General features: G+C 36.3%; 7 protein-coding genes across 12 annotated transcripts in view; 4 read left to right on the top strand and 3 right to left on the bottom strand.

Annotated features, from left to right (window-relative positions):
- Positions 1–1234: 1234 nt before the first annotated feature.
- On the top strand, positions 1235–12087 carry LOC145224999 (N-fatty-acyl-amino acid synthase/hydrolase PM20D1-like). Its single transcript, XM_080091643.1, has 10 exons — positions 1235–2683; positions 3630–3868; positions 4861–4947; positions 5377–5513; positions 6101–6220; positions 7720–7840; positions 8205–8366; positions 9554–9713; positions 10117–10216; positions 10706–12087. Exons 1-10 carry the CDS (start codon positions 2419–2421, stop codon positions 10833–10835), a joined length of 1521 nt encoding a protein of 506 aa, XP_079947769.1. The 5' UTR covers positions 1235–2418; the 3' UTR covers positions 10836–12087.
- A 2495-nt stretch (positions 12088–14582) lies between these two features.
- Positions 14583–44296, top strand: LOC145222236 (CD109 antigen-like). 5 transcript variants are annotated; one of them, XM_080088310.1, is made up of 36 exons: positions 14583–14729; positions 14823–14980; positions 15049–15077; positions 15149–15320; positions 15379–15575; positions 15895–16019; positions 16152–16296; positions 16673–16903; positions 16964–17046; positions 17220–17337; positions 17416–17592; positions 17904–18095; positions 18911–19063; positions 19681–19794; positions 20581–20635; positions 28628–28793; positions 29556–29670; positions 30008–30121; positions 30672–30890; positions 31389–31533; positions 31867–32062; positions 32549–32774; positions 32975–33055; positions 33355–33523; positions 34910–35124; positions 35622–35780; positions 35911–36086; positions 36566–36722; positions 36973–37078; positions 37435–37524; positions 39239–39424; positions 41468–41578; positions 41979–42189; positions 42507–42575; positions 43066–43271; positions 43824–44296. In XM_080088310.1, the coding sequence occupies exons 1-36, from the start codon at positions 14665–14667 to the stop codon at positions 44123–44125; spliced, it is 5433 nt and encodes a 1810-aa protein (XP_079944436.1). In that variant the 5' UTR covers positions 14583–14664; the 3' UTR covers positions 44126–44296. The 5 variants fall into 5 exon arrangements, with proteins under 5 accessions (XP_079944436.1, XP_079944438.1, XP_079944437.1 ...); XM_080088312.1 differs by lacking the exon at positions 28628–28793 and adding an exon at positions 26453–26600; XM_080088311.1 differs by lacking the exon at positions 28628–28793 and adding an exon at positions 24921–25083.
- A 787-nt stretch (positions 44297–45083) lies between these two features.
- Positions 45084–54349, top strand: LOC145224582 (uncharacterized). 2 transcript variants are annotated; one of them, XM_080091121.1, is made up of 7 exons: positions 45084–45239; positions 45745–45876; positions 49605–49703; positions 52046–52164; positions 52720–52810; positions 53101–53249; positions 53398–54349. In XM_080091121.1, exons 1-7 carry the CDS (start codon positions 45179–45181, stop codon positions 53629–53631), a joined length of 885 nt encoding a protein of 294 aa, XP_079947247.1. In that variant the 5' UTR covers positions 45084–45178; the 3' UTR covers positions 53632–54349. The 2 variants fall into 2 exon arrangements, with proteins under 2 accessions (XP_079947247.1, XP_079947246.1); XM_080091120.1 differs by having other exon boundaries at positions 45084–45272.
- A 103-nt stretch (positions 54350–54452) lies between these two features.
- On the bottom strand, positions 54453–58536 carry LOC145224581 (ribosome biogenesis protein wdr12-like). Its single transcript, XM_080091119.1, has 12 exons — positions 58339–58536; positions 58186–58276; positions 57943–58041; positions 57762–57879; positions 57445–57558; positions 56969–57129; positions 56633–56773; positions 56016–56156; positions 55570–55675; positions 55089–55218; positions 54883–54955; positions 54453–54561 (listed from the first exon to the last, which is right to left on the bottom strand). Exons 1-12 carry the CDS (start codon positions 58377–58379, stop codon positions 54481–54483), a joined length of 1296 nt encoding a protein of 431 aa, XP_079947245.1. The 5' UTR covers positions 58380–58536; the 3' UTR covers positions 54453–54480.
- Positions 58537–58806: 270 nt separating this feature from the next.
- LOC145223972 (WD repeat-containing protein 75-like) lies at positions 58807–77183 on the top strand. Its single transcript, XM_080090386.1, has 17 exons — positions 58807–58999; positions 59055–59184; positions 59304–59451; positions 59520–59733; positions 59801–59911; positions 63019–63254; positions 63321–63389; positions 63535–63644; positions 63772–63868; positions 63942–64029; positions 64424–64560; positions 65597–65765; positions 66049–66227; positions 73318–73463; positions 73861–74028; positions 74622–74758; positions 76994–77183. Exons 1-17 carry the CDS (start codon positions 58911–58913, stop codon positions 77136–77138), a joined length of 2373 nt encoding a protein of 790 aa, XP_079946512.1. The 5' UTR covers positions 58807–58910; the 3' UTR covers positions 77139–77183.
- LOC145223973 (uncharacterized) lies at positions 67471–72729 on the bottom strand. Its single transcript, XM_080090387.1, has 5 exons — positions 72599–72729; positions 70806–70973; positions 69434–69640; positions 68900–69014; positions 67471–68358 (listed from the first exon to the last, which is right to left on the bottom strand). Exons 1-5 carry the CDS (start codon positions 72674–72676, stop codon positions 67550–67552), a joined length of 1377 nt encoding a protein of 458 aa, XP_079946513.1. The 5' UTR covers positions 72677–72729; the 3' UTR covers positions 67471–67549.
- Positions 77184–108886: 31703 nt separating the features above from the next.
- Positions 108887–110551, bottom strand: part of LOC145223428 (uncharacterized) — a 2439-nt gene continuing 774 nt past the window's right edge. Inside the window, exons 1-2 of the mRNA XM_080089855.1 lie at positions 109574–110551; positions 108887–108907 (exon numbers count right to left, since the gene is read on the bottom strand). The exon at positions 109574–110551 is cut by the window's right edge and continues 774 nt beyond it. Coding sequence (XP_079945981.1) covers positions 108887–108907; positions 109574–110551 — 999 coding nt within the window. The remainder of the gene's footprint in view (positions 108908–109573) is intronic.

Raw genomic sequence — 110551 nt, 5'->3', positions numbered from 1 at the left:
AAATTATGGTAATATAACAACAACATTAAGGGTTAAATTTAGTGCAAATATTTTAATAGGTAAATCCAATAGCTATCGTATAGCGGAGGCATTAAAGACTTGTAGAGCAATACTAAAGAACCTATAAGCTTAAGTAATTTAAAATATGTAATAATTCTGAAGTTTAAATCAAGTGCATAAAATTCTATTCTATTTATTTGTTTCAAATAACACTTTTATTCCTGTGCACTCTCGCAAACAAAGTTCTGGAATGTAATGCACTTTCTTGATTTTTCCGGCTAAATCGTCATTACCTTATTATGAAAAGCATTTTAATTTCAAGAGATTGAGATTTAAACTTGTTGTCGCAACCGGTTCACTGAGCGCCACATATCCGAAATGCCTCAAAACCGGCTTTGTCAACTTCGGAACGTCTGTAAATACATTCATCGCCAAAGCACACATCATTTTATGCGTGTTGCCGTAAAACAAGCCCTGCTACGTTAAAGCAAACAAAACAACCTTCTGAAGACAACCAGTTAACCAAACCTATCAGTCAATCGGAGTACTTTAATGTACAGAAAAGTTTGTATGCGTGAAATGTGAACCCTTGTGCATTGTGCGTGACACTATTGGCTTCGAACGCCGCAGGGTAACAAAAACCAGTCTTTGATTGACTTCACATAACAGGGCAGGCGCTCTCAAATGCTGCAGTTAGAGCGTGACGAAAGAAACAGTTGACTGGACACGCAAAATAGACCTTGTACCACGCGGAAGGCATATGTATGATTCAACTTTCCGAATCAAAGTCTGTTGTTGGGCAGACCAGTGCAGCCACGAAAGCACTACTAATATAAAGTTTAGATGATGGCGATACCTACAGTAAAAGTGTATAGTATGTATTGTGTGTAGTTGCCAATACAATTTGGTGTGGTTAATTGCTATTCAGTTATCGTCAGCAAAACAACAAGACGTCGTTTGCTTGATGTGTATAATTGGATGTAAGGACAACCGCAGGGTACAGAATGAAGAAATTCACGCAAAATTTGCGTGTTCGTCATACCCTTGTGTTGGCCGTGTATGTAAAGGATAACCAGGCTGCAAAACGTGGTTGCGGTCATTGATAGTATAGTAATGCTGGAAAAACGCTTAAATGTATACAATGACGGGACAAATACGAACTGCAAACTGTTAATGAGTAAAATGTTGTCCCTTCAAAGGGTTTGCTGTGCAATATTGTTATAACGTGGGACCAGTTTTGTCAGACTATAACACCAGGACTTCTTTGTAGCAAAAAGTTTTATTGAGATAAACAATGTAAATTTAGGCAGTAGAGTACAAATGTTTAGAAACCAAGGTTTAGACTCAGGTATTTAAAACAATTACCAGCTGTTTGCGAGCTCGTGTTTGCAGACTGTTATGCGCACTCAGGTTTGTTAGCTTTAGTCGTTGCGGTTAGACATAAGCTGGCACCGGTGTCACCGGTTACAGACAAATATAAAAGTTGGTCTAGTGACAAACTTGTGAAACTGGTGACTTGCGCTAGGGTTACGGTACTGGTAAGTGAATTTGAAAACATACCAGTAGGGTGTTTTTTGTGTTTAATGTAATAAAAGACGTGAGTACAGGGTATACTGCAAAGCACTCTTGCGTTTACCTCACCATTAAATGTTTGCATGGACATTGACTGCTGGATTTGCAGCAATGTTACGTAGTTAGGAGCTGTGTGATGCAGTAAAGCCCAAAACTGGGTCTTAAACTGATTTTGGCTATACGGATGGTATTCGATGATTTCAAAACAAAACGCGCCACAAAACATTATATATGTTGGTGTAATGTAATACAGTGGTTAATACGCAGTTTGTAATGTTTGTCTTGACTTTCAACTGTCATGCAACAGGAAGTCACGTATTTTGCAGAAACCAAAAAATGTCGTATGACAAGAGAACTCCTTAAGTAACAAGCAAATAGTACAAAGACAGCAAGTAAAGCACTGTTTCGTGTTCAATCAGTATACACCAGAAAAAGCAGAATATGGGTGTGATAGGTCCAACGCAAGCTATGCAAGCATACGGGTAGTTTTTAATCTGAAAATAAAATATAGTTGCATTCAGTCGGATCTGTTTGAGATTTGAAGTTTGAAAGCGAGTTCAAAGCAGGTTGTAAAACGAATTTCGTGCGGTAGTGATTGCAGTGATGTGGTAGTGGTTTGAAATATTTGAATTATTGAGTAAAACAGCATTTTCAAACCTCTACTGGGCGTAAGGAAATGTTTTTGAGGAAATTTACGCATATTGCAAGATTTCGCGCATGAATGCAGGCGCTCTTTGAGACCGGTTTTCGGCAATGAAACGTGCCTATAAAACAAACAATATACCAATGTTAGAGATAGTTTATATTTCACTTTAGAACTTTCTTATATCATTTAACAAATTAAAAATGAATAAGTGTATAAAACTGGTGGAAGCGATTTTTACAGGCATTTTGGCCTTACTCTTTTTTTGTGCTTTGCGAACTGCATATTTATCTATGACGAAGCCGACGCCCCTGCCTGCGTGCCAACGCAATGAGAGTGAAGGATATATCGATAGCACTCAAGCTTGGGAAAGACTAAAGGGTGCTCTGCGAATTCCAACGGTGTCCGTAAAACCTCATGACTACGATCGGACAGCCTTGAAAAAGATGGTTGAATTCATACGAAAGAGTAAGTTAGCGAGATGAAATTTGACTGTCGATGTCTTGTTGGCAAATAGAGTACTTGCTGGTCATACACGATTGTACCTTGTAAACGCTGCTTTAGTAAACAATGCATGCGACATGTTATGTGTGCATTAACGCTTTATACAGCTGATAGCTTTTTACTTCGTTAAACAACTTTTTCGAAACGGCCCGCCGAGGAAGAGCTCATTTTAAAAAAAATGAAAAAATCTTCAAACCATGATAAAATTATCAAAAAATGCATTTGAGTTGGTTGATTGACTTCAAACCTCTTAAAAGCCCTAAGACCCAACATTTGTATATTTTTACAAATTTAAAATTGACGCACGTAAGAAAATAACTGCACACCTGACGCCAAACGCTTTGAACATGACGTAAAATGTAACGTTTTTTTAGTGTTAATGTTTTCATAAAGTGATCAATGACGTTTAAAGTGTCGATGACGTATTTTAATTGTTGCTAATTATCGCTTTTTGTCCGGAAATAGTTTACGCGCTGACTTTGGGCTGTGTGACAGAAACGATCACATGGCGATTACGGGGTCAAAAGCATAAGCCGTTATGGCCATGGTGATTGACTTGCAATATATGTTGTAATGCAGGTTCTTAGATCTGATACTGATAACCGTTTCAAACCCTGTATGACTTCCGTAATGCACTCCTTTGACCTTTCTGATACTTGCTCAATATAAAAAAATTGTACTTTATTGGCCATAGCAAACATATAATCGAAGACATATTACTCGAATTAAGACATAATCTGAAGTAACGCATTTCACGCGGTTTAGGGCAATCACGTTGATATAGATTAAACCAACGAACATTTTGTGCCAAATGTAAAGTAACAAATAATTACTATCAGGAAAGTTAATTGTGTGGTTTGTTTTAGAAACTGTTCGCAAAGCACACTTTGAAGAAACAATTTTGTTGCAGATTATCCAAAAGTATTCACATCGCCAATTGTCCGTCCCGATGTCATAAATGAATACAGCTTACTTCTGGAAGTTAGCGGTTCCAACAAGAGCTTAACTCCTTACGCACTCACCGGTCATTTGGACGTTGTTCCTGTGCTCCAGGATGAGTGGGAGTGGGAGGGATTTGGAGGAGAAGAGGCGGAGGAAGGAGAAGTGATGTACGGGCGAGGAGCAGTTGATAACAAGGGTCCGGTAATGGTGAGTTTATTTGGACAAAACAAATGAAAATCTTTTAGTATATAAGTCTAATCGTATTTAACATTTGCAACAATTTTAGCTTTGTACCGTGATTAAGCTAGTTTACATTTTTTGTAATATGATTTTTTTTCGACCAGAGATAAGATTCCTTCAAGACCACCATAATCCCATTTTAGGAAATCTGTTTGAATGGATTAGTGGGTACAGCTACTGCGTGCAGACGAATATAACTATCACTGCATTAAAGTTAACTATCACTGCATTTAGGAGAGCATTAGAAAAAAATCCATCCCGAATTGATTTATCCAAAGTGGCGAAAAGTCAGTGTTGTGTACCTCGTATCTTCTTTGTTTATAATACGTGGAAATTCAGACACGAGGTCACACAATAGGACGCCCAAATTTTCTCCTTTGAGTGAGGTTTAAAGGATCCCATGTATCTGTTGATATTAAACCTGCGGTTTGGGACACAGGACGGCTAAACATGAAAGACGAAATCTGCTGGACCACAAAACATAATGAGAGTGTAAAACATTATGTGCACTACGGTTTATAACTTTTTTCACTTTCCTAAAATCTATAGATTTTATAGACCTACAGGTACATACTTGGCTTTATATGCAACTTAAGTTAAATCATGACTTGTCCATAAGGCTCAAGTTATCCGTGTACTTTTTTTATTATGCCGCACTTACGTTACAACTGCCTGCAAATCTTGTCAGCACGTATCGTTTTGGTAGTGTTTCTGCTCAAACTTTATATAAAAACCACTAAAAAAATATAAAAGAATAAAAACAACTGGACCAAGACCGAACTTTTTGATGTCCAAAATTAACGCCTTAATTCCAGTCCAAGACTTTTTGAGCGTTCGGTGTTTTACTACTTCAGCATTTTTTAACGTTGTTTGTCCGTTTTCACCTTTCTTTTTTGACAAATGCCAGAGCGGGCAATCGAACAACTGTGACAGCTTATAAGTTGTGTTGTTGTTCGCAGGCGCAACTAGAGGCTTTAAATTTTCTGCTATCAAGGGGTATCAGACCACAAAGAGGATTCTACTTAGCATACGGACATGATGAAGAGGTTAGATGACTGGCAGGCGATTATTTTTTCACAAAATTTAATCCATAAATAAAATTCAAATAACTTTTATATGTTTTGGTGACATTGTAAGAAATGTTGGAAAATGGTAATGTGAGGGGTAAAGATGCCAAACATAAAGCACGGTTTGTTTACATTGAGAACTAACAAAACATCCGTTTATTACATTAACAAAACTCAGACAATTTCTATCTTTTTTATTTTGTGTGGTTTAAAAAGGTTCAAACCAGAACTTTAAATTAATAGCAGTTTTTCTATAAAAAACAGTTTTTTTTTCTATCCTTATTGTTTAAGCAAGATATTTTTATGGACCCCGCATTTATGGAAACCAATGAATGGTGCTACAATTTCTAGTGTACTTCCTAAATATTTTTGAAACCAAGCTTACAAAGTAAATTTGTTTTGGTTAAGGTCGGTGGTGAAGATGGTGCTGCAAAAATAGCTGAGGAGTTGCGAAAACGTGGCGTCAACAAATTGCTTTTTATTCTCGATGAAGGCCTTCCCATCACCCGTGGCTTGTTGAAGGGTCTTAATAAAGATCTCGCAGGGCAAGTAGACCTGATACATTTTGCCTACATGTTTTGGCCGGGCTAAGTGTAGGACAATATCACACGACAATATCAAATAATGAGATCTACAACGAGGGATGTAATATTAAATCTAATACATTTTGTTGAGCTAACACGTTTTACTGACATACTTGTTGCCGAAATACGTGCAGCAAAATATCACACGACAAAATTGGAGTGCAATTTACAATGAGGGGCAAAATACTAGCTGACAACTTAAAGACTTCCGCTGTCCTTTTGATGTGTGTGAAAACGATGGTCTTATTTGGTTTTGTTATGTCACCATAGTCAACCCACACATTACATCACCCATATGTACCGCTGCATTTAGTTTTTGTGTACTTCGTCTTAAACAATTTCTTTTAAAATGCATATTATGCCATTGTCTGTAACAACGACGAGGTTTTCTAATGGCAATAAAACGTATTCCTTCCATCAAGTGCTCATTAACTTAACATTTCACTTATAATATAAAACGTTTTTAATGAAATATGTTTTAATAACAAAGAATGTCGTTCTTAACATTGGTATATCTCACACAACAACATGTACTTATATGTATACAGGATCGGAGTAACTGAGAAAGGATCGCTATACCTCAACTTAACTATTCATGCCGAGGGAGGTCACTCCTCCGCCCCGCCTGTTGAATCCAGCATCGGAATTCTATCAAAGGCAATATCAAGGTAATCGAGTCAAGTAATAATGAAATTTTTTTTCTTGATTTGAAACATTTAATTTATTATTAATGATACAATATTAAAACGCAGACAGGCAATGCTAATACAAACACATGTGTGCATGATATTATCCCGAAAGACAATTTACATACACCAATATTAAATGCAAATGTTACTTTGAATCACAACATGCTGGGTGAATGCATTGGTTTTATGAATGGACCAACCACCGGCACTTTGCATGTAACGTAACTTGTTATTGGACTGCGGTATGGTATGTAGTTGCACATGACAAATAGCTAGACAATAAATAACCTTGTGGTAACCGCACGTTTGTCTGTGGCAATATGTAAATATATAAATAGAAGAAAGCAAATTACTACTGATCCTCACGTTACGTAAATCGTGACAATTTTTGCAGTTGAATTTATATTATCACAGTGTGTGCATGTCTAATTCAGACATGGTCCTTTTTTAACAAGAAAAACATATACCTGTTTTGGAGATCTTTCTTTCAAAAATTCTATAGTTTGAAAGAACTAAAGGCTCTGCTTATGATTATGCAGTGCTGTTGGTTCACTCTTTGTCAAGAATTTTGAGTACAGTAGCTGCAGGTTAAGTTTTTTTTAGTTTCCGAAACTTAAACTGAAGAAACTATGACTTAATTCAGGGGCGGGCAACATACGGCCCGCGGGCCGGATCCGGCCCGCGACGGGATTTTGAGCGGCCCGCAGACAGTTTCTGGTCTTACATGATAATGTGGCCCGCGGCCACAGTCTGCCGCAATCCCCCACTACTTGCTTACTACGTCAAATTATAGTTGTAACGGACAGCAACGCTCCCCAATAGCAAAAAACTTTCCCGCCGTTGTTACCATTGCACCATACATCCATTGTTACGACATAACTGCCAACCTTGTGTGTGGCCTGCTTTCACGGTTTCCTTTGTTTCCACACGTGTAGCCTAGTTAGTGTTTCGGCAGTATCTAAGTCTGTTGTGTATGCATTAAATTTGCGGTGGTGATTAATTTTATGTTATATCAGTTAGATTGTTTGGACTGTATTGCAATTGTGACGTTCTTGATTGTATTTGGTTTAGGTGGTCAAAAATGCGATTTAAATCACTGGATAGATGCGCGATTAATGTATCGATTCAGGAATCCGGCCCGCCCAGTACTTTATTTTCCCATATCAGGCCCGCCGACTGGAGAAGTTGCCCGCCCTTGACTTAATTGCTTGAGAGAATAGGAATTTCCCCAAAGCGCTAAATATATTGACCTTTTGATTGATACCAGACGCGACAGTAACTATGATACAAGGGGTTAAGGATAGTACAGTGCAAATATTTATCCAATGACCTCACTATTCTCCCTGTATCTAGACTTTTATCGGAAGAAACCCGTAAGAGTAATGTTTCAATGGAGTATGATTTTTTACGTAACACACAGATTATGTGTAAGCGCCAAAAGTTTAGAACATTTGCATAATCAAACGCATCGCACGCAGACTAGAGGAGAATCCCCACAAGCTGATTTTCGACGACATCACAAGAAGCTTGATACATCAACTGTCCTTCGACATGTCTTTCCCACTAAATATCATCTGCTCAAATCTGTGGCTTTTTGAGGTAACGCTTGTGGTTGTGCTGGTCAAGAAACACACTATAAACTGACTTGAAAAAATTAAAAGCAAAAAATCAGAGTATAGTCTTGCTTAAATCATTTTTGGTCATTATTTGTCATCAGGACTAAACTGCCAAAGTAAAAAACAAACAAACATGCATACCTAAAACACAAAATAGGGGTCTTCGAAATCGTTGTTTTTAAGGGTCTTAAGTGAAGCTGTTGAAATCACAGATAAATGTGCAAATAGTTTCTATCCTCCGATTTTGTTAATGTTCCTCCAGTTTGGTATTAATATATTGTACGGTGTTAACAAAACAAAGTTTTTGTTTCGAGAAAATCCAAAAAATCTTATTTGTGAATCTACAGCCAATAGTGACCCGTGTTTTGGCCAGAGGAACAACTAAAGGCTTAGTGCGGACCACCACGGCTGTGACTATGATTGGGGGCGGAATAAAACACAACGTTATCCCACCAAGTGCATGGGCAGTTGTAAATCATCGGATTCACCCTTCACAGACGATCGCAGAGGTAAGTGAACTTGGTAAATTTGAATAATTTATTCCATAGTTAAATGATTGATTTGCATTCGGCGAAATTCTCACTTATTCACGGTTAAGCTTGATTGCGGTCAGCACCAGAATGGCAATAATGGGGTTGATTTCTACCCAGTAAGTTGTGTTAAAGGTTAAAAAATAATGATTTGTAGCATGCCGACTGTTGGTTTTTATAGACTTTGCCTCTAAAGAAGTAAATGATAATACTCCACAGCACATGTACCAAAATGTTTTCAATGCTTACTGCGGCAAAACATGAATTCAAAATGTTTTACAACTTATACTTATACCAGAGTTGCAAGCGGGCCCGAAAGTATAAGCCCGAAGCCCGGCCCGAATAAATAGAAACCACAACTGATGCATGCGAAAATACAAATTTTGTGCTATTTTCAAGGGCAAAACCTGTCAGCTTCGTTTCCAGAACTTTTGCCCACAAATGTTTCCGGCCATGTCAAAACTTTCTCTTTCTCACGAGAAGGCCAAAAGTTTGAATAAAAATAGAAACAAATGAAACACCTCTGTGATTCTGTTGGGGTTGCTGTGAGAAATTGCGTGGGCTCGTCATGGCCAGAAACGTAACATTGACGGAAAACAGCCTATGAGACTCCTACAGTTCGAGTTTTCCCATTCGCCACATCTAAATTTGCTCTGACTTGTATTTTTAACTTGTTGAACATATTGGATTGTTAATTGTGCCGATTCATCTTTGTTTGCGCTTTCCTTTAAAAAGGTATGCAAACGTGGGGTTTGTAATCAATTCCTCCACTTGAACTACAAACCTGTGGCTAAGTTCCCTGAAACAAAAGCATAAAGGCATTTTTCATGCTGTAAAAAAATTAGGTAAGAAATAAACTTTGTCATTTGCGGTTGAACATTGGTTGGTGTTGCGTTCAACGCAGGGCTGCTAGTGCGGCAAGGTGTGAAAACCCGAACTCTGTTAAAAAAAATGCCCGATCACATTTCCACTTTAGGTAAACAGGTCATAAAAAAGAATGCATTTTCCAATTTCGGCAAATCGAGAAGATAAACTGTGGATAAAATCTACAAGAGCATGGTTCTTTGTGCCATGCGGTTCGGCACCTCTGTCTAACAAAAAGCCGTGCATAAACTTGTGCTAGGTGCCAGACATCTAAGACAAAACCTAGCAATTGAATGTCTTAGGTGGTAGCGAGGGACAAAGCTGTGATGAACGACGAACGTGTACGAGTCGAAATAATGCGAGGCTACGAAGCACATCCCACGTCACCCCACGACAATATCGAGTTTGATACAATAAGCGAATCCATCAAGCAAGCTTACCCAGACTCTACCACTGCACCAAGTGAGCGTTTTATTTTTTAATAAAACTAGCTGTGATTTAAGTTACAAATCTCAAGGTGAAAACAACACTAAGAGCGTTTCTTTGTAATAGGCTAGCACATGCCCTATTGCCTTTGATCAACTTGCATACCGTTTGTCTTTGTAAAGTACTAATCCCAGTAACAAACACGTGTAGCTTGTCAATAGCGGCAACCGTTTTAAGATAACGCCATGTTTACGATACGTTAATATTTTTTTAATGTTCAGTGTTTTTGCCAACCCTAAATCTATCAAGCAAATTTGTATCCTTGGTTTTATCGATATTGAAAATAATCTGTACCTACAGATTTTATTTAGTTCTAAATGGTTTTGCGTATTAGCTGAATATTTCGATTCGCTGATATTGAATGCCGGTTTCATTCCAGTTACAATGATTGCAAACACCGACATGGGACACTACCTCAAATTCACGGACAAGATTTACAGATTTAATCCTACATTAATGGCAGGAAAAGACGTTTACAGGTAAACCATTGTTAAGGGGAATTATAAGTCGTTTTAATTTACTTACACACTTTACCAGAGTTGTGCTTTTAAATAAATTAACTAGCTAAGTAGCTAATTGCTGCACCTGATCTAATGCCCAACAGCCCTTTAACGCCTTGTTCAAGGGCATTGTTCATTATTGTTTAATTTGTATGTTGTCTTTGTCCTTCATGAGGATTCAATGTATAGGCCTGTAAATCAGACTTTTAGGCCTTAATGGGCTTCTCAAAAATGATTTAGGTTCAGACAGGGTTTCAGGCTTTTACTTTCTGGTTCGGGTCATATTCGAACACCAATTTCAGCTTTGCACGGTACTGTGCTCGATATATTTTAACAAAAACAAAGCTTGTATTTCCCCATGCATATAATTTACTAAGAATAAAAGGTAACAATCAATCACATTCATCAACTGTTGTGATAATGTGCCGGATGGAAAGGGTATTTAATATCTATTCATCATAAAAACAGAATACATGGTCGGGATGAACGCATTCATCGCAAGTCGTTTGAAGCGTCGATGAATCTCTACTACCACCTAATGTTAAATGTGGACCTGATGAATCTGGACACTGGTGGCGCTAGACATACTGAGTTGTAGATGTCGTTAAACGGCTCGACGTGGTGATAAATGTCTACTATGCAATTTTAGCAGTGAGTAGTTTAATGCTCTATCTTCCAAATTCATTTTTGCTTTTTGCTGGTGCTTGTTTCAATGAATCTTTTTCAGATGTTATATGTGTTTTTAATCGCGGTTCTATAACTTTTTCGCTGTGTACCGTGTTGCAATTATAATCGTCAAAGTTTTTACAAATCAATGTTCGCCAGCAAATTTCGCAGTGAAAAAGTATAGTGTGCGAAGCGATTGAACTTTTCATCGACAATTAACGTAGTGCCAAGCACTGATGTAGTTTTTAAGTGCCTGAAAAAAGTGACTTGATTTTTAGTCTTTTATCATGGTAATATATATGGGTAGACCTTTATTTAAGTGTTTCAGTTTCCCACAAGTAGAAATACTATGTACCAGAGACTCAACAAACAACAACGTTTTTTTGTAAATTTATCTGTAATATTATGTCGAGATTGTGCGCTAGCCAAATTACTATGCTTTCCCCCATTTATTCGTTACATTTGCAAGAATGTGCTATTAATAAGTTTAAAACCAATATTGGTATGTGCAATTTGTGACTGCGTTTACGGCTGTGTTACGGCTGCGTAGTGACTTGCCAGTGTAGATCTATATCACTTATTCTCTAAAACGTTTTTGTCTATGCCACACATAACTTAAGCTCATTGATACGCTATTGCACCACTTACAGGCCTGTAGTACTGTGATTAATTTGCACTACACGGTAAAGGGTGACTTTGTTTTGCGTGTCCTTGACATGTTTTTCCTTCAATTCATAAAAGTGTTACTCTTTTTTTGTCATCGTGCATGCAAGGTTATATTTATATTAAAGAAATTTAATCCTTTTGCATTGCTATGGTGCAATGTTTTACCGTTTGTTTAATGACCCGCGTAATGGAAAAACCTGAACTATATCTTTATGTTTTAAAGTTGCAAAGTTTCAACGAAGCAATGTTTCGCGAACAATTTACTCCACATAAAAAAGCTAAAGATAAAGTGCAGTGCAGAATTTTTGTTCATTAAAAACTCTAAAACTTGTTATTTGTCTGCCACCTAATAACTGTGGTTGGATATTCATGAAAGTCAGGTAATTTTTTTCAGTTTGTTAATTGTTAACCACTGCTACAAACAAATAACGTTTTCTTTGTATGTTTCTTCTCAATTGTTCGAAAACCAAATAATTGCACATTTGTTTCCGAAACAAATAAACGTTAGTAAAAAACTATCCATATTATTCAAGTGTTATAGTTTCAAGTTCTCAGTAAGGAGATGCGTTTTTTTTCAATTGAAGGTTAATGCAATTATTCGGAAGAAAAATTTCCACTTATTTTAATTTATTTATCTCTGACTTTTATATTTATTTGAAAAACCTTTTGTAGCTCAGTTTGTGCCGCAAAGTTTCCGAAATATTTACGATTTTATACCATCAACGAGTTTTTACCTGAAACCTATTTTGAGTGGCTTAAAAAACATTCGAATGCGGAATAAATTTGAAAATATGCAAAACGTATCACCATGATATTATTATAGATTAATAGTATTTGTTTAAATAGCGGGTTGTGATTTATTAAATAACTGGCGCTTCAAAGCATTGCTTCCATCTTATCCGGACACAAATAAACATAAAATACGAAAATTGATTTTTGGAAGAAGTCGGATACAAGTTTTCCATTACAATGGTGACGCTATTTGTCGCTGGAATAATAGTAAATACCTGGAGACCTGGAGCACTTGAACCTATGACATACAAAACTGATTTGGATTCGTGATTAGCTTTAAAAAAAATTTACAGTGAAAAAACGATCGAAATAAAGTTAGTTTTATTTTCATTTTTCCCGTTTTAGATGACCGTACAACAAGTAATATTGTTAGCGAGATACGGGGACAAACTTATTGAAATTCAATTCAAAAGTTTTTTTTTTCCAAGGCGCAACAGTCTAAAATAAACAGCGGTCGTTTAACTTCGCGAACGTTGATGGTCCAGGAAGATTTATACGGGGATAGTCCCCAACCAAGAAGTAGGAATGTGCGGTAAGTTTTTTACAAATTCTGCTTCCTTTACCGAGTTGGCAAGTTGCCTGGAGGTGATAGGCTTCCTTCACAAACAATGCGGCAAGCAGGGAGTTTCAATCTCCTACACTTTAATCCGCAAACTAAAGCGGTTTCGAGAATCGGTCGAATTGCCTCGAGCACTACTGATGATTAAAACATAATTGTGGTCTACATTTTCGCAAGTTCTGCTGATACCCCAAGGCCAAAAATTGAAACTGGCATCTGTGCTTTCCGTTTGTCACACCGACGCAAACAGCTTGGCCTGCAAGCATCGACATTACACACTGCTGTGTTTATTGCGGCTTTGCCACCAACACGCTAAAACAATCTAACAATAAAAGCAAACTTGAAGATTTGGGAAATCTTTTGTTAAGTGTTAGTTGAAGTGCAATTTATTTTTTATAACTTCCTACCGAAATCGAATAATCAAAACCCCTATGCTTGGTTTCTATCATTGGAAATTGTAGTTTTTAGAAAGTTCTATAACGTCACCGTATTGCTTTGAGGAAAAAGAAGTAATTTTAGCTAACCCGTAGCCTATAGTTGCTTAATTATGACAAAGCAAACAAAATTAAACAAAATCTACCTACCACCAATCTGTGCAATATTAAATCCAATCGATGATATCTGTAACGTAACATTTTGATGACGAAAAACCTAATAATGCAAAAAATCATCTATGCGACTCAATAGGAAAGAAATTTTATTTGGTCTTCTGCATCCAAGTTTAAATAAAGAAAGGTATAGCCTAAAATCAAAAAAAAACAATAGCGAAAGGAACAAAATACAGTTAAATTTCACCAGGAGAAAATCTGTTTTAACAAAAAGATTAAACGCTACGAAACATATTGCCTACGTGCTGCGGTCCTATAAGTGTTTACAAGATATCTTCCATTGCGACCTAGATAGCGTGAATGGGACACTCAGGGGACACATAAGCACATCTCAAGTATTCCCCAAACCTTTCTATTCGAACTCCTCAGGATGCCAAAGTGTAAATTCGAACGATTGCCGGCTAAAACTTTATCGGCCCGAGGGTACTCCAATTCGTGCTCCTTGCCGGAGCAGTGTTTGTGTTTACTTGTCGCGTTCTTATATAAACGCAGCCTGTGGCATTGCACGACATTCAGTTGCTTTGCGAGTTGCTAGGAAGTTGTGGCGGCATACAGGCTGATGTCCGACTTGTTCAACTCAAAATAACTTGTGTTGGAAAGTGTTGGAAAAACAGAAATATGCAGAGTTAAAAATGATTACAACTTTGCGTGTTTTAAATGTATTGTATAGTTGATTTTGAGAAAACAACTTTCCCGTGTTTCATTTGGAAAGTAAAGTACCAAATCGTTTAGCAATGCTGCAATGCATATATGTTAGGGTTTGTTGTTGTATTAAAAAAAACTGTTCATGCAGATAACAACGCATGCCTGAGATTGCTAGGGGAAGTTCCCAGTTTTGATTTTTTATTGCTTGCGCATTTTTTGCAAACTTTCGGAAATTGACGCACGCAGATTTGCTCGCGAAGCATGTGATGACGTTTGTGTAAGATATATATAGCACTGGGCTTATCGAGTGAAAGCGTAAATTTTTACACAAAATCTTTTGTACTTTTTTTCGACATGCTGTGTTTACAAAAAGCAAGTGCGAATGTGGTATTTTTAGCTACTACATTTCTAACTAGCATTTTTTGTGCAGTTGTAGATTGTTTATTCTGAATTGCGATTATCAACAGAAACTAGCAGGTGCAATTGAAGCAATGATTTTACGAGGCTCCCTGTTTGTGTGCCTCTTTGTGCTGATTGGAAATGCTCTCGGAGAAAAGTAAGTGAAAACTTCCCAACAAAAAATAGGCAAAGCTGTTCTTTGTGCTGTCCTAAATTTAATCTGTAATGACATGCCTATTTCTTGTTTCAGCACATATGCAGTATATATTCCTGAAGTCATTCGTCCAGGATTTGACATTTCTCCCGCTATCTCCATTTTGCAGTCCACCAATCCAGTAGAAGTTACAGTGAAACTTTCCACACCAGATAACTTAATATCATTTCAAAACCAGGCTGTAATAAACTCAGGTATGGAAAACAAATAAAATGCACACCACCAAAATACAACCTACAATATATGTTTCTTCTGCTTGTAGGTTCTAGTGCAACAATCAATTTGGGCCAGGTATGGATATTAGGATCAAATTGTACACACAATAAGCTAAATTTAATGACACTACATATTCATTTATTTAGATTCCACGAGGATATGATGGGGCAACTCAGTTTAACATGAATATCACAGGTGTAGACACAGTTTCTGGAGAAACTCTGTTTTTCAATTCAACATCTGCATTTACATATGCCTCCAAAACTTTGTCAATTTTAATACAAACTGATAAAGCTATCTATCAACCTGGACAAACAAGTAAGTACAAACTTGTAAACGAAATATGAATTTTGTAAAAACTTGTTCTTTATTTTAGTTAAATTTCGGGCTGTGGTTTTAAAACCTGATCTCCGTCCTCTGCTTGGAAATGTTAGCTATTCTGTGGAAGATCCAAATGGCAACACAATTTTGCTTGAAACTGATGTGGTGCTTGAGCATGGTGTGGCTGGAAGTGAATTTCCATTAAACAAAGAAGCTGTTAAGGGCAACTGGAAAATCACATTTGAAACATTGGTATGGTATTATTTAACTAACAATCTAATAAAATATTTGCTGCCTGTTTTTATTTTAATTTTAAAATCCCAGCGGAGGGTTTTTAAAGCCAACTCTATAATGTGTTATTGTTTGTGGTTGACTAATAACCATGTAAATTTGGTATTTCATGTCAGATGCTTATTCTAAAGGTCGCTGGAATATTTATTCCTAATTTTCAAGATGTGTTTTTGCTCTTGAACCGGTTATTGTTAAGTTTTCATGTTTGCCTGTAACCATTTTGAAGTTGCTTTTACACTAAAGAAGTGTATTTTATTTTGACCTACAACTTACTTTAAAGGGCTACAAAGAGGAAATGACAGTTGAAGTAAAACTTTACAAACTGCCCAAATTCAAAGTTGAGTTGGAGGTACCATCTTTTATATACCCTGGATCTGCAGGAATCACAATAAAACTTAAGGGAACGTAAGTTTAAGATTTGAGATGGCTTTTTAGTATCTAATAAATTTTCTGTGTGTTTTGTATATATGTAACAATTAAAAAACACATGTTTACTTTGTAATGTTTGAAAAAATCTCATTTCATTTTTGTGTTTAGATACACATATGGAAAACCTGTCAAAGGGAAGGCATCTATAGAGCTCACTCTGGCTAACACATGGGGTGGTCCAGCATTTTATTACAGACCATCAATCTTTGGTTCAAGTATACCAAAGCAGGGGACAGATTCAAAGCCATTTCCGGTATTTATTGGGTAGCACATACAAATATTCTAAGAAATAAGTTTTGAGTTTAATGATGTAAATAAGATCGATAGGTAAATCATCAAACACTCTTGGGTACAAGGGCATTATAAGAAAATATATTTTACTTTCAAAAAAACTCCAAGACAATTGCAATAGCCTTGAGCCTAATTTTTACAAAAAACATCCGCGATTTTGTATTAAATTTGCCAGATTTCTGTTTCTGTTTTATTTTGCTTGATAAATACTTATCAGAGTCAAGTGTTTTGTTTCACTTTTTTGTGGATTTTTTGCAATAGAGGTTTAAAGCAATCATTGATTGAGAAAAAATCACTCAAATACATTTCCAGACCATTTTTTTGTTGTAAATTCACAGAAATTTGATGGAGTTGGTGAATATACTATTACGATCGACCAAATCCAGAAGATTTTGGGTTGGGATGGAACTTCTGAAAAAAAGATTAGTGTCACTGGTAGCGTAACTGATGGACAAAGCGACATAACTATTAATGAGACAGTAGAAATCGATGTGAAGCTTACAAACATAAAAGTTGAAGCACTTTACAAACCAAACACAATCAAGCCTGGGTTGTTTTACACTGCATATGTAAGTAATACTTTGTTGGTGGTATGTATTGATAAGTTATGGTTGTCATTTGAAATTTAGATCAAAGTCACAGAACAGGATGGCCAGCCACTAATGGAAAGTGATCGCCTAAACAATATGCTATCTATTGAGACAGCTTACACGTAAGTTAAGTAACACACACAGTATTATGTTGTTTCTACACAGCATTTTAAGTTGTTTTTGTTTATTTTTGTTTAACGAAGACATGTTTGTTTTTTCAAATCCTTTTTCAAAGATATTATTGCTCAAATGTGTTTTGATTCAATGAATGCTTAATAGCGAATACTATTTTTAGTGCTCATAATCCATACAGTCACAATGTTTCCACTACCAACCACACAATCCCCCCTGATGGTGTGGTGATATTCACCCTACAGGCAGCAGATACTGATTTCTCCAAAGCTGCTTTTACAGTAAGTTCTGGAAGAAAACTCTGTTGTATATAAATTTCATATAAGCCTAACCAAATTTTTTTATTACATAAATTTTAGGCTTTTATACATGGCACAACCAGTTATCAACGTGAACACTGGAGTGTGGACCGTGCAGAGTCCCCATCAAATTCTTATCTTCAAATCACTACATCTGATAGCTCCACAGTTAGTCCAGGAGATGTAGCCACAGTTTCCATTCGCACAACTACACCAGTACCAAGCATTAGAATAATGGTAAGAAAATCAGAAAAATATTCGGATTGTTTTATGTTTATAAGTGTCCAAACATATTTTGCACTGGTTCTAACGACCTGTTTCAAAAAGTATTAGCTTTAACACCAATTTAGCTATGTATATACTTTATTGTAAGGACATAATGTTTTTTGGGGGTTAACGGTTTGGTCTATTGTTTATGTCAAAGCAAAATGTGTAATTGCTGCTTTTAAATTCTTTTCACAAAAATGGACGAAAAGAAATGTATAAATTGTCGCAAACCTCAAAAACCGCCACTTTTTGTTTTAAAAAATGTTCTGTTAATAATGCAGACCCTATCAAGAGGTGCCGTGTTACGAGACGAAACAATCTCGGGCCCACCTGTTTCGTCACGTGACTACGCGTTTGACGTCACTCATAATATGATTCCTGGCGTTCAACTTCTGGGATCGTATGTTCGCGACGATGGTGAAATTGTGGCCGACTACATCAAACTGACTGTGAGCACTGCACTTCAAAATCAGGTAATAACAAGTAACACAGTTGATTTGCGCTTTAAAAGTCCGTGCAGGCAATACAAAAAAAAATTCTGTGGGGTGGTTCAGGGGTCCGTGAAGACAAAAAATAATATGAGCAAATTTATTTGTAGAGCTTAATGTACACTTTAGTACGAGGTTCGTAACCCTAAAAAATTGCACCCTTCATAACTGATACTACGACCCATGTACTAATTGCTGTAACTTAGGCGGCTTAAATAAAAGGAAACGAAACAATTTTGAAGTGGTGTTTATTATTTTTATAAAGCACACTTATACAGCATTTCTGTTGATTTTACGTAACTATGCATCAGTTTGTTTGAGTAATGTATCCTTACATTGTACGAGTAAACTTGTGAACTTTTTCCCATTGTTTTTACTGATGTGTCGTATGACATCACAATGTCCGTTACAATGTTACGCTAGCATATTAAAACAGCGGTCAATCACGGACAAACATCTTTTCTGCGCTTTAAATTTTAACAAAACGATTTGTCCACCCGTTGGGCGTCTTGTTATTACTGCTTCTGTTACTACACCATAAGCAGAAAATGGGACGACTATTTAAAATTATAATCTTCGGACATTTTAGTGCCAATTTTGTGTGAAAGTTAACCGAATAGGTGTTTAAGTGTTTTTTTTTAAATGAAATCTTTGTGTGTTGTCTTAAGATTCTTTTCTTGGTCAATAACATGTTTTAAAATGTTTTTATTTCATGATGCTACCGCAATAAATAACTACAAACTTTATTATCTAATGCTTAAAGTAGTTTTGACATGTTTCAAATCCACTTTTGTTTCCAGGTTACCGTCACGAGTTCAGCCGACCGTGTCGACGCCGGAACTGACGTCAGCATCAAGGTTCAGACTTCGGGCAGCGGTTCATATGTTGGTGCTCGCGCAATCGACCAAAGTGTATTGCTTCTTAAATCGGGCAACGACATATCGCAGGAAAGGGTAAGTATTTTCTCACGTTGCCAGCCAACAATCGGGTTCTTTCAGTTTCAAAGGTTGCTTGCAGCGACAAGGGTTGCTGCGCGGTTTTAATCACCGTAGTTTGAGGTTGAATGAGTTCGCTATTGGTGACTCATAATGTAATTACGCACTTATGCTAGGTGGCCTTGTTTACGCCGTTCAACCATGTAGATGTGCGATGTTAAATCTCGTGGTGGTGTGTTATCGTTTGTGACATGTAACTTTTAATTGGTAACGTTTTGAGGTTATTAGGTCAATTATACAACTGTCAAAAATAAAATACCGCCTTTATAATATCATCATCGAACTAGATCAAAAAATATAGTTGTTTAGGATGCTTTAATCCATTTTATTGAAACAAAAAATTATACCCAATTTAAGTTGATTTTTGTGATGTGACATGGTCCATTATGCATGTTGTTTTGTCTATGTACACGAGTAAAATTATCTCAAATCAACTTTTCAGAAAGTTACTTAGTATCATAATATACACAAACAACACTAGTTTTTCACATACAGGACCAAGCTAATTTCGTTCATTTGAAGTAACAAATGACCCTTTAAATCACCGTACATTAACCATTTACTTTGAATTTAAGGTTGTCACTGATTTGAACGGATATTCGAACACTAATTCTCTTCCTGATTACTGGAGATGGTGGTGGTGGTACCCAATCCCGTCAGGTGCTAAGGATACCTCAGAAGTGTTTTCGGTACGTACACTTGTTATTGCTTGTCTGTGAAAACAATATGGTTACTTTAATGAGGCCTAAATATCCCACAAATGTTGTTTTGACGAGCTCTGTGTGGTAAACTAGTGCAAGCAACGTACAAACAATATCATGGAATATATACTCAAATTTTACGGAGATTTTACAAAAATATTTGCAAATCAATACGAACTTCATTTACATTGTAGACTCATTTGGTTTCCAAGAGTAATAAACCCGCATTTAGCCAGCATTGGTTGTAGCCCTAAGGTATCCTTATCTCATAATCTGGATTTACTTCTTCGAGGTAAAAATCGAGGTTGCGTGCGTTAATTACGGCTAATACCTCATTACACTTGAAATACTTTCGAAAATTTTTGCATGTAATAGTTGGATCGTGACTCATGCAGATATGACAAATATGACTAATATAGGTGTTTTTTGCTTTGACTTTTATAATATTTGCATTCTTGATGTACAGTAACACAACTTTAGCGACATTTTCTGGTTAGTTTTATGTGCATAATATATTGTTCTTGTCATTTTGCAAACGTTTGGAAAAGCATATGCAAAAACTTTTTTTCGCCTAGCTTCTTTTTCATACACATTAAAGACATTGCAAAAACAAACTAAAAAGTGTCATTTTGCCTTGTATTTTATCTGCACCACAACAAAAAACAGCCTTGCAATGTAGGGTTTGTATATCAATACATATTTTAAAAATAAAAAATACATATTTTAAAGTAGCCTGAAATAAATTAGAAACTGTGAAAGTATTTTGTTTAACAGGAAGCTGGAATGATTGTATTGACAGATGCACTCGTTTACAAGAAAGCCCCAGATTGTAAGTTGCATGTTTTCCTTTTTTGCTTGTGCTTGTTGATTCGACGACTTTGGAATTTTAGGGATCTGTCATATTGAAATTCGCAAATTTAATAATTGTTAATTTAAGTCAAACATTGACAAAAAAATACGTTTTAAATTTGGGGGTCCTTGGTTTTGACTGTGGATAGGTAGATAGGTGTTTATCGGAGAGAAGTAATTTTCCTTCTAAAAACACTAATTTGGCGAAAATTGATATGGTTTCAGTCAGGCTTAACGTTAACAGTTTTATGTATAGAGAACAGCCTTTCCAGCTTTATATATATTGTTGTAGACTTTTTTCCAATTTTCCAAGAGATGGCCTTTGCCCTTGATGGGGGCCCGGCGCCTGTAGCTTTTGTCCCAGCTCGAGCCAACGTTGGCCGTGCAATAGCAAGCCAGAGCGCCCAGCCCAAATCAGCCGCCCCTAAAGCTAGAACATTTTTCCCTGAAACCTGGCTTTGGGACGACAGCATTACTGGGTAAATTGTAGTTCAGTATAGGTGGATTGGTGGTGGGTAATACCATTTCATGTAGACGGTGTCATACGAATCGGGTGGTACCATTTTGCATGGAAGGAGTTAACCTCGGTTTATGACCCTAATGTATGGGTAGCGTACTGTCATGGTGTATTTCGAGCCTGTATGTTACCAAGAATCACGCAATGCTTACGTTATACATGCTAGAGGTCACAATTAACATTACAGGTCATATCTTATCTCGCAAATGTGCAAATTTTAAATCGCATAGATCACTATGGTTGGGGAATCCAGTATGAAGGCGTGGATTACGCATACGCAGATGCTGCTCCACTAATTCCTAATTTACAAATGGCTGGCATAAGCAGTGGAGTCAGAAAGGGAAGTCTAGCGACAGTTACTCCAAGAACTTGGTTCCCTGAAACATGGCTTTGGGAGAACAAGTTTACCGGGTGAGGCAGATTTGGCTTGTAGCCTGTTCAGTTTAGTTATGTTTTTGTTCAGTTTCAGTAGTATAAGGCTGTGTGGGGCTGCCTTATCTGTATGCAGCACAGTTTGTTGAATGCAGGTCCTGTATATCACGCTTCATACATGCATTTTCATGCCATATGCTGTTGTGTATCGACAATTGCAATCCATTTTATTGTAGCGTTTCTGACGCCAGGCGATTTTATCAGTTGCCCGTGACGCGTTTCCGGTTACATGTTACGTCATAGCTTGTCAATCGGCTGATTTTGAGCGATTGTAGACAGTTCCAATGTTGGCGCAACTGTTTTAATAGAATTTTTTGTCACAACTAAAAGCCAACCAATACACTTTCAAACGGCCCCACCCCGGTGTTAAATCTCATACTAGCTCACATGGCAGTCGTATGCAATCGAAAAAACATTATCTACCTTTGCCTAAGACATGATAAAAACTGGTTCTAAACCACAGGAACATTAATTTCCAAACCACATAACTTAATAAAGGGGATAAGGCTACTTTTTATTTTTATGAGTGCACGCCAAATGCTCAAATGCTGATTTTTATTTGACACTGACGCCTTCTGCAGGCTTCTTAGTAATTGGTCTTAATCATTTATATTTGTCCTACCAGACCGCTTTCTCAGACCGATTATGTTTAATCGTATGATGGCCGTCCCTGAAAGGGCCCGGGCCTTTTCGCCAGAACTTCGATCCAAAGGAGCCGTAAACCGTGCTTCATCAAGCCTTGCTACGGCCACACCAAGGTCTTATTTTCCCGAAACCTGGCTTTGGGAATCGAGTTTGACTGGGTACTAAGTTAATAAACCCGTTGTCACTAACCGAAGTCATACGTAGTGGTCACCAACATCATCAATTCATTTTATGTAAAGCATCGCTGTATTATATTCTCAAAGATGTAATACGGCTGACACTGTAACATTCACGGAGTCAAATACGCGAATTCTTGGCATTGGCAATGTTGTAGAGAAAGTTATTGACTGTCCAATGGTCTATTTGATTGGTATAGTTTTAGTGACCTGGCTTTTTCATTTTACCCAGTGTTTAATTTTTGTCTATGCACTGGAACAAAATATTTTTAGTCATGAATTTGAAGTAAGACACATAAAGAGCTAAAATTCGATATCGCAAGCAAAATTTCTTTAAAGCGGTGTTTCATCTTGTCAATATCTGTAAAAAACATGGTCAATTTTTAGCACAGCAGTTACGTCAGACATGTTGTTGGAATTACAAGCCAGCTTTAATAATAGAGCTACACGCCCTTACCTAACCATGTCCGTTGCTATAGGGATCTATTGACGTCAAGCTATGCATGTCATCTTCGAAAATGTTGGACACAAAAGCCAGAAAACCAACGGACACATCTCAATCGTGTAACGCATTTTCCAAAGCGTTTTTGCGTTACCAGATTACGCGCTGTTCATGTCGTTGCTCTTTACTAAATAGTAGATGCACATTAAGCCTAATGTAAACCATTGACAGCGTGTTATGTTAGCACTGATAACTCCGTCTTTTTGATAGTTTGTTTTGGAACAATTTCTACATACCCCACTGGCTGTAAACAACAAAGGCAAAGGGTGAAAGTTATTTATAGGCAGCTTCTAAGCTATTTTGCGATGTCACCGATACTTTTTTTCTACTATAAAAATTCCTTGTCGTAGTTTTTCGTGGACCTATATTGGATTTTCGATTTTGGAGTCGCTCCCTAGTTCCTTCAGCAGTACGTCCCCAAAAGAATGCACCTGCCCTAAAATCAAAACGTTCTTTCTTTCCCGAAACGTGGTTATGGGAAGAATCGATTACCGGGTATTGGTTGTACGCATCTGACTTGTGGGTTTCGCATTTTATACGGCTGTGCTATTATATGCGAGATGGTAGCGTTATTACCGCATACATACGTTAACACAAAAACATAAAGCTTAAAACAGGGTGTTCTTATCGCAGACATTTGGCATTATTTTGACAACCGAATTATGGCTTTTGGAGGAGGCGGCATAGCCGGACGCGTGCCCCCGGCGTTCGCAGCATTGTCAGTTCAAGCGCAAGCGGGCCCAAGTCGCCCAAAGGCTCCATCTGCTCCTAAGTCGGTGCGATCTTTCTTCCCTGAGACCTGGTTATGGGATAGCTCAATTACAGGGTATTTGTAAAACGCTGGTGGCTTTTTATGCTTGTTATGTATGCGGTGATATGATAAGATGCGGTGACGCTTGGGTATACGGATATCGTTACAAACTAAAATGGCTGGTGGTTTTGCCTGTTACTATTTGGTGTAACTAACTCTTATGTACAAACAATTAGGTGAAGAAAATATTTGAGACGATTACGCCATTATTCACAGACAACATTGGGCAATACATGCGCTTAGGAGTTTGGGACAGTTTTGTTATTTTCGTCAAGGTTTTGTTACAAATCCTACGTTTGTTTTTCAGAGGAGTTAATATCAAAGCGAAACATGTTGGTTTACGGATTTGTTTGTTGTTGACATTGGCTTTTCTTTTCTCTTGAAGACAACACTGGTTTCAAAACGTTTGAAATTGTTTCTGCCTTCTACTTTTAGACTTGTTAACACAACAGTATAATATTTATTTGCCACCGTCCACGAAACAATGTGATACAGTATTGTGTTAGATAGTTTTTACTTTTTTGGTTTGTTTGATTCGAAATGACGAGGATAGGAAGATGTTTCTCCACATGACGCCTCTTTCCATATTTTAAAATAATTGTAAGAGCGAGAAAATAGCATTGGGTGGAAATTTGTTGTTAGAAAAGTTTCACTGTCGGCTGTTAGAAAAATGTAGCCTTTCATACTGATGATCAAAACTTTCTATCATGAGACATGGTAATAGAATAACTCTATTTACACGGTATTGGGTTTAAAAAAATATGAAGGCTTTTTAATTTTGCTTGTCCTGTATGTTTTGTTATGACATTCGCTAGCGATTGAATTATAGCATAGTTACATATGGAAATGGTTTTCTAAATTGTCGTTTGTTTGCTAGTAATTTGCGGACACAAATGCAGAAAAGCAGAAACGTAAAAGAGCTTTCATGTTTAAGAAAGTTGATGGCAGTGACAAGTAAAATGTTGACAATTGACATTCGTTACCAAAGCAAAGGATATGTATAGGCATAACTGTTCCTTCCCTTTAAATATTTTTAAACAACATAACACAGAATTAGAATTAGACATTATTGCAGCACATAACTTATAACACTTTAAAAAATATCCCTAAAATAGCATTGACCCAGCGATCTAGGACCATGTTTAGCACACTGTTACATTTTTGCTCATAATTAATTTGCAGACTTCTATCCGATATATTTTCTTGAGGATTCGTTTTCACCAGTAGCGTCAGTAGAATCGCTCGATTTTGCTGCTGGGAGTGCCGCTGGGTCTACAAGACTCAGCTCACCTACACCAAGATCATTTTTTCCCGAAACTTGGTTATGGGACGACGCCTTAACAGGGTACCTCATGAGATGTTAGCTTAACAGAACTTAAAGTTGTAGATGCATGAGTTTGGCAACGTCTCCTACATGTTTTTCTTCCTGCTTGATATGCACTATGCTGCTTCCACTAATTCCTATCAAAACTTCAGTCTATCATCTTACGCAAGTTTAGGTAATAATGATAAAAGCATACCTTGCCATTTTTTTCTTGTGGTGTCTTTATTAATGTGGTAGCGTGGCATGCTTCGTTCTGTGCTCTCCTTTTCCTTGCGTTTTTCAGATTTAAATTTGCAGCTCTTTAGATATATAAACGTTTGTTTCAAAATTTTCCATCTTGAAACTAAACTTCGATGCCTCAATGTGTGCTCCAGCTCAAAAATTGTGCAAATTTAGCTTTCTAAATCACATTTGAAAATCCGCAATCCAAGCACACTGACCCGTTTATATATTGTAGGTCAGCGGTGGTATGTTTAATTACGCCAATTAATATTGCAACGGAAAACCGATATGTTCGTTCCAGCCTATACTCTATTTCTGAAGGAATAATTCCGAAGCAGTTTCATAATTAAAGGATGGTTTAAATCGGCAGGTTTTTTAAGCAACTGGGCTTTATCTACAAGACAATGCTATATTATATCTATGTTCATTTGACAAACATTTAAACGGAAGTTTATCCTGTTTGGAAGCTTTTTAGGAATGTGTGCAACACATCTGTTCAAAAAGCTTGAGGCCTTATTCGGATTATTTTCTATATGTTGCCACGATGATTGTTCTTCCTAGATACCATGAAATCTTTTCATTAACCTGTGGGTAAATGGTTCCCATATCCACGGTTAAAACGAGGTCTTGGTGTTGTAATACATTAAAGTTCAATTGTGGCTACTTGCTTGTCACATCAGCGGAAACACTTTGAATTGTTTTCTTTCCAACGAGATCCCTGACCTCTGATATTGGAATCATTGACCTATTGGTACGGAAACTATCTCTTCGTATAAAGGCAATTGACCTGCAGACTACTAAAATGTGCAACTGGTTAAACCGGTTGTTCATCTTTCAGAGATTAAGATGTGTTGTTCACACGCATTTGCTCATTCTTTTGTCGGTATGGACAACTTGCGCCCCGTTGAGAAGGTCACAGTTGGTTGTTTATCTTGGACTGAACCTATTTACACTCCGGACAGTTTAAGCGCTTGGTGGAGTCGAAATGCTTTCAAAGTTTTGTGTTTTACAACCACCTATTTTGTTTTTGTGTTTTTTTCCAAACTTTTATGTCCTAAAATTTCAAATACCCTACTACAAGTCAAACTAAACATAATTGTAATCTGTATGTAAAAACCTAAGAAGGGTAACCGAATAGTTAACAATAGGTATTTAAACCCTTTTGCAGTTGATTATCAAGTTTTTGCCTTCAATGTGGACGCTGAAATTGCCAAGGGTACAACAAACGTTATTGCTGCTGGGTCTACCCAAACCTTAACCCCCACCCCAAGAACGTATTTTCCAGAGACTTGGTTATGGGATCATAGAATAGCCGGGTATAAGGGGCATTTTGCACGTTTTGTGTGTTGCTCGCAATGTGACTTGCACCTCAAAATGACGAGTTTTAATTTTGCACGCGTGTCACTGATTGAAAGGTTTACCTTTTATGGTTTAAGCAATTGATAATCTTGCATTTATGGCTTAAAGTTAAACGCATTTTTGTTTATATTTTTATGGCGGATGATTTCAGTTTTGGGCACTGAACTATTACGGCATGTTTAAAACAAACAAGTTAAACGCAATTAAACGCTTCGAGATGGAATTTAGCGGTGTCGATTTAGATCTAGAATGGCCTCGCCTGCAGCATGATAAAACACAAATATCTCAAAACCTAATTATTATTGTTATATATATATATTTTTTTGAAAACACAAATAAGATCTACCTTGACCGCATCGCTAAATTGTCCCCGTTGCATTTAAATAAATAGGTTTCATGATGCAAGTTTCAACGACGTCTTAAACACTGTTAATAGAGGTAAACTGAATCACATGAATTACCATAAGCGGTGTACCAAATTATGCAAAAATGCGTACGTGACTAACAGCTTGTCCACTAGGCGATTTATAATCCTTGTGTACATAGCTAAAACGCAGTGATGTCTAAAAACGACCCAAGAAATTCTAAATATTGCCTACATTAATTTCAAATACCGTTTACTTCTCGTAAACTGTGATTGAGAAATTGATTTTACATTATATCTATGTGATAATTACAAGATGGCTACTCTTTTTTTGTTATTTCATACTTCGCTCACGTAAGCAAAGTGCCTAACTTCAAAAACTGGTTGTGAATTTGATATTTTAAATTGCTGGGTATTCAAGCTCTCCTGTACAGATTAATTACGCTTGATATGGCTGAAGTTAGTTTTAGCTCAACACAAAACACAGTGTACAAAATCTGTCGTCAAAAACAGAATCAACCGATGTACGATTTTTTTCACAAATTATATATTTCGCCCAAGCTTTTGTATCGTCGGATCCTATATATAAACGGTTACAACTATTTTACAATAACGCACAGTACAAATTGAAATCCAACTTGACTTTTTGGCCATCCAAAGACGCCCATCTTATGTCATTGCAGATTTAACGCTCATACAAGCGAGGACCGAATACGGCTTCGCTTTCTTTCCTGAACAGGACAACCTTGTATTTGATGACAGCATAGCTGCTGACTCTTTGTCGGTCAAAATTTCGTCTCCAAAGCCTCGTACACGTTTCCCGGAGACCTGGCTCTGGGACAACGACATTACCGGGTAGAAAACATATTTTTTAAAACAACATTTTGACCCCATTTCACAATCTCGCTAACTAATCCCAAGGACTTGTTGTGTCTTTCAACCCAGACACCTGCACGCTCCAACACTTTGTCCTGCGTCATAGCCACGTCATCACCTCATCGTTAGTCCCTTTTCCAAGTTATCAGATTTCGAGCTTAAGCTGTCTTCAAGTATCTGCTAAAAAACAGATGCTTTTTTTCTTTTTCATGGACCTAATGCAAAACTGCTGTCTAAATTGGCGTTTCTTGTTGTATTTGTTTTGTTCAGTTTTAAATTGTCGAAATTGAGTACTTTCTTTGCTGGTAAATAATTGGAATCGTGGCCAGTGTATATACAACTGCTTAAACATTGGGATGACGAAAATGCACATTACACCTGAGATCTAATTGTCTTTTGAAATTCTGCGTGTGACTTCGAAGATCTTTCCTGAAACAAGTTTTTTCGGAATTTATTAAGCCAGATAACCCGAAAATCAGTTTAAAATTTCTTTTCGTGTTCATGGCTTTGATAAAAATGCACTCATTGCTCACCCATTGTGTATACACAGTGCTGTCTTCAAAACAGCTGTGCATCACAAGGACGTCATATGTTAAATTCTAGAGCATCACCTCGACCTACTTAAACAAAACGTGGCCAAGAGTTGCCTGTCAGACGTAACAAAAGGTCCTATAAAATTGGACAGAAAATGTTTCAGCTTTTTGAGGCAAGTTGTTCACTTTTTCCCTGTGGCTTATGTTGCAGATTACAATGGTCCGTTTTTCATGACGCGACTTCGAAACGACGGGGGCCCTGAGCTTATGGCTTTTGCTCCTACGAGCGGTGCCGGCGGTGTCGACAGGGTCAGCAGTGTTCCCACACCGCGTTCGTATTTTCCCGAGACCTGGTTGTGGTCAGACGCCGTTACAGGGTACTATAGTGTGCAACCCAGTTGACCCTCACTGTCACATCACCTAAGTGTTGTTACACTCCTGTCATTAACTTAACAAGCCATGTTTTTCAATGAAAAATATGTGGATGTCATTCGATTGCGATTCAAGCCTTTTTCAGTTTGATATTATCGATATTTTATTTTTTACTCAAGTAAAAAAGGAAAATTTTCTCCCAGTAACGAAATCAGTTGAAGCATTTCGTGGAAGGAATATAAATATTTCGCCTGAATTGGCATCGTCAGTTTTATTTTTTTCAGTTTTATTTAAACTTTTTTCACTCTCGTATGGTTCAATCTTCAAAAATGCAAAATATTTTGTAAAATATCTTAAACCTTGTTGCTGGCGTATTAGATTGTCCAATTCAAGCAGGATTCAGATTAGCATTTCATACTTCACAAAATCGTTATTTGATGCATGATGCATGTTACGTTATATCACAACAGTACTGCATTGTATTTATGTTTGCATGAATGTCATATCGATTTCTGCATGTTGTTGTAAAAGTTTTGTGTATCACTCTGTTTTATAAGGAAGTTGATTTGAATGTTTTGGTAAATTCTGGCCTTTTATAAGAAAAACGCTGTGCTAAATTTCCTTTTATTTAAACTCGCCTATTTAAACATGCAAGTGTTAAACCAACAAAATCACCTCAAAAATCACAAAATTTTGCTTATCGCAACAACTTTAACCCATCAAACGCCTTTGCTCGAAACTCAAGTGTTCTTTTGTTGGCATCTTAGTGCTGATGGCTCGGCCACATTCAACACAACAGCTCCAGATACGATCACATCATGGATCCTCAGTGTTTTCTCAGTATCAGATGAATACGGTCTCGGGCTTGCTGACAAATTTAAGGTTTGTGTCGAAATAACAATGTTGTATGTTTCTGCTGAAATGTTACTCTCAAATTTAAAAAAATGTTGCATTTCCTTCTTCTATCGGTCATTTAAATCGTTCCATGGTCATTTAACAACCCTCGGTAAAAAAATTCCGGCAAGAAGATGCAGTTTTAAAACAAAACAAAAATTTAAGTCACTCGTTTATTTAAAAGTCATTGTTGTCTGTGGTTCCTTTTTCAAATGTAAGGCAAAACACTGTTTAAATTCTGGTGTGACATTTACAAAACCTTAATAATAAAGGACTTCGGTGCTTAAATCTCAAGTGCCTCTTTGAAATGTGCTTGTGTCCTCAGATCACTGTCTTTCGTCAGTTCTTTGTGTCGCTCAATCTACCTCTTAAGATCACTCGCAATGAAATCATCGTCGTCCAAGCAATTGTTTTCAACTACTTTGACAACGATTTGACCGTAAGTAGATCACCAGCTGTTGTTATTATTGTCTTGCTTTTATGCCAGATATTTGATAGGAGTTTAACCGCTGGGAAGCCATTCTGAGTTTTGGTTCGAAAACTTTAAAAAAAAATTATTATTATTTTGATATTATACACAGCTGTTTTGATCGTAGCCAATCAATGGTTCCCATCATAAAACATGTATCATATTTCAAAATTATTTTGGTTTCAGTTCGAAAACAGCCAACAATTTGGACGAGAATAAAAAAATAAAAAAATAAAAAATAATAATAATAAAGCCTAAATATTAAAGTTTAATTTAATAAAATATGCTCTCCCGTCAGTCTTTTTAATCCATTGTTTTGTTACATAATCATGTTTATTTCTGATAGCCAAACTGTCTCATTATGTGATTAACAGATACTTGTGTTCCACGGCAAGGTGTTAAGATTTATACATTTGGATAAAAAATTCAACGCTTTAATAATTATTTCTGTTGTTTTCGGATCATCCTTACACAACAGTAAAGAACAAACCCTGTAAATCTTGTCTTAATCTTTTTGTAGGTTGAACTGTCCTTGGGTCAGAGCACACAGTACGAGCTTCTTCTTCCCGGTGATGACCCGATTGCAGCCGGCCCAATCCGTAACATCTTTGTTCCAGCTAACGGCGCCACCTCTGTCAAGTTCCCTCTGCGCATGCTTGACTTAGGGGATGTACCCATCACCGTGCAAGCAATTTCGGAAATTGCAGGAGACGCCCTAACAAGAAAAGTTTTCGTCAGGGTAAGCCTATATTGTTTTTGTACCAGAATACAAGAAAGTAAATAAAATGAGAATAATTGAAAGTAAGTCCTCGTAGATGTTGACCACACCTTGTGTCATGATCCTATTTGTTTCACGACGCACTGCAACATCTTTAATCTAATAATGGTGTAATTTTGTCAAATGATAAAAGCTTACTGTATGAAAACGGCTTTTTGTACTTTGCTGGGTATGGCATTCAGGAATGCATTTATACTACAACTGCTAGTTTCACATGAGCATCCACACTTTTTTAAAAAATGATACGTTTTACACCACAAATTACTGAAAGCACAACTCATCTTGAAGAACCACTTGCTACAACTGCATTATATTTTGAAGCAAAAAAATGTATATATATTCTAGGCTGATAGAACATTTTATCGACTTAACCCATTTTATTCTATACAACGTTAATGTTAGTAGTTCAGGTCCAGATTTTAGTTCAGCAGAAAATAACAACCATTTATTGTCCACCAGCCCGAAGGTGTGCAAGAGTGTTACGCTGCCTCCATCTTGGTCAACCGACTTAACAGTCGAATTCCTGACGCCTCACAAGACTTGGAAATCCGCGTTCCCACAGACATCGTACCCGGATCTGCCAGGGTCAAACTCTCAGTTTATGGTACGTGTCACTTTAAAGCCTTGAGAAATATTTTTGCTTTTATCTCAGTTTTACAGTCGCCAAAAACGGGCACTTTGTTAAATATATTTATTTGGGTAAAAAACGCTAAAAAATTTGACTGTATAAAAAATAGCTTCCCTCTTTCCGAAATTTAGAATATAACGAGCAGAAATGTCAATTAGTTGAGTCATTAAATTTAACCTGTTTATTCCAAACAAACGTTTTAAATCCGTTTAACTAATTGGCATCAATAGCCTGTAGCAAGGATTTTCATCTGTCTTGAACTTTGTTAAAACCTGCTTTGGTTTGACCTCTTGTGACCTTTTCCATCAGGTGACATTCTCGGTAACACCTTAAGTAACCTTGGACGTTTGCTGAGGAAACCTTCAGGCTGTGGCGAGCAGAACATGCTTAGTTTTGCGCCGGATGTTTTCGTAACATTGTATCTGCACAGAGCCAACCAACTTGATGCTGCAACCAAACAAAAAGCTTTTGATCACTTCCATACCGGTTACAGTAACGAACTTAAGTAAGTACTATGGTAATACAATAAAATCTCGGGTAATCCGGACAGGTTTGAACCAAAACATGTCAGAATTAGGCGAAGATTCAGATTAACCAATGACAATTGTCTTACCACCTTACAAATCTTTTGTACCTCGAGTTTTGTCTGAATTGGGCGAATATCCAGATTAACTGAATCCGCCATAACTAAGGTTAACTGTATTTAAACTTCATGTATTCGTTAAAAACTTCATGTCTCATTTTTTTAAAGCTCCTGCAATTACCAATAGATATTTCAGTTTAACTATGTGGCTACATTAGACGGGCCAGCTATTATACATCTTAAAGTCTGTCGATAGTACCACGTTAAGCGAATACAGATTTCATATTTTTTAGAAGTCGTGTTCAGTGTTACCAAGAAAAATAGTGCATTTTTACCAATGTAGTGTACTTTATCATAAGTACCACGCTTTTCAACAACACGTTCCAATGTTGTTTTATTTTCGTTCAGTTACCGCCACGACGACGGATCTTACAGTGCTTTTGGCAAGAGCGATAACTCAGGAAGTACTTGGCTTACAGCGTTCGTAATCAAATGCTTTTTGCATGCCCGCGAATTGCAACCGACCCTTGTTGAAGTCAACATTCTCAATACTGGACTAGACTTCTTGGTCGCCCAACAATCGAAAGATGGCCATTTCCAAGAACCAGGAAAAGTATCACACAAAGCAATGCAGGTAAAAATACCTGAAATCAATAGCAAGATTTTCCAAAGTCATTAAATATATGCAGAGATGATAACAGCGGTTTTTGATACTCCTGCAATGTTATTACTACATACATTATGTTTTGTACATCGATGTGCTTTAAATGTCCTTTTATTGTGTTTCCTTTTATTGTTTAGGCAAATATTGAAACAAAAGATTTTGATTTTTAGGGAGGTGTCAACAGCCCGGTTACTATGACAGCCTACGTTTTGGTGACGCTAAAGGAAACTAACTTTGCATTCCGCAGAGAGGTAAGTCATCTTTTTTAAAAAAATATATCGACAGGTCATGACGTAAAACATGTGACGTCACCTGTTCGCGATAACCAAAACATACATTTTTTAACCCAACTGTAACTTATTCTGTAATTGTACCTGAAAGCGCTCATTGAATATGTATGACTGTAACGTATTAACAGTAACGGCATCATGCAATGAAGTAATAGTTAAATCAAAAACAATCATTAATGTGTTTGCAGTCCAGAAATTAATTTTAAAATTTTGAACGAAGTGACCCAAAAAGGCATTTTAATTTTTAACTTTTTTTTTAGTCGGTTCAAATCGCAGCGGACAAAGCTCGTCGCTATCTCGAAGACAACTTAAATTCGATCAAAACCAACAAATACGCGTTGGCAATTGTGACATACGCCCTGCACGTAGCTGGAAGCACTCGAGCAAATGAGGCACTTCAAGCTCTTGAGCTTCTTGCCACAATCCAAGGTAGGCGGCGTTATTTTCTTTCAACCATATGTCAATTCATTTTTTGGTGGTGAATGTTTGAAAAGAAATTGTTTTTAATACCGGAATGAAAAACAAGAATATGGAAATTTGCCATTATATTACAATTTGAGGAAATTATAAATGCACGGTTTTCAAATATTTTCGTACATGAAAAGTTTGCACACTGACAAAAAAAACACATAAAACAAATCCACTATAGATTTATTATCTTGCGTTGGTTGCAAGGCCCTCAGCCCTAAACAAACATGAAAATATTGTTGCAAAACCAGAAGCCTTCGCACTGGGGCGTAAAGTTCATCGATCTTGCATCGTAATGCATACGGTCACAGTTACAAACTTGAACGTGCGTACATACATGTAACCCTTCATGTGTAAGGTTATGTAATCGCCCCCGGCAAAATTCATCTGTTTAGCCTTCAAACTCTACATCCATGCGGTTTATAAAATACTCTTACGTGGCTGTTTGTTTTTATCTATAGCTAGTTTATGGCGTAAAGTGCTGGTTTTATATTTTTTGTTGTATATTTTGTTTTCGAATTTCGGTTCGTCTTAACAAAATCACAAATTGAGAAAAAATAGATAAATAGATCACCTATTTCAGTGGTTCTCAAACTGTGGTACGCGTACCACTAGTGGTACGCCGGAACTTTTCAGGTGGTACGCGAGTAGCTTTCTGTGATACCTAAATTAGTCCAATCTAAAATCGCAACTCAATTGACCCAACTGATCAGCACTGGTTTGGGCGAAACTCGTGTCTTGTACAGTCTTTTGAAATTGCTAAATATGCTAGTCAGGGAGAAAATTGGCCTATTTATTGGTCTATCCATGTAAACACGGTTTATGATAGGTGGTACGCAGCGATAGAAATAGTCGTCAGGTGGTACGCGGTCCGAATAAGATTGAGAAACACTGACCTATTTGCCTGTTGCTTAAAAATTTGCCAGTGTTTTGTTTCAGTACCCCAATAACGTTCATTTGCAAACTACTATTACTTATGTTGTTGTTCGAAAACTTCTGGGCACAATAAAATCTTAATACATTCACTGAAAGTTTAATTAGGAAATTAATCCGCTAAAGTCGAATTTTTGTTTATTTTAAGTTGTTTTCATGTGCCTGGGCACACACACAAGCGCCCTGATAATACTGGGGACACTGAGAGCTGTTGTACATTCAACATCACGTTCACACTTCAGTTAGACAAAACGTGACCTCAAATTAGATTCCAAATGTAAAATAATTGATAGCAACGACCAATAAGGGTTTAAGAACTACTGATTTAGAACATCACTCCTACATTCAAGTACAGAACTGTGGTAATCATATTAACAATTTTCAACCTTATTTTTCATCAATCATCCCTTACAGGTGGCATGAACTACTGGGAAGAGACTGACGAACAAAAATCGACGTACAAGGAATCTTGGCGCCCACCTTACTACACTCCACCCGGAAATGACGTAGAGATGACGGCATACGCGCTCCTCACCTACGTCAGACGTAACAGCATTGGGTCAGCTGCGCCTATTATGAAGTGGTTGTCTGAACAACAGAACGAATGGGGAGGTTATTCTTCAACACAAGTAAGAACAAGAGATGCTACAGAATAATCTTGAATTTTTTGGACTAATATTTTTTTCAAATGGAAAAAATTGTTTAATTTTGTTTTAACTTTTTTGTCAGTGAAACTGATGTCGTCTTCTGCAATAATGCAAAAATCAAGCTAAATTTTAATTATGTGGAAAAAAGCAAAAAAAAAGAAATATTGAAAAATATGTTTTTCTACCCTGAAGTTTTCCTGATTTCCAAAGGACACATTTTGCGTTTTATGCCGCTTGCCTCAGCTTTTTTAGCCATGCAATATTTGTGAAATTTAAAAAAAAAAGTTTTTATAGCTGGTGCTTGTTATGTTCTTGCTGTGCCATATGTTTTGTTTAACACGATATTTACAGTGGTTAGCCTGTAAGTCCCTAAAGACTAAAGGTTTTTCACTCCTCAAAACAAATTGGATCTCAAGTAGGCTGTATCAATTGTGAAGAAGCAGAAACAAACAAAAGCAACAAGACCGTTTTATGTCTAGGATACAGTGATCGCCATCCAAGCAATGTCGAATGTTGCCGGATTACTTGTTGATCGTCCACAAGATCTTACTATCACCGCTACCCACACCCAAGAACCAGCGTTCAGCACCAACTTTCACATCACACCAGCCAACCAAATGGTGTTCAATCAAGTCGATGTAAGTAAACAAGGTTTATTTAAAAAAATCCAAACTAGAACTTTTCAAGCATCCTTGACTTTTGAACTCTTTAACATAAAAGCAATGTTTTCATTTGCCAATATTTTTGTGACGTCATTTTGATTGACAGGTGCCATCGACTAACGGTTTTCTTCAAGTAACAGCGACAGGTACTGGGGTTGGTGTTGCCCAACTGTCTGTATGTTACAACGTACCTGATGGGCCGTTCGTAGGCGAGGCTTTTGACTGCAATGCAACCACTTCCTCTGCTTCAGCCAAAGGCGCCATGGTGGACTTTTGCTGCCAGTAAGTGTTTGTATACTATTGATTTATGAAATGATTGAGTCCATACCCATGAAATGTACTACCAGAAAGCTTGTAGTTATTGATTGCTTTTTAAAGCAGAATTTTTGACAATCGCTGTTGTGATTAATTATCAGTGCAAAGCGATTTGCGGTTTTTGATACGTGTGTAAAGGATTGCTTTCACTATACTTGGTTCATATTGAGTTGTTTTTTCTAGAATTTTCAATTCTTCATTAAGTGTTTTTCTTGTCTTTAATCTTTTTTTTAAGTTTACATCTGGTAAGTTTTATCTGACAAATAGTTCTTCCTAAAAAAAAAGTTTATTTTTTATCAAAAACGTTCAGTCTTTGTTCAACAGTTTTGACAGGTAAAACTACCCTCACCTTTGTTTTACCAAAAGAACGCAAATTATCCGCATAGAGTGTGATAAATTTTTCACAACATATACTGAAAAATACTGATGGTGGTTTTGTGGCTTAGGTTGAAACCAGGTGCCACAGAAAGCACTGGAATGTTCCTCTTCGAACAGAAGTTGCCCAACGGATTTACTATTGATCTTGAAAAGGAACGAACACGAAACAAAGATGCCAAGCTTGTTGAATTGGAAGATGATAGTGTGAACACATACTTTGATGAGGTAAAGTCGCTTCTATGCTGACAGTGTGTCTTTCATGGTTTCAAATATATAAGTGTTTAAAACGGTTATCAGTATGTAAGTTTTATTAACAGTTGTGTAAGGTTTTTGTTAGTAACATACCATGTACATCATGTTTATTTCCAGGGTATATTACTACATCATTATGTTTTTCACTGACGACTAAAAATTGTAAATCCAAAATTTTCGTGACAACATAATAAGTGCTTTTTTCCTTGCTTATTGTCTTTAGCTGGGACCAGGTGACAGATATTGCGCAAATGTCGAACTGCAACGTTATGCCGATGTTGCAGAATCAAAGCCTCAGCCCATTGCTGCCTCCGACTACTACAACAAAGGTAAGTAAAATTTTTGATCCTTTTTATTACACTTCCAAGGTTTTTGTTGGGCAAGAGAGTATGTTTTGGTTTGTGACTATGTCGTCACAGTATCGTCGATTTTGATCATGTGACGACATAGTTACGTCACAAACATGGATCAAAGATGATTTAGAAAATTTATAACCATTATTTGCAAATTGCTTACAACATGTTTTAGCTGTGTGGTGGAGTATTGTTGACGTCACCATGCCATCACGGTATTCACACGTCACTAGTTTTCTCTAAATTTGACAAGATCGTTTAAAAGCCTCGTTGTTGTTGTTTTGACTCGTAGTAACCCCTAAAACCAAGTCATGCGCATTGTTACATCACAGACCGCAGGGTTTCGAAGCTTCTTGACATCCCGGAATTCCGACAGACAGGAGCTTGTGAGATTTGTGGATCGGATTGCGTCGGATGCCCAGGTAACACGGGAGGTGGCGGAGCAGCTGAACGCCCGGTGGTGTGGTTTGCGTGTCTACTCTGCACTCTGCTTGCCGTTATCCTGCAGTACTAACCGCCGGCATTTTTTTACAATCCCCTTTAAACTTGGCTTAAAGGGAAACCGAAGTAAATATTTTTTTGCTGGTCTCTTGAAAGGGGAAGGCCACGTAGGTGTAAATTGTACTTTTAAGACAAACGTGTGTTTTTACTTGTGTGACATCACCTTCACTTAATGCGTCTGGTGTGTGACGTCACATGGATTGTTGTTTTACCTCAAACACCAGTTTATGCTCGAAATAAGCGCATATAAAACGTCATAAATTAAAGTGGGAACAATTTTTAACCGGGGCTACCAGACACGTGCTATTGCAAAAGTGTCTTTTTCCATTATTTTAGAAGTGCCTATTCATCTGTACTTGGTCATTTCATGTCAAAATGCAGTATTATAACCCGCATTTATATGTTTGCTTCATTTGCATTCCATGTTTAATTGAAACTTTGTAGATCCTTTAGCGTCACGTTCATAGTCACGATGTCATTTCATTTCTAAAAAAAATAGCTGTTTTATAATGTGGACGAAAAACTGATGCCTAACAACTCCGATTTAAACAAATGAAAAAGTTTGTTGAAATCACAGTTAGTTTTTTTAAGGTGAATAAGTTACACTGACTGTATTATTTTGTTTGTTTTTTTACTTTTGGGTAATATTTCGCCCTTTAATTTTCTTTGTGTCAGCGTCTACCAGTTTACCGTTGCCACTAGTTATAATGTATTGCAAAGCTTTGTAAAGTATCACCAAAACGTTTAGTTTGTTGCACATTTTTTGCACCAGTTTCATTGTTTAGTTTTTATACATGCTCTGCCTTGGTTCCGAAAATTAGGGCCGTCAAATCATCCTAATATAGACGAATTCATCAACCACTGTATAGTTTCAACCATTAATCGTAGTGAAATTTATTAACTTTCATTTAAAACCAGTCTTGCATATATATTTATTTGGCTTCTTATACGGTATTACATTTTTGTAAGCCGTTTTTGCGAAGTTTGCTGTAAAATGGCATAAAAAACACAACGATTGTCCATTTTAACAAACATTGGCAAGAAAATAACCAATTTTTATCCTAAGATAGAATGTGTATTTTTGAAGCTCACAAAATATTTTTAACACCCTGCTGCCTGTTTTTTGTACTATTTATATTTGTGTGTATTTTCGCAATTTTTCACATTGTTGCAGTTTTGTTTGGTTTTACCTGAAAAACGTTTTCACAAAGAAGCAACACTGCGTTAACTTGTGCAATCAGCCAACGATAGAATAAATGGTTTACCTCTGTTTATTACTTCTCGCAATATTAACGCAACAGTTGCTTTGTTTGATATTGAGTTTTTTTTAATAGGTATTGTGTTTATTGTGAAGCTAATGTACCGGTTTCTCGCCAAACAAACTTAACCATAGCACACATGGAAATCATACTTCAAACGTCATTTTCTCAATGCAATCGCAAACCCGATATTATCGCTAACCAAAGCATGAAAACTAATACCACCATTTAATCACAACACAAAATACAAGCATGGTACTTCATTTGGTGGATTTGACTTGTGGTGATCAACAGCACCGTTTCAAGTCTATCTTGAATCGCTGGGCTGCCTAACTACACGAGGGCAGCAGCCTTACTGTTTTTCTCGCCACTTTAGGTCCCCGTTTAAGTGAGTGGAGTGAATGGTCGCGATGTGTGACCTTCTGTACTTCGGAGATTTCAACCCGTGTTAAGCATTGTGAGGATCCCAACACCAACGATGTTTTGGATTTATACGATTGTGGCTTGACTGTGGCACCAAAGGAAACAAAACCGTGCATAAAAGAAGGATTCCCATGCCCTGGTAAGTCTGAAAGCCTGTCCAACTTGTTTAGGCTGGATTGGTAAGGCTTTGTACATAACTACCTTAAAACTCTTTCACAGAACAGCATTTAGTTTTTGACGGACTATGGTTGAAACATAACCTTTTAATTTTACACTTTCTAGGCTACTTCAGGTTGTTATTCTGTTCCTTAAGATACTTCAATGTTTAAAACAAACCCAGCTTAATGATTTTTTACATGCACGAAAACAGCTATTGTATTACTACAATGATCTTACTCGATACAACCAACGTGCTGAGATAGCGAGGTTCAACAAACAAAGCAATATATTGAAATCCTGTAGTATCTCTTATAGACTCTTCTATCCGCGTAAAACTACTTTTGCAACATCAGTTTCCAAATGCCTAAAAAGTTTTCTAATTGGCACTTTAACTCAGAAATTTTTACATAGCCCAAACTACTAGTGTATGTCTATTGGTCCTAGGCCTACCATACGTCCTCTTTTTGTAGGACATGTCCTCCTTTTTAACAAAAACCAAGTTGTCCTCCGAGGACAAAAAAAATTTGTCAAATACATAAGTGACAATTATGCCTTTGAAAACAGCCAAATATACATCTTTAGCTTCTTCTTTAAAGAATACAGGTGGATTTTACATTAAAAAAGAGTTTATTTTAGATGTGATAAACGTTAAACTTTATCCGAACTATAATTCAATACCGTCTAATTTCTCAGGCTTTTATTTTTAGGGGGCCCGTAAAGTCATTTTTCATATTATTTTCAACAATGTGTCCTCCTTTTGGGGGATGGAAATATGGTAGGCCTAATTGGTCCACTTTGTCGGAGCAACACAGTTGACCTTAATCATTGGTGTCATTAATAACTGATAAATTTTCTTTCCAGCTTTAAAATCCACTTTAGGCCTACCTATTGAGATGTGCCTAAGGGATCAATTGCAAACTCTGTGACTGTTTTTTATCTTGTTTTGTTAAATTGTAGCACTCCTATAGTGAAGTATAGGGAATCAATTAATGCGTATGGTAAAAGTATTGGGGATAACATTTCATTTCAAAAGTTTTCAAATTAGGTTACTATTAAAGGGGCAGCTTGAAGTTGCTAAGAGTCACAGAGCTAATTAGCAAGCTTGCCACAGTCAATTGGTGGTTGCGCGGCGAGTAATTGAATGTACCAATGGCTCTCACCCCAGCTTCGGAAATAATTTAATTTAAAACCTATCGATGGTTTCGTATGTGCTTTAAAATCTATTTTTCCACGAATTAATCCACCGTACAAGTTAAGGTATCAAAAAAGTAGCTTGTTGCCATAAAAAAGCGTAATGTATCTAGCTACCTTCACAACGAAGTTAACTTTGCAAAAACTGAGATTTTAACACGAGGTTTGTTTTCAAGTCATTTTTTTTTTCTTTTATAAAAAGATTTTTTATAAGTTACATTTTTTTCGGAGTCCAATTTAGTTGCCCCATCAAAACAGTCGACTCGAGACTTTTTTAACAAAGAAAGGTATTTTAATGTCCACTTTTTTATAAACTGTGTTTAAATCTTTTGTGCTTACGACACAATAAAAAAAAATTACGTCACACCAGACAGGCTCTAAACTACAAAAATGATTATTTATATTCATCTGACACTGCTTCAAATTAAGTAAGATAATCATAGAGTCAGATGCAAACCTTGTGGCCAGTCCTTGAATTTTGAGATCAAGTTAAACACGATATTTCGTAAATAATAAGCATTTTACGCCACACAACGAAATATCTTGACGTACACGGTAATAAATTATTGACCTGTAATCTTGACAATAACCCAGAAATGAAAACGAAAAAAAATATTCACTAAACCGCATATATTACTCCAGACTGGTAGAAAAGTCCTAAAACCGTTCGAGATAAAAATAGGTCATTGGGAACAAAATATCGACAAAAAAATGATGAAAAATAAACCACTTAACTATATTGTCAATAAACATTAAAGGAGAAACAGGTTTAACTTTAATTTGGCATTGTCAATTGACAATATTTATAACTATTTTATAACTTACATTGCAGATTTTACCGACGGTTTGTGGTACCATATGCCTCCGGGAACTGGTTACGCCAGACAGAGAACGTGTACTCTAAACCAAAGCTGGAAATCAAGCAGATCAGTCAAAATACCAGGTAAGATTTTCCTTTAATTTACAACTTTTTTGTACCCAATTTTATTAGAAAAGCAGACGTTTATGTAATTAAGAATTCCACTAAACGTGTTTTTAAAGGGTCGAGGAATATTAGGTAAATTTCACATGAAACGTTTGTAATTCGAACACCAAAGACAGCAAAAAATGACGAGTTCTTTAAATTTAAATTTTCTTTAAATTTCCTATTCGAGTTCCTTTTTCACGAAAACCTCAAACTGACTCAAACAATTCAAACGCAGTTTTGCGTTGAGCATACAAAATTTAAGTGAATATTTAAAAATTTACCAAAAAATGCAATCCCTGTTGTGTAGGCTATGTAGCCCGCAGTTGAGACAGATGACGACGTAATGTTTTACGTAATTAACTTATTTTCAATTAAGGCACTTCTATTAACCCCAAAACGCTGACGGACAAAAGGAAACAGTACTTTACTTGTTCGGATCCTGTGTTGAAGCGACGACTGAATGCCACCACCGGTTTTACTGTTTCCCTGTTGGTCAGGATCACATCATATGCTGTCCACAGACCGATGGTCTTTGTCAATTATGGTGAACGTTCGAAAACTGTTTTCAAATTCGAGAAGCTGTGGTGGTAAGTAATAGTCTCTTGCGCCAACTTGCGACAAAAATATAAAAAACGATTTTCAGAAAGCAATCACGTAAATAAAGGATTGGGGTCCATCGGTTTTGTTTTGATCTTCAAAAATTTTGATTTGTAATGTTTCAAAGAAATAATACTTTCTAATTAAACTGGAGACAGTCATCACTGTTTCGATGTAAGCTTATAAAAACTTAATTTCATCATGTTTTTACTAAAAAATAACTATAATGAATTAATTTGGAAAAGAGAAAAATTATATTTAGCACTCGTTTTAGCAGCACTTAACAACTGCCTTTATTATCTTGCAGGATGAACGCATACCGGTTTTCCGTCAATTACGGGAATCGTGTGTATCGTGTAAGAGGAATCACCTCAGCGTAAGTTGCTTAAAAACTATTATCTGCTCGATCCTTATTGGTCCCGAGCTGTTATTGCCCAAATCGCGAAAACTTTTTTACTCGCAAAAACCTTATCATGTAGTTTGAGGACTCTATTGAGTAGTTTGCAAGAAAATATGAAGTTTTTGGTCAATGTCAAGGACAAAGATAAAATATTAAAGTGATAGTTTTTACGGAATATGACAAACCAACAGTATAGCCCTTTTTATTGAGTAACAATTATCTCATTCCAAAACTATCACTTATTACTTGTTGTGACTTACAATTTCAAATTTCACTTACACATTATAACAATTTAAACAACAACAATTTACATCACGTTTTGTAAGTAGGCTACAGTCCGCAATCAACCTGAACTATTATTTAAGAAAATTAAGTTAGGTAAAAATTATCTGAATCTTGAGGTTTATGTTCTAAATTAATTTACATACCTTGACCGTAGTTATTTAAACAACAACATCTGTTTTAGGCATATCCCACTTAATCAGTGGAACCATATCGTTTTGACTTGGAAGGCTGGAGAGTCTATAATACTGAATCAGTCCGGCGCAAAGGTTTATGTTAATGGTCAAAGGGTCGGTGTCTCTTCTGCATTCATCACTTACCCAGTTCCTCCTCCGGCAAATCCGATGCTAACCATTGGAGCCAGTTCAGATACAATTGAATGGAAAAAGGGTAAGCGTAGTAAAATTACCAACATATAATTGAAGGCAAGATAAACTGACAATCATAACTAGAATGAGCGTTCATACAGCCTAGGGATCAAGGCACACTACCTTTACGCCAGGCGTATTGAAGGCGTCATATCGAACCAGTAAACAGGGCTGATCCCAGTTATGAAAGTATGTTTATCTTTACTGATAAATCATCGACCTGGTGAGCCCCAGACATGTGCAGCATACGAGACAGGCAACTGCGCTCGTGATTCGACTTTCGACGGGCTCACCACTGCACCGGGGTGGCACAGTAGCAATGCTTTGACGCAACCCTTTAAATTTTTGTTAAAAGTATTGTTTTTTTATTTTACCTTTATTTAGCATTCGTTAAGAAACGTTTTTTGCGATAGGGTAAAATGTTTTTACTTGTAGGCTACATCCTTTTTTTGTTTCTTAAGTTACTTATTTGTAAGTTAGTTTCGAAAACATAATAAACGTTGCTGAAGTGAAACAAACCACATATCAAGTTTCGAACCCTTTACATAATAAAATAAAAAACGTACTTTTGCAGGTTACGTCAATGGAGGCTTCTCGTCCGTTGGATTCTGGAGTCAGGAGCTGACTCAGCAAGAGGCCATTTCTCTTTACTCGTTCTACCGAGATCTGATTGGACCAAACAACAGCCATCCTTCCATTACAGCTCGACAGTTGCAGCACTTTTCTCCAATGGATCTCAAACAATGCTTTAAGGCCACTTGGACCTTAGATAGCCTATACCTTGCCCCCGACCCGTGCACTGCTTCCCCACCACCTCCAATAATTCCCGTGGAAGTTTTGGGTCCAGTTATTCCACCTCCTCTTCCTGTGGAGTAACCAAAAGAGTTTAAACGTGAAGAAATGACTTGTTTTGATTTAAATTTCTGCCCTTTTTAATCGTTTTTATCATCATTCATGTGCATTTTAAACCATCAACACGTACTTACTTACACATTGAACGCCATTCGACTTAACATTTGAAAATATACACATCGTTTTGCATTGTAACATTGCACTGGGTGTTTTTCCGAACGGTGGATTGATGGTGATTAGCAAAAGGTGCCTCATGATTCCTGCGAAAAATCCGTTAAACAAGCGAGGGACCAATGATAGAAAGAGTTTGAGGGACACAACATTTGATGTAGTTTGGCAAGGAACAATTTTTCTAGGGTGGTTTTAAGAAACGTAAAGAGTCCTGTTAATACTGCGTTAACAGTCACATCTGCGCTTAAATATACACACATAGGCTATTTCAAAAAACCAAACTTGAAACTACAGTAGGCTATGTTCATAACGTTATGGCAAATATTGTGCTCCGGTTCTTAGAAGTGGCATGATTTTTTTTCAACGTTTCGGCATTTATCAAAACAGTTAATCCAATGGTATGAAATATTGCAAAACCGCTTGTTGAATGAAGCTGTTGATTTAAGCAACCAGATCAAAATAAAAAAAACTGCACTCTACAAATAGGGTTTAAAAGGGCAGAAACTTGGTCAAATGGTTCAAGGCACCTGACCTATACAGTGTATGGCATACACGAGCTTTAAAGACAAACCCGATCGGGTGCTTTCTGGGTTGTGCCCCGTGAAAACAAAAAATAGGGTTTGAGATGAAATAGGCATGTTTTTCTGTTATTGAAAGCGGATTTCTGATTGATGTGGCCACAGTGCCACACGCCCATGTTGAAGCGGAACTATGTGGTGTCATCACATTATTACCTCATAAACTCATCACAGCACAGAGCAGGAAACGCGCATGACGTAACACTGAGATCCGGAAGCCAGCTGCAGCGATGAGCCAAAGAGAACAAACGGGTGGCAGGCCAGAATGTAAACAGTAGTAGAACTCGGATTAAAAAGCTGTCTTTGTTTTTTATCCAAGAACCGACAAATGGCTTCGGACTGTCGATTTAGCGTTGCAGATTCAGAATGGAGTAGAGACGGAAGTGAAGGTGAGGCGCGATATGTCGCTGGTCCAGCATCAGGTAATAGAAAATACACCAAAAATAAACAAGTTTTATTGAAAACTGACTGGACTGATTTAGCCCAACGGGTCACCCTGATTCCCGTGCATGAATGTTTTATGCAAATCTTTATTAATGGCCTACAGGGGTTACTGTATAACAGATGATATAAAAAGCCCTGTACTTTTCGTTCGCTACTGATAATGTGTATTTTGAGACTCCAAAAACGCATGTTTAAAGTTAAATGCTGAATGTGTTTAGTATCTAAGCCAACTGCTTTGAACATACATTGCAAAAATTTAATGAACATGGTCGTTGTTTCAATCGACTTTTACCGCAAAAAAATTCTACTTCATTAAACGAGGCGTGTTTGGCTTGTATAGTTATAACCTCACTTCATGGTTCACAAAACTAATGAACAATATTTTAGCAAAAACGTTTTTTATTACTGAGTTTTGCATTTCTCTAAACCAATATGCTGCAACAAATACAGATTTTCATGCGGATCGAAGGATGTACGACATTCCTCCTCACATGGAAGGAAGAGCAATGCTGTCTTCTGTTAACCAAACCGAATCTTCGGCACCAAATACAGAAAAACGGGAGAAATCGTCATCATCTGCTGGTAACTAACGTTTATAGTGCTTCTAGAAACACTCATTTAACATTACTTACTATACGCCAGGGGTCACCAAACTTTTTTTTGATGCGGGCCGGATAAATTTAATAATAATTTGCGCGGGCCACATAGTTTACATGCCCTAGCGCCGTCTTTCCGAAGCGATTTTAATAGGGGCCCAAGATATGGCCTTTCTACAATCCTATTTAAAATGAGGTGATGCGACTGTTAAACTGTATAGTTAGTCTCATCTTACGAACAATACTTGTATAAAACGTCACAAGCAACAAAAGAAGGCAATTGTTTGCGCATAATTAACGCTTGTTGTCTCGACTATGACGTAACAAACAGGTTTTGAATCAATTCAGAGAGTCGTAATAATATGAAACTAGGTAATATCAATTTTACCTGTCGCGACAGGAAAACTCTCGTAAGATGTAAATTAATTTTTGAATGTTACAACGTTATCAATAGCAAACCAAAATGGGGCCCGCGGGCCGATCCGGCCCGCGACGTGATTTTGAGCGGCCCGCAGACAGTTTCTGGTCTTACATGATAATGTGGCCCGTGGCCACAGTCTGCCGCAATCCCCCACTACTTGCTTCCTACGGACAGTAACGCTCCCCAATAGCAACAAACTTTCCCACCTTTGTTACCATTGCACCACAAGCCCATTGTTACGACATAACTGCCACCTTGTGTTTGGCCTGCTTTCACGGTTTCCATTTTTCACACGTGTAGCCTAGTTAGTGCTTCAGCAGTATCTAAGTCGGTGGTGTATGAATTAAATTTGCTGTGGTGAATAAATTTATGTTATATCAGTTAGATCAGTGATTTTCAACCGGTGTTCCGCGGAACACTAGTGTTCCTTGAAAGATCGTCAGGTGTTCCGCGAGAAATTTGCTGGTTTAGGATTCTAATGTTTTAGACTTCTGTGGTTTGATCGGTCGAAAATCATTGGTTTAACTTTAACACAATGGGCGGAAATGGCGTTTCTTTATGAAAGTATTTATCCGCCACCACCAGTTTGAATGTGCTATAGTGATTGGCTTCATTTATTGTTGTGTAATAATAAGACTCGTTGTCTAATAATAAAATAGCTGAATCGAGGGTAAATTGCTGACCGTTAGTGCAATTTAGTGTTGGGGGAGCTTTAAGTATAATATAACACTTAAACCTTGTCTCAGCCGAAACGAGATTTAACAAGTTTTCTGTCGTTAAGCAAAATTATTTGTGCGGAAGACTATGAATCACGAAACATCCAGTGCTAGGCGAATATTGTAGTTCGGCACAATACTAGTTTTAATGTTACGTTTTCATAAAACCTTTTCCAAACTTCAATAACGCTATAGGAGCTTTTTCATCCGTTTTAGTGATTAACTGATGTGCGATTTAACGTTTTAGTGTCACCCTGAGCCAGGTTGTTTTTTTTGCATCGTTTGGTGTTCCGCAAAATTATTTTAATGCATAAAGTGTTCCGTGGCTCAAAAAAGGTTGAAAAACACTGAGTTAGATTGTTTGGACTGTATTGTAATTGTGACGTACTTGATTGTATTTGGTTTAGGAAAGTTTCCCCACCCCTGGTTTAGGTGGTCAAAAATCCATTTTAAATCACTGGATAAAAACGCGATTAATGTATCGATTCAGGAATCCGGCCCGCCAAGTACTTCATTTTCCCATATCAGGCCCGCCGACTGGAGAAGTTGCCCGCCCCTGCACTACACTAGAAGTGGTACCCAAACCTTTTTTGATGCGACCCAAGTATTTTAAAAGTTATATTTTGTGATTTTCCGCGACCCATGGATTTGCATTTTCATCTGTTGCAAACTAGTCTTTTGACCAATTGTTCCGATTTGACCCTACTTAAGCCGATTGTCAACGAGACCACTTGTGACGTCATAAAATCTGCACTGAAGAGTTAATGCACGTGAAAACCAAGCGTTGTGAAATCATCGCAACAGTATATAGCAGTGGAAAATAATAAAGCTAACAAGGCAAAGATACAAAGTAGATGCCCTTGTTACAAAACAGACAACCCCACATAATTTTCAGCGATCCATAGATGTTTAAGGAACACTGCACAATAGTAGCCTACTGTAGTGCTTTGCCAGTCTCGATTTTAGTAACCGAAAATTTTAAATCAATTAACTGTCCCAGGTGTTTTGTATAAATAATTTAACCTTCCATTGAGAAGCTCCACTCCAAAATATTTTACATTCAAAACAAGGGAGACAAAACTTTCATTTTTTCAAAAAACTTATTGAAATTTGACCCAGTCTAATTATGTTATGTTGTTTATGGCAGTTTTTGTGCAGACCCACTCAGATAGTGCAAAACAACCTTTGTTGCACTTTGATCGCATCGAGGAAGTAGAATGAATAGACCAGTGCTTCTCAACCAGGGTCCATGACCCCCAAGGGGCCACGAACTGTATTCAGGGGTCATGGGTGTAGGCTCACTATAAACATCCACCAAAAGTCAGTGAGCCATTTTCTTGTATAATGCTCAGAATTAAGTGTGTATTGCAAATGATTCAAGTTCCTAGTCTACTATTTCTTACACTATTTTTCCATATTGAGGTTTATTTTTAGCAAAAAAAATCATCCAAATAGATCATGGACTTTTCAATTTATTTAAGTTTGCTACTTGCATTTTTAGTAGGGGCCACAGGTCTTACGGGGTTGCTAATAGAGACGACGGTGCATATATGGTTTATTTTCATGTAAATATGTCCGCCTAATTTTCAATTAGACTTTAAATATTAGCTTTCAGCGCGCAGTATTACGCTCAAATGATAGGACCCACAAGTTTTATTTAATTTGGCCAACCTAATTCGCGTTAAAGCTCGCCAGTGGGCAGAAATAAGTAAATTTATGTATTTTTCCCTGAACCCGCTGTATTATTTTAGACACAATATGTCATCCATGGGGCTCTATCGCGTAACAATAGGTTGGACAACTTGTGTTTTATATTGATTATCGCATCACAATGTTTAGATTGTGACACGAGGTACCAAGCTGTACTGCAAAACATTAGCAAAGGTTGCGAACTAGAACAAAAACGTATCAATTTTTGGTAATAAATTTAAACGCCAATCAATTAAATTTATAGCGACCCCACTTGGGGTCGCGACCCACAGGTTGAAGACCACTGCACTGGAATATACTAAAACAAATTGTAGGTGGTTTTCATGCCAGGTTAAAAGTAAAATACTTTTCTGCCAGCAACGATCTGACATTTGCCAATACCCTCTGTAAATTCATTTGTAACAAAACACTACGGTGATAGTTGCATTAATTTAAATTCAAAAGTAAGTTTAGTCTAACATGTTACTCATTGCGCCACAAAAATAAAAAATATTGCTCCAGTCCAGTGGTCGGCAACCGCCGATCCGCGAGGAGTCTCTTACCGGGCCGTGTTTTAGGGTAGATGCTTTAAAATGTTTTTTCCGTGCTTCCGGGATGACAAAATAATTTTTGCATTTTATTGCTGAATATTTGTAGTTTTAAAGGTCAGTCCGTGATTTAATCTCAGTTTCAAATCGGTCCGCAGTGCAAAAAACGGTTGCCGACCCCTGCTTTAGTGTACAGGTTTTTATAAAATCAATATATTTCTGGAGATTTTCAAGAGAAAATGAGGTTGTCGAGAGAATGATGATTGATTTATAATTTTGTCGATAAAATTAAAAAGACCCAAAATAAAACCATATTTCGTTAATTGCATTCATTTTATAGAAGTGAAGACACGAGAAGGTCCGTCCTTCTGCATCAAAATGTATCTGATCGGACTTACTGTGGGATTCGTTACACTCGTTTGTGTTGTTGTGTACCTAGGTAAGTTACTTTGTTCGCTCATTTGGTGTGTTAAATAACAATGGCAACAGATATTGGTTTATTGTGTAGATTTGATTCATTGAAATAAGTCGTAGCATCAGCCTGTAAATGGCGTTGTACCCAATTAAGTAACAACACACAGGCTGGAAAAATATAGCGTGTAATGGGGTTCGAACTAGGGTTGGCCCGATACCAATATTTTGAACCGATACCGATACCCGATATTTTACCCCAAAAGTACTGCGATCCGATACCGATACCCGATACTTTTCAAACAAGCAAAAACATTTTCAAACTGATGTATCTGCAATGTGTTTTCCCATCACAGTTAATATAACAACACACTGAGTCTAACACATTAACTGCCTTTTTACCATCACAGTTAATTTAACAACACACTCAGTCTAATAAATCACTTAAGGCCGTAAAATGCCCAGGTCTGGTAAAGACTCTTTGGCAAATCAGCTGGCGAGCTAACGATGCCCTAACGACGGTGGTGCATTGGAGGCATAACTAACGATTGGTGCACTTGTTGTTACGCATCTGATCTTTGTTTGCAACGTCTTACCGGCGTTATTGTTTCCGACTTTGACAACAAAAAACATTTAACGATCATGGCTTTAGGCAGAGAATGGGATTGTCTGTTAATATGCCCAAAACAGTGAAGGAATCACAAAACATATGACGTTTGGGTCATTTCTTAACGCCAACTTTTGTATTGCAAAATCGCAGGTAGTTTAATTGGGATTTAAAAAGTAATCACCGAATGTCACAACTTTGTTTGCTAGGGTGCCTTTTTTGCAGTTGTGTTAAGTTAACAAACTTTATATATCTGTACACTAGGAAGTCTATGTCAGTGCTTTACAACCAGACAAATCCAATTACCTCAGCATGCTCACAACATGGTTACTACTACTGAAGGCAATAAAAACCACTAAATAAAATTATTATAATCAACGTGTTTTTGCTAATTCTCTGTCTTTTTGGATTTTTGGGTATTTAGTTTCAAAAAGTTTTTTCCCAGTAATTTTCTTTGTTTTGGTTAAGCTTTATAATGTGTGAAAATGGTCTACTTTCGTTATTGTCAAGATTAATGACTACACAGTTAAAAATAACATATGAATTGGATTCGATATTCTAGATTCGAAACAATGATTCTAGAATACCCAGTTATTCTACTTTGAACATCCCTAACCATGACCTAGAACTAATACCACCAGGGGCAAGAATTGCACCACAATGATTGCATGTGCATTTATTTTAGACAAATCAGTTTCGCACTTCATAAAATGATCCCACACAGCACTTCGATTTTTACAAGCCATTTTTACAAGTTCACCTAACGGCATAGAAAATAATTTGTCACTGATAACACTAGGAATGTCTAAATACACTTGGCCATACAAATTAAACACCTGCCGTTTCCAAACTTATGCTTACAAACGTCTACAATGAACTTTGTGTGTTGTGACGCTCGCTCGCAATTAACGCGGGCCTAAAAAACGTGTTGCGGCATTAAGTCGCTGTAGCGATTTAGGTCATATAATTTCATTAAATCCAAAACGAACGCGTTTTTTAGTTGTAGTCCCATAAATATGTTATCACAGCCGATTTTTTGCCTCCTTTCATTTTCAATTTTACACATGATAAAGTCTCAAAAACAGTATCGGTACTTGTACCGATACCGCTAAAGTATCGGACTAATACCGATACTGCTCGAAGCATCGGGTATCGGCGCCGATACAGTACTATCGGGCCATCCCTAGTTCGAACCCATGACAGGGGCCTTGGTTTTTACCAACTGAACATCGCTATAAGCTGTTAATCAAAACACGTAAAGAGTAGTTTAGGACATGTTGAATGCCGTCGGTCACTTTTCAAACGTAGCATACACATCATGTCGAATAATTGACAGTTTACAACATTTTAACTTTGCTATATATTTGCGGCAGAAAATGCACTGGACATAACACAGTGTGCAGATTGTTTGATTTGAATCACGTTTCCGTCTTTTTAGTAAAGCTGATATTCAAGATTTGACATAATTTAGTTACATTTATACTATATGACGTTCACAATTTAGCTGTCCATGATTCAAATGATTAATATTTCCGCACGAGCTATAAGGGATTTGGAGGGGTATTTAGCAAATTTATGTTTGTCTGAGGGACAAAAATATTTTTTTCTTAAATCGACAACAACGGGTCACTGACTCGATGGCTAATGTTTGGTCTTTCACTGACCCCGTCACGCAATTATCAGTTTTCCAAATTATTGTTAAATTCACTTCCCTTTAATGCGTGGCAAGTAAAGAATTGCATTGACATAACTCTTGTTTCAAGTCATAAAAATCAATAGCATCGGCACCACACAAGTCTATTGCGATGAAAAGATCAACGAGACCAGTTCTGATCTTGCAATTGACGTGAAAAGTCTTAGAAAACAGCTACAGGCTACACAGGTATAAAATTTGACCCCTGCTTTTAAGTAAAGGATGTTAACTCTATACCAGGGAAGTTTCAAACTAAGTTTATAATTTGCAAATGTTTCTGTAATAATTTCTCTGATTTCCTTGGCCAGCAACAATATCGTTCTTGCTTAAAAACACTGCTGAGGGTTAGTGACTTTAGAACCCAGTATCTTGTAGCTTTCAGTCAGCTGCATGCACCCACCATCAGGGTAAATGATAAAATTTTGTTCTACAAACGTTTAGATCAGGGGTGCCCAACCTTTTTCAATTTAATTTTTCAATTCACACAATAAAGTCATCTATGTACAGCAACGCGTTACAAAGCAACTATTTTAAATAATTTTCTGCAACCCCCGCGATCGACTTGAGATCAATTCGAGATCGACCAGTCGATCGCGATCGACGAAGTGGGCACCCCTGGTTTAGATGTTTGGAATATTGCTGGTTTCTTGCACTAAAACATCAACCTGGTCTTTTCACACAAATTTATTTGCAATAGTTATACCAGTTTGTCGATCAACATAATCAGTAGTTCAACTTTTTTAGTCTGGACAAAGAGAAATTATGCAAACCATGCACGAAATTTGGATGCCACGCATTTCATCGGTCGCCACCACTCCAACTACCGGTTATAACGGTAGGTTTTCAAGACAAAAAATGTTGAATACACACAACTTTTTTTACATAAACTGTAATTGAATTTAGTCCTGTTTTTTTCAACTTTGAAGCAAAATAACTTGCAGTTGGCCCTTGTACAAACCAGCACAATCGACTATTTTTTTCTTTTTAAACAAAAATTTTATGCGTAAAAGCGTCGAAGACGTTCCAGTAGTAGGTTAAATAATGGTAAGGATTAACACGAAAAAATTGTAAAAAAATGACTAGACATGCTTTATTCCTTTAACTAATATTACAAAATTACACCAGGTTGTGCATCAGGGCATATCAGGTCCAATAATTCCTGTTACATTGTCCAAACTGTTACGAGCGGTTTAGTAAGCTCCGCCAGTATGGTGGAATGCTGGAGACTAAAGAATGGAGCAAAACTGGCATCTTTTCGACAATCCGACATACAGGTAAAAAGTAAACTTCCCTACAAATTTGACACATTTAACATGTGGATCTGTAGTTTAAGTGAACGCACAAAACTTGTTGTAAATTTTCTTCACTTAAAAGAAACACTTTAAACGCATAGTAACAATCAAAGCATCAAAACCATTTCAGGCAATTCTCGGCAAGCGGCTTCCAGTTGGTCAATACTGGGTCGACGGGTTTCGGAGCAATCCAAGCGAAGGATTTCAATACCAGGATCACACCGCTGTGAACAGTACATTACTGACTGGAACCAATGGCAACTGTGTATCCATTACCGTTAATGGAATAACAACGCAATGGCTAAAAACTGGCTGTTACGATACTTTGCATGGTTACATATGCCAATACCCTGTCGCCAACTGATAAAAATTTTGTATTTGTCCGTTAGGTTTTTGCGTTTGAAATGTACGTTTTCGTCATACGTCGTCCCCAGCACCTGTTAAGATACGTCACCTCGCAGGAATTAAAAGGGTGACGTCATACCTATGAAGGATAACTGGGTATAGTGTATCAATTGGCCACTTAAATGAACTTCTTTTTACAGTGGTATAACGAAATACAACGTCACTAACAAATAATGTAGTTCAATGTAACTAAGTATTTTAAAATAACCTTAGACATACGTCAATTTGTGAAAAAATGTAAGAACGCAACATAAGCTATGAACTTTGTTTGGCTAACTAAATTCAAGTATATACATTGTTTACATCATTATTGCCATTTGTTGTGCATTTTAATGTTTGGTTTTGCAAAAAATATGATGGGGTTTGCATTGCAAGAACACCCTGGTCATTCGTTTGTTGCAAAACACTTGAATCTGTGGGTTTTCACTAAAGTGGTGTCAATGAACTGATCTTTAAAAGTTGCCGGTATGATGTTGAACAACGTTTTTAGTAACGGAGTAACGGTGTAGCTGCAGCGCGTCTACCATCCCTCCACCAATTGTACTCTCAACTTTGTCGCGCTTTTTAACGTCTGGACGTTGCGCAGCTATTTCCGGCCTGGTGAATATTTTAGCCCAATTGTGCTGCTACGATTTTGCCCGGCGAAATAATTTTAACTCAACAAAAAACTTATGTGACTTTGAAGTGGTTACATGAATTTACGATCATTTGCTGTTAAAGATTTAAAAAAAAAACTCATTTTAAAAAGAAAATGTTAAAAATAGCAACACACTCACAAACTTGAAATGTACAAACAACAAGGTTTATTTTATGATAACGTTTGCTGAAGCGAACCATCGTGAGCAGAAAAAAGAAAAACTTTGTTGTCAGCTCCACCACTAGCAATTGTCTGCAAAAGTATAAAGGTTAATTTAACCAACAACTTACTGACTAGTAGATGAAAATTTTCAAGGAATAATATAAACAACAGTTGAATCCACACAATATGGACAAGAAGACAATTTGAATACTTACTTCAAAACAACCTTAGGGCGACCTAATTTAGGCCGTTAATAGTTAGGTTCCTACAAGCCTCTTATTTCATAATTTCTACATGCTTTTTTCCAGTTGTCTTTTTATGTAGCTAGAGTTTTAATTATTTCCCCAATTATTTAAAAATAAAGAGGTTGCAATTAATTGAAAATAAATTCCAAATTTTGTTTTTACTTACTTCAGATTTGTGCCAGTCTAGACACATCACTTTGTCTGTATGTGCTGTCAGATCGAAGAGGGGTGTTTTTGTGCTGCAGAAAATCAATCATTACTAAAACCCACCCAGACAAATACAAAATCGTCCATTATTAACAGAAAATATTTCTCAAAAGCAAAGTCAAACTTTTCAAAAATATTCACTGAAACATTTGTCCCAAATCCTACCTTCTGATATCCCACATCTTTACAAGATTATCCAATGACCCAGTGACCAACAGATTACTGTTTGTTTTGCACCACTTTACACAAGTCACCCAACCATGGTGAGATGTACGGTTGCTTTTCACTACAGAACCTATGTAACAAAAAAATCACAAACACAATTGTAATGGGTCGATCAAAACCAGTACCGAAGTACTTGTCATTTTCTTTACATGTTGAAAAGTTAATTATTGTCCTTTTTTACACAGTTAACACCTATTGACACTAGGAGGGTTTTTCAAAAGGCTTGATTCAAGGCAACACTGCTTAAAGCAAGCCTAATGGCAGTTTTTGTTTCTTCCAAATATTTATGACCACAATAGACAAGACAATCATGCACATGGCTTTATTATGACTGTTAGGTTGTTTGTAAAAGTTGACCGCCTTTACCGACTCATATATAACAATCACTGAGCGTATGTATTTTAAGCAACAACAGTCTTACCTGTACTTCTTGGGTCCCACAATCTCACATGTCTGTCAGTGTTTCCAGTTACTAAGGTTTGGTTCAGTTTTGAATAATCCACTGATAAAATCGCCTTGGTACCTCGCTGAAAAAACATTCAAAATCAAGAACAGTTATTTTTAAATAAACAAAACACTGAACAAGGCATAAACATACACGATATTAACACTTTAGAAAATTTGCAATGTAAAAAAGTTTTTGTTTTTTAGAATTAAACAGATTATGCATCTTTTATTGACAACATATGTTTTACACTAAACACAGACTCTACAACCTGGGATTTATATGTAACTAACCCAAATTTTTTAATGAAAAGAATGCATTTACCCAGAATTATCAGCAGCATATAATTTTGGTTTGCTAACAGAGGCGAGAAACCACCAACAGTTTCTATGTCGTAAACTTTTTTTTCATTTGGAACTTACCAGTTGTGATGTTTCTTTTCCTTCTGACATGTCCCACAATCTCAGTGTATGATCCCATGAGCCACTGCACAACTGATTGTTGTCAACCCAAACTAAACCAGACACAACCTCAGTGTGGCCAGCAACTGTCATTTGGGGAACCTACAAACAAAAATAGGACATGCATGTATTTGAATGCAAACTAATTCACACCTAGACATATTAGACCAGGTAGTAGCAACCTATCATATACTGAGCTGATTTTAACTGCAATTAGAAAGCAGACAGATTCATATGAGGGACTATTTTATGAAAACAAATACAAAACAGACTTTCAATAATCTATTTTTAAAATACCTTCATACCAATGGGGAGATGTCTAGATGCAAACTACTAAAATAAGCACTACTGTTAAAAAATTTAATGTGAGATAGGGCCCATCAGTTTGGGTTTTTTTGAAGAGCTTTAGTTATGTATTGTACTTAAAAGACACCTATCTTACTTGCAAACGGCCTTTCAAAAACAAATCTATGGCATGACTACAAACACACAAAAAATGCATAAAACAGAAGATGACACTGGCATCATTGCAATAGCGTGTTTACAAAAACAAACATGTAAGTTTGACAAGGAATTACCCTGGATATTCCAGTTTGTTCTAACTTTGCACGTTTCTTTTTGCTTGCAGAAGAAATCTGTTCATCTTCTAGTCCACCTTTTTCTGGTACATAAGATGCCGACCAAAGTTTTATCGTACAATCCCATGAGCCTGATGCAAACTACAAATATAAAATTATGCACTTTATTTTACTCAAAAAACTTCACATAAGTTAACTAAGTACATTCAATTTCCGTAATGGCAACATTCAAGCATCCATGATCATGAAAGCTACAGAAAGCAACAACTTTGTGCTGAAGTATACTAAACAATGCTTTTTTACCAACTAATCGATCAGACACTGTTACTGACTTACTGTTTCGTGTTTTGAGTTGACAGCAATAGACTCTACACTTCGAGAATGCCCTTTGCAAGAAAATTTTGGTCTCAGGGAGTTTTTTTCCTTGTCAAAATCCCACAATACAATCTTTTGATCTTGAGATGTGCTTGCAAGTTTTTCATTCGAATCATTCTCTCCTTTGAAAACATCATCAATGACAAATTACTAACTGCTATAAAAAAAAATGAACATTAAAAATACAAATTTTAAAAATTCAATTTTATTATTAAATAACCAAATAGTTATTTATGCAAACATTTCTTTCCACTGTGTACATAATTTGACCAAAAGAAAATACATAAAACAGTTGTAATATTTTGCAATCATACCTTTGTTGAAAAATTACATAAGTTGCATAATAAAATTTGTTCAGCAAAACCTAAAAGCCAGGAAGAAGAATTTAACCACACTTTCTGGAATCCTAACTAAAACAGAAGCAAAAATGTGCATACCACCAAAAGAAGGAATCCAAGCAATACATTTTATTGGTTCTGTATGAGCTAATCCTGTTGCCAATTTTGTTTCAGAGTTTCTGCACCATATGTTCACACTACAGTCATATGTTCCTAAAAAAATGCATTATGTTAGCTGGCAGTAGAAACAGTAATATTTTTTAGAATATGATGTAAAAGTAGTTTGTTGTGTTTGGTTAATTATTCATCTGTTGGAATATTTTTTTGAGCATTTTAGTTTTGTCTACAAAAGCAAAAGTGACTTTTTATATAAATGCCACACAGCCTCCAAATGGTAAACTTATTTCAATACAAACCTGTTAAAATATGTTGTTTGTTTAGTTGTATTCCACTTATCCAATCATTTTCTGACAATGTTGACTTCAGCTCAGGGGATTCTTTGGCCTCAAAATATTCAACTGGGAGAACAGATTCCTTCAAATAAGAAAATAACATGTAAGAAAATGGAGAAGCAAAAAAGATAAAGGGGTTACTTACAACAGAAAGGCCCTTTTCCTCTATATGTTGCAAAAGGGAAGATCTCAGAAACTCTCCATTAACAATAAAATCAAAAGATTTCTTTTCTGATTCATCGTCCTGTAATCAAAATGTTCAACAGATTTTTAACATAAACAAATTTGACAAATTTTTATAGTATATAAAGGAAATTGGATTACAGATATATACATAAAAACATCATAAAAATATTGAATTTATATACACATTCAATTTAAGCTTTACCTGTTCAAGTCTCAATTTGTTTATTAAATCACACAAATCGCTTCCAGATACTGAACCCAGCACAGAAAATGGAGCTTCACTGACTTCATATCTATAAATATGTAAACGTTTTACATGCAACTTCTAAAAAGTCGTTTGTAATCAAAAACTCACTTCTTTTGCTGCGTGAAAAATTTCACTTGAATTTGTGCCATGGCAGAAAAAAGCCGTGTCAATTAAATATACTTCGAACCAAACCAAGGGTATACGTCAATTGTCAACTCCTATACATGAAGAGAAAAATCTGATGCAAGCCAAAAGTTTACAAATCGCAGCTTCAAGCAGCAAATAGCAAATAACAACGTGAATAAACCATAGAATACTAATACGAACAAACCATGTGAGCGTGAATGCAATCATGCGTATCGTACAAGAAAATAACACTTTGAAGGAAGCAATTAAAAATAAATTTAATTTTACGACCGTTGCCTTTTGGAATTTGTGGTCCTACGATTACGCACAGTCAAGATTAGCTTGTATACGTTTACTGTAAAATAAATAAAACTAGAAATAGTTTGCGTATGTCAACAGTTTTTAATGCAAATTGGTTTAAAAATCTCAACTATAGAAATATAAAAGGAGCAAAAAGTCCCGAAATATTTTTTACCACGTGCGTTTGTTTTTGACTTTCATGGTGGGTTTGTATTTCTGTCTTTGGCGAACTCCAAGAATAAGCAGAAAGCAAAATGAAAACAGATACAGATGATATGGTTACAGCAGAAAGTGGTGGATCAAGCATTGTAAAACATAAACCGTTATTTAGTTTGGATTCCAAGTAAGAAGTTGATGTTTGATTTTAACCACAACTTTTGAAACGCATTGTTTTTCAGATATCTTCTGTGCCCATGTGGAAACATTATCAAAGTGTTTTCCATATCAACTGGGTATTGTTATCGGAGGTTATGTGGCCACAGTTTGGATGTTACCAGTGTTCAAAACCACCCTAAGAATAAATTACAGGTGTTTTAGTTTAGACTCTTAGATAACGTATTACTTTGGCAATTTAAAACAATAAAATGGATCTTCTCATCTTTGCCATTTAACAATTTGCATTAAAACTGATTTGTGTATGTGTTTAGGTTTTATCAAGCTCACTCGATGGAAATGTAAACATCTGGGATTATGAGGATGGAGTGTTGCTCTCATCAATTAAGTTTAATCATCCACTTACAGCTATATTTTGTCACAAAATGTTTCCATGTATGGGATTTGTTGTTCAAAAACAAGGTAAACTTTTTTCAGAGAAACATTAATATCGAAAATATTTACATAATATAACTTGTGCATTGGTACAGATGAAAGTTTTGAGTTGGTGAAATTTTCTTTGGACAAAAGTTTATCGGAAGAAGAAGAATCTGACATGCCTAATCAAGTTATTGCCAAATCTCTTCCTAAGGACGTAAACAACAGATTTGCTTTTTCTGGAAATTTTATGGCTGTAGCCTTTCATCGCAAAGCTGTAGTATACAAGGAACTGTACACATTAAAACCTAAAAAGAAGTGCAAAAAGTAGGTTTGTTTAATCTGAAATATATTTGTCATTAAAAAGTATTTATTGACCACTGTTACATCACAGAGTGGTGCTGGATGTTTGTTTTGATCAAGATCCTAACATAACATGCATTGCCAGTCATCCGATTGAAGCTATTGTTGCCACTGGACACTACAATGGAGAGATCAGAGTTTGGTAATTAACTCTGTAACAGTTGAATGGGAGTGAATTAGGTGCACTTCCACTAAATCAAGTTTTTGTGTAAACAATTGCATGACCTAAGTGACTAACAAAAGCTTAACCTTCTAGTTTCAGTCTCTTTCAGTTTAAATAACTATCAAGCTGGGACCCCTTTTTTACATAGGCTGCTTCCTGCTTTAACTGGGTACCGTCTAAAACTGCGAGCCTGCTTAACCCATGTAGCCCACGGCATAGGCTCCGAGTTTTACAAAAATGCAAGGTGGCGGACTTATGACGTCATTTCATGCAATGGCGTAGATTACGGGGGTGCGGGGGTGCCGCGCACCCCCGGCCTTATCCTTTGTATAACGTCAAAATCGCATCTTTGTTCAAGTTACGTCGGTTAATTAAAACGTGTTTCCAGCTAAACAAATGCGCTTGCATTCACGCCATTGATCAAACAGACATCAGTTGAAACGTAACAATTGTAATTGTTTGGCAATAAATAGGCATTTTAATGCAACATAAACATGACTTATAGACCAGGGGTCCGCAAATAGTGGGTCGCGACCCAAATTTGAGTCGTGAGACCTTCCAGTCTGGGTCGCGAAATATTTAAAATTTCCCATGAATATAAGCATCGCATCTACAGTATTAATGAATTTCGGCCTTTTTCAACCATTTAATCATTATTGCATTGTTACGTATGACTACGTAACTGTGACATACAGTCTATGTAACAATGCAAAAAGTTAAGCGCACTTATACAAGCATGCGTTTTCTGATTAGCTGTGTTCTCAACACAGAGCCCACAGTTCTCATTTGTTAGAATAAATACGTTCGTTTACCTACTATTTTATGTGAAAATAGACACTGACAATAGCATAATAGCAGTCTTAATATTGATATTTAGTTGATTAGTATTTTCCTCAGACTTAATGCTTGGGTCGCGAGCAGGTTTTTTTTAAGGTTCGGTTTGGGTGACCGCTAAGTAGTTTTAAGAGACCGCAAGTGTTTCATTTAAATACCAAAAAATAGCCATAAGTCCAAATTTTGGGAAACCGCTGGAGAAATGAAACGGTCCCCCAAAACACCTTAAAAAAACACTGGTCGCGAGAATTTAGAGCAATTTTGTTAGGGTCGCGCCAAAAAGTATTTGCGGACCCCTGTTATAGACTAACGTTTTAGTATTATTTGTCGCAATACTCCCTGCAATAAAAATAAAAATAGTCAATATATTGATTTCTAAGCCGAGTTTAATGTCTGTTTGCAAAGTTCTGCAACGGCCTAAACTATATCCAAGGTGACCTAAGTTTAAGCGTCAACAATACATAGTCGGCTATATTTAAAACGTGAATTGCTTTACTTTTATTTCCCGCCGTAACACGTTACTTTAAACTTAATCGTTGTTAAAGCGGCTGATTCGGCAAATCGTCCTTTCGTTACATCAGAGACGCACTGCAAACGTTCCAATCTAACACAAAGAAATTGCGCCAAGTGACTGTTCGCAAATTAATGTGATAGAAACTACATACTTAAGCACGTAAAAGGTGTCGTTATTTGGTCTTATACGGGTACAGATACTGTACATCAGGGGTGGACAAAGTACGGCCCGCGGGCCGCATGCGGCCCGGCAAAGGAGTTCATGCGGCCCGCCAAATGTTAGTAAATTTTAAAGAGAATGTTAGTAACGCAGAATAGTATTATGACCGGGGATGCGAATTGCTGATACCTATTGTACAATGTGCAAAGTCTGTATCCGTACCATACTTACTCTGGAACTAAACACAGATACTTTTTACGTGCTTTAGCCTGTTGTTTCTGCGACGTTATTTTGCAAATCGTCACTAGCCACAATTTCTTCGTTCGATAAAGGTAAATAAAAGTAAAAGCGATTCACGTTTTCAAATTCCACCCACTTTGCACTGTTGACGCCATAACTTTGATCACATTGGATCAAGTTTAGGTCGTTGCAATACTTTGCAAACGGACATTAAACACGGCTTTAGCGTTTCAACCAATGTTTGTCCAATAATTTCAGTGACAACAAACGTATTTGCACATAGCTGAAAATATACTCCGTTAATATTTTGGGCAAAATCAGGGGTACACAACCTGCGGCCGTACGGCCACATGCGGCCGCGGAGACGAGTTTGTGCGGCTGTGACCATGTATGTTAAAATACACGTGCTGGCGGCGGTGACGTAAGAACAGGCACCGCAATCGTCACAATACAGATTATGACGTCATAAACAGTTAGCTCCGTTTAGCTAAACTTATGCGTCAAGTAAGAAATTTTTAATCTGAGCATTTTAGGCGGCTTTAAATCGTATATATAGGATATAAACCTAATTCTTTACACCAGTTATTTTAAAACAAAAACAAGCAAGCAGTTGGCGGCCGTTGGTGAAATACTATGCGGCCCCCTGCGATTAAGAACTTTTGAATGCGGCCCTTGCACTGAAAAGTTTGCCCACCCCTGCTGTACATGGTATAGGCATCGTTTTTGGAAGATCAAACGGCGCACCCCTGGTATTTTTTAAAACTCTATGCCTATGATTTCATGTGACGTCACTAATACGTGCGACCACATCAGCTCAAACTCAAAGCCCAACAAGTATAGAATGCAACATTTGTCAAAATCATAAAAAGTGAATTTTTGAAATAATATTTATTTGAAGCACTTTGCCGTAACGTTTATCATTGGTTTAGCAGCGTTAAAAGATGTTTTGTCACTTTGTCAGTGATTTGTATTACCTAAAATAACCATTTAGCAGCACAATCGAATTGCACACAATAATGGCCATAAATGGCGTCATAAACAATGCCCTAACCAAAACAGGTTGCAGTGTTTTTGTTGCTTTTTCGCCAGTACACTCGTTTAAAAGCAAAATCGTTCGTTATTTTTCTCAGATTTTACGATGTTTCATACTATACCGCTACAAACAAACCAAAATTTTCAAGGTCGCCGCCACCGTGCTTTACAAACCGAAGGTGGCAGCGCCACCCCGCCACCGGCCACTCGGCACCTGTGGTCCGCGGGCTACCCCAACCCTAATAGCCCTAACCGTCAGCATTTTTTAGACGGTACTGGCTTTAACTTATTTTTTTTCTATTAACAGGTACAACATATTTGAGAACACGCCAATCATGAATAAGCAGCATTGGCATTCACTTGAAGTGCTTAGCTTGTCATTTACTCCACGTGGGTCATCCCTGCTCTCTGGTGGACATGAGTGTGTCCTTGTTCAATGGAGTGATGAGAAAAAACACTTTTTACCTCGTTTAGGTTCACCAATTTCTCGAATTACTGTAGCCAATGACAACACATTATATGCATGCTGCCATGCTGATAACTGTAAGTTAGTGTGAAGCTATTTTGGCGTTGATTTTGATGTTTTGTTTTCACTTCTACTGTTTTCAGCCATCACAATTATATCGAGTTATTTCACTATCAAACAGACTTTTGAAGGCTTTGCTGCAGCAAACAGTGGTGGGTTAGACTGCGGTTCTTTTATTGCATGCAATGGAGTACTAGTATTTAAGCTATAGTTTCCAGTCATAATATCAAGTTTATATGAAGCTCAAAGATACAAGTGTGTCAGGCAAAAATAATAGCTTTTTGGATATTTTATTAGATTTGTCTTGCGGCTTTCAATACGACAAAAGGTCTGACGCTTGTGTCACAAATGGAAAACCTGGCCATCTACTATTTTACCATGCAGCAACTGACACCCAACTTTATAATGTAAGATGCAGTTCCTTTTTATCTTTGTGTCTTATGTTAATGTATAATTTTTTTTGAAAACATTTTTTTAAATAAAGTAAATCAAATAGTACTTATTATGGTTGTTTAAAAATTTACATATTTACAGTTGGATGTGATTGGACAAAACTTCATATCATCTGCTGACCTTGAGATGCCACTTTCCCAAACCAAAATATGCAAAATTGCTTTTTCGACATCAAACCGTAAGTAACAGACAAAGATGTTTGAGTCATAAAGTTTTAATCTTTTTACAAAAAAAATTTGCACTTGGTACAGGTTATGTTATGGCAACAATGGAATTTAACACAGAAAACAAATGTGACCAAAAGTTGAAATTTTGGGACTTCAATGAATCAGAACAACAGTAAGATATTGTGCCATAAACTAGCTTACTTTGTCAAATTAAAATTTATAACAGTGTTTCCTAAGTTATCCAAAAAATAACAGTGTTTGTTGGAAAAGATATGACAAAAACATTGACAAACTGGATCTATAAGACTTTCCTTACTTTTACATTAAAATTTTACATTTTACAAAAATCCTAACAAAAATGTGTTAAACAGTATTGCTGCCATGTTACAATTTTTTATACTTTTATTGTGGTTCTGTAAAATTCTCTATGAAACTTACTGTAAAAAGATTTTAGTGTGAGTACTATACTATATTGGCCTTTATTTTTAATACTACTGTACCACCTAAAATATATACTACTATTAAATTGAAGTCTATGCCAACATTTTTTTTAATTATTTGACCAGGTGGGGACTTAACACAGTGGTGTCTTCACCTCATAGCAATGAGGTAGTCACATCATTGAACTTTCATCCACAAGAAAATATGTGTGCTAGCACTTCAAAAGATGGCACTTGCAAGATTTGGTATCTTGATGAATCAAGTAAGTAGTGCCCCAATCCAGTGTTTCATAACGGAACAGAACGTTATACCGGAATGAAATAAATAATTTTTGGCTCAAATACCGGAACGAAATACCAAAATAAAAAAAATTCAAAATACCGGAACGGAAAGAAATACCGTCATTTTTTATTCCGGTATTTCGTTCTGAACATTTGACATGAAACAATTGCTGAAAATTTCGCGCCGTTTAGCTGTTACAATTTACATTCATTCTTTTGACCATCATTGACAAATGTTATGTGACATAACAACTACCGACAATAATTTTGTGTGTTGCAACTTTCTTTCTTTTTTCGCTTAATAGCTGTAAAGACCACAATGAAATGTTCTTCTATTAAGACATATCCGTTATAAATTTATTTCAGTCAGACTGGAACGAAGTCAAAAAATAGGTCCAGAACGAAATAACAAAATAAATAATTTGCTCAGGACGAATAATGTTATTTCGTTTTGTTCCATTCCAGGATGAAACACTGCCCCAAACATTGATAGAATTGGTGTTTGTAGGGATTCTTACCACAGCTATTGTGTATATTTAATAACAAAATCCGAATAATTGCTACAAACTTTTGGTTGTGGCCTAACTGAACTCTTTTCAAATAGCCAACACTTTTACCATTTATTCATGCATATATTAATATACCTTATCAGTAAGTGTATAAAAAAAATGTTGTAATATGTAACTTAAAAAAATGCAACCTGCTTTTCAACGACTTTTTAAGCCTGTATGTCTTGATTTTTTCCCTCCATGTATATATTGTGCTACATATATATTTATTACAAAAGTTGCTGTAGGATAACACAAATGTAAATGTACAGAATATATATATTGGTCCACTAATTGTATTTATCACCTATTAAGCATTTCTTTCATTAGACAAAAAAATTATAAGCTGTCCATGCAAAACATTACCCACCTGTCTAGACAAAGCACAAATTGTAAAAATATTAAGTGTTTTTCAGCATTTTATTGAGCTTTTAGCTATTTTCTGACAAACTTTGCAATTTTTGTTTAGAGTGGATTTGTGACAGTTGCATAACACATCGGGGTGAACCATGCCATAACGCTTCATTTTCTGAGGATGGTTCCATGTTAGCATTAGCCTTTGGATCATCGGTGCTTCTTTGTGATCCACAAAAACCTGATGAACTTATGTTGTTAATGTCCCAGAGTGAAACCATAAGGTACATTATATAGGTATTAAATCTCTTTTTTAGATATCTGATAGTGTTCTTAAATGTTTTGTCTGTTGTTCATAATTAAGTTAAAATGTGTAACTCTTTAAATTCAAGGACCCTTCACTTTATCCTCTTCATTACATCATTTTGCATTTAGCGGACCTTATTCAAACTATTAACAGAGCCCTAAAGATTGGTTATGAAGCATTGTGATTTAAATTAAACAAAAAAGTTAATTGCAATATGCTCAAAAGTTTCATTTTCCTACAGCTACTCATGTCTTTTGCAGATCACTTGAATTTGGGCGTAAATCTTGTTCCCACCATTTAATGGTTTTAGCTGCCAATCTTCAATGTTGGAATATTCTTTCTGGCACACTCTCATGGAGTAATGACAGCCAAGACAGCAAAATGTTGGTGGCTGATAATTTCTCTTCCAACATGGCATTGTTCACCAAGAGTAATTCAGGTATTTTTTTTTGTTTTTTTTTTACCTCTTTGCAACATGTATGCATAAACCACAGAAATCAGACACACATGAAAAACTGCTTTCCTGTTTAAGCTTTATGTTGTCACTTACTTTTCAATTACAGGTTGTTTGGTACTGATTTTCATTCAAGCTAATGCCTAAATTTATTTTAATGATTCCCGTGTGTTATACCAGGGGTGCACAACCTTTGTCAGTCTTATGTATATATTAACATACATCTTTTGTGGCCATGCATTAATTATATTTCTTCTGTTAGGTTTTTGGCTTCTAAATCTAGATATATATTTAGCGGCCAGAATGGATGTTTAGGTTTTTTTTGTTTCAATGTAATCACAAAACCAATGTTGAAATTGACTACTCTATTTTGCTTAATTGGCAACACTAGCCTAGTAAAGTAACTCTTGTCTTTTTCAGCCTCATAAAAGCCTCATGCTTTGTTAACAAAACAATACATTACACCTCAAGATAAAGATATCCATAACATTGTCACACACTCAACAGTATTAAAAAGGCACAAAATGTGCATAAAATACAGTATTGAATTGCACGAAAATTTGAAACCTCAACAATAAACTTATCAACACATCAAAAAAATGCAAATTGCTCAACACACTTTACATGTCACATGTTCTTAACTAGTTTTACCTTGTGCAAAGCTATATATCTTGATTGATACCGCAATGTATTACCAAAAGTTATTCAGCACCAACAAAAATAACAATCAGCAAAAAAATTGAATCCTTATTTCAGTAGTTTACTAAATAAATACTGAAATTTCCCAACACCTAAAAATCTACTATCAGGCATCCTCAACAATTACAGTTTGTTATAGTTAAGAACATAAAATTTAAATTAAAATGTAATTACTCGCTAACAATTACATCTTATGAATCAATATCAGACAATGTTTCTATCAAAATTCCAGTCATGTGTTTGAGGAATATATCGTCACATAGTTTTTGTCCTCAATAGGGGTCAGTCCAAACAGATATTCTACTTTATTGGATAAAAAGCAAGAATATTATCTCCTTTGAAACAAAAATTAAAAGTTCTTTGTTTTATAGTTGTATACATAGCATTGTATTGCCAGTACGCCTAAACCCATAACTTCTGCAAGATTATGTTGGGAGTATTGTCTTGTAATCTTCCAAATCAACATCTTGACAGTCGCCTTGTGAGGAGATATTTGTTCCATACAGTTTCGAGTACTGTCATTTCGGGTAAGACAGACAAAATTCTCCATATTTCTCTTCAACATTTTCTTTCCCAATCTTACTTGAAATCTTAATTGGGTAACAATCTCAATTCATTGGTTTTAAGTATTTCCCGCTGTGTGGATTCGAATATATTTGATGCACACGAAACGAACCAGTTGGGGAAGGCCCAGCGGACAGGGACTGGTCACCTGCATCGTTCGCTGACAAGCTTCTTTGCAAATCGGGAAACGAGTGCACAGACACTTCCGACAGAGGCCGATTTCGACGGGGTGGTTTGGGTGGATGACATAACGATGATGGGGTAGCGGGTAGGGGGCGTTTAAAGTTGGGGCACGACCCCCCAAGAGTCATTTCTTCGTACACCCCGTCCGTGGCAGCCCCCAATAATAGCGATCGCCTGTTATCAGCAGTAGGGGGATTTGCCTGTTGTTGCACTTGTATCTGTAACGGCTTTGTCTTCCTGCGCATACGGAGCACTAGAACGCAAATTATGAAGACCAGGAAGGCTACAATCACTGTGGCTGTGACTATGATCACCACACGATCGCTACCAGCACCAGAAGCTGGCTGTCCGTTAAAGTTTGACTCCACCGTGGTAGTTGTCGACCCTCCTGTTATATGTACTGCGTTTCTGCTGTCTGCTGTCCCCTTTTCCTGTTTTTGTATTGCGGTAGTTGATGTTGAAGGTGTCGTTGTGGACAGTGTAGTCGTCGTTGTGCTTTTGGTTGTAGTAGTAGAGCCTTTAGTTGAGGTTGCCTGTGTAGTCGAACATTGAGCGCAGTTTCTGTACTGAAAGATAGGGAGCGTCCCTGGGCAGTTGGACGAGCATTGACGTCGTTGGTGGTCATTCGTTTTGCTGCAGTCGCATTTGCCCCAGTTACCCCAAACCGGCTCTGCAAAAGAAAAATCCAGTACACTAGTTAATAACGACAATTTTGGATTGTATATAGCAGTGGTTCATAACGGGTGGGAAAATCCCCACCAGTGCGAACTTATGTACGTTCTGAGGGAATTTTGTATGTCATTGGTACCTAAAAAGTTTTACTCTAATATCTAAAGTCATAAGTCTGATTATTTAGTCACATGAATAAGTATTTTCAATCGAATAAAGATTACTATTTGTATGAGACGGCACGAAACATAATACAGAAATTTGACATTGGTAATTGACTGTAGTGGGAAACTACCACCAAAAAGGTTAAGAACTACTGGTATATAAGTTTAATTATTAATGAAGAAAAAAGGCCTTCATAACACACATCATTACATGGCACACTTCTTGAAAATCTTCTAAATTAAATTCATAAAAAATAAAATAACGGCGTTTTTGTGCCTTAAGTCTGCTATATTTATTCCGAATAAACCTCTTTTTTTATCTGTCCTAGTTTTTTTTAATGATTACCCAAACAAAACAGTACAAGAAAATGAGCTTACGTTCAGCGCATGATTTTGTGTTGCATGGTTCCAAATTTGTGTCAACGAAGTTCATGTATGTTTTTGCACAATTCGAGCTGCTAATCTTATTCTTTTCACAGCGGCGGCTACGTAACTGGGAAAAATATCAAATATCACTACACACCGTCAAATAACATTCGAAAAGGAAATGTTTCACATAAAGCATCGGGGAAAAAATATTTCACCCCAAAACTGCATAAACTTCAGGTTTTATTTCTCTGTTGAAAATGTTGGGCGAATTTATTCTACGTTTATGGTAGGAACTTGTGTGCATCGATAATCTTGAATTGAATAGTTCCTTATTGGAGACTCTTTTTGTTTAAAATTGGCACGCGTTAAGTCTACTGCTGTGTTCAAGATTAAATAAAATAAAAAAAGTGTCAAGCTAAAATTTTGGCTGTAATCTTTAACAGGAATTTATCTTCCGTTCGTGAGAAAGACAAATCGGTAAACAAAAGATAATTACGAAAGTTACTATAGTTTGATTGTAAACTAACTCCGTCATAAACTTACCCGAATTCCTCCATTACAAGACACTGGACATGGTGTAGCAAACCACGGTGTCCATGTGCCATCGCACACAACTTTCGGTGCGCAAAACTGTATCTCGGTTTTTACACAGTTAGGCTGGAGCGTGGCAGCTGTACACGAAAACCTCTTTGATTGAACTGTATCTGTACATCCCTTGCCCGAACAGCTCGACCAACCAGAAGTGGGAAACTTTAACAAAACGACACAAATTCAGTTATTATTAAGCAACTATTTATAGCATATTGAGTCACTTTTATCACAAATTTAGCTGTCAAAGTGCCAACTTTATAAACACATCTCTGTTTGCACCTCCCCTTCTTTACGCTAGTTGTTATGGGGCGCCTACCATATTACTTTCTACGGCAATTGTCGAAGCAACGTTTTCAAATATATATGTAGATATATTTATAGTTAGTTAGCTTACTAAGCGACTTTGAAAAAAAAATAAGGCTTAAATTTTTTTGCTGATTGTTATGTTTGTTGGTGCTGAATAACTTTTGGTGATACATTGTGGTATCATTTAAGATATATAGCTTTGCACAAGGTAAAATGGTTAAGAACATGTGACATGTAAAGTATGTTGAGCAAAAATTTAATATAGATTTAATTTTAAACTCTGTGATAACAAGAATGACCCATGTTACCTTAACATACAGCGTGCTTTTATTCACTAAACGTTTTGGAAGATGACAATGGCAAAGCTTACACGCCAAAACATTACCGCAAAGGCATGTCGTTTGCCATTGCAGGCATCGACTAACCTTGTTAGAAAAGCATTCGTATTTCACAAGTATTTTTTCCCATTTGGGGCAAGTCTTTCAATTTGTACACGTTCTAATTTGCATTGTTTATTACATTGACTGGTTTATTACGCTGGGTGTGACTATGTTGCACTTTGTAGCTTTGAAATACACGATCGCTTAAGGCGCGACTTAATTGAGCAACTTTGCAGGATCACTTGACCCGTGCTTTTTAGATTTTTTTGTCTTGTTTATCGGTTCCCTTCGAAGAAAAAATGTTTATACGAAGTGCAGAATTGCTGTGAAAACAATTTCCGATGACTACTGTTGTAAGCTGTTCATGTGTAACATACTGACATTGTGAAAGCAGTATGAAGGAAATTAGATTTTTACAAGATAACCGAATTCATTTTACAAGATATGCCAAACTATACGATCCCTGATATGTACCCTCACAGCGTTTTGAAAATACCGTTTTGTGGGTCAATTTACCCTAGTCAAGAAGCTCTGCTCGACTTATCCAGGCCTTTTGTTGTTCAAAATTCAAAACACGTCTAAGTTTTTTTCGTGACTTCCTAAACCTGTAACAGGCCACGTTTGTATTGTAAACTTACCCATGCATTGCTGGCGCACTGGTGGCAACCTTTCAATTCTTGTTTCCAAACTATTCCATTGCACGCCACATGTGGTGAAGTGTTTTGTGTGCAAGTGTGATTTCTTTGCAAATCACAGCGCTGTTTATTAGGGCATGCTTGCCACTGCAGCCAAACACTGTTGAGTTCCTGAAAACATATGGCATGTATTACACCAGTGGTTCTCAATATTTCACGGACCGTGGCCCCCTAAAAGTAAATTTTGGGCCTCGTAGCCCCCTGTAAGTAACAATGTAAGGTCTGTGGCCCCTGCAAAAAATGTAAATGGCAAACTCGTGTTGAAATTCAGTATTAGTTTTGGCTTTAACAAGAGTAAGCAACAAACTTTAATGCTGACGAACTCTTAATATGAAAAAATAATGTTAGGGAATAAAAATATTTGCAGCACACACTAGATAAAGCCCCCGAAATACAGCTTGTTTTAACAAGGAATTTTAAAAGTCTGCGTAACGTTCAATTTTGTCTTCAATTGCATAGCCATGGTTTAAAATCAATGGACAAGTTGTTTTAGTTCGTGTGTAGATAATGGAAAATGGCAACATTTTGGTAAAATATTTCTCAGTATTGCTGTGCATGTTCCGGTATAAACCTTTTAGGTTTGTTTTTGTTATAGACTGGTTTTACACTACTAAGTAGAATAGCTCTACGGATTTTTTAAGAAACTACGCATTTCGCAAAAGTACAACAGTTTGGAAAGATTTTATTTGAAATGTAAAATCTTTTCGAAAACGAAACCTGCACATTATTAAGGTTTAGTTGAAGTTAAAACTTATGTTTAGTGATGGGACGATACCAGGTTTTGAAGCGAGTACCGATACCGAGTACGAGTACCACATGTATATACCTTCGATACCGAGTACCGAGTACGATTACCGAGTACTTAGGTGTAGTGTTGTACTTAGTTGTATACCACTGGCTAATTTATCTGCCATGGTCGGGGTACAGGCATGCACACACACATGCTGAAAAATGTAATCTCCACGTGATAGCGAAAAAAATATACGTAAACTGGCGGAACTTTTTTCCAATTTTGTGCTGTCCGAAGCAAATATTGGCATAAAGTTCCCCCGTATTCCTATGGTGTAAGTCGGCCTTTAGTACTCGCACGTTGGTATCGAAAACTGAGGCAAAATATTTCGATACCGAGTACGAGTATCGATACCACTGAAATCGTTCGATACCATCGATACCGAGTACCGAGTACCGGGTACTCGTCCCATCACTACTTATGTTATCGATTAAAGCAGTGGTTCTTAATCTAACACGGATCGCGTACAACCTGACAACTTTTTCTATCGCTGCATAATTCCTAAACCCTGTTTTAATGGATAGCCGAAGAAATAGGCCCATTTTCTCGACCTGACTAGCATATTTTTTTAGCGATTTCAAAAGACAGTACAAAACCTCGAATTTCGCCCAAACCAGGGCTGATCCGTTGGGTCAGTTGAGTTGCAATACTTTATCTGACTTAAATTGAGTATTGGCAGAATAGTACTTGCGTATCACCTGAAAATTTCCGATGTACCACTAGTGGTACGCCTACCACACTTTGAGAACCACTGAATTTAAGCAATAATGTATTTTTTCCTGACTTGATTGCCAAAGTGTCACCACTGTTTGTCAACCAAGTCAATAACGTATATAAATTGCTTCTCGCTTTTTAAACACTAAACAATATTTTGTGTTAACTATACGTACCAGCCAACGCCCGTTTTAAACATATGAAAAACAACAATAATATCTGGGTCACTTACCCCTATCACGTCCTTTTGAGTGACATTGACACCTTCTGATAATCCAACAAAAAAGAAGAGAAAAATAATCCAACGCATTGTTATGGTCCTGGTCCGAACTTTTGCTGTCACAACACTTTGTTCGCGATGTAGTGAGCTCTAGTCGTTGTGGTTTGTTGACACCGCGTGTATGACATCATACAGCACATGACGTCACGAGAGAGGAAGCGGCGCGTTTCCGGATAACGCTTGCCTGTTCAGCGGTTACCACTGTGTGATGTAACAGTGTCATTATGGCGACACAAAGCCCGAGATGTAACCTCTGTCCGAGATAAATATATGTACCCTGTTGTTTGTGAAGCGTTCGTCACGTGACAATTACGTAAATCATGTGCAACTACCGGTGATATTAGGTTAATTTTATTTATCAATGCCTTTATATTTCATAGTCTTTGCAATTTGTCGTGACAATGATAGACTTAATTCCCTTGAGATTGTAATCTGGCAGTAACACCGAATTGTTTGAGACCTATTAGTTAACTGTTTTCTGTTAAATTTTAATGTTACGGTGTTAATGTTAGTTAAGGACCCCCTCTGTCCGATGTTATATAGACAAAAGGGATTTAAAAGTGTTTAGTAAATTCTTATACACCTTGTTTTGGTATATTGTAAAGTTGAAACGTTACTTTCTTTCAAAAACCGTCGAACAAAAAATGTATATTTATCGATATTCTTTGCAGTTTTTATATTTTCTCCCGACCAAAACCTCCCCAAGTTCGCGTACGACCTCGAATTTCAACCTGTGGCTGCTTGCTTTGTACCAAGTTCAACTGGTTGTGCCAGCTGGGGCAATGGATCACAAATCTACATGATTTCGGACAAAATGGTAATGCATTTGTGAAATTGGGGCTTTAAGACTGAGAAAAAGTTATAAGCAGCAAAAACGGGTTATATTATTTGGCGTGACAAAGACTGCATAGGCAACGGTGTAGTTTTTTTAGTTCATGAGTTTGTTTACATAAATTTGTCAATGTTCAGTTGCAACACATGCAAAATCCAATTTCAAAACCAATTTCCCTTAACGTGCCACTATGCCACCTTCAGTTTTCATAAAAACCACCGACAAAATGTTGTATTAAAAAGGAGATATACTATGATACTAATCTATATTATACCAACCTTACAATAACTCCTGGGTAAAAAATATCACAAGTAACGTCGAATAACATACCTTGGGTTACTTTGTTAAACTTCAATGCTTTATTTTTATTTCTTTTTCGAAGACCGTACACACGTTTGCCGCCAAAAACCAGCCCAAGGATAAGGAGAATACAGTTTTGACGTCGCAAAGTGATGCAGTCAATCCCGTTTCATCGATCCTTTCTTCGAAAACAGCTGATGTTGAGGACAAGAACGTCGAAAACCTCTCCATCCAACCAAAAACGAAACAGGTATATATGTTTGTGCGGATGTTACTAAACCAACCCGATAACACGTAAAGGTTTCATAAAAATTAAAAAGCCCAAGATTTAAATTTAAGCTGAGAAAAATAGAAGCATGTGACACATAATACACTTTTGAATACTATTTTTGCATATCACACACATATGTCTAGCAGGGTAAAGCTAATTGCAAAGCTTTTTTATTCCAATCACAATACTTCACAGGACGACTATTTTTCTGTTTCCCAAACTAACGAGTTTAATGGTATCTCACAAACACTACCTGGTACTAATATTCTTTTTGTTTGATAACTTATGTTTGTCAGTTTGAACGCAGTGAGCTTGTACTCTCACATCGCATATTATTCATACCTTACCAGTGTGTTTAGCTTTTTGTTTAAATCTGTATTTTGGCAGGCCTCTTGTGGGCCTGGTCTGTTGTTAAGTATATTTTGCAACTGATTTTTATCAGTGTTGTTGTAATTTCATTTTAAACAGATGCTTAAAATTTTAGGTAAAAGTTATCACCACTAAGTCGTTTCCAAAAATTGGTGTAAACAGTCCCCCAGGAAACGTTTTTTTTATTATTATTATTATTGCAGGAAGCCTTGTCGTTTATGTTTGAAACACCTACACACATCTTACCACCGATGAAAACCATTTGCCAGCAATTTATTTCGACTCTTTTGCTAAATGGAACAGGCACAAAACCGGATACCGTCGCCACTAAAGATTTACGGTAACTCTTCGTTGCATTTTATAAATGTAATCATAACTGGGAAGTCTTGTACCCAGCCGAAACACGAAAAATATTTGACATATTATTGTGATTACATAAAACCTGTTTCTCTGGACAAAGCGATAAAAGGTTATGTATGGTTTCTGGATACTGAAAGGGGCGCACTACCTTTGCATTTTAATGGCGGTATAGGCTTTACAATATTTCTTGGCAAGAACCATTGTTACGTACTGATGGGGTCAGCGAATACTTTTCCCCTAAAACTTTCCCCAAACCCTACTTACCGAAAGTACATGAAAACTAATCATTGTTGGGATGTATAATGTTTTGTTACAATATTGGGCTGGTGCTTTACAGAAGGTCAGGAAAGCCAAATAGGGCGGCGCGCCTTAAATATGAAAGGCAACACTTGTACTGTACCACTACATTTCTATGTTTCAAATTTTGATGCATTTTAGAAAAGTGACTTTTATGCACGGTATTAAATAAAACCAAACTTTAAGACGCTTCGAAAACATTACATTTTGCGGATGTGTTAACGGTTTTAGCCAAGTGTGATTGATGCCGCATCGGAACGTAATATGCGGAAATGTCGCAACTAGATACTACTTACAGAGCGCATCATGTGCTATACCTGACCCGACCAACTTGTTACTAACTATAGATGCCATTGTTTAACACCGTGGTTGAAACGCAGCTGCTATGATGGAATAATCGGTTTGTGACGTAACAGTATGTTGTTATTGAGATCAATTCAGTCCATTCGCTCATAGCCGGGCTTTTAAGGTCGGATTTGGGCCGGGTTCGGGCTTAAGTTTTAGCCAAACAGGCTTGATTTCACCCTGGGTATCATTTTTTTGACGTATGTTTACCAACTTTCGGACCTAATTCGAGCTTGTATTTTTAATGTGTTCGGGCCCTGTTCTGGGCTTGAATATTCGGGTTCGTACCCCAATTTCAGGCCCGCTTACAATCTGTACCATTGCAGATCGGTATTATGACAGTTTAAAATAATTTGATGGTAATTATTTGATTTTTGTTTGGAATGTTTACAATAACAACACATTACAGACTTCTGATATGAAATGATTTAGTCATGTTGCATTCATTAGCAGTTTTTACTGTTGACGTGGCAGGACTTAAAAAATGTTTCAATCGAACCCATTGTTTGCAATAACATGAAAACGATCTTTGGAGATATTTCTAATACAGTCAAACTTCGATACTATGCCACCCTTTGGGACCAAGAGAAAGTGGCATAGTAGCGAGATTTGTTTGGAAAAATAGCCTTGTGACGTGACAATGTACTGCAATGCCACGCTGTGTTGTACGATTGTAATTTATTACAGTGTATAGTATATAATTTATTACATAAAAAGGGATAGATCGTGCAAAGAACAAACAAGATCTGTTAGTTTTGTCGTGACACAAGCACGAAACGGCGTTTACATAACTCGCTGCAAAGCCGTGAAACTTCTTAACATGACCACGTTTGTCTACTCAACGAGTTATTTTTCATTTTTTCTCTGTTTTATCATGAGCTCAAACCGAAAGTTGTCAGAAGGCCCAATTTTTCAATCCGGAACCAGACCGTTAATACAGTGATACTGTACTCTCATGTGTTATAGTATCAAGGGTAAGGGGTGGCATAGTAAATATATTTTCTAGTGAATTTAGTTGGTGACGATCAAAAGTGATATAATAGCGAGAGTGCCATAATAGCAAGGTGGCATAGTATCGAAGTTTGACTGTATCACAAAACGAACCTCCATTTTAAAATTTCCCTTTTTTACTGGCTGCATATTGTGGCGTCATCTGCATCAAACGACTTTTACGAGTTGACAGTCTCAATAATCTCCGTTATGGAATTGCGCCATTCTGAGAAACGGAAATTTTGCACTATGTTGGGTCATTTAAATCACATGATCGTTCAAAAACAAAACTTTTGCTAGTTCTGGAAAGTTGCTTTGTACAGTAACAATGCATTTATAACGCGCAATGAATGCATGTTTGTTGACGTTCAAACGAGAAAAGTATGAAAGAGTGCTTAATAAATTCATATTTCGGCATTCCATGTAAGTCGCAAAAAAACAGTGCCGATTGAAGCGACAACTTGTAAGAGTTGTACATCATATTTTTGGTTCAGCTTGTGATTCTATCACAGATTAAAACTAGAATTAATTTTAAAGGTTACGAATACTTTACACAAGCAAAATAAATCACGTTATATTGCAGGGAACATTCCTTGGACGAACCAACATCTGATGTCATGGAAACGGAAAATGGCGAATACAAACTAAGCGTTAAACCGGAAGAGCTGCGACCTGACGATTTCGAATTTCTTGTGCCTGTGCTTGGCGATTTGTTTGTCAACAAATAAAAGTGATTGTCTTACTACGCCACAATAAAGAAAACACTTCGGTCATTGCCTGGTGCTTAGCATTGTTTCCAAAGTGGCGCTTTTCCCGCCCTAATGGACCAATTTCTAACATCCAGTTGAAATGGTTTCGGTTTAATGGGCGGGGTTTTAAAAATGTCCTTTTGTGTTCTTTTACGTGCGTTTTGACATGTGTGGGTCTTTGCGAGCTGTTTATAGCAGTAAAGTCTGGCTCGTTTTTATTTACTTCGCAGGCTATAAGTTTGTTAAGTTAAAATAAAATTTGGACAGACTCCATTTATTGGATACTAAGCAGCAACTAAATTACGTATCGGTCGAAAACTTTGTGTAGAACCACATTCTTGCCCAAATTAGTCCTTTGTGACGTAAAACAACGTCCTATTGTGTTACTGGTTGACGAAATCACGTGAGTATGTTTTTGAATACGATAGGCTATTTTTGGCGACTTACGCGGTGTCTCGTGTTGACGACAAAGCTGTTGGAGAAAGAAGGTGTTTCAGTGTTACTGTGATGACTTTTTGCGAACTTGAACTATTTTGAATCTTTAAGTAAAAATAAAAAAGCAAAAAAACGCACCAAGATAAGGTTTAACACAGGGGTGTCCAACCCGTGGCCCGCAGTAAGGTTTTGAGTGGCCCGCGTGGTATTTTTTCGAAATAACTTTTATTATTAACTTTATCGCCTACGTAATTTATGGCGAACTTTCATTCCGAAAAATTGGCATTTATTGTTTGCCTTATTTTTTTATTAAAATAGACAACTGTTCAAGTTACCTTTATTGCATCATAATACACATTGTTGCGCATCACAATTTCTACACTGTTACGTCCACAATATAAGTCGTGCTTTATAAGTCAGTCAGAAATATTTCTTGCCTTATTGACAGGGTTGCCATCAACACAGAGCCTAAACTAAGGACAGCGAAAAATTAAGTTTCCCATTCGAAACGAAACAAACGTTTTCGCATAAATCTTCGCATTTATACGAGCCATGACATATTGCATGACATATTATTGCCAGAATCAATCTGTTCCAGCAACTCCTTGTTAGTAGAAAATACTTCGTGCATCTCACGACAGCTCAGGTCTAGGTTTAATTTTACTTGTAGCAGGAATTTGACTTGCACTTTGCATTGTTGAAAATAAGGACGTAAGTCAAAAAAGTATCACTTGTTAAAAAGTGGTTGCAAGTTCGAATTTGAATACGAGGTTGCTCTATTGTCACGATTCTGCAGCTGGTAAAAGAAATCGAAGTTGCCATTCGATTTCCACATTGAAGTTACAAACAAAGAAGAACCTTCGAAAATCGTGAATACAACAGTACGACAGTTACTTGCTTAGTTTTGCGCTCGCCTGTTTGTTGCAACAGTTGAGAACTTCTATTATACAGAATTCGAACTACTGATCCAATGTTGTCAGTTCGTCGTTTCAGTAAGTTTGGTTAAAAACTGGCATTGCAGTGATTGTTTATGCTGCACAACTGGTTGATAGTTAAGATTTGGGTGTTAAAGCAATTTTGTGCATTTTTTCGTGTTACTTAAACCATTTATTTAAAACAGTTAAGTCATGTTTTGTTGTTGTCGGAACGGTAAGCGGCGTTTGGGTCAATAAAATAGTCAACATTTTCCCTAATTGAATAATTTAGCACAAGCAAGGTGAAAGTGCTGCGAAGCTCAGTCGGGTCGTGTTCGTGTTATAGTCGTTTGTTTTATGTAACTTATTGATATCCTGAAAATTGTGAACTATTTGGTAAATAGTACTTCAACAAACTGATGCAATGACTAAAGAAATATGTTTAATTATGCAATTCGATCCTGTAAAACCTGATGAAACGCGATATATGCATGCAAAATTTATTGCAACCAAACATGTAACAGGTGTTTTTGACCTTAATTAAACCGCAGATAATAATATTTTCCAACTGTTGTGTTCATTTGCTATTGATTTATTAAATTATGTTTGTATAAATGAGGGTACATGCCTAGGCTTATTGTGCGCACAGCAAGACTTGGTGTTGAAGTAATGTTAGAAAACGAGCAATGTTAGAAAACGTTTTGTTTATGATTGATTTGATAAAAATCATTATGTTTAAATTTAAACTTTTATCTCTATATGCTGTGTTACTTTGCAGGACAATGTAATATTGGGGTTCTTAACTGGGACCCACGGTCCCTTAGAGGCCCACAGAGGCGATTGTTTGCGAACAATTTTATTATTGTTTTAGTCTCATTTGTGACGTATTAAGTTGCCCTTGAAACATTATTACACGAAGTAATCATACGAAACTAAACTAAATTCATCCTGCATGTTGTTGTGGCAGTACTTTGCCAGGAATAAATTTACTTAGTTTATTGTTAACTACATGTTTTGTTTCACCAAGTTATATTTCGTTTCATAGATATATTTAGATTGAACCGCGTGAGTGCTTGACAAAAATTAAAATTTTGAGAACCACTGATCTAGATTTTAATCAATAACAATTTATTAAACTAAACAACAAGTCCAGTAGTGTGTCTCAAAAGCTACATAAAACGTCATTTATTTTTTGTTGGTCACAATACGATTGGCTGATCAAGCATTTATCAATGCAACCAAAAAGATCAATGATCCTGATAAATTGCACTTTAAGCTAAAATTCGAATTTTTATTTCAATAAATGAATTGAAAATAATATTCTAGTCAAAAAAATAGGAGTGTTTGATTTAGCAATTTAATTTTGCTGGTAGTGTATCATCTGTCGATTATAAAAAAAACTTTCATTGAGTCTCGCCAACGCAGTAATTTATTTAATATAGTAGTGGAGAAGGAAAGGACTAACTAGGTTTTTGAATTGAAATCACAAAAGTCAAGGCATAGTTAATGTTATTCTACTTAACAAAAAGAATAAAGAGATAAAAATAATTCAAATCAGTAGTTAAGTGCGAGTACGTGTATATAATCACTAGGACAAGTTTTTGTTGCACTAAAATCGTGAGAAAGTTGCACTTAAAATAATCACGCTGAAAAACTATGAGTTTATTTCTCGAGTGTAAATTTAACGCTTTTTTACAAATTGTGCAGTATATTTTTGTTAATCCAACAAAATGTTTGTCAACGAATCAATGGATACCAATTTCAGTACTAACTTTATAACAACGGACGCAATGCATACAGAAATGAACCTGACTGAAGCATATGGATCCAGACCGTACGAAAAAGTCATTTTTCCTCCACTGTTCATCGCATCTCTTTACATCCTCATTTGTTCCATCGTCTACCAGAATCGCATCAAAAATGATTCAAAGGCAATCAAACTGACAAACCGGTTTATTTCTTTGTCATCTGCGGCCATCCTTTTCAGCGAAGTTTTGCTATTTGTGGAAATCTATTTTGTGACATTAAGTTGGGTCTGGTGTGTGATTTACTTCACGTTGCGGACATTGTCTAACGCCACGATCAACGTGTTGGTGTTTGGGACGCTTTGGTTGCGACAAACCACACTCCACAATAATATTACTTTTCAAAGTAGCAAATGCTTAATTACTGTGATCAGATACGCGACAAAAATTTTGTTCACAGTGAGTCAAATATTGCTTATAGTAGTCTTGTTCACAAGAAAATTCATGAGCGCGAAGCGAGGATGTGAGTTTGAAGGCGCACATGTGTTGTGGGTTGCAGGAAGTTCCATACCAATCTTCACAACGAGCCAGTTGTTAATCTTGGCTCTTTGCTTGGCTCCACTGGCAAAACGAATCAGAGATCCTAAAGTACGCAAATCTGCGATTCGAATCAGCGTGTGTACAGCTTTGGTTGTTTTTTCTGATTTGTTTTTTCTTTTGTTTACCCGTTTATACCAACACATGATAGGAAACTGGCTATCGCTGTCGTTTGTTTATCTTATATTCAGAATTAGTCATATCATCAATCTTTGCTTGTTGATTTTGTCTTTTCGCGATTATCTCAAACGGCTTTTTCCCTTTGGTTCATTTTCAAAAGTCAAGCCCGCTACAAAGAAAAATCCGAGCACACAAATGACTTTTCGAAACCCTAAAGCTTTGCCTGTTGCAAAGGAAAATAATTTGACAATCGAAGAACTGTAAATTGAAAAAAAAAATCTACGACTGGATCAATCTAATATTAGCAGCATGTTGCAAGTTTAAATTTTTGTTTCATGCATTCGTTTATATGTGTTTTTGGTTTCATTTTTTATGTTGTATTGCAAACAAACTATCAACTTTGAACAATTTCCCTAAAATCACTTGTTTTTTGTGTTTCTCAAACATTGTTTGATTTATTTCCCGTTAAAGCTGAATTTATTATTTTAAATGTTTGCCTGGGTGTTAAAAACAATTTGTGCAATTTTCTGCTTACCGGAACTGAAAATTTAATATTTTGAGTCATTCAAAAAACGTGAAAAGCGTGATGCACCTTAATTATTGTTTTGTTTTTGACAGTACGGCAAGCGACATTCGGTTTATATAAATAACATTTTTTTCTCAAAAAGTCAGTAATTTTAGCACAATCAAAGTAGAAGCGCTGTGGGGCAAGGTTGTGTCGGGTGTTTGGCAGTTTCAAATGTTATAGATACTGCAAAAAACACAATTTTAAGGAAGTGATCGGAAAATATTGTGAAAGTAGTACCTCGACAAATTAATCCAAGGAGTTAATAATTTTTTTATGCGGATCGACAGCTCCTAAAACAATAATTTCAAATGCAACAAAATCCTGTAAAACCTAACGGAACGCGACAGGCCATTGCAAAATTTATTGCGACCAAAAAAACGGTGTTGAACAACTATTTTGATCTCATTTAACTAAAGGAAATAATATTTTCCAACTTTTGCGTTCATTTGCTAATGTTGTGTGATTGTGTTTGTATGGATTAGGGCAGGGGCGTGCAACTGTTTATCGCAGTGGGCCACAACTTACAGTTAAAAAATGCTGAGGGCCAGACAATAAAGCAACACATACATTTTTTAAACAGTTTATTTAATGCCAAAGCGCACACAATCAAGTTACTCTTTGAGTACTCTTTGATCAATGGGATATATGCTAACCTTTTCGTAGAATAAATCTCAATATATTTGCTGCACCTATAAATCATGTTACTGAATCTTTGCTAGAAAAGCAGTTCTTTCATAATGCACACTATGATGCAACAACGGGAATATGTCGTCACAGTGGATAAAACCTTACCACCGTGTGACGTGTACAAAGTCAAAAATATCAGTGATGGTGTACAAATAGCAACAATCCATGCTCTAACAGTAAAAAATATTCATAATTAAAAGAGTACTTTGAAGTCTGGTCGGGCCACAAAAATAGGTGTCGCGGGCCGGACACTGGCCCGCGGGTCATATGTTGCACGCCTCTGGATTAGGGCATATTTGCTGACTTGTTCATAGCAAAAGTTTGAGTTTGAGTTATGCATAAGCTGGCTAACGACAAAGGTTAAATCAGATTTTTTTTCAATTCAATTTATGTCACCAAATACTAAAGTCAAATAGTGTGTCATTAATTTTGGAAGAGTAGCTTCAATTGAATTAGGTTGAACTAGAGATGGTTATGTATCAGTGCAAAAAAAATATTACCATTGCTAAAATCAAACTGGTCATTAAAAATCAAGAAAAAATATTGTTTATTATTACAAAATAACTTTGCTAATTGTGTTTCATATTCTGATTACATATTTTTTTCTTATTGTGCTTGTTCATCGAAACAATCTTTTTAATGTAGCATGCAGTGCAAAAGGTAAGAGGCCTGTTGAGGTTTTGGAATTGACAGCTTATAAAGGTTTGTCTAGGGCAGTGGTTCTTAACCGGTGGGAAATTTCCCACTAGTGGGAAATTTAATGTTTTTAGAGGGAAATTATGTGAGTCAGAAGTCACCAAACTCGGGCCCGTGGGTTGAAATTAACCGTTGAAAGTTAATTTAATACAATATTTTCCGCAACAACATGTAAGATTAACTACATCTAGTTTTACAAGGCGCATAAACATCCAATAATCGTTTGTTACGTCACAGACATTACTAAAAGTATCAATGACTTTGTTATTGTTCGCGAAGAAATGCATTTGATCTGTTGATTGTGATGCAATAAATGACTAATGCAAGCACATGAGATTTTTCAAAATTCCACACGATTTTACTTTTCACGAAATCACTATTCAAACTAAAAAAGATTGCAATATACCTTGAAGGTCCTGAGTCCTGACTAAATTGCTTCACAAAATTATTTCGATTAAAGAATAATTTTTCTTGTTAAAGTAGGGCACAAAACATCATTATAAAAATAACAGAGGGGGAAATTCGAACTTGGTGATTTACTTTAGTGGGAAACCACACCAAAAAGGTTAAGAACCACTGGTCTAGGGAATGTTATTCTGCTTGTGAATATCAAAAGATTGCATAATAAAAAAATAGATTTTAAATATGTAGTTGTGTGCCCAGTAGGAAAATTTGTAATAGAAAATCTGCTGATGAGTTTATTTCACGTGTGACAATTTAATATTTTTTTCTCAAATTGTGCGGCAATTTTTTTTATTAAATGCAATAAAATTTTGTTAATGGATCAACGGATACCAATTTTAGGACCTACCTTACAATAACAGACGCATTGCAACTGTCACCAAAACAGTCGCACAAATCTCATAAAATTGTATTCTTAAGAATTTAACAATTATAAACCAGCGACAATACCCTGTGTACACAAATAAATAATTACGCTTAAGCAGGCCCAACAGGAGGGGGTTGCAGCCGGTTCGCCAGGGTCCATGAGAAAGTAGGGGTCTCATAAGTATTAAGTTTAAAGTTGCAGGGTCAAATATGATTGTATTTTTTATTGTTTTAAAACTGAAAAAATGTTGATGCTGATTGCCGAATGTGGACTATGAACAACTCTACAGAGTCAAGTACAGAACCAAGGACCATTCTAAAGAGTAGTGGTTTAAGATGTGCCCAAAAAGAAGTAATAATGTGAAAGATATGCAAGCATATGGGCAGATTCAACATAAAAATCAAAACCTGACAGCTAGGGTGAATGGTACTGCTTTAAGGTGCTGACATAAACATAGTTGGCTTGGATTTAGCCACTGAAACCAAAATGGCTTGAAAGCATGAATTATGGTGCAACTATGGTGGACAAACATATTTTATTAGAACTATTTTAGACATGACTACACTCTTCATAAGGGGGCCAAGAACTTGCACCTGCAATTTTTTTTCTCTCAAGGGCCTTGTGCTAAAGAAATGTAGGTCATTTGAAAACAAACAAGGTGGACGCGTTGTGCAGCAGAGTCAAGAACATATCGCTAAAATGCCAACGTAAACACAAACACACAACTTAAAAGTTAAGCAGCACAAAATGTTTGTAAAATCAGTACTTTACTCCGGCAAATTAGTCAAATGGGTATAAAACAACTTTTCGTTTATGCGAAATAATAACTCAAAAAAACAGTCAGTTGCAATTAAACATAAACTATTAAACCAGAAGAAACACGATACATTTATAAAATATTTATTGTCTGTATACACATGCAACAGGTGTTAAACAAATTTTAACCCCAATTAAACTATAGGAAATATATTTTTTTTCAATAGTTCATTTGGTATTGACTATAGTGAATTGAGTGTATGAATGAAAGACTCGTGCATAGCAACAGTTGTTGTCCTATAGCAATGCAACTAGTTATAATGCGCGCAGGGTTATCACTAATGTAGATTTAATTCAATTAAAACGTATTTCGCTAAATATTAAAAGTCAAGTAATGTGTCTTAAAAATACAACAGTAGCTTAAATTAATTTCAGGTGACCAAACCTGTCAAGATTGCTAAGCTATAGTTAAGTTATAAATACAAAATATTATCAAAGGTTGAAAATCAGCTTTCGAGCTAAAATTGTTTGTTCATTCAAATATTTATAACTAATCTGGTCAGGAAAAAAGGGTAATTTCAATGACAGAAAATGGATTATCAGCTAAAAGTGTGTTGTTTATTTACATAATTGTAGTTAAACTGGTCAGAAATATCAAATAAGAAGTAGTGTATTATATTACTAATTAGTTTCTAATCAAGAGTGGTAAACGTAGCAATGTATTTAATGTAACTTGCATAAAAATAGCCCTGGTTGGGTTTTTAAATAAGCAGTGCAAAATTATTGACATACTTCACGTGATTCTGCTTTAGAGTTTCGAAAATGTGCAGATAGATTGGATTTTCGCAGTTGAGAGGTCACCTTTTTCTATAATCAAAATGTTTCAAAATGATATGAAAAGCATTTAATCTGTTGATTTCGCATATCCTAATCCGATGTCTATTCCAGAAATTGTGTAATATAGTTGACCATAACTGCAACCAAATTTTGTTAACAAATCAATGGATACCAACGTCAGTACTAACCTTACAACAACATACCCAATCCAAACTGTGATAAACCTCACTGAAGAATTTGGATCCCGACCCTACGAAAAAGTCGTTTTTCCTCCGCTGTTCATCGCATCTCTTTACACCTTGATCTGTTCGGTTGTCTACCAGATTCGAATCGTATGTAATTCAACAGCAATTAGAACGACAAATCGTCTCCTTTCAATCTCATCAATGACCATCTTTCTTAGCTTAATCTTGCAATTGGTGGAAATCTATTTCATCATACCAAGTTGGACCTGGTGTTGGAATTACTTCACATTGCGTGTGATGGTTAACGTCGTAACAAACTCGCTTGTGTTTGGGACGCTTTGGTTGCGACAAACCACACTGCACAATGATATCACTTTCCAAAAGAAATATGTCAATCACTTGATTACTGTGACCAGATACGCGACGAAAATATTGTTCACAGTAAGTCAAATATTGTCAATAGTAGTATCGATCACAAGAAAAGTCAGTAGTACAAAGCGAGGATGTGAGTACGAAGGCTCACATGTGATTGTCTTGGCAGGAATTTCCATAATGATGTTCACACTAAGCCAGTTGTTTATCTTGGTGCTTTGCTTGGCTCCCCTGGCAAAACGAATCAAAGATCCTAAAGTACGTAAATCTGTGATTCGAATCAGTGTATCGGCAGCTTTGGTTGTTTTCTCGGATATTCTTGTGAATGCAATTAATGGAGCAAACCGAGACAAAGTTGGAAATTGGTCATCCATGTCATTTTTCTTCCTTATCTTTAAGATCGGTCAGCTGTTTAACATATTTTGTATGTATTTATCGTTTCGCGATTACCGCAAGCGACTTTTTCCTTTTAGCACTTTCTCAAAAGTCGAGCAGACAACGATGATAAATGCAAATACATCAGTACCTCATCAAAATCTTATGACTTTGCCTGTTGCAATAAATGACAAGGTTTATCCGAAAAACTGAAGACAGATTTGAAGCACTTGTAACTGCAATCAAACTCTGATACTTTCTGTATTTTTGTTGTATCGGTATGTTTTGTCATTCGTTAAACATTTCCCGTCAACCATCATTTGTATATTCTATTTTGTGCTTCATAGATGACAAGCTTTTAACATAAAACCACCAATAAATTTTGTGAGTAAACGAAGGTGGCCTACTGTTGTGTAATGATTACAAGAAATATGAGAAGCATTTAATATCAGCCAATGTTTTATCGTTGATATTTTTGTATCTTTCTTTTTATTGAGATAAATGATACTTGATATGTTTTACAAACCCAAAATAAAAGACATGAACCAATTTGTTGACAGCCACGATTTCTCCGACTAACGTTTGTGCTTTTATTTTGGTAAAGTATTTTAATAACTGCTACGGTATATGACAATGCAAAATAACAATTAAACTTGCAGTATCTAAACGATTTTAAGAGAGGATGTTTCTGGCAAATGAGTATAGTGTTTCAAAAAGTTAGTTTTTGTTTATTCATGACAAAAATCGGTTTAATTTAGTTAGAAATCAGTAGCAGGTAAATGGTTTCGAGAAAACGCTGGTGTAATTGTTTTTTTTTTCTCGTCACTGGCTGTATTTTTCCAGTTTCCAGTTACAAAACTCATAAAAAATATGTAAAATGCTTAGAAATGTCATAAAGAAGTCAACACAACTTTGCGACACAAATATTTTTACAATAAACAAAAACAATCGCAAGAATACCTGGAAGATACAAAATATCACGTCCCACAAAAAAATGAACCCAACAAAACAACAACAGTTGCAAGAAACTCACAACATATAACAGATCCCAAACTAATTGCTGATGAATTTGACGCTTACTTTTGGACACTTGGCAGCAATACGGCAGGAATAGTTCCATCCATCCCACAATTCCTCACACCATTTCTTCCCCACCACACTTTAAAATCGTTTTCATGTGTTTCCATGAAAGTCAATGAGGTTTACAATGCTATATTAGCACTTAACGAAAGGAAGGCCATACAACATCCACGTGAAATTACCTAAACTTGCAGCACCCTATGTGTCTCCTCCGTTATTAATATGAATGTGTTAATTCGAAAATCTATCCAAAATGTCTAAAACTGACATAGGTCATTCCTTGTTTCAAAGGAGGGAATTCCTAGGAAATGACCAACTATAGACCTATATCACTCCTACCAACAGTGTCAAAAGTATTCGAAAGAATAATTCACAACAGGATGTCCAATTACCTGCAAAAATTTTCCAAATTTAAAAATGGCTTTTCAGACCAAAACACTCCACAAATAGACCATAGCAGAAATCTATGATAAACTTATTTTCAATTGTAATAATGGCAATATCACCTGCGGAATTTTTTAGATCTGACAAAGGCATTCTCGACACTGTTCATTCTATACCGATCATTCTATACCGCTGCGAAAATTAACTTGTTATGGTTTTAGAGGCCATATAATAGATTTTTTAAACGTTACCTCACTGAACGGAAACAGCTTACTCACATTCCCCTAATCACAACTCCGAATGTCAAATTACAACATGTTGAGTTCCGCAAGGCTCTAGTTGGAATCCTCAGCTCTTCCAATGACCTGCCAACGGTATTAAAATTTAATACAAGATTATTTGCTGATGACACATTTCTTTGCATGCCAGGCAGAAACGTTTCTGTGCAGCAAAAAATTCTAATCAAAGAATTCGGCAAGGTGGACAACTGGATACGTGCTAACAAACTGTCTTTATACTACAAAAAAAAACAATGTTTATGATATTTCAAAACAACAGACAGAAATTTCCTTTCACTTTCCAAATAACGCATGGACAAGAATGTATACAAGAGGAGCAAACAATCAAATATCTTGGTGTGATATTCGACAATAAATTAAAATTTGTACAACAATTTGTACGCAAAAAACAAGCTGGAATTCTTGCAAAACTCGGCATTTTATGCAATTCCAACCCTCTGAGAGGTTTACTACTCATTAGTGCATCTATACCTTCTGCATGGATTAATTGCTTGGGGTTTTGCCAACCATACCAACCTGTAGCCATTAATAGCCCATTGATCAGAACAGAACTTTAAAAATTATTACTCACAGTCAATATCGCACTACACCAACACCTCTGTATAAATAAAACACACAGTATAAAATTATAAGACATTCATTTTACACAGGTAGTAAAATTTGTATTTTTTTGAAAACATACATTTACCTGAGACGTTTCAAAAAACACCCATACAACGCATTCATCAGCATAACACCAGATTGGCATCCAGAGGTCATTACTTTCTACATCGCGTTTCCACCAAAAGAGCGCAAAATACTATATCATACGCCAGTTGCAAAATGTGGGACACTCTGCCAAACGCCATTAAACATCATGTCAGCTTGTTCACTTTCAAAAAGAAAGTCAAACGCTTTATTGAAGCCAGATATGTCCCATCCTGAACGTTTGGTAAACTGAATTGGTAATGACATGCAGCTTCGCCCACGTGCTAAACATAAACATGCCTCGCATTGTTTTTTCACTAATTGATCACACCCCAAATTCCAAATCCAGCAATTATACGCTTTTGCCCTCGAGCTTAAATTACTCACATCGCCACACTCCACAACGATTCGTGCAATTTGTTTTACGCTGTTTTGCTGTACTGGTTTCTTTTGTTATATTGCCATGTTCTTTTTTTGGTACTTACTTGTTGTTTATTGCATTTTGTGTTTTGCCTTATTACTTCGTATATTTTTTCTTTTCTGCGCCAACATTAGCATTGCATAGTCTATTTATTTCTCTCGTCCCCTTTTCCTTTAATTCTTAAATAAACAGAAACGGGTCAAGTGACTCGGTGTTTGGCTCTCACTGGCCCGGTCGCGCATATATTACTTGTGTTACTATTTTGTTTTTGCTTCAGGCAAAATAAAGTACAAACAATCAACGTTATTAACTTATATAACACGTATAATGTTAACTAAGAATGTTACAGCGAGAATTAATTGTTCCGCTTGGCTGATTTAAGTTCTCCTTTATTCGTGTCGTATTGAAATATTCATCCGCGACAGAGCATGTGCTTTAAACGCCACGTTTTTGTGAGCTGCGTTAGTTGCTAGGTTTGCAGTCAATTTAAGTGAATTTATCCTAATTTCTTGTGTCTTTTTTGTTGATAGTGAAACTGTAAATGTTAACAGCAATAGCAAAAATGCTGAATTGTCAGTTGTGGAACCTCTAGCCGCGTGCTAGTAAAGCCCTGGTTACCCAACAGTTGGTTTTTATGTTCTTATTTGATTTGTGTTTAACTTGTGTTAATGTGTATTCTAACCGTAACTGGACTTATTACAAGTAATTTGGAAGTAATCTAATGTAAAATATGACCGATTAATGTAGATTTAATTTGAAACCTTGTGTGTACTGCAGGGGTGGCCAACCCGCGGCTCGCGAGCCGCATGCGGCTCTTCGCCTGGTTTTATGCGGCTCTTACGTCGTTGTCGAAGTTTGGGGGCACTGTGCATATTTTGGTTAGTATGTAGCGACATGGTACAAAAATCGTTAAATGTAAAGTAAAGCTTTAACAATTTTGCTTTTAAACAAACTTATTATCGGTATGGCCACAGACCATGCCTTAAAACCGCAACCTTATGTGGCAATAATGCCTTGATTATGATGGCATATATTCAATTGTTGAACAATGAATGCTTGCTCATTGTTGCGTACAATGCATTAATGCAAATGAGACACAAAGCAACAGCAATATTTACAACAAATGCGTTCCAAAATAAATAATGCTTCATTCCGTTGTTTTTCAGGTTATGACGAACGTTATATTTTATGGGCAGTTTCTCTTCGGTTTGAATTGAGCGATTGTTGGTGGTGAATGCATTAGTGACGTCGCAATGAATTTAGTTTCGCCACTTGGCATTTTTGTAAAACTCGGCGCCTAAGTTTAGGGCGCATGCGCGTTAGATGAAAATACGCAAAGTTTCTCAGCAGGGAAGATCTTTTGAGTAAACAATTTTTGTTAAGTTAGCCTTTAAAATGGAAGAGAAATAAGGTCTTAGTAATTCATCAGACATAAATCTCACCGCACGTTATTGATAGAATGAGAAAAAAGCGCATATTTTAATTCATATGTTTTTGCTTGTGGGTGTTGTTGAAATGGGAGTTTTGTGTGAATAACAGTGCAAACCATTTATTGTTGAAAATTACTGGCACGCGGTCTGTACAAGTCAAATTGTGTCGTTAATATGTTGGTGTGCGACATTTAGAATAAATCTGGCTAAGTACAGGTCTCTGTGTGTGAGGAAGGGACGAGGCAACGAACATGTGTGCCCGTGTGCATAATGTGGCTCTTTGTGGAAACACAGTAAAGAATGTGGCTCTTAGGCTTTGTCCGGTTGGCCACCCCTGGTGTACTGCTAAAACTGCTTATTGTGTAGTTATCGCTATGACGTCATAATGTGTACGTATGGCTTATGTGTGTTATTTATGGTTACAGAAAAGCCGTTGCTATTGACGTTGTCGCCTTGCTGTTAGTCGTCAGCGTTGCCTTTTATCGTCGAACAAGATCATTCGTTGCTTATGCAAGAGTGGGTCGTCTTGGAGGACAGGCTATAGGACGGGCGCGGCTGCGCACCTAGCGGTCGTTACAAAGAAATATAACTGTTGATCTGAAAGTACTAACAACAAGGAATAAACGACCTCTTGACAGTCGATAACCGAAAAAACTAAATTAAATATTACTTCCACAAACATCTTATTCAGACTTTTTATCAAAGCAAATTTTATGCAGATGAGTCGCCTTTACTATATAAGACACTTTAGTTTTAGAGTTTAGACAATGACAAAAAAAGCAACGGCTGACAAAAAAAAGTAATAAAATTTGCTGGAAGCAATTCTGTTTTCCAGATGGGATAATGCTTCAATTAAACTAAAATGACCTCATTACTAATATATCTTAATACGTTTTCATTTCGACAACACAACCTTTCTATTTTTGTTACCAACTTTTTAAAAAAATCATAAAAAGTTGAAAACAATCACTTCGGAATTTGGATTGGTTACAATAACAATTATACAAAACTTTGTAAATGATTGTAAGTACGTATATATTTTAAAATTACATCAAAACGTAAGCATTTTTTTCCTACACAAAAAATATGAGCAGTGGACCTTATTACCTTCCGGGCCGATATACCTTCAGGCAGGTTTTTTTTAAGGTTTGGTTTGACCGCTAAGTAGTTTTAAGAGACCGCAAGTGTTTCGTTTAACTTAAATACCAAAAACTGTAATTGTAGTTGCAAGTCCAAATTTTGGGAAACCGCTGGAAAATTTCAAAACACCTTAAAAAACACGCTTCAGGTATCTTATTTTTAAATATGACAGATATCCTAAAAAACACAATTAAAACATAATGGTCGACAATTGTTGTGAAAGTAGTATGTCGACAAACAGATTCAATAGGTTAGACAAATTATTTTGTTCAGACAAATCGATACTCCACAAACAATAAATTGATATATTCAACAAAATCCTGTAACCTGAAGGTACGTCATATGTACATGCAAAATTTATTACAACCAAACATGAAACAGGTGTTTAACAAATTTTAACCCTCATTGGACTGAAGCAATTATTATTATCCAACCATTGCCTTCTTTTGGTATTGACGAGTGATTGTGTTTGTTTGAATAATGGCATATTTGCTGGCTGATGCATAGCAAGAGTAAGTGGTAATGCAATGATTAGACAATTTTGGGTTTTCTAACTTATCTAGATTTTAATCAAGGAAAACGTTCAAAAATAAGGTAAACCCAAATATTAATAGTGTGTCTTAAACTTTTATTTTTAGCTTAAATTAATTTGGATTGATCAAACCATTCAACATGGCTGTATTAGTTCAAACTATAATATCATTAATTATCATTAAAATCGGGATTTTTATTCAAATGCTTTAGTTTTATTTATTTACCTGTCACAAAAAGAAGAAAAAAATTAATGTTTGTAAAAATTTTGATAGTAGTGTTTCTTCCGATTATATAAATTTCCATTGAAGTCTGGCCAACGCAGCAATTTATTTAATATTGCACTGCAGAAAGAAATGCCTAGTTAGGTTATCGAGACTAGAGTGTATCAAAAGCTAGATAAGTTAGATAAAGTTTATGTTTCAAAAATAAGTTATTTGGTCACTTGGATGTATGACCACACTGTTTTAAAATAATTCAGAAACTATACTGTTCATTTTACATATTTACAATTTTTATTTTGGTTTACAAATTCTGTAGTTTTGTTTGAATTTTAATTCAAAATTTGTCAACGAATCAATGGATACCAACGTCAGTACTAACCTTACAACAACAGACGAAATGCGTACAGAATTGAACCTCACTGAAGCATTTGGATCCCGTCCGTACGAAAAAGCCATTTTTCCTCCAATATTAATCGCATCTCTTTACATCTTAATTCGTTCCATCGTCTACCAGATTCGCATCAAATCTGATTCAAAAACAATCAAACTGACAAACTGCCTTATTTCATTGTCATCTGCAAACTGCCTATTATAGTAGACTTGTTCACAAGGAAATTCATGAGTACAAAGCGAGGATGTGAGTTTGAAGGCACACATTTGATGTTCTTAGCAGGAACTTCCGTAATTTGCTTTACCATAAGCCAGTTGTTAATCTTGGCTCTTTGTTTGGCCCCCTTGACAAAACGAATTAGAGATCCTAAAGTACGTAAATCTGTGATTCGAATCAGTGTGTGCGCAGCTTTGGTTCTTTTATTTGATTTGTTCTTTCTTTTGGTTACCCTTTTCTCCTTGCACATGATTGGAAACTGGATATCGCTGTCGTTTGTTTATCTTATATTCAGAATTAGTCATATCATCAATCTTTGCTTGTTGATTTTGTCTTTTCGCGATTATCTCAAACGGCTTTTTCCCTTTAGTTCATTTTCAAAAGTCAAGCCCGCTACAAAGAAAAATCCGAGCACACAAATGACTTTTCGAAACCCTAAAGCTTTGCCTGTTGCAAAGGAAAATAATTTGACAATCGAAGAACTGTAAATTGAAAAAAAAAATCTACGACTGGATCAATCTAATATTAGCAGCATGTTGCAAGTTTAAATTTTTGTTTCATGCATTCGTTTATATGTGTTTTTGGTTTCATTTTTTATGTTGTATTGCAAACAAACTATCAACTTTAAACAATTTCCCTAAAATCACTTGTTTTTTGTGTTTCTCAAACATTGTTTGATTTATTTCCCGTTATAGCTGAATTTATTATTTTAAATGTTTGCCTGGGTGTTAAAATCAATTTGTGCAATTTTCTGCTTACCGGAACTGAAAATTTAATATTTTGAGTCATTCAAAAAACGTGAAAAGCGTGATGCACCTCAATTATTGTTTTGTTTTTGACAGTACGGCAAGCGACATTCGGTTTATATAAATAAAAAAATTTTCTCAAAAAGTCAGTAATTTTAGCACAATCAAAGTAGAAGCGCTGTGGGGCAAGGTTGTGTCGGGTGTTTGGCAGTTTTAAATGTTATAGATACTACAAAAAAACACAATTTTAAGGAAGTGATCGGAAAATATTGTGAAAGTAGTACCTCGACAAATTAATCCAAATACCGTATATACTCGCGTATAGGTCGCAACTTTTTTCCTTATATTTAAAAAAATATAGGTGCGACCTATCCGCTCGACATAAGTGCAAATCGCCACCAAGTCGGAACAAAATTGAAAGTGTTCGGCTATTGCAAGTACCGTATTTTCCGTCCGGCTTATTGGGCGGATATAACGTATTTATTCGAGCATAACGCGCAAAATTTCATACTAATTTTCAATAAAAAATTAAGGGTGCACGTTATAGACGCGAATTGTAGTGGAAATGTGCTATCGAATACGGGTGTATGCGCTCGTGCACACACATACCAATGCGAGACAGTTTCATGAGCGCACACGCACATGCGTCAGCTCAGCGTGCGTTGGATTTTCCCGCTTTGTTGAGAAAACATAGTTTTGCGGTTTCAATGCAATGCAGTTCAATGGTAAAAAACAACCAATTGCACCGGTTATTTATGCAAAAAAGCTAGGCTAAGAGCCTTTTAAATCCCTAGATTTTCAGTGCGACTTATGTGCGAGTCAACTCTAAATTACACTTTTTAAACACAAAACTAATAGTGCGACCTAAACGGTGACGCGACCTATAGGCGAGTATATACGGTAGTTAATAATTTTTATGCGGATCGACAGCTCCTAAAACGCAACAAAATCGTTTATAAAATGCAACAAAATCCTGTAAAACCTAACGGAACACGACAGGCCATTGCAAAATTTATTAAAAACCAAAAATACGGTGTTGAACAACTTTTGATCTTCATTTAACTAAAGGAAATAATATTTTCCAACTTTTGCGTTCATTTGCTAATGTTGAGTGATTGTGTTTGTATGGATTAGGGCATATTTGCTGACTTGTTCATAGCAAAAGTTTGACTTTGAGTTATGCATAAGATGGCAAACGACAAAGGTTAAATTGGATTTTTTTCAATTCAATTTATGTCACCAAATACTAAAGTCAAATAGTGTGTCATTAATTTTGGAAGAGTAGCTTCAATTGAGTTAGGTTGAACTAACCAGCCGAGATGGTTAAGTATCAGTGCAAAAAAATATTACCATTGCTAAAATCAAACTGGTCATTAAAAATCAAGAAAAAATATTGTTTATTATTACAAAATAGCTTTGCTAATTGTGTTTCATATTCTGATTACATACTTTTTTCTTATTGTGCTTGTTTATCGCAACAATCTTTTTAATGTAGCATGCAGTGCAAAAGGTAAGAGGCCTGTTGAGGTTTTGGAATTGACAGCTTATAAAGGTTCGTCTAGGGAATGTTATACTGCTTGTGAGTATCAAAAGATTACATAGAAAAAAAAATGATTTTAAATATGTAGTTGTGTGCCCAGTAGGAAAATTTGTAATCGAAAATCTGCTGATGAGTTTATTTCACGTGTGATAATTTAATATTTTTTTCTCAAATTGTGAATTCTTAAGAATTTTTTTCATATTTTTTTTATTAAATGCAACAAAATTTTGTCAATGGATCAATGGATCCCAATTTTAGTACCTACCTTACAATAACAGACGCATTGCAACTGTCACCAAAACAGTCGCACAAATCTCATAAAATTGTATTCTTAAGAATTTAACAATTAAAGCAGCGACAATAACCTGTGTACACAAATAAATAATTACGCTTAAGCAGGCTCAACAGGAGGGGGTTGCAGCCGGTTCGCCGCACCCGGGCCCATGAGAAAGTAGGGGTCTCATAAGTATTAAGTTTAAAGTTGCAGGGTCAAATATGATTGTATTTTTTGTTGTTTTAAAACTGAAAAAATGTTGATGCTGATTGCCGAATGTGGACTATGAACAACTCTACAGAGTCAAGTACAGAACCAAGGACCATTCTAAAGAGTAGTGGTTTAAAATGTGCCTAAAATAGAAATAAAGTTAAAGATATGCAAGCATATGGGCAGATTCAACATAAAAATCAAAACCTGACAGCTAGGGTGAATGGTACTGCGTTAAGGTGCTGACATAAACATAGTTGGCTTGGATTTAGCCACTGAAACCAAAATGGCTTGAAAGCATGAATTATGGTGCAACTATGGTGGACAAACATATTTTATTAGAACTATTTTAGACATGACTACACTCTTCATAAGGGGGCCCAGAACTTGCACCTGCAATTTTTTTTCTCTCGAGGGCCTTGTGCTAAAGAAATGTAGGTCATTTGAAAACAAATAAGGTGGACGCGTTGTGCAGCAGAACATATCGCTATGCCAACGTAAACACAAACACACAACTTAAAAATTAAGCAGCACAAAATGTTTGTAAAATCAGTACTTTACCCCGGCAAATTAGTCAAATGGGTATAAAACAACTTTTCGTTTATGCGAAATAATAACTCAAAAAACAGTCAGTTGCAATTAAACATAACCTGTTACCCAGAAGAAACACGATACACTTATAAAACATTTATTGTCTGCATACACATGCAACAGGTGTTTAACAAATTTTGACCCCAATTAAACTATGGGAAATATATATTTTTTCAATAGTCGTGTTCATTTGGAATGGACTATAGTGAATTGTGTGTATGAATGAAAGACTCGTACATAGCAACAGTTGTTGTCCTATAGTAATGCAACTAGTTATAATGCGCCCAGGGTTGTCACTAATGTACATTTTATTCAATTAAACCTATTTCGCTAAATATTAAAAGCCAAGTAATGTGTCTTAAAAATAAAGCAGTAGCGTAAATTAATTTCAGGTGATGAAACCTGGCAAAATTGCTAGGCTATAGTTAAGTTATAAATACAAAATATTATCAAAGGTTGAAATCATCTTTCGAGCTAAAGTTGTGTTGTTCATTGAGATACTTGTAATTAAGCTGGTCATGAAAAAAGGTACTTTCAATGATTTTCAGCTAAAAATGTGTTGTTTATTGACATAGTTATAGTTTCAAACTGGTCAAGAAGAATAAACTAATTCTAACTAAACTGGTCAGAAATATCAAATAAGAAGTAGTGTTTTATATTACTAATTAATCTCTTATTAAGTGTGATGGACGCAGCAATATATTCAATGTAACTTGCATAAAAATAGCCCTGGTTGGGTTTTTAAATGAGCAGTGCAAAATTATTGACATACTTTACGTCATTCTGAGTTTCGAAAATGTGCAGATAGATTGGATTTTCGTAGTTGAGAAGTCACCTATTTCTATGATCAATATGTTTCGAAATGATATGAAAATCATTTAATGTTTTGATTTCACATATCTTAATCCAATGTCTATTCCAGAAATTGTGTAATATAGTTGACTATAACTGCAACCAAATTTTGTTAACAAATAAATGGATACCAACGTCAGTACTAACCTTACAACAACATACCCAATTAAAACGGAGATAAACCTCACTGAAGAATTTGGATCCCGTCCCTACGAAAAAGTCATTTTTCCTCCACTGTTCATCGCATCTCTTTACATCTTGCTCTGTTCGGTTGTCTACCAGTTTCGTATCAGATGTACTTCACCAGTAATTACAACGACAAACCATCTCCTTTCAATCTCATCAATGACCCTTTTTCTTAGCTTAATCTTGCAATTGATGGAAATCTACTTCATTATACCAAGTTGGACCTGGTGTTGGATTTACTTTACTTTGAGGGTGTTGGTTAACGTCGCTACAAACTCTCTTGTGTTTGGAACACTTTGGTTGCGACAAACCACACTGCACAATGATATCACTTTCCAAAAGAAATATGTCAATCACTTGATTGCTGTGACCAGGTACGCGACGAAAATATTGTTCACAGTTAGTCAAATATTGCCAATAGTAGTATCAATCACAAGAAAAGTCATGAGCACAAAGCGAGGGTGTGAGTACGAAGGCTCACATGTGATTGTCTTGGCAGGAATTTCCATAATGATGTTCACACTAAGCCAGTTGTTTATCTTGGTGCTTTGCTTGGCTCCCCTGGCAAAACGAATCAAAGATCCTAAAGTACGTAAATCTGTGATTCGAATCAGTGTATCGGCAGCTTTGGTTGTTTTCTCAGATATTCTTGTGAATGCAATTAATGGAGCAAACCGAGACAAAGTTGGGAATTGGTCATCCATGTCATTTTTCTTCCTTATCTTTAAGATCGGTCAGCTGTTTAACATATTTTGTATGTATTTATCGTTTCGCGATTACCGCAAGCGACTTTTTCCTTTTAGCACTTTCTCAAAAGTCGAGCAGACAACGATGATAAATGCAAATACATCAGTACCTCATCAAAATCTTATGGCTTTGCCTGTTGCAATAAATGACAAGGTTTATCCGAAAAACTGAAGACAGATTTGAAGCACTTGTAACTGCAATCAAACTCTGATACTTTCTGTATTTTTGTTGTATCGGTATGTTTTGTCATTGGTTAAACATTTCCGGTCAACCATCATTTGTATATTATATTTTGTGCTTCATAGTTAACAAGCTTTTAACATAAAACCACCAATAAATTTTGTGAGTAAACGAAGGTGGCTTACTGTTGTGTAATGATTACAAGAACTATGAGAAGCATTTAATATCAGCCAATGTTTTATCGTTGATATTTTTGTATCTTTCTTTTTATTGAGATAAATGATACTTGATATGTTTTACAAACCCAAAATAAAAGACATGAACCAAGTTGTTGACGATGTCATTGACAGCCACGATTTCTCCGACTAACGTTTGTGCTTTTATTTTGGTAAAGTATTTTAATAACTGCTACGGTATATGACAATGCAAAATAACAATTAAACTTGCAGTATCAAAACGATTTTAAGAGAGGATGTTTCTGGCAAATGAGTATAGTGTTTCAAAAAGTTAGTTTTTGTTTATTCATGAAAAAAATCGGTTTAATTTAATTAGAAATCAGTAGCAGGTAAATGGTTTCGAGAAAACGCTGGTGTAATTGTTTTTTTTCTCGTCACTGGCTGTATTTTTCCAGTTTCCAGTTACAAAACTCATACAAAATATGTAAAATGCTTAGAAATGTCATAAAGAAGTCAACACAACTTTACGACACAAATATTTTTACAATAAACAAAAACAATCGCAAGAATACCTGGAAGATAATACAAAATATCACGTCCCACCAAAAAATGAACCCAACAAAACAACAACAGTTGCAAGAAACTCACAACATATAACAGATCCCAAACTAATTGCTGATGAATTTGACGCTTACTTTTGGACACTTGGCAGCAATACGGCAGGAATAGTTCCATCCATCCCACAATTCCTCACACCATTTCTTCCCCACCACACTTTAAAATCGTTTTCATGTGTTTCCATGAAAGTCAATGAGGTTTACAATGCTATATTAGCACTTAACGAAAGGAAGGCCATACAACATCCACGTGAAATTACCTAAACTTGCAGCACCCTATGTGTCTCCTCCGTTATTAATATGAATGTGTTAATTCGAAAATCTATCCAAAATGTCTAAAACTGACATAGGTCATTCCTTGTTTCAAAGGAGGGAATTCCTAGGAAATGACCAACTATAGACCTATATCACTCCTACCAACAGTGTCAAAAGTATTCGAAAGAATAATTCACAACAGGATGTCCAATTACCTGCAAAAATTTTCCAAATTTAAAAATGGCTTTTCAGACCAAAACACTCCACAAATAGACCATAGCAGAAATCTATGATAAACTTATTTTCAATTGTAATTATGGCAATATCACCTGCGGAATTTTTTAGATCTGACAAAGGCATTCTCGACACTGTTCATTCTATACCGATCATTCTATACCGCTGCGAAAATTAACTTGTTATGGTTTTAGAGGCCATATAATAGATTTTTTAAACGTTACCTCACTGAACGGAAACAGCTTACTCACATTCCCCTAATCACAACTCCGAATGTCAAATTACAACATGTTGAGTTCCGCAAGGCTCTAGTTGGAATCCTCAGCTCTTCCAATGACCTGCCAACGGTATTAAAATTTAATACAAGATTATTTGCTGATGACACATTTCTTTGCATGCCAGGCAGAAACGTTTCTGTGCAGCAAAAAATTCTAATCAAAGAATTCGGCAAGGTGGACAACTGGATACGTGCTAACAAACTGTCTTTATACTACAAAAAAAACAATGTTTATGATATTTCAAAACAACAGACAGAAATTTCCTTTCACTTTCCAAATAACGCATGGACAAGAATGTATACAAGAGGAGCAAACAATCAAATATCTTGGTGTGATATTCGACAATAAATTAAAATTTGTTCAAAAATTTGTACGCAAAAAACAAGCTGGAATTCTTGCAAAACTCGGCATTTTATGCAATTCCAACCCTCTGAGAGGTTTACTACTCATTAGTGCATCTATACCTTCTGCATGGATTAATTGCTTGGGGTTTTGCCAACCATACCAACCTGTAGCCATTAATAGCCCATTGATCAGAACAGAACTTTAAAAATTATTACTCACAGTCAATATCGCACTACACCAACACCTCTGTATAAATAAAACACACAGTATAAAATTATAAGACATTCATTTTACACAGGTAGTAAAATTTGTATTTTTTTGAAAACATACAATTACCTGAGACGTTTCAAAAAACACCCATACAACGCATTCATCAGCATAACACCAGATTGGCATCCAGAGGTCATTACTTTCTACATCGCGTTTCCACCAAAAGAGCGCAAAATACTATATCATACGCCAGTTGCAAAATGTGGGACACTCTGCCAAACGCCATTAAACATCATGTTAGCTTGTTCACTTTCAAAAAGAAAGTCAAACGCTTTATTGAAGCCAGATATGTCCCATCCTGAACGTTTGGTAAACTGAATTGGTAATGACATGCAGCTTCGCCCACGTGCTAAACATAAACATGCCTCGCATTGTTTTTTCACTAATTGATCACACCCCAAATTCCAAATCCAGCAATTATACGCTTTTGCCCTCGAGCTTAAATTACTCACATCGCCACACTCCACAACGATTCGTGCAATTTGTTTTACGCTGTTTTGCTGTACTGGTTTCTTTTGTTATATTGCCATGTTCTTTTTTTGGTACTTACTTGTTGTTTATTGCATTTTGTGTTTTGCCTTATTACTTCGTATATTTTTTCTTTTCTGCGCCAACATTAGCATTGCATAGTCTATTTATTTCTCTCGTCCCCTTTTCCTTTAATTCTTAAATAAACAGAAACGGGTCAAGTGACTCGGTGTTTGGCTCTCACTGGCCCGGTCGCGCATATATTACTTGTGTTACTATTTTGTTTTTGCTTCAGGCAAAATAAAGTACAAACAATCAACGTTATTAACTTATATAACACGTATAATGTTAACTAAGAATGTTACAGCGAGAATTAATTGTTCCGCTTGGCTGATTTAAGTTCTCCTTTATTCGTGTCGTATTGAAATATTCATCCGCGACAGAGCATGTGCTTTAAACGCCACGTTTTTGTGAGCTGCGTTAGTTGCTAGGTTTGCAGTCAATTTAAGTGAATTTATCCTAATTTCTTGTGTCTTTTTTGTTGATAGTGAAACTGTAAATGTTAACAGCAATAGCAAAAATGCTGAATTGTCAGTTGTGGAACCTCTAGCCGCGTGCTAGTAAAGCCCTGGTTACCCAACAGTTGGTTTTTATGTTCTTATTTGATTTGTGTTTAACTTGTGTTAATGTGTATTCTAACCGTAACTGGACTTATTACAAGTAATTTGGAAGTAATCTAATGTAAAATATGACCGATTAATGTAGATTTAATTTGAAACCTTGTGTGTACTGCAGGGGTGGCCAACCCGCGGCTCGCGAGCCGCATGCGGCTCTTCGCCTGGTTTTATGCGGCTCTTACGTCGTTGTCGAAGTTTGGGGGCACTGTGCATATTTTGGTTAGTATGTAGCGACATGGTACAAAAATCGTTAAATGTAAAGTAAAGCTTTAACAATTTTGCTTTTAAACAAACTTATTATCGGTATGGCCACAGACCATGCCTTAAAACCGCAACCTTATGTGGCAATAATGCCTTGATTATGATGGCATATATTCAATTGTTGAACAATGAATGCTTGCTCATTGTTGCGTACAATGCATTAATGCAAATGAGACACAAAGCAACAGCAATATTTACAACAAATGCGTTCCAAAATAAATAATGCTTCATTCCGTTGTTTTTCAGGTTATGACGAACGTTATATTTTATGGGCAGTTTCTCTTCGGTTTGAATTGAGCGATTGTTGGTGGTGAATGCATTAGTGACGTCGCAATGAATTTAGTTTCGCCACTTGGCATTTTTGTAAAACTCGGCGCCTAAGTTTAGGGCGCATGCGCGTTAGATGAAAATACGCAAAGTTTCTCAGCAGGGAAGATCTTTTGAGTAAACAATTTTTGTTAAGTTAGCCTTTAAAATGGAAGAGAAATAAGGTCTTAGTAATTCATCAGACATAAATCTCACCGCACGTTATTGATAGAATGAGAAAAAAGCGCATATTTTAATTCATATGTTTTTGCTTGTGGGTGTTGTTGAAATGGGAGTTTTGTGTGAATAACAGTGCAAACCATTTATTGTTGAAAATTACTGGCACGCGGTCTGTACAAGTCAAATTGTGTCGTTAATATGTTGGTGTGCGACATTTAGAATAAATCTGGCTAAGTACAGGTCTCTGTGTGTGAGGAAGGGACGAGGCAACGAACATGTGTGCCCGTGTGCATAATGTGGCTCTTTGTGGAAACACAGTAAAGAATGTGGCTCTTAGGCTTTGTCCGGTTGGCCACCCCTGGTGTACTGCTAAAACTGCTTATTGTGTAGTTATCGCTATGACGTCATAATGTGTACGTATGGCTTATGTGTGTTATTTATGGTTACAGAAAAGCCGTTGCTATTGACGTTGTCGCCTTGCTGTTAGTCGTCAGCGTTGCCTTTTATCGTCGAACAAGATCATTCGTTGCTTATGCAAGAGTGGGTCGTCTTGGAGGACAGGCTATAGGACGGGCGCGGCTGCGCACCTAGCGGTCGTTACAAAGAAATATAACTGTTGATCTGAAAGTACTAACAACAAGGAATAAACGACCTCTTGACAGTCGATAACCGAAAAAACTAAATTAAATATTACTTCCACAAACATCTTATTCAGACTTTTTATCAAAGCAAATTTTATGCAGATGAGTCGCCTTTACTATATAAGACACTTTAGAGCAGTGGTTCTCAACCTTTTTTGCTATGCGATACACGCACACAAGAAGTTTAACTACCAGAATGTGTTGATTGTGTTCATCACACATTTGCAATCTAACGTGGCTCCGATAGTTCGGCGTTTTGCTGTACTCAAGAAAACCCTTAAAATTGTGTTTGTGGCTCATTTTCACTAACCATTTCACTATTTCGTGTTTTTTATGTTAAGAAAAGCCAAAATCTGCAATTATAGAAGTATAGGCTACAATCGCAAATATTGTTGCGCCCGTGACAATCAGGCGGCAGTCCGAGAACTGAAAATTGCCCTTTGTCGTTCACGGGATTCGAACCCAGGATACTCCCGGGGACGAAACCCAATCAGGTTTTGTACATGGGTCAGGCGCGCCAGGCCATTCGGCCAAGTTTCCTGTTGCGCCGGTTCTAGGTCAAACAATCGTGTGAGTTACTATGCTAAACAGAAGTCACAGGGAAAGTTTTTATGCTACTGATAAAATCATTCCGAGTTGAGTTGCGTCTTCGCGAGTTGAGAAACACTGCTTTAGAGTTTAGACAATGACAAAAAAAGCAACGGCTGACAAAAAAAAGTAATAAAATTTGCTGGAAGCAATTCTGTTTTCCAGATGGGATAATGCTTCAATTAAACTAAAATGACCTCATTACTAATATATCTTAATACGTTTTCATTTCGACAACACAACCTTTCCATTTTTGTTACCAACTTTTTAAAAAAATCATAAAAAGTTGAAAACAATCACTTCGGAATTTGGATTGGTTACAATAACAATTATACAAAACTTGCAGGTCCAAAACTTTGTAAATGATTGTAAGTACGTATATATTCTAAAATCACATCGAAACGTAAGCATTTTTTTCCTTTACAAAAAATATGAGCAGTGGACCTTATTACCTTCCGGGCCGATATACCTTCAGGCAGGTTTTTTTTAAGGTTTGGTTTGGGTGACCGCTAAGTAGTTTTAAGAGACCGCAAGTGTTTCATTTAACTTAAATACCAAAAACTGTAATTGTAGTTGCAAGTCCAAATTTTGGGAAACCGCTGGAAAATTTCAAAACACCTTAAAAAACACGCTTCAGGTACCTTATTTTTAAATATGACAGATATCCTAAAAAACACAATTAAAACATAATGGTCGACAATTGTTGTGAAAGTAGTATGTCGACAAACAGATTCAATAGGTTAGACAAATTATTTTGTTCAGACAAATCGATACTCCACAAACAATAAATTGATATATTCAACAAAATCCTGTAACCTGAAGGTACGTCATATGTACATGCAAAATTTATTACAACCAAACATGAAACAGGTGTTTAACAAATTTTAACCCTCATTGGACTGAAGCAATTATTATTATCCAACCATTGCCTTCTTTTGGTATTGACGAGTGATTGTGTTTGTTTGAATAATGGCATATTTGCTGGCTTGTACATAGCAAGAGTAAGTGGTAATGCAATGATTAGACAATTTTGGGTTTTCTAACTTATCTAGATTTTAATCAAGGAAAACTTTTAAAAATAAGGTAAACCCAAATATTAATAGTGTGTCTTAAAATTTTTATTTTTAGCTTAAATTAATTTGGATTGATCAAACCATTCAACATGGCTGTATTAGTTCAAACTATAATATCATTAATTATCATCAAAATCGGGATTTTTATTCAAATGCTTTAGTTTTATTTATTTACCTGTCACAAAAAGAAGAAAAAAAATAATGTTTGTAAAAATTTTGATAGTAGTGTTTCTTCCGATTATATAAATTTCCATTGAAGTCTGGCCAACGCAGCAATTTATTTAATATTGCACTGCAGAAAGAAATGCCTAGTTAGGTTATCGAGACTAGAGTGTATCAAAAGCTAGATAAGTTAGATAAAGTTTATGTTTCAAAAATAAGTTATTTGGTCACTTGGATGTATGACCACACTGTTTTAAAATAATTCAGAAACTATACTGTTCATTTTACATATTTACAATTTTTATTTTGGTTTACAAATTCTGTAGTTTTGTTTGAATTTTAATTCAAAATTTGTCAACGAATCAATGGATACCAACGTCAGTACTAACCTTACAACAACAGACGAAATGCGTACAGAATTGAACCTCACTGAAGCATTTGGATCCCGTCCGTACGAAAAAGCCATTTTTCCTCCAATATTAATCGCATCTCTTTACATCTTAATTCGTTCCATCGTCTACCAGATTCGCATCAAATCTGATTCAAAAACAATCAAACTGACAAACCGTTTTATTTCTTTGTCATCTGCGGCCATCCTTTTCAGCGAAGTTTTGCTATTTGTGGAAATCCACTTTGTGATATTAAGTTGGGCCTGGTGTGTGATTTACTTCACGTTGCGGACATTGTCTACCGCCGCGATCAACTTGTCGGTGTTTGGGACACTTTGGTTGCGACAAACCACATTGCACAATAATATTACTTTTCAAAAACGATATAGCAATTGCTTAATTACTGTGATGAGATATGCAACGAAGACATTGTTCACAGTGAGTCAAATATTGCTTATAGTAGTCTTGTTCACAAGGAAATTCATGAGTACAAAGCGAGGATGTGAGTTTGAAGGCACACATTTGATGTTCTTAGCAGGAACTTCCGTAATTTGCTTCACCATAAGCCAGTTGTTAATCTTGGCTCTTTGTTTGGCCCCCTTGACAAAACGAATTAGAGATCCTAAAGTACGTAAATCTGTGATTCGAATCAGTGTGTGCGCAGCTTTGGTTCTTTTATCTGATTTGTTCTTTCTTTTGGTTACCCTTTTCTCCTTGCACATGATTGGAAACTGGATATCGCTGTCGTTTGTTTATCTTATATTCAGAATTAGTCATATCATCAATCTTTGCTTGTTGATTTTGTCTTTTCGCGATTATCTCAAACGGCTTTTTCCCTTTAGTTCATTTTCAAAAGTCAAGCCCGCTACAAAGAAAAATCCGAGCACACAAATGACTTTTCGAAACCCTAAAGCTTTGCCTGTTGCAAAGGAAAATAATTTGACAATCGAAGAACTGTAAATTGAAAAAAAAATCTACGACTAGATCAATCTAATATTAGCAGCATGTTGCAAGTTTAAATTTTTGTTTCATGCATTCCTTTATATGTGTTTTTGGTTTCATTTTTTATGTTGTATTGCAAACAAACTATCAACTTTGAACAATTTCCCTAAAATCACTTGTTTTTTGTGTTTCTCAAACATTGTTTGATTTATTTCCCGTTAAAGCTGAATTTATTATTTTAAATGTTTGCCTGGGTGTTAAAAACAATTTGTGCATTTTTCTGCTTACCGGAACTGAAAATTTAATATTTTGAGTCATTCAAAAAACGTGAAAAGCGTGATGCACCTTAATTATTGTTTTGTTTTTGACAGTACGGCAAGCGACATTCGGTTTATATAAATAACATTTTTTTCTCAAAAAGTCAGTAATTTTAGCACAATCAAAGTAGAAGCGCTGTGGGGCAAGGTTGTGTCGGGTGTTTGGCAGTTTTAAATGTTATAGATACTGCAAAAAACACAATTTTAAGGAAGTGATCGGAAAATATTGTGAAAGTAGTACCTCGACAAATTAATCCAAAGAGTTAATAATTTTTTTATGCGGATCGACAGCTCCTAAAACAATAATTTAAAATGCAACAAAATCCTGTAAAACCTAACGGAACGCGACAGGCCATTGCAAAATTTATTGCGACCAAAAAAACGGTGTTGAACAACTATTTTGATCTCATTTAACTAAAGGAAATAATATTTTCCAACTTTTGCGTTCATTTGCTAATGTTGTGTGATTGTGTTTGTATGGATTAGGGCAGGGGCGTGCAACTGTTTATCGCAGTGGGCCACAACTTACAGTTAAAAAATGCTGAGGGCCAGACAATAAAGCAACACATACATTTTTTAAACAGTTTATTTAATGCCAAAGCGCACACAATCAAGTTACTCTTTGAGTACTCTTTGATCAATGGGATATATGCTAACCTTTTCGTAGAATAAATCTCAATATATTTGCTGCACCTATAAATCTTGTTACTGAATCTTTGCTAGAAAAGCAGTTCTTTCATAATGCACACTATGATGCAACAACGGGAATATGTCGTCACAGTGGATAAAACCTTACCACCGTGTGACGTGTACAAAGTCAAAAATATCAGTGATGGTGTACAAATAGCAACAATCCATGCTCTAACAGTAAAAAATATTCATAATTAAAAGAGTACTTTGAAGTCTGGTCGGGCCACAAAAATAGGTGTCGCGGGCCGGACACTGGCCCGCGGGTCATATGTTGCACGCCTCTGGATTAGGGCATATTTGCTGACTTGTTCATAACAAAAGTTTGAGTTTGAGTTATGCATAAGCTGGCTAACGACAAAGGTTAAATCAGATTTTTTTTCAATTCAATTTATGTCACCAAATACTAAAGTCAAATAGTGTGTCATTAATTTTGGAAGAGTAGCTTCAATTGAATTAGGTTGAACTAACCAGCCGAGATGGTTATGTATCAGTGCAAAAAAAATATTACCATTGCTAAAATCAAACTGGTCATTAAAAATCAAGAAAAAATATTGTTTATTATTACAAAATAACTTTGCTAATTGTGTTTCATATTCTGATTACATATTTTTTTCTTATTATGCTTGTTCATCGAAACAATCTTTTTAATGTAGCATGCAGTGCAAAAGGTAAGAGGCCTGTTGAGGTTTTGGAATTGACAGCTTATAAAGGTTTGTCTAGGGCAGTGGTTCTTAACCGGTGGGAAATTTCCCACTAGTGGGAAATTTAATGTTTTTAGAGGGAAATTATGTGAGTCAGAAGTCACCAAACTCGGGCCCGTGGGTTGAAATTAACCGTTGAAAGTTAATTTAATACAATATTTTCCGCAACAACATGTAAGATTAACTACATCTAGTTTTACAAGGCGCATAAACATCCAATAATCGTTTGTTACGTCACAGACATTACTAAAAGTATCAATGACTTTGTTATTGTTCGCGAATAAATGCATTTGATCTGTTGATTGTGATGCAATAAATGACTAATGCAAGCACATGAGATTTTTCAAAATTCCACACGATTTTACTTTTCACGAAATCACTATTCAAACTAAAAAAGATTGCAATATACCTTGAAGGTCCTGAGTCCTGACTAAATTGCTTCACAAAATTATTTCGATTAAAGAATAATTTTTCTTGTTAATGTTGGGCACAAAACATCATTATAAAAATAACAGAGGGGGAAATTCGAACTTGGTGATTTACTTTAGTGGGAAACCACACCAAAAAGGTTAAGAACCACTGGTCTAGGGAATGTTATTCTGCTTGTGAGTATCAAAAGATTGCATAATAAAAAAATAGATTTTAAATATGTAGTTGTGTGCCCAGTAGGAAAATTTGTAATCGAAATTTGTAAAAAAATTTGTAAATGCTGATGAGTTTATTTCACGTGTGATAATTTAATATTTTTTTCTCAAATTGTGCGGCAATTTTTTTTATTAAATGCAATAAAATTTTGTTAATGGATCAATGGATACCAGTTTTAGGACCTACCTTACAATAACAGACGCATTGCAACTGTCACCAAAACAGTCGCACAAATCTCATAAAATTGTATTCTTAAGAATTTAACAATTATAAACCAGCGACAATACCCTGTGTACACAAATAAATAATTACGCTTAAGCAGGCTCAACAGGAGGGGGTTGCAGCCGGTTCGCCAGGGCCCATGAGAAAGTAGGGGTCTCATAAGTATTAAGTTTAAAGTTGCAGGGTCAAATATGATTCTATTTTTTATTGTTTTAAAACTGAAAAAATGTTGATGCTGATTGCCGAATGTGGACTATGAACAACTCTACAGAGTCAAGTACAGAACCAAGGACCATTCTAAAGAGTAGTGGTTTAAGATGTGCCCAAAAAGAAGTAATAATGTGAAAGATATGCAAGCATATGGGCAGATTCAACATAAAAATCCAAACCTGACAGCTAGGGTGAATGGTACTGCGTTAAGGTGCTGACATAAACATAGTTGGCTTGGAATAGGCTATTGCTGCCAGGCATACTGTATAACAAAGTATTGCTCATCCAGCAGTTTTTATTATAAATAATCGACGTTTCGACGTCCTATACAAGACGCCTTCATCAGGATAATGACGTAACTTGGAGAACAAAATTCTTATAAAGCGACAAATTGCAAAACACACACACAAAAATAGCGATAAGAAGATCGCGCGGCTGCAAACTCGCACCACGCAATGATAACACAGCTCAGTGCTGTAAAAGCGCCCGATAATTTATCGGCATTAGAACATCTGTTTTAACGTTCATTGTGTTGGCGCGTGAATGGATGTTCCAAGACTCTAGGAAACTGCGCTTGTGGTAATCAGTTTCCTTCACCAACACCTGTGCAGCAGAAAAATTAATGCTGTGGTGGTGAGTAGTTGCATGGTTTGCCAACGCTGATTTCTTGGCATCATTCTTGCCCACATCCCTTTCGTGCTCCTTCCGGCGCGTATTAAGACTTCTGCCCGTTTCACCGATGTAAATTTCGTCACAATCTCCGCACGGTATAGCATAAACCACACCCCTTGTCGCAGTAGCATCTAGCGGGTCTTTTGGGTGCGACAGAATCTGACGTAGGGTGTTTGCTGGTTTGACCCCAACCGATACACCGAAATCGGTCAACATACGACGGATTATATCTGTCAACCCTGGTATATAGGGTAAGGTGACGAAGGCACGTTCTTTGCACTGGATCTGTTTCCGTGAAACCTTCTTATTATCACGGAGAATCCAGTTCGGGTAGTCATTTAACCGCAAGGTCTCATTTACCCTGTGCAACTCCGATTGGAGCAGTGCAGGGTCTGTCGTCAAGCGAACGGCCTGGTCTTTAAGCGCTTTGACAACAGCCCTTTTTTGGTATAATGGATGATGGGATTTAAAGTGTAAATAGCGCGTGGTACTGGTCGGCTTGTGGTACACACGCGTGGAAAGTTTACCATCCGCCGCTTTCAAAATTTCCACATCTAGAAACGGAAGACTGTTGTTACTTTCCAATTCCATAGTGAATGTAATTCCTCGTTGCACATTGTTCAAATGTCGCAGAAACTCTGTTACCCGGTGTTTATGAATGATACAGAATGTATCATCTACATACCGTCGCCAAAACCGTGGTGGTGTGGTAAAAGTTTGCAAGGCACGTTCCTCCACAGACTCCATGACCATGTTGGCAACGGCCACTGACACAGGAGAGCCCATGGCCGTGCCATACATTTGCTTGTAAAAGGAACCTCTGAATCT

The sequence above is a fragment of the Phallusia mammillata genome, chromosome 4 (assembly GCF_965637545.1).
Source record: "Phallusia mammillata chromosome 4, kaPhaMamm4.hap1.1, whole genome shotgun sequence".
Taxonomy (NCBI): Eukaryota; Metazoa; Chordata; class Ascidiacea; order Phlebobranchia; family Ascidiidae; genus Phallusia; species Phallusia mammillata.
The sequence above is the reverse complement of the archived record's forward strand: the minus strand, read 5'-3'. Positions and strand labels throughout refer to the sequence as shown.

What these genes read in the sequence shown, in the direction of transcription:
- LOC145224582 (XM_080091120.1), top strand. Translation starts at nt 45,179, where the DNA reads ATGGCTTCGGACTGTCGATTTAGCGTTGCAGATTCAGAATGGAGTAGA. An exon ending in GAAATCGTCATCATCTGCTG is followed by an intron (nt 45,877 to 49,604) that starts GTAACTAACGTT and finishes TTCATTTTATAG; the next exon opens with AAGTGAAGACACGAGAAGGT. An exon ending in AACAGCTACAGGCTACACAG is followed by an intron (nt 52,165 to 52,719) that starts GTATAAAATTTG and finishes CAACTTTTTTAG; the next exon opens with TCTGGACAAAGAGAAATTAT.
- LOC145222236 (XM_080088308.1), top strand. Translation starts at nt 14,665, where the DNA reads ATGATTTTACGAGGCTCCCTGTTTGTGTGCCTCTTTGTGCTGATTGGA. An exon ending in ACAATAAAACTTAAGGGAAC is followed by an intron (nt 16,020 to 16,151) that starts GTAAGTTTAAGA and finishes TTTTGTGTTTAG; the next exon opens with ATACACATATGGAAAACCTG. An exon ending in AAATTCGAGAAGCTGTGGTG is followed by an intron (nt 42,190 to 42,506) that starts GTAAGTAATAGT and finishes ATTATCTTGCAG; the next exon opens with GATGAACGCATACCGGTTTT.
- LOC145224581 (XM_080091119.1), bottom strand. Translation starts at nt 58,379, where the DNA reads ATGGCACAAATTCAAGTGAAATTTTTCACGCAGCAAAAGAA. An exon ending in GTGGGACCCAAGAAGTACAG is followed by an intron (nt 55,219 to 55,569) that starts GTAAGACTGTTG and finishes TTTGTTACATAG; the next exon opens with GTTCTGTAGTGAAAAGCAAC. An exon ending in TAGACTGGCACAAATCTGAA is followed by an intron (nt 54,562 to 54,882) that starts GTAAGTAAAAAC and finishes ATACTTTTGCAG; the next exon opens with ACAATTGCTAGTGGTGGAGC.
- LOC145224999 (XM_080091643.1), top strand. Translation starts at nt 2,419, where the DNA reads ATGAATAAGTGTATAAAACTGGTGGAAGCGATTTTTACAGGCATTTTG. An exon ending in ATAACAAGGGTCCGGTAATG is followed by an intron (nt 3,869 to 4,860) that starts GTGAGTTTATTT and finishes TGTTGTTCGCAG; the next exon opens with GCGCAACTAGAGGCTTTAAA. An exon ending in GCAGGAAAAGACGTTTACAG is followed by an intron (nt 10,217 to 10,705) that starts GTAAACCATTGT and finishes TCATAAAAACAG; the next exon opens with AATACATGGTCGGGATGAAC.
- LOC145223972 (XM_080090386.1), top strand. Translation starts at nt 58,911, where the DNA reads ATGAAAACAGATACAGATGATATGGTTACAGCAGAAAGTGGTGGATCA. An exon ending in ACCCTAAGAATAAATTACAG is followed by an intron (nt 59,185 to 59,303) that starts GTGTTTTAGTTT and finishes GTATGTGTTTAG; the next exon opens with GTTTTATCAAGCTCACTCGA. An exon ending in ATTTGTTGTTCAAAAACAAG is followed by an intron (nt 59,452 to 59,519) that starts GTAAACTTTTTT and finishes GCATTGGTACAG; the next exon opens with ATGAAAGTTTTGAGTTGGTG.
- LOC145223973 (XM_080090387.1), bottom strand. Translation starts at nt 72,676, where the DNA reads ATGCGTTGGATTATTTTTCTCTTCTTTTTTGTTGGATTATCAGAAGGT. An exon ending in CTCAAAAGGACGTGATAGGG is followed by an intron (nt 70,974 to 72,598) that starts GTAAGTGACCCA and finishes ATATGTTTTCAG; the next exon opens with GAACTCAACAGTGTTTGGCT. An exon ending in CACAAAATCATGCGCTGAAC is followed by an intron (nt 68,359 to 68,899) that starts GTAAGCTCATTT and finishes TTTCTTTTGCAG; the next exon opens with AGCCGGTTTGGGGTAACTGG.